This window comes from Pholcus phalangioides, unplaced genomic scaffold, assembly GCF_987345545.1.
Source record: "Pholcus phalangioides strain wild (caught in Gottingen) unplaced genomic scaffold, Ppha-v1.0 ptg000008l_1, whole genome shotgun sequence".
Lineage (NCBI taxonomy): Eukaryota > Metazoa > Arthropoda > Arachnida > Araneae > Pholcidae > Pholcus > Pholcus phalangioides.
Genome location: NW_028301601.1, coordinates 46,462,388 through 46,606,566, shown reverse-complemented (window position 1 = coordinate 46,606,566; position 144,179 = coordinate 46,462,388). Strand labels below are relative to the sequence as shown.

Genomic DNA, 144,179 nt, shown 5'->3' with positions numbered 1-144,179 from the left:
CTGAATGAAATTGTAGAGCAAAGTATTGGAACCTCTCGAGGAAAACGAAAAAGGTGTGGTATATGTAAATTGAAAATGATAAGAGGAAAGAAAATCTGTAATGATTTGCGTGTTTGAAAGAAATTGTAGACCACAATTTGTCGCAACGATCAGTGCTGGTTGACGAATGTCGATCCCGTGAACAAAATTAAAAAAAGTGGCAAAGAGAAAAATCGAAAGAATGAAAAAAACCAAGTTTCTAAAAAAAATAAATGTTGGTTTATATACAAATCACGTGAGCAAAATTGAAAATGTGTATAAAATAATTTCGGTGTGTGAGCAAAATGCTAGAACAAAGTTTGTAGCAGCAGTAAATATTAGATGAATATTGATAAACACCCTGCGTGAAATGAAAGACTGTTGTAAAGGAAAATTGAAAGTGGTTTAGTGAGCAAAACTGAAGGTGGTTTGGGTAACCGAATAAAATTCTATAGCAATACTAAAAATAGATCCATGTTCTTTTATGATTGCAAATCTCGTGAGCAAAATAAAAGTGTTATAGAAGTTGAAAGGTAGATAAATAAACAAACCCTAAAGCAGCATTTCTTAAAAATATATATATTGGCCTATGAATGTAAATTTTGTGATCTAAATGGAAAAAAGTGTAAATAAAACGAGTCAACAAAATTGCAGGACAAAAAGTTTCTTAGAATAGTAAATCAATGTTAGTTTCTGAATGTCAATCTCTTGAGAGAAATGGAAAATGTGCGGTAAATGGAAATTCGTTAGGGTATAGAGGAAATTCAGAAAGTGATTAATGAAAATTAAAAATGATTCTCAAGCAAAATGAAGAAAACAGGTGGTGAAAGGTATATGAGTGAACAAAAGAAAGTGGTTTCTTAAAAAATGAATGTTGGTTTATATGAACAAAAAAGGTTTTTGAGCATCATGAAAAAAAAGTGTGGTAAATGATTTCAGTGCCAGCCAAATACTACAGCAAAGTTTGTTGGAGAAATAACTATTGGTTTATGAATACAAACCCCTTCACACTAGAAAGAGTGTTCTAAACAAAAAATTGAAAATGGTTTGAGCGAACAAAATTAAAATTGGTGTTATTGGTTTGAATATGTGAATAAAACTACAGCAAAGTGTGTCAGCACAAACAACGTTGGTTCGTAGATGGAAATCTTAGTAGATGGAAATTGAAAATGATTCTCCAGTGTGTGTGGTCCAAATTCTAGAACAAAGTTTGTTGGCAAATTCAATATTTGTTTATGAAATCAAATCCTGTGAGCAAAATGAACATATATAAATTAAAATTGATTAAAATAAAGATAATTAAAGGAATGATTAGGTTAGAGAAAATTCAGAAAATGATCTAAGTAGAGATAATAAAAAATTAGAATAATGAACATTTAAAAATGATAAAGGTGTGGAGAAAAATTATTAAGCAAAGTTTGTCTCAACGGTTTATGAATGCAAACCTTCTGAGGAAAATGAAAGAGGTGTGGTGAACGTAGATTGAAATGATTTGGGTGTCCAAAAAAAACTACGATACTGGTACATGAATGTAGATCTCTAGAGTGAAATGAAAAAAGGTGGCAAATAAATGAACAAAACCAAAGAAAATAGTTTCTGGAAAAAAAAAAAAAAATGTTGGTATATATATATAAATACAAATCACGTGAGCAATATTAAAAATGTGTGGTAAATGAAAATGATTTCAGTGTGTGAGCCAAATTCTAGTGCATAGTTTGTAGCAGCAGTAAATATTAGATGATGAATATTGATAAACAACCCGAGTAAAATAAAAGACTGTTGTAAATGAAAATTTGTTTAGTGAACAAAAACTGAATGTTGTTTGAGTATCTGAACGAAATTCTAGAGCATTATCAGAAAAGACTGATGTTGGTTTATGAATGCAAATCTCCAGAGCAAAATGAAAAAAAAAACCAGCTGAATAAAATTTAAAAGGTGAATAAATAAACAATACCCTAAAACAAAGTTTGTCTAAAATAATATATGTATATTTTGGTTTAATTTTGTGATCCAAGAAAAAAGTATAGAAATCCATGGAAAAAGGTGTAAATGGATCAAGTAAACAAAATCCCAGGACGAAAAGTTTGTACTAACAAATCAATGTTGGTTTCTGAAAGCAAATCTCCTGAACAAAATGAAAAAGGTGTGTTAATTGGAAATAATTATAGCAAAGGGTGTTAAATGGTTTGTGTGAACGAAATTGAAGTTTGTTAGAGTAATGAATGCTGCTTTATGAATGCAAACCTTGTGAGCAAAATGAAAATTTAAAAGTGGTTGGAATATCTGAATGAAATTGTAGAGCAAAGTATTGGAACCTCTCGAGGAAAACGAAAAAGGTGTGGTATATGTAAATTGAAAATGATAAGAGGAAAGAAAATCTGTAATGATTTGCGTGTTTGAAAGAAATTGTAGACCACAATTTGTCGCAACGATCAGTGCTGGTTGACGAATGTCGATCCCGTGAACAAAATTAAAAAAAGTGGCAAAGAGAAAAATCGAAAGAATGAAAAAAACCAAGTTTCTAAAAAAAATAAATGTTGGTTTATATATGAATACAAATCACGTGAGCAAAATTGAAAATGTGAATAAAATAATTTCGGTGTGTGAGCAAAATGCTAGAACAAAGTTTGTAGCAGCAGTAAATATTAGATGAATATTGATAAACACCCTGCGTGAAATGAAACACTGTTGTAAAGGAAAATTGAAAGTGGTTTAGTGAGCAAAACTGAAGGTGGTTTGGGTAACCGAATAAAATTCTATAGCAATACTAAAAATAGATCCATGTTCTTTTATGAATGCAAATCTCGTGAGCAAAATAAAAGTGTTATAGAATTTGAAAGGTAGATAAATAAACAAACCCTAAAGCAGCATTTCTTAAAAATATATATATTGGCCTATGAATGTAAATTTTGTGATCTAAATGGAAAAAAGTGTAAATAAAACGAGTCAACAAAATTGCAGGACAAAAAGTTTCTTAGAATAGTAAATCAATGTTAGTTTCTGAATGTCAATCTCTTGAGAGAAATGAAAAATGTGCGGTAAATGGAAATTCGTTAGGGTATAGAGGAAATTCAGAAAGTGATTAATGAAAATTAAAAATGATTCTCAAGCAAAATGAAGAAAACAGGTGGTGAAAGGTATATGAGTGAACAAAAGAAAGTGGTTTCTTAAAAAATGAATGTTGGTTTATATGAACAAAAAAGGTTTTTGAGCATCATGAAAAAAAAGTGTGGTAAATGATTTCAGTGCCAGCCAAATACTACAGCAAAGTTTGTTGGAGAAATAAATATTGGTTTATGAATACAAACCTCTTCACACTAGAAAGAGTGTTCTAAACAAAAAATTGAAAATGGTTTGAGCGAACAAAATTAAAATTGGTGTTATTGGTTTGAATATGTGAATAAAACTACAGCAAAGTGTGTCAGCACAAACAACGTTGGTTCGTAGATGGAAATCTTAGTAGATGGAAATTGAAAATGATTCTCCAGTGTGTGTGGTCCAAATTCTAGAACAAAGTTTGTTGGCAAATTCAATATTTGTTTATGAAATCAAATCCTGTGAGCAAAATGAACATATATAAATTAAAATTGATTAAAATAAAGATAATTAAAGGAATGATTAGGTTAGAGAAAATTCAGAAAATGATCTAAGTAGAGATAATAAAAAATTAGAATAATGAACATTTAAAAATGATAAAGGTGTGGAGAAAAATTATTAAGCAAAGTTTGTCTCAACGGTTTATGAATGCAAACCTTCTGAGGAAAATGAAAGAGGTGTGGTGAACGTAGATTGAAATGATTTGGGTGTCCAAAAAAAACTACGATACTGGTACATGAATGTAGATCTCTAGAGTGAAATGAAAAAAGGTGGCAAATAAATGAACAAAACCAAAGAAAATAGTTTCTGGAAAAAAAAAAAAAAATGTTGGTGTATATATATATAAATACAAATCACGTGAGCAATATTAAAAATGTGTGGTAAATGAAAATGATTTCAGTGTGTGAGCCAAATTCTAGTGCATAGTTTGTAGCAGCAGTAAATATTAGATGATGAATATTGATAAACACCCCGAGTAAAATAAAAGACTGTTGTAAATGAAAATTTGTTTAGTGAACAAAAACTGAATGTTGTTTGAGTATCTGAACGAAATTCTAGAGCATTATCAGAAAAGACTGATGTTGGTTTATGAATGCAAATCTCCAGAGGAAAATGAAAAAAAAAACCAGCTGAATAAAATTTAAAAGGTGAATAAATAAACAATACCCTAAAACAAAGTTTGTCTAAAATAATATATGTATATTTTGGTTTAATTTTGTGATCCAAGAAAAAAGTATAGAAATCCATGGAAAAAGGTGTAAATGGATCAAGTAAACAAAATCCCAGGACGAAAAGTTTGTACTAACAAATCAATGTTGGTTTCTGAAAGCAAATCTCCTGAACAAAATGAAAAAGGTGTGTTAATTGGAAATAATTATAGCAAAGGGTGTTAAATGGTTTGTGTGAACGAAATTGAAGTTTGTTAGAGTAATGAATGCTGCTTTATGAATGCAAACCTTGTGAGCAAAATGAAAATTTAAAAGTGGTTGGAATATCTGAATGAAATTGTAGAGCAAAGTATTGGAACCTCTCGAGGAAAACGAAAAAGGTGTGGTATATGTAAATTGAAAATGATAAGAGGAAAGAAAATCTGTAATGATTTGCGTGTTTGAAAGAAATTGTAGACCACAATTTGTCGCAACGATCAGTGCTGGTTGACGAATGTCGATCCCGTGAACAAAATTAAAAAAAGTGGCAAAGAGAAAAATCGAAAGAATGAAAAAAACCAAGTTTCTAAAAAAAATAAATGTTGGTTTATATACAAATCACGTGAGCAAAATTGAAAATGTGTATAAAATAATTTCGGTGTGTGAGCAAAATGCTAGAACAAAGTTTGTAGCAGCAGTAAATATTAGATGAATATTGATAAACACCCTGCGTGAAATGAAAGACTGTTGTAAAGGAAAATTGAAAGTGGTTTAGTGAGCAAAACTGAAGGTGGTTTGGGTAACCGAATAAAATTCTATAGCAATACTAAAAATAGATCCATGTTCTTTTATGAATGCAAATCTCGTGAGCAAAATAAAAGTGTTATAGAAGTTGAAAGGTAGATAAATAAACAAACCCTAAAGCAGCATTTCTTAAAAATATATATATTGGCCTATGAATGTAAATTTTGTGATCTAAATGGAAAAAAGTGTAAATAAAACGAGTCAACAAAATTGCAGGACAAAAAGTTTCTTAGAATAGTAAATCAATGTTAGTTTCTGAATGTCAATCTCTTGAGAGAAATGGAAAATGTGCGGTAAATGGAAATTCGTTAGGGTATAGAGGAAATTCAGAAAGTGATTAATGAAAATTAAAAATGATTCTCAAGCAAAATGAAGAAAACAGGTGGTGAAAGGTATATGAGTGAACAAAAGAAAGTGGTTTCTTAAAAAATGAATGTTGGTTTATATGAACAAAAAAGGTTTTTGAGCATCATGAAAAAAAAGTGTGGTAAATGATTTCAGTGCCAGCCAAATACTACAGCAAAGTTTGTTGGAGAAATAACTATTGGTTTATGAATACAAACCCCTTCACACTAGAAAGAGTGTTCTAAACAAAAAATTGAAAATGGTTTGAGCGAACAAAATTAAAATTGGTGTTATTGGTTTGAATATGTGAATAAAACTACAGCAAAGTGTGTCAGCACAAACAACGTTGGTTCGTAGATGGAAATCTTAGTAGATGGAAATTGAAAATGATTCTCCAGTGTGTGTGGTCCAAATTCTAGAACAAAGTTTGTTGGCAAATTCAATATTTGTTTATGAAATCAAATCCTGTGAGCAAAATGAACATATATAAATTAAAATTGATTAAAATAAAGATAATTAAAGGAATGATTAGGTTAGAGAAAATTCAGAAAATGATCTAAGTAGAGATAATAAAAAATTAGAATAATGAACATTTAAAAATGATAAAGGTGTGGAGAAAAATTATTAAGCAAAGTTTGTCTCAACGGTTTATGAATGCAAACCTTCTGAGGAAAATGAAAGAGGTGTGGTGAACGTAGATTGAAATGATTTGGGTGTCCAAAAAAAAACTACGATACTGGTACATGAATGTAGATCTCTAGAGTGAAATGAAAAAAGGTGGCAAATAAATGAACAAAACCAAAGAAAATAGTTTCTGGAAAAAAAAAAAAAAATGTTGGTGTATATATATATAAATACAAATCACGTGAGCAATATTAAAAATGTGTGGTAAATGAAAATGATTTCAATGTGTGAGCCAAATTCTAGTGCATAGTTTGTAGCAGCAGTAAATATTAGATGATGAATATTGATAAACAACCCGAGTAAAATAAAAGACTGTTGTAAATGAAAATTTGTTTAGTGAACAAAAACTGAATGTTGTTTGAGTATCTGAACGAAATTCTAGAGCATTATCAGAAAAGACTGATGTTGGTTTATGAATGCAAATCTCCAGAGCAAAATGAAAAAAAAAACCAGCTGAATAAAATTTAAAAGGTGAATAAATAAACAATACCCTAAAACAAAGTTTGTCTAAAATAATATATGTATATTTTGGTTTAATTTTGTGATCCAAGAAAAAAGTATAGAAATCCATGGAAAAAGGTGTAAATGGATCAAGTAAACAAAATCCCAGGACGAAAAGTTTGTACTAACAAATCAATGTTGGTTTCTGAAAGCAAATCTCCTGAACAAAATGATAAAGGTGTGTTAATTGGAAATAATTATAGCAAAGGGTGTCAAATGGTTTGTGTGAACGAAATTGAAGTTTGTTAGAGTAATGAATGCTGCTTTATGAATGCAAACCTTGTGAGCAAAATGAAAATTTAAAAGTGGTTGGAATATCTGAATGAAATTGTAGAACAAAGTATTGGAACCTCTCGAGGAAAACGAAAAAGGTGTGGTATATGTAAATTGGAAATGATAAGAGGAAAGAAAATCTGTAATGATTTGCGTGTTTGAAAGAAATTGTAGACCACAATTTGTCGCAACGATCAGTGCTGGTTGACGAATGTCGATCCCGTGAACAAAATTAAAAAAAGTGGCAAAGAGAAAAATTGAAAGAGTGAACAAAACCAGTTTCTAAAAAAAATAAATGTTGGTTTATATATGAATACAAATCACGTGAGCAAAATTGAAAATGTGAATAAAATAATTTCGGTGTGTGAGCAAAATGCTAGAACAAAGTTTGTAGCAGCAGTAAATATTAGATGAATATTGATAAACACCCTGCGTGAAATGAAAGACTGTTGTAAAGGAAAATTGAAAGTGGTTTAGTGAGCAAAACTGAAGGTGGTTTGGGTAACCGAATAAAATTCTATAGCAATACTAAAAATAGATCCATGTTCTTTTATGAATGCAAATCTCGTGAGCAAAATAAAAGTGTTATAGAATTTGAAAGGTAGATAAATAAACAAACCCTAAAGCAGCATTTCTTAAAAATATATATATTGGCCTATGAATGTAAATTTTGTGATCTAAATGGAAAAAAGTGTAAATAAAACGAGTCAACAAAATTGCAGGACAAAAAGTTTCTTAGAATAGTAAATCAATGTTAGTTTCTGAATGTCAATCTCTTGAGAGAAATGGAAAATGTGCGGTAAATGGAAATTCGTTAGGGTATAGAGGAAATTCAGAAAGTGATTAATGAAAATTAAAAATGATTCTCAAGCAAAATGAAGAAAACAGGTGGTGAAAGGTATATGAGTGAACAAAAGAAAGTGGTTTCTTAAAAAATGAATGTTGGTTTATATGAACAAAAAAGGTTTTTGAGCATCATGAAAAAAAAGTGTGGTAAATGATTTCAGTGCCAGCCAAATACTACAGCAAAGTTTGTTGGAGAAATAAATATTGGTTTATGAATACAAACCTCTTCACACTAGAAAGAGTGTTCTAAACAAAAAATTGAAAATGGTTTGAGCGAACAAAATTAAAATTGGTGTTATTGGTTTGAATATGTGAATAAAACTACAGCAAAGTGTGTCAGCACAAACAACGTTGTTTCATAGATGGAAATCTTAGTAGATGGAAATTGAAAATGATTCTCCAGTGTGTGTGGTCCAAATTCTAGAACAAAGTTTGTTGGCAAATTCAATATTTGTTTATGAAATCAAATCCTGTGAGCAAAATGAACATATATAAATTAAAATTGATTAGGATAAAGATAATTAAAGGAATGATTAGGTTAGAGAAAATTCAGAAAATGATCTAAGTAGAGATAATAAAAAATTAGAATAATGAACATTTAAAAATGATAAAGGTGTGGAGAAAAATTATTAAGCAAAGTTTGTCTCAACGGTTTATGAATGCAAACCTTCTGAGGAAAATGAAAGAGGTGTGGTGAACGTAGATTGAAATGATTTGGGTGTCCAAAAAAAAAACTACGATACTGGTACATGAATGTAGATCTCTAGAGTGAAATGAAAAAAGGTGGCAAATAAATGAACAAAACCAAAGAAAATAGTTTCTGAAAAAAAAAAAAATGTTGGTATATATATATATAAATACAAATCACGTGAGCAATATTAAAAATGTGTGGTAAATGAAAATGATTTCAGTGTGTGAGCCAAATTCTAGTGCATAGTTTGTAGCAGCAGTAAATATTAGATGATGAATATTGATAAACACCCCGAGTAAAATAAAAGACTGTTGTAAATGAAAATTTGTTTAGTGAACAAAAACTGAATGTTGTTTGAGTATCTGAACGAAATTCTAGAGCATTATCAGAAAAGACTGATGTTGGTTTATGAATGAGCAAAATGGAAAAAAAAACCAGCTGAATAAAATTTAAAAGGTGAATAAATAAACAATACCCTAAAACAAAGTTTGACTAAAATAATATATGTATATTTTGGTTTAATTTTGTGATCCAAGAAAAAAGTATAGAAATCCATGGAAAAAGGTGTAAATGGATCAAGTAAACAAAATCCCAGGATGAAAAGTTTGTGCAAACAAATCAATGTTGGTTTCTGAAAGCAAATCTCCTGAACAAAATGATAAAGGTGTGTTAATTGGAAATAATTATAGCAAAGGGTGTCAAATGGTTTGTGTGAACGAAATTGAAGTTTGTTAGAGTAATGAATGCAAACCTTGTGAGCAAAATGAAAATTTAAAAGTGGTTGGAATATCTGAATGAAATTGTAGAACAAAGTATTGGAACCTCTCGAGGAAAACGAAAAAGGTGTGGTATATGTAAATTGGAAATGATAAAGAGGAAAGAAAATCTGTAATGATTTGCGTGTTTGAAAGAAATTGTAGACCACAATTTGTCGCAACGATCAGCGCTGGTTGACGAATGTCGATCCCGTGAACAAAATTAAAAAAAGTGGCAAAGAGAAAAATTGAAAGAGTGAACAAAACCAGTTTCTAAAAAAAATAAATGTTGGTTTATATATGAATACAAATCACGTGAGCAAAATTGAAAATGTGTATAAAATAATTTCGGTGTGTGAGCAAAATGCTAGAACAAAGTTTGTAGCAGCAGTAAATATTAGATGAATATTGATAAACACCCTGCGTGAAATGAAACACTGTTGTAAAGGAAAATTGAAAGTGGTTTAGTGAGCAAAACTGAAGGTGGTTTGGGTAACCGAATAAAATTCTATAGCAATACTAAAAATAGATCCATGTTCTTTTATGAATGCAAATCTCGTGAGCAAAATAAAAGTGTTATAGAAGTTGAAAGGTAGATAAATAAACAAACCCTAAAGCAGCATTTCTTAAAAATATATATATTGGCCTATGAATGTAAATTTTGTGATCTAAATGGAAAAAAGTGTAAATAAAACGAGTCAACAAAATTGCAGGACAAAAAGTTTCTTAGAATAGTAAATCAATGTTAGTTTCTGAATGTCAATCTCTTGAGAGAAATGGAAAATGTGCGGTAAATGGAAATTCGTTAGGGTATAGAGGAAATTCAGAAAGTGATTAATGAAAATTAAAAATGATTCTCAAGCAAAATGAAGAAAACAGGTGGTGAAAGGTATATGAGTGAACAAAAGAAAGTGGTTTCTTAAAAAATGAATGTTGGTTTATATGAACAAAAAAGGTTTTTGAGCATCATGAAAAAAAAGTGTGGTAAATGATTTCAGTGCCAGCCAAATACTACAGCAAAGTTTGTTGGAGAAATAAATATTGGTTTATGAATACAAACCTCTTCACACTAGAAAGAGTGTTCTAAACAAAAAATTGAAAATGGTTTGAGCGAACAAAATTAAAATTGGTGTTATTGGTTTGAATATGTGAATAAAACTACAGCAAAGTGTGTCAGCACAAACAACGTTGTTTCATAGATGGAAATCTTAGTAGATGGAAATTGAAAATGATTCTCCAGTGTGTGTGGTCCAAATTCTAGAACAAAGTTTGTTGGCAAATTCAATATTTGTTTATGAAATCAAATCCTGTGAGCAAAATGAACATATATAAATTAAAATTGATTAGGATAAAGATAATTAAAGGAATGATTAGGTTAGAGAAAATTCAGAAAATGATCTAAGTAGAGATAATAAAAAATTAGAATAATGAACATTTAAAAATGATAAAGGTGTGGAGAAAAATTATTAAGCAAAGTTTGTCTCAACGGTTTATGAATGCAAACCTTCTGAGGAAAATGAAAGAGGTGTGGTGAACGTAGATTGAAATGATTTGGGTGTCCAAAAAAAAACTACGATACTGGTACATGAATGTAGATATCTAGAGTGAAATGAAAAAAGGTGGCAAATAAATGAACAAAACCAAAGAAAATAGTTTCTGGAAAAAAAAAAAAAAATGTTGGTGTATATATATATAAATACAAATCACGTGAGCAATATTAAAAATGTGTGGTAAATGAAAATGATTTCAATGTGTGAGCCAAATTCTAGTGCATAGTTTGTAGCAGCAGTAAATATTAGATGATGAATATTGATAAACACCCCGAGTAAAATAAAAGACTGTTGTAAATGAAAATTTGTTTAGTGAACAAAAACTGAATGTTGTTTGAGTATCTGAACGAAATTCTAGAGCATTATCAGAAAAGACTGATGTTGGTTTATGAATGCAAATCTCCAGAGCAAAATGAAAAAAAAAACCAGCTGAATAAAATTTAAAAGGTGAATAAATAAACAATACCCTAAAACAAAGTTTGTCTAAAATAATATATGTATATTTTGGTTTAATTTTGTGATCCAAGAAAAAAGTATAGAAATCCATGGAAAAAGGTGTAAATGGATCAAGTAAACAAAATCCCAGGACGAAAAGTTTGTACTAACAAATCAATGTTGGTTTCTGAAAGCAAATCTCCTGAACAAAATGAAAAAGGTGTGTTAATTGGAAATAATTATAGCAAAGGGTGTCAAATGGTTTGTGTGAACGAAATTGAAGTTTGTTAGAGTAATGAATGCTGCTTTATGAATGCAAACCTTGTGAGCAAAATGAAAATTTAAAAGTGGTTGGAATATCTGAATGAAATTGGAGAGCAAAGTATTGGAACCTCTCGAGGAAAACGAAAAAGGTGTGATATATGTAAATTGAAAATGATAAGAGGAAAGAAAATCTGTAATGATTTGCGTGTTTGAAAGAAATTGTAGACCACAATTTGTCGCAACGATCAGTGCTGGTTGACGAATGTCGATCCCGTGAACAAAATTAAAAAAAGTGGCAAAGAGAAAAATTGAAAGAGTGAACAAAACCAGTTTCTAAAAAAAATAAATGTTGGTTTATATATGAATACAAATCACGTGAGCAAAATTGAAAATGTGAATAAAATAATTTCGGTGTGTGAGCAAAATGCTAGAACAAAGTTTGTAGCAGCAGTAAATATTAGATGAATATTGATAAACACCCTGCGTGAAATGAAAGACTGTTGTAAAGGAAAATTGAAAGTGGTTTAGTGAGCAAAACTGAAGGTGGTTTGGGTAACCGAATAAAATTCTATAGCAATACTAAAAATAGATCCATGTTCTTTTATGAATGCAAATCTCGTGAGCAAAATAAAAGTGTTATAGAAGTTGAAAGGTAGATAAATAAACAAACCCTAAAGCAGCATTTCTTAAAAATATATATATTGGCCTATGAATGTAAATTTTGTGATCTAAATGGAAAAAAGTGTAAATAAAACGACTCACCAAAATTGCAGGACAAAAAGTTTCTTAGAATAGTAAATCAATGTTAGTTTCTGAATGTCAATCTCTTGAGAGAAATGAAAAATGTGCGGTAAATGGAAATTCGTTAGGGTATAGAGGAAATTCAGAAAGTGATTAATGAAAATTAAAAGTGATTCTCAAGCAAAATGAAGAAAACAGGTGGTGAAAGGTATATGAGTGAACAAAAGAAAGTGGTTTCTTAAAAAATGAATGTTGGTTTATATGAACAAAAAAGGTTTTTGAGCATCATGAAAAAAAAGTGTGGTAAATGATTTCAGTGCCAGCCAAATACTACAGCAAAGTTTGTTGGAGAAATAAATATTGGTTTATGAATACAAACCTCTTCACTCTAGAAAGAGTGTTCTAAACAAAAAATTGAAAATGGTTTGAGCGAACAAAATTAAAATTGGTGTTATTGGTTTGAATATGTGAATAAAACTACAGCAAAGTGTGTCAGCACAAACAACGTTGGTTCGTAGATGGAAATCTTAGTAGATGGAAATTGAAAATGATTCTCCAGTGTGTGTGGTCCAAATTCTAGAACAAAGTTTGTTGGCAAATTCAATATTTGTTTATGAAATCAAATCCTGTGAGCAAAATGAACATATATAAATTAAAATTGATTAAAATAAAGATAATTAAAGGAATGATTAGGTTAGAGAAAATTCAGAAAATGATCTAAGTAGAGATAATAAAAAATTAGAATAATGAACATTTAAAAATGATAAAGGTGTGGAGAAAAATTATTAAGCAAAGTTTGTCTCAACGGTTTATGAATGCAAACCTTCTGAGGAAAATGAAAGAGGTGTGGTGAACGTAGATTGAAATGATTTGGGTGTCCAAAAAAAAACTACGATACTGGTACATGAATGTAGATATCTAGAGTGAAATGAAAAAAGGTGGCAAATAAATGAACAAAACCAAAGAAAATAGTTTCTGAAAAAAAAAAAAAAATGTTGGTATATATATATAAATACAAATCACGTGAGCAATATTAAAAATGTGTGGTAAATGAAAATGATTTCAGTGTGTGAGCCAAATTCTAGTGCATAGTTTGTAGCAGCAGTAAATATTAGATGATGAATATTGATAAACACCCCGAGTAAAATAAAAGACTGTTGTAAATGAAAATTTGTTTAGTGAACAAAAACTGAATGTTGTTTGAGTATCTGAACGAAATTCTAGAGCATTATCAGAAAAGACTGATGTTGGTTTATGAATGAGCAAAATGAAAAAAAAAACCAGCTGAATAAAATTTAAAAGGTGAATAAATAAACAATACCCTAAAACAAAGTTTGTCTAAAATAATATATGTATATTTTGGTTTAATTTTGTGATCCAAGAAAAAAGTATAGAAATCCATGGAAAAAGGTGTAAATGGATCAAGTAAACAAAATCCCAGGACGAAAAGTTTGTACTAACAAATCAATGTTGGTTTCTGAAAGCAAATCTCCTGAACAAAATGAAAAAGGTGTGTTAATTGGAAATAATTATAGCAAAGGGTGTCAAATGGTTTGTGTGAACGAAATTGAAGTTTGTTAGAGTAATGAATGCTGCTTTATGAATGCAAACCTTGTGAGCAAAATGAAAATTTAAAAGTGGTTGGAATATCTGAATGAAATTGGAGAGCAAAGTATTGGAACCTCTCGAGGAAAACGAAAAAGGTGTGATATATGTAAATTGAAAATGATAAGAGGAAAGAAAATCTGTAATGATTTGCGTGTTTGAAAGAAATTGTAGACCACAATTTGTCGCAACGATCAGTGCTGGTTGACGAATGTCGATCCCGTGAACAAAATTAAAAAAAGTGGCAAAGAGAAAAATTGAAAGAGTGAACAAAACCAGTTTCTAAAAAAAATAAATGTTGGTTTATATATGAATACAAATCACGTGAGCAAAATTGAAAATGTGAATAAAATAATTTCGGTGTGTGAGCAAAATGCTAGAACAAAGTTTGTAGCAGCAGTAAATATTAGATGAATATTGATAAACACCCTGCGTGAAATGAAAGACTGTTGTAAAGGAAAATTGAAAGTGGTTTAGTGAGCAAAACTGAAGGTGGTTTGGGTAACCGAATAAAATTCTATAGCAATACTAAAAATAGATCCATGTTCTTTTATGAATGCAAATCTCGTGAGCAAAATAAAAGTGTTATAGAAGTTGAAAGGTAGATAAATAAACAAACCCTAAAGCAGCATTTCTTAAAAATATATATATTGGCCTATGAATGTAAATTTTGTGATCTAAATGGAAAAAAGTGTAAATAAAACGACTCACCAAAATTGCAGGACAAAAAGTTTCTTAGAATAGTAAATCAATGTTAGTTTCTGAATGTCAATCTCTTGAGAGAAATGAAAAATGTGCGGTAAATGGAAATTCGTTAGGGTATAGAGGAAATTCAGAAAGTGATTAATGAAAATTAAAAGTGATTCTCAAGCAAAATGAAGAAAACAGGTGGTGAAAGGTATATGAGTGAACAAAAGAAAGTGGTTTCTTAAAAAATGAATGTTGGTTTATATGAACAAAAAAGGTTTTTGAGCATCATGAAAAAAAAGTGTGGTAAATGATTTCAGTGCCAGCCAAATACTACAGCAAAGTTTGTTGGAGAAATAAATATTGGTTTATGAATACAAACCTCTTCACTCTAGAAAGAGTGTTCTAAACAAAAAATTGAAAATGGTTTGAGCGAACAAAATTAAAATTGGTGTTATTGGTTTGAATATGTGAATAAAACTACAGCAAAGTGTGTCAGCACAAACAACGTTGGTTCGTAGATGGAAATCTTAGTAGATGGAAATTGAAAATGATTCTCCAGTGTGTGTGGTCCAAATTCTAGAACAAAGTTTGTTGGCAAATTCAATATTTGTTTATGAAATCAAATCCTGTGAGCAAAATGAACATATATAAATTAAAATTGATTAAAATAAAGATAATTAAAGGAATGATTAGGTTAGAGAAAATTCAGAAAATGATCTAAGTAGAGATAATAAAAAATTAGAATAATGAACATTTAAAAATGATAAAGGTGTGGAGAAAAATTATTAAGCAAAGTTTGTCTCAACGGTTTATGAATGCAAACCTTCTGAGGAAAATGAAAGAGGTGTGGTGAACGTAGATTGAAATGATTTGGGTGTCCAAAAAAAAACTACGATACTGGTACATGAATGTAGATCTCTAGAGTGAAATGAAAAAAGGTGGCAAATAAATGAACAAAACCAAAGAAAATAGTTTCTGAAAAAAAAAAAAAAATGTTGGTATATATATATAAATACAAATCACGTGAGCAATATTAAAAATGTGTGGTAAATGAAAATGATTTCAGTGTGTGAGCCAAATTCTAGTGCATAGTTTGTAGCAGCAGTAAATATTAGATGATGAATATTGATAAACACCCCGAGTAAAATGAAAGACTGTTGTAAATGAAAATTTGTTTAGTGAACAAAAACTGAATGTTGTTTGAGTATCTGAACGAAATTCTAGAGCATTATCAGAAAAGACTGATGTTGGTTTATGAATGCAAATCTCCAGAGCAAAATGAAAAAAAAAACCAGCTGAATAAAATTTAAAAGGTGAATAAATAAACAATACCCTAAAACAAAGTTTGTCTAAAATAATATATGTATATTTTGGTTTAATTTTGTGATCCAAGAAAAAAGTATAGAAATCCATGGAAAAAGGTGTAAATGGATCAAGTAAACAAAATCCCAGGACGAAAAGTTTGTACAAACAAATCAATGTTGGTTTCTGAAAGCAAATCTCCTGAACAAAATGATAAAGGTGTGTTAATTGGAAATAATTATAGCAAAGGGTGTCAAATGGTTTGTGTGAACAAAATTGAAGTTTGTTAGAGTAATGAATGCTGCTTTATGAATGCAAACCTTGTGAGCAAAATGAAAATTTAAAAGTGGTTGGAATATCTGAATGAAATTGTAGAACAAAGTATTGGAACCTCTCGAGGAAAACGAAAAAGGTGTGGTATATGTAAATTGGAAATGATAAAGAGGAAAGAAAATCTGTAATGATTTGCGTGTTTGAAAGAAATTGTAGACCACAATTTGTCACAACGATCAGCGCTGGTTGACAAATGTCGATCCCATGAACAAAATTAAAAAAAGTGGCAAAGAGAAAAATTGAAAGAGTGAACAAAACCAGTTTCTAAAAAAAATAAATGTTGGTTTATATATGAATACAAATCACGTGAGCAAAATTGAAAATGTGTATAAAATAATTTCGGTGTGTGAGCAAAATGCTAGAACAAAGTTTGTAGCAGCAGTAAATATTAGATGAATATTGATAAACACCCTGCGTGAAATGAAAGACTGTTGTAAAGGAAAATTGAAAGTGGTTTAGTGAGCAAAACTGAAAGTGGTTTGGGTAACCGAATAAAATTCTATAGCAATACTAAAAATAGATCCATGTTCTTTTATGAATGCAAATCTCGTGAGCAAAATAAAAGTGTTATAGAAGTTGAAAGGTAGATAAATAAACAAACCCTAAAGCAGCATTTCTTAAAAATATATATATTGGCCTATGAATGTAAATTTTGTGATCTAAATGGAAAAAAGTGTAAATAAAACGAGTCAACAAAATTGCAGGACAAAAAGTTTCTTAGAATAGTAAATCAATGTTAGTTTCTGAATGTCAATCTCTTGAGAGAAATGGAAAATGTGCGGTAAATGGAAATTCGTTAGGGTATAGAGGAAATTCAGAAAGTGATTAATGAAAATTAAAAATGATTCTCAAGCAAAATGAAGAAAACAGGTGGTGAAAGGTATATGAGTGAACAAAAGAAAGTGGTTTCTTAAAAAATGAATGTTGGTTTATATGAACAAAAAAGGTTTTTGAGCATCATGAAAAAAAAGTGTGGTAAATGATTTCAGTGCCAGCCAAATACTACAGCAAAGTTTGTTGGAGAAATAAATATTGGTTTATGAATACAAACCTCTTCACACTAGAAAGAGTGTTCTAAACAAAAAATTGAAAATGGTTTGAGCGAACAAAATTAAAATTGGTGTTATTGGTTTGAATATGTGAATAAAACTACAGCAAAGTGTGTCAGCACAAACAACGTTGTTTCATAGATGGAAATCTTAGTAGATGGAAATTGAAAATGATTCTCCAGTGTGTGTGGTCCAAATTCTAGAACAAAGTTTGTTGGCAAATTCAATATTTGTTTATGAAATCAAATCCTGTGAGCAAAATGAACATATATAAATTAAAATTGATTAAAATAAAGATAATTAAAGGAATGATTAGGTTAGAGAAAATTCAGAAAATGATCTAAGTAGAGATAATAAAAAATTAGAATAATGAACATTTAAAAATGATAAAGGTGTGGAGAAAAATTATTAAGCAAAGTTTGTCTCAACGGTTTATGAATGCAAACCTTCTGAGGAAAATGAAAGAGGTGTGGTGAACGTAGATTGAAATGATTTGGGTGTCCAAAAAAAAACTACGATACTGGTACATGAATGTAGATCTCTAGAGTGAAATGAAAAAAGGTGGCAAATAAATGAACAAAACCAAAGAAAATAGTTTCTGAAAAAAAAAAAAAATGTTGGTATATATATATATAAATACAAATCACGTGAGCAATATTAAAAATGTGTGGTAAATGAAAATGATTTCAGTGTGTGAGCCAAATTCTAGTGCATAGTTTGTAGCAGCAGTAAATATTAGATGATGAATATTGATAAACACCCCGAGTAAAATAAAAGACTGTTGTAAATGAAAATTTGTTTAGTGAACAAAAACTGAATGTTGTTTGAGTATCTGAACGAAATTCTAGAGCATTATCAGAAAAGACTGATGTTGGTTTATGAATGAGCAAAATGGAAAAAAAAACCAGCTGAATAAAATTTAAAAGGTGAATAAATAAACAATACCCTAAAACAAAGTTTGACTAAAATAATATATGTATATTTTGGTTTAATTTTGTGATCCAAGAAAAAAGTATAGAAATCCATGGAAAAAGGTGTAAATGGATCAAGTAAACAAAATCCCAGGATGAAAAGTTTGTGCAAACAAATCAATGTTGGTTTCTGAAAGCAAATCTCCTGAACAAAATGATAAAGGTGTGTTAATTGGAAATAATTATAGCAAAGGGTGTCAAATGGTTTGTGTGAACGAAATTGAAGTTTGTTAGAGTAATGAATGCAAACCTTGTGAGCAAAATGAAAATTTAAAAGTGGTTGGAATATCTGAATGAAATTGTAGAACAAAGTATTGGAACCTCTCGAGGAAAACGAAAAAGGTGTGGTATATGTAAATTGGAAATGATAAAGAGGAAAGAAAATCTGTAATGATTTGCGTGTTTGAAAGAAATTGTAGACCACAATTTGTCGCAACGATCAGCGCTGGTTGACGAATGTCGATCCCGTGAACAAAATTAAAAAAAGTGGCAAAGAGAAAAATTGAAAGAGTGAACAAAACCAGTTTCTAAAAAAAATAAATGTTGGTTTATATATGAATACAAATCACGTGAGCAAAATTGAAAATGTGTATAAAATAATTTCGGTGTGTGAGCAAAATGCTAGAACAAAGTTTGTAGCAGCAGTAAATATTAGATGAATATTGATAAACACCCTGCGTGAAATGAAACACTGTTGTAAAGGAAAATTGAAAGTGGTTTAGTGAGCAAAACTGAAGGTGGTTTGGGTAACCGAATAAAATTCTATAGCAATACTAAAAATAGATCCATGTTCTTTTATGAATGCAAATCTCGTGAGCAAAATAAAAGTGTTTATAGAAGTTGAAAGGTAGATAAATAAACAAACCCTAAAGCAGCATTTCTTAAAAATATATATATTGGCCTATGAATGTAAATTTTGTGATCTAAATGGAAAAAAGTGTAAATAAAACGAGTCAACAAAATTGCAGGACAAAAAGTTTCTTAGAATAGTAAATCAATGTTAGTTTCTGAATGTCAATCTCTTGAGAGAAATGGAAAATGTGCGGTAAATGGAAATTCGTTAGGGTATAGAGGAAATTCAGAAAGTGATTAATGAAAATTAAAAATGATTCTCAAGCAAAATGAAGAAAACAGGTGGTGAAAGGTATATGAGTGAACAAAAGAAAGTGGTTTCTTAAAAAATGAATGTTGGTTTATATGAACAAAAAAGGTTTTTGAGCATCATGAAAAAAAAGTGTGGTAAATGATTTCAGTGCCAGCCAAATACTACAGCAAAGTTTGTTGGAGAAATAAATATTGGTTTATGAATACAAACCTCTTCACACTAGAAAGAGTGTTCTAAACAAAAAATTGAAAATGGTTTGAGCGAACAAAATTAAAATTGGTGTTATTGGTTTGAATATGTGAATAAAACTACAGCAAAGTGTGTCAGCACAAACAACGTTGTTTCATAGATGGAAATCTTAGTAGATGGAAATTGAAAATGATTCTCCAGTGTGTGTGGTCCAAATTCTAGAACAAAGTTTGTTGGCAAATTCAATATTTGTTTATGAAATCAAATCCTGTGAGCAAAATGAACATATATAAATTAAAATTGATTAGGATAAAGATAATTAAAGGAATGATTAGGTTAGAGAAAATTCAGAAAATGATCTAAGTAGAGATAATAAAAAATTAGAATAATGAACATTTAAAAATGATAAAGGTGTGGAGAAAAATTATTAAGCAAAGTTTGTCTCAACGGTTTATGAATGCAAACCTTCTGAGGAAAATGAAAGAGGTGTGGTGAACGTAGATTGAAATGATTTGGGTGTCCAAAAAAAAACTACGATACTGGTACATGAATGTAGATATCTAGAGTGAAATGAAAAAAGGTGGCAAATAAATGAACAAAACCAAAGAAAATAGTTTCTGAAAAAAAAAAAAAAATGTTGGTATATATATATAAATACAAATCACGTGAGCAATATTAAAAATGTGTGGTAAATGAAAATGATTTCAGTGTGTGAGCCAAATTCTAGTGCATAGTTTGTAGCAGCAGTAAATATTAGATGATGAATATTGATAAACACCCCGAGTAAAATAAAAGACTGTTGTAAATGAAAATTTGTTTAGTGAACAAAAACTGAATGTTGTTTGAGTATCTGAACGAAATTCTAGAGCATTATCAGAAAAGACTGATGTTGGTTTATGAATGAGCAAAATGAAAAAAAAAACCAGCTGAATAAAATTTAAAAGGTGAATAAATAAACAATACCCTAAAACAAAGTTTGTCTAAAATAATATATGTATATTTTGGTTTAATTTTGTGATCCAAGAAAAAAGTATAGAAATCCATGGAAAAAGGTGTAAATGGATCAAGTAAACAAAATCCCAGGACGAAAAGTTTGTACAAACAAATCAATGTTGGTTTCTGAAAGCAAATCTCCTGAACAAAATGATAAAGGTGTGTTAATTGGAAATAATTATAGCAAAGGGTGTCAAATGGTTTGTGTGAACGAAATTGAAGTTTGTTAGAGTAATGAATGCAAACCTTGTGAGCAAAATGAAAATTTAAAAGTGGTTGGAATATCTGAATGAAATTGTAGAACAAAGTATTGGAACCTCTCGAGGAAAACGAAAAAGGTGTGGTATATGTAAATTGGAAATGATAAAGAGGAAAGAAAATCTGTAATGATTTGCGTGTTTGAAAGAAATTGTAGACCACAATTTGTCGCAACGATCAGCGCTGGTTGACGAATGTCGATCCCGTGAACAAAATTAAAAAAAGTGGCAAAGAGAAAAATTGAAAGAGTGAACAAAACCAGTTTCTAAAAAAAATAAATGTTGGTTTATATATGAATACAAATCACGTGAGCAAAATTGAAAATGTGTATAAAATAATTTCGGTGTGTGAGCAAAATGCTAGAACAAAGTTTGTAGCAGCAGTAAATATTAGATGAATATTGATAAACACCCTGCGTGAAATGAAACACTGTTGTAAAGGAAAATTGAAAGTGGTTTAGTGAGCAAAACTGAAGGTGGTTTGGGTAACCGAATAAAATTCTATAGCAATACTAAAAATAGATCCATGTTCTTTTATGAATGCAAATCTCGTGAGCAAAATAAAAGTGTTATAGAAGTTGAAAGGTAGATAAATAAACAAACCCTAAAGCAGCATTTCTTAAAAATATATATATTGGCCTATGAATGTAAATTTTGTGATCTAAATGGAAAAAAGTGTAAATAAAACGAGTCAACAAAATTGCAGGACAAAAAGTTTCTTAGAATAGTAAATCAATGTTAGTTTCTGAATGCCAATCTCTTGAGAGAAATGGAAAGGTGCGGTAACCTTGTAATCACAGAATGGCAAAGGGTGTGGTAAATGTGGAAAATTATTAAAGTGAATAAAATGCAAGTGGGAAGTTAAAAATAATCAATGTTAATTTATGAATTCAAACCCAATGAGCAAATTGAAAAAGGTGTGGTAAATGTAAATTGTGTGAAAATGGCTAGGGTAAGGAAAATTCAGGAAATGATTTTGGTAAAAATAATTTAGAATCATTAAATGTGAAATTAGTTAGGCTGGCTAAAAAAATTTTAGTCGCAAAGTTTGTGACAATGATCATGTGGGTTTATGAATGAAGATCTCTTCATCAAAATGAAAAAAAAAATGTGTAATCTAAGGAAACTGCAAATGATTGTAATAAAAGTCTGTAGGAAAGTTTGAACATTGTGATCAGAAAAAATGGTAAAAGGTGTGATGAATTGTAAAGAGTAAATTAAATCCAAGAAAAAAAAGATGAGATATAAATTTTTCTTTCTAAATGCATACATCAACAAAGTTTAGAAAATGATATGTAAAGATAATCTAAAATGATGAGAATAATGTTATAATTGAAAATGATTAGGGTGTCTAAAAAAAGTTTTTGTGAAAGTTTGTCGTAACAGTCAATGTTGGTTTACAAATCTAAATCTTGTGAGCAAAATCAAAATAAAAAGTGGTGTTGAAAGGTATATGAGTAAGTAAAACCAAAGAAAGTAGTTTCTCAAAAAAGTAAATGTTGGTTTATATGAATACAAATTTCCTGAGCAAAGTTAAAGTGGGATGAATGAGAATTGAAAATGGTTTGAATGTGAGTCAAATTTTTAAGCAATGTTTGTTGGAGCAGTTACTATTCTTTTATGAATGCAAATCTTCTGAGCAGAATGAAAAGTGTTCTAAATAATGTGGTAGTTCAATGTGGTTTAATGAGCAAAACAAAGTTCTGCAGTGAACAGAATGATTTGTAATTGCAAATCTTGTCAGCAGAAGTGTGAATAAAATTCAAGATTGAAGTATTTTAGAGTAATTAATGTTTGGTTATTAATACAAACCTTTTGATCACCGACTTGTAAAATGTGTGACAAATAGGGAATGAAAAAAAAGAAAATAATATATCCAAGAAAAAGAAGTTATAAATGATCAAAACAAGTTCATTTATGAATGCATAACTTAATGAGCAAAAGGAAAGATGTCAATTGAAAATGATTAGGGTAAAGAGAATTGAAAATAATTGTGGTGAAGAAAATTCATAAAATGGTTAGGTTAGAGAAAATTCTGGAAATGAAAATGATTTGGGTAAAGGTAATTTGGAATGATTAAATTTGAAAATAGTTAGAGGGGTCTTAAACAAGTTCTAGAGGAAAGTTTGTTAAAACAATTAACTTAGTTTAAGTATGTAGATCTCCTGAGCAAAATGAAAAAAAGTCATGATGAAAGATAGATGAGTGAGCAAAAGAATGTAGTTACTAAAAAAATGAATGTTAGTTTATATGAATACAGATCTCCTGAGGAAAATGAAGAAAGTGTGGTAAATATAAATTAAAGATAATTACAGTGTGTGACAAATTCTAGAGGAAAATTTGTTGTAGTAATAAACATTGGTTTGTGAATATAAATTTACTGAGCTCAAATTTACATTTACTTTTAAATGAATGGGTGTTGTAAATGAAAATTGAAAGTGGTTTAGTGAACAAAATTGGAAGTGGTTTGAGTATGTGAATGAAATCTCTAGAGCAAAATTTGTCAGAACGATCAATATTGGTTTATAAATGTAAATCTTGTGAGCATAATGAGAAAGTTGTGGTCAATGAAAATTGAAAAAGGAATGAGTGAATAAGGACAAAACAATGAATATTGGTTTAGATTCAAACTTCCTGAGCAAATTAAGAGTATGTTCTAAATGCAAATTGAAAGTAAACTGAAAGTGGTTGGCAAAATGGTTTAGTAATGCAGATCTTGTGAACGAAATGAGAGAAAAAATAAGTGTGGTAAATAAAAGTACAAAAGATTGTTCATGGAATTTACTCACTCATTAATGTCTCAAAAAAATGTGTCTATCTGTAAAGATATATATTGGATTATGAATGCAAACCTTGCAATCAAAATGGTAAAAGGTGTGGAAAATGGATAGAGTAAACAAAATCCAAGTAAAAGAAGTTTGCTAGAACAAATCAATGATGGTTTCTGAATGTTATGAATCTCATAAGCAAAATGAAAAAGGTGTGGTAATTGTAAATAGTTAGGGTAAATTAATCTAAGTGTGAAAATGAAAGTGTATAAATAAACAATAAGTGTGAACAAAATTCATGTTTAAAGTTTTTAAAGTAATGTGTAATATATATATATAAATATATATATATAATTACTTTAAAAACTTATATATAAAAGGAGGGAAAATTGTTGGAAATGATCCGTTTGTTTATGAATGAAAACCTAATGAGGAAAAGGGTGTAGTAAATATAAATTAAAAATGATCAGGGTAAAAAGAATTGCAAAATGATTGGATTAGATAGGTAATTTTGAATGATTAAATTTGAAAATATATGATTAGGGGTCTAAAAAAGTTCTAGAGCAAAGTTTTTCACAACAATCAGTTTGGCTTAAGAATGTAGATCCCCTGAGCAAAATGAAAAGAAAAGATGAAGGAAAGTATATGTGTGAACAAAAACCCCAAAGAATGTAGTTTCTTCAAGAAATTGTGATACTGGTTAATATGAATACTAATTTCATGAGCAAAATTAAGGAAGTGTAGAAAATGATTCAATTAAGGCAAATTCTAGAGCAAAGTTTGTTGGAGCAATGAATCTTGGATTAGGAATACAAATTTACTAAGCAAAATGAATGGGTGTTGTAAATGAAAATTAAATTATGGTTTGACAACTAAATTAGAAGTGGTTTGAGTATCTGAATAAAATCTCTAGAGCAAACTTTATGAGACCAATGAATGTTATTTATAAATGAAAATCTTGTGAGCAAAAGGAAAAAGTTGTGGTCAATGAAAATTGATAAAGGAATGAGTGATTAAGAGCTAAACAATAAATATTGGTATAGGAATTGTTGTGTTTTCTTTAACACTTTGTTAGCTGAGTGGATAACACGTGGGTATTTATTTTGATGAGTATTTATTATTACGTTAGACTTAGATAGATTACATACATATAGATAGGAAGAATTTATAAAGCGGAAAGAACAGAACATTTAGACATCTTGTCTACTTGATGTCCAAGGTGGAACTCACTAGTTCCCCTTACACAACACTAGGTGGCGTTGTATGTTCTTATCAGTTTAGTTCTTTTAGTCATTTCTTATAAGGACACCACATTCCTCCCCGCTAATTTAAAGATCCAACCGGACAGGAGCTTTCCTGGTTCGTTGGGAACGTCGCAAAGGAACGGGAGTACTGGACATCGCTGGTGGCTTGCTGGACGTCGCTGGTGCCTTAGCTGGTGTTGGTAGATCGCTACTGATCTCTGCCGGAGTTGTCTGTTCTTCTGGAGCAATCTGTACTTCGGAGTCAGCAGCGACAGGAGTTGATGAAAGTTTGCCTGGAACTCGGGGTATCACCAAGCTTGGCTGGACTTTATTGCCAGCTGCTCTCATCTGGTCGATGTGACGTCGGAAGAGAGTTCCATTTACATCTACAGTGTAGTGTAGAACTCTGTCTTTGTTGAGAACAGTTCCGAACTTCCACTTGTTATTGGCGGATCTGTAATCTCGCACAGCCACACAATCTCCTGGCTCGAAAGTTCGGTCATAGAAGTCTGTGACCTCATTTCTGATTCTTTCTTGAACCCTGTTCTTGATATTTGGCAAGACTAGGTCTATCCTAGTTCGGATTTCTCTTTTTAGGAATAACATTCCTGGGCTTTGCATGGTAGTCGCATTTGGCGCTTTTCTGTAATTCAACAGAAACGTGCTCACTTTTTGGTAGATGTTTCCGGGAAATCTTTGCATCGCCCGAAGGGATTGTTTTAAGGTGTGAACGTATCTCTCTGCCTGCCCGTTGCTTGATGGTTTGAAGGGAGCACACGTTTTGTGCTTTATTCCATTATTCCTCATGAATATTTCAAACTCGTGTGATGTGAACTGAGGACCATTGTCACTCACTAACACTAAAGGCAGTCCAAATCGAGAGAAACAGTCCCGTAGGCATTCAATTGTCTTGAACGTGTTTGTTGATTTCATCGGGTTTACTTCCATCCATTTAGAATGAGCATCGACTACGATCATAAACATATGCTCGAATATCGGACCTGCGAAATCTACGTGAATTCTCTCCCACGGAGCACTCGGGTATTCCCAATGGTGTACCCTTGCTTTCACCGGATCGGACTTGAATCTGGAGCAATCTGGACAATTTTTAGCAGCTTTTTCTATGTCGCTATCAATGTCCCTCCAGTAGACGTAGGATCGAGCAATTGCTTTCATTTTAACAATGCCCAGATGGCCTTGATGGAGTTCATCAAGAATTTGATTTCTAAATTTCTTCGGAATAAAAACTCTTTGGCCATGCATTATACATCCGTCCTGCAAGGTATACTCGGCTTCCTTCCCTCCTAAAGGTTCACCGAATTTCAATTTCCTCAGCAATGGACCCAACTCTTCATCATTTTGTGTCTCTTTTGCTAAATGTTGAGCTTTCACTGGTAGTGTTTCGATTTGATTCAACTGGAAGAGTTCTATGTCATCCTTGACAACTAAGTCTTCCGACCTTAAAGGTAATCGGGAAAGACAATCTACATTACCATGGTTCTGTGTGTTACGATAGATGATATCGAACTGATATGCTTGTAAGATCAAGGCATAATGCAGAAGTCGAGTAGCCGTCAACACTGGTAGACCTTTCTTCGAGCTGAATATCGCTGCCAAAGGATTGTGATCTGTTATGAGAGTAAATCTTCTGCCTTTCAAGTAAAGCATAAATTTCTTTACTGCCCAGATAATTGCCAAAGCTTCTTTGTCAATCTGGGAGTATCTCTGTTCCGTTTTCGTCAGCGTACGAGAAGCGAAGGCAATTGGTCTTTCTGTTCCATCTGGTAAGACATGTGATAGAACTGTTCCTATTCCCACTGGAGAAGCATCCGAAGCAAGAGTAAGAGGTAGTGTAGGATCATAGTGCATCAAGATTCGCTTTGAGCAAATTTCCTTTTTGATCTTCTTGAATGCAGTCTCACACTTTATAGACCAACGCCACGGAACGTCCTTTTTTGTCAGCTCATTGAGAGGATAGGCAATGGTTGCCAGATTAGGACAAAATTTCCCGTAGAAATTTACCATGCCCAGAAAACTTTTTATTTCCTGAATGTTTTTCGGTGCGGGAACTTTCAAAATTGCTTCTGTTTTCTCATTTCTTTCACTTAGGCCATTTTCATCAATTTTGTGACCTAAGAAATTTATTTCTTTTTGAAAAAATGTGCTCTTTTTCAAATTTAACTTCAGCCCATGCTCCTGACATTTTTTGAAAAATTTTTCCAAAGCCCTGAGATGTGACTCGTCATTTGTTCTGGTCACTCTGGCATCATCCATAAAAACTTTTACACCATCTATTCCTTGGAATAGCCCATCAATGTACCTCTGCCATATTGCTGGAGCTGCATTTAGGCCGTACATCAATCTTTTACAGGCGTATAACCCCTTATGAGTGTTTATGGTTAGGAGTCGTTGACTGTCAGGGTGCACTTTCATTTGCAAATATGCATGACTGAAATCCAATTTTGAAAATCGTTTACCCCCATTTAAACATGAGAATATTTCCTCAAACGTTGGTAAGGGATGCTGAGGCACCTCTAGCTTAGGATTTAATGTGACAGAATAATCTGCACATAACCTTATGGATCCGTCTGGTTTCACCACGGGAACAACTGGTGTAGCCCAATCTGAAGTTTCAACTCGCTCGATAATGCCTTCTCTTTCAAGCCGGTCTATTTCTTTTTCAACCCGGTCTTTTAATGCGAAGGGCACAGTTCTCGCTCTACGAAACTCTGGGGTAACATTTGGTTTTAGCTTTAGTTATCTTAGCTTTAGTTATATATTATTATTTATCTCACCCAATTTGTTGTCGAAAATTTCTTTATAATCATCCAACAATTTTTTGAGATCCATGTCATTAGCGGTCCTCACAGCCTTAAGAGAGTTCCAGTCTAGATTGATTTTGTATAGCCATTCACGGCCAAAAATCGTGTCTAAATTTTCCCTCACCAAATATAAGTTCAAGTGCAACTTTTGTTTTCCGTACTCCACTTTCACAGTGACATATCCCGCTGGGACAATTTTTTCTCCATTGTATGTCCGGAATACTAAATTCCTAGGTTGAACTTTTTTCTTCGAGATTTTTCTGAATCTCTGTAAGCTCATTACTGGTACTGTTCCACCCATATCAACTTCCATACTCACTGGTTTATTGTCTATGTTGACAGTAACCATCATCGGAGGCTTTTTCGGCTCTTCACTCAATACCCACTCTAACCCAAACATGGAAACGTCATTTTTGTTTTCCTCAACTGAAATCTGTTTCTGTTTGTTAGGTGCCGATTGAGTCTTCTTTGCCGCGTAGCAGGCTTTTTCTATATGCCCGATTTTTTTACAGAAGCGACATTTGCTAGCAATAAATCTGCAGGAGTCTTTATCGTAATTTGTCCCTGTGCATCGTATACACGGCGGATATTTGACAGCGGCGGCAGAGTAGTTTCTGTTTTGCGTGGGCAGTTTCGTTTTCCTCTTCCCCGCTTTCACTACCTTCAATTCTGCCGGCTTCCCGATAATCTCATTCGCCCCCTGAACAGCTTTCTCCATCGCCAGCGCGATCTTTATTGTTTTGTCTAGCTCGATGTCGTCTTCCTCAAATAAACGATCGAGGATCGCTCTATTGTCGCAATTCGGCTATATAGGAACTGATGCTTTCGCCTTCGTTCTGCTTTCTGTTTATAAACATGTGCCTACTCGGTATAATCAATGCTTTAGGATTCAAATGGTTCTTCAAAACATTCTTTAAAATGGCGAATTCTTTCTCCGCTGGATTGTCTGGAGACAATAAATTTTTTAACAAGTTGTAGAGCTTTGCAGAAATGTCTTCTGGGACATTTTGAATGTCTAAAAACGCCTCGAAACGTTCTATAAACGCATCGAAAGTCTCTGAAGCTTCATCATATTTATCAAACGAAACCGTCACTTTTTGGTTTGTTGACGTTGAGCCTCGTTGCTCTTTGAGAGCTTCCATTAGAGCTTGATTCTGTCTTATCAACTCTTCAACTAAATTTTCCATCGTCAGAGATGTATGAAAAACTTTTTCTCCTACCTTTTGCAGTCTTCGAGTAAATACTCTATCCAACTTTTAAGATGGGCCTCATCGCCACTTGTTGTGTTTTCTTTAACACTTTGTTAGCCGAGTGGATAACATGTGGGTATTTATTTTGATGAGTATTTATTATTACGTTAGACTTAGATAGATTACATACATATAGATAGGAAGAATTTATAAAGCGGAAAGAACAGAACATTTAGACATCTTGTCTACTTGATGTCCAAGGTGGAACTCACTAGTTCCCCTTACACAACACTAGGTGGCGTTGTATGTTCTTATCAGTTTAGTTCTTTTAGTCATTTCTTATAAGGACACCACAGGAATCAACTTCCTGAGCAAAATGAAAGGAGTGTGCTCTAGATGGAAACAAAGTGGTTTAATGAGTAAAATGATAAAGAAATTCCTTGTAAGCAAAATGACAGTCTAGTAAATGAAAGTTGAAAGACAAAATAAGTGTGCAGAAACCTAGAACAATGTTTCTCAAGAGAATATATATATATTGGTTAGTGAATGTAAACCTTGTGATCAAAATGTTAAACAGTGTGGTAAAAGGTTAATGAAAAGAGTAAATAAACTCCAAGGAAAAAAAAGTTGTTAGAAATAATCAGTTTTGATTCATGAGCAAACGAAAAAGTTGTGGTAAATGTAAAATAAAATTGCATATGATGTGGGTGTCTGAAAAAAAAAAATTCTTGAGCAAAGTTTGTCAGAACAATGTTAGCTGGTTTATGAATGCAAATTTTATGAGCAGTATGAAAAAAGTGTAGTAAATGAAAATTACTTCAGTGTTTGAGCCAAATTCCAGAGCAAAGTTTGTTAGAGCTATTAATATTTTTTTTATGAATTCAAACCTACTGAGCAAAATGAAAAGATTGCTCTAAATGAAAATTGAAAGTGGTTTAGTGAAGAAAACTTTGCACACAAAATTGCATTTATATAAAGAGAAAAGTGTAAATGAAGGAAAAAAGGTAAATGAGTGAGGCAAACCTAAGAACAGTGTTTCTCAAAAAATATATGTATTGGTTTATGAATGCAAACCTTGTGATCATAATCGTAAAAAGGGTTTCAAAAAAGGATGCGAAAACCAAGAAAAACTTGTTTAATTTTGAATGTTGGTTTTGAATGCAAACTTCATGAGCAAAACCAAAAAAGTGTGATAAACATAAATTTAAATAATTAGGGTGTAGAAAATTTAGGAAATGATTAGGTTAGAGAAAATTAAGAAAAGGATTTGTGTTTTTGGAATTGGTCTCGATGAAAGGTAGACAAGTAACAAAACAAAAGAAAGTGTCTCAAAAAAGAATGTTGGTTTATATAAATACAATTTTTCATGAGCAAAATGAAAAAAGATAAATTATGATTTTAGTGTGTGAGCCAAATTCGATAGAGCAAAGTTTGTTGGAGCAATAAATATTGGTTTATGAATACAAACCTCTGAGCAAAATGAAATGGTGTTGTGAATGAAAATTGAAATCGGTTTGACTATCTGAATAAAATCTCCTAAAGAAAATTTTGTCAGAATGATCAATGTTGGTTTTATAAATAAAAATTCTGTGAGCATAATGAAAAGGTTGTGGTCAATGAAAATTAAGTGAGTGAAAAAGATTCAAGGGCATAAAGTTTAATAGAAAAATAAATGTTGGTTTATGAACGTGAATCTCCGAGAGAAAAGACGAAAATTGAAATGAGTGTGTGAGCAAAGTTCATAGGAGCAATAAAAAATTTGTTTATGAATGCAAACCTCCTACAAAATGAAAAAAAAAGTTAATATAAATTCAAAATGATGGCAAAGGAAATTGAAAATAAATTAACTAAAAATGAACTAAAATACTCAATAAATAAACAAACCAAGAAAAATTTAATGATACATAAAAAAGATTGTCTTATCTAAGTATGGATAGCTTATTTATCCCACTATGTCCATTATCGTTTTTAAACGTATGAATTGTTGGAATTCAGGATTCCTGGAGGTAAGCTTTTTATTTAAGTTAAGTATTTATTGACAACCCTATTAGAGAAACTCCCTACAACACCACAACCTGGAATTTCCCTTACTAAACGATACTGGTGTCCCCTTGTTGAAGTAGTTAATTGACAGTGTATTAATAACTTGTGGCCCATCCTATCCGTTGAACACTTTGATCATATCTTCCCCTGACACCTGCACTAATTTCTCCAATGCAAACAGTCTAAAAATCTAGTCTTTCTTCATAGCTGAAGCCTTGTGTCCCAACAAGAGTGCACACATTTCTTCTGTACACCCCCTCAATCAAGTCTATGTCCCTCTGTAGGTATGGTCTGCCCAGGGACCTTTTGCCTGTTAGGCCGGTATTACACTGTAAAAGTTTGATAAAATCCCTTTTATAAAACTTAAAAAATCTAACCAATAAGGTTATTGGTTACATTCTAGAAAATGCAATCGGTGACTTTATTGGCTGCATTTTTCAAGTTTTATAAAAGGACTTTTACCAAACTTTTATAGTGTAATACCAGCCTTAGAAACATCTTAACATTTGTAATTCTCTTCTCAGGAAGACAACAGCACTTGAAACCCAGAAAATTCGTACACATCCAGTTTCCTAACCATGAAATCCCAATAATTACATCACTATCGCCCTCTACTTCATTCTCAACCACCCCTCCCCCCCCCCTCTAAACCACTGCTGTTCATGTAGATTGCTCCTTCGACAACAGGTGGCTTCATTACACCTGGGTCCTCCAAAGCCTCCTCTCTCCTTTTAATGCTTCAACTTCGAGCTCCAAACCTTGCCCTCTCTAAACAACCCTTACACTTGTAACTATCAATCACTACCCCCTCCCCCATATACATCAAGGAAACCTCCTGTTGCAGGCACACTGGGGAAGGAGCAAAACTCCCACCACCTTTGGGTGGCCAACCTCCCTTTCTCTTCACATTATATTGTTTATTTTGTCCCATTTCAGAGTACTATGAACAGTGTCATGTGAAAGCACCAACTTCCTGATGAATATTACAATATGAAAGCAACAAAAAACAAATGTGGTTTATCAAGTATTTCCCGAAATGACTCAACTTCCTCATGGGGGTCCTCAATGTGTAGCCCCATTGCACCCCTCCCCCCATTGAGGGCCACAAAAAATTCATTTGTATTCATTTAACCAACAAATAGAGTTCAGGGGCTGTAACCAGGGACCCAATTCGTAGATGTTTTAGTGAGGGGGGCCTCCAGGCTGGATTTATTATGGGTTTCTGCTGTTGCAAATTTTGGTACTAAACAAAGATTCATCCAGGGCCCTTCAAAATGAAACCTGTCAACTTCTCCATGGGGACCCTCTGACCTGGAGGCTTGTCGGACGTATCTCCCCTTCGTGCTTTTGAAGGCCAGAAAAAATTTTCACTTTATCTTATTATTTGTATTCATTTTATCAACAAATAAAACCGGGGCCTCCAGCCAAGGACTCAAGACCCAATTCACAGATTTTTGGTGAGGGTCCCGGACTGGATTTATATGGGGCTTTCGCTGTTGCAAATTTTTGTGTTGAACAACAGAACAAAAGGATTCATCAGGGCTTGTGAAATGAAACTTATCAACTTCCACATGGGGCCCTCTGGACATACTGTGAGGGCGATGAAAAATCTTCATTTGTATACATTTTACTGGCAAATAAAATCAAGGGCCCCTAACTGAAGACCCAATTTGCAGATCTTTCTTTGGGGGCTCTGACTGGATTTATCTCAGGGATCTGCTATTGCAAATTTTTCAATGTTAAAGCAACAAGAAAACCTTGAGATTCATCAGGGGCCTCTTGATATGAGCCCTGTCAACTTCCCCATGAAGGTACTTGTGTTTGAAGCACTTGATATACGCACGCATACCTCTCAATACTCACCTCACACATAACTCTGTCCTGATGGGCCAAATGGTTTTTGATATATTCGAGTTAAATGAAAACTTCACCCACAAAAGTAAGTTTTCCGTTGCATGGAATCAGGCACTTTTTGAGTTTGTGATTTTATATTATGGAGTAGATGAAGAATATAACACACCCCTGAAAAGTATTAGTAATTATATTACTATTAAATATAAATACAAGGTCACAACAGGCAAAATTCCCAACGAGGTGGCTGAGAAAAAGATGCCCTTAACAAGTATGGATGTCATATTACTAAAATACAGCAACCCAATTAAAAATGTAATCGCAAAAATTATAAACAATATATACATAAAATATTACACAATGCCCATAAAACGTATTTATGGTTGTCTTATTCTAAGTATGGATAGCTTCTCGATTTACTGCAACATGTTTATTGTATTTCTTTTTAAATGTGTCAACTGTGTTAGCTTATCCCAGAGGTAGTAAATTTCTATTCCATTTATTAACAACCTTATTAGAGAAAAATTCTCTGCGACACCATAACCTAGAATAGTCCCTTATCAAATGATACTGGTGTCCCCTTGTAAAAGCAGTCGATTGGTGGTGTACTAAAAGTTCATGGTCCCTCCTATCCATACCGTTGAAAATTTTGAACTTTGATCATATCTCCCCGAGATCTGTATCCATCCAATGTAAACATATTCAAAAAATGAAGTGTCTCTTCATAACTCAAGCCGCATGTGCCAACACGGACATGTGTAGCTCTTCTCTGCACCCCTTCAACAAAGTTTCTCAGTAGGTATGGTATTATAATTACAATTTATACTTATTAGTATTAGCTAACTATCTATTCAATAACACTAAAACACTTGGGCCCAAATCAAAATAACAAAAATCACTGATAATACCTATACTGTTTGCCAACACTTAACACCCAAAAATCCCACTGGAAGTATATCAAAGAAGCAAGAGAGAAAAACACTAAAATGTGAGAAATGTCCATCCTGTACATGCACGTGCGTAAAATCAATTATTAACAAAGAAATAAAAAAAACCTGGCAAAGCTACAATGAAAATGAAATAAAAAGTAAAATTTTAAATCGACCAAAAATAGAAATTAAAAAAAACTAGAGTAATAAAAAAAACACTTATCTCACAAATTCAAAGATGTTAAAATTTCGCCATCACTTTAAGAGAATGAAGAAATTCCCAAAATGGACAGACCCCACAGCCCATACCACCCTCTGTGACTAAGTTTGTTAAAACAGTCAATGTTGGTTAATGAGTAACATAAACATTGGTTTGTGAGCAAAATGAAACTGGTGTAGTAAATGAAATGAGAGAGAGAGAGCAAAATTGAAGAGCAAAGTTTGTTAGAACAATCAGTGTGTTGGTTTTTAAATACAAACCTTGTGAGCTCAATGAGAAAGGTGTAAATGAAAATTTGTGAAGTTGGTAATAATAATCCTAAAACTTGGATAGGCCTATAACTGAAATAAGTGTTAAAGGTTGACAAGACAAAAAATGTTTTGAAAAGGAAAAGAAGTTGGAAATACAAAAAGCAATAGTTATCATGGTATATAATGAACATAATTTTGAAAAATTGATGTAGGTTCTTTCATGTGAAATATTTGCCAATTATGAATAAGAGTGAAATAATGTGTTGAAACTGAAGAGGACTTACACCCGAAATGAGGATATATTATACAATAATCTCATCTGGAGGAAGGAATGAAAAATATAAAAAATCTTGTTTTGAACTGTAAACTGAAAAATAAAAATGGGCCAGTGTCATTCACACACTGACTTGATGACCTAAATAAGTCACCATTCCCCTGTTGATGAAAGGTTTGGTTCGTTTACTACAAAAAAACAGTGAAAATTCTCCAAAATTTGACTAACAAGAAATAATTAGGAATTTTTCATCAGGAAATATTTTGTTTTGCATTATGAGTGCCACTCATCAGTAGGGCGGATTGGCATGGCTGAAAAGGGGAGGTTTTGGAGGCCATGTATAAAAAATATATATAACATCCTGAAAAATTTGTATTTCAGATGAGGTTAATATATATGTATAAATTTTTGAATTAAATATTCTATTAAATAGCACATTTGAGTATCCAGGCAGTCTTCTTGTGTTAGGAAAAAATTAGCCATTATTAATTAGTCGTATGAATTCAATATTGCTAATACAGCTCTGGAGTATTTGTAATTGTTGGAAACATGTTTCAGGTATAATTTTAATTCCCGGAAAAATATTTGGAAGTTCCAGGGAACCAAAATATAAATTATTTATAAAGTAAAGAATCTATTTAATTACAGGTTGGTAGTATACAAGTAAAAGTTAGGATCATGAAAAATTTCTTATGAATTAAGAGATCAATTAGGTTATAATATTTTTGTTGAAGAGACTTCTTGTAGAAAATGCTTTAAAATTCTTGATCAGTATTGCATAAAATCAAATGGATGATAATTTGAAACCGTTAGTGGTAAGGTATCTATAGTTTTCATAAATCGTGTGTGTGAAACTGTTATATTTGATCATTAGTAAAGAGTTGGGAAAGAAAAACATTTCCTTTGCATTCTTGTTTATTTTATTTTTTATGCGGAAATAGATCTAAAAATGATGGTCATTTACTGGGACTTGACTGAAGTTTGGAAACGTATTGTTGAAAGGTAAAAGATGAGAATGTGGAACCTGAATTCCTGATGAAATGCCAAATTAGTGTGGGGAGGAGATGAATGGTGATAGAGGATAACATACTCCAAAAAATTAAACTATGTTCTAAACATTTTACATCTACTCATTTGCTCTTTAAGAGTTCCTGCTAGAAGGGTGGATTGGCATGGCTTTAAGGGGAGGAATGGAGGCCATGAATATGTTTCATTCCTGATTTAGAAAGTTACATATGTTGAATACTGAACTTCTCCCAAATGTTTAGTTCAAATCTTATATAGTTAATTTTCCAAACGATAGGAATTTATATCGCCCCCCCCCATCACCAATATTTGGTAACCAGTACACTGAATCATGTAGGTTTTATATATAGGCTAGTAGATTCTACATTTCACTGACATTTGAACAGTATTTTTGCCTTTATATCATTCTAATTGTTAATCAATTCCTTCAGTGACAATGCATTTTTATGTTGTCTGCAGTAAGTTGTGGCAAGACTAAAGGGAAACCAACTCTCGCATTGGAATCTTGAAGTTGGAAAAGCAGGACAGTCACTAGACATAATGTGTTGATAATTGCTAATTCTTAATAGCTTAACTTTTATTTGAGCCTAGTGCAGATAATGTATATTATCTCTATTTCTTGCTGGACTACTTAATTTTAATAATCTATGCTATCTGGGTGTAGAAAGATACTGAAATATTATCAACCAGTGTACGTCCATCAAATAAAATTGAGAACTCCTCATTTTTATCAACTACAAGTGCGGATCACCAAATATAAATTATCATGGTTCATTTTTTTAACAGTTGAGCAAATATAAATTATTGTGCAAAGTTGATTTTATAAATGGTTTAATGTTCAAATTAAATGAAGAAAAAAATTATAGTAGCCTAAATAAGGAACAAACCAAATTGATTTGGAAAGTAGTTTTCATTAATGATAACTCCCCTAAGAAAACGTGTCAGCAGGTTGTAATTTTAATTAATAAAAATTTATGAATTTCAGATAAGATGTAAATAATAATGGTTACCAGTATTTGTCACTTGTAGGGTGGATTGGCATGGCTATTAAGGGGAGATGTGGAGGCCATGTAATTAAAACTCTCATTTGTGTCCATTAAGGCAATGGGAGTCTAAAATCAAAATACAAAGATCCTGTTTTTTTCCTATTTCATACACATTTAAGGGTTCCAGTGATCTGGAAAATTAGGTTAATGTGAAGCAGACATCAGGAAAATATGCAAATATTTAAGTAAAATCAGGGAAAAAGTTGTTGTTTGAGAAAAGTAAACCTGATTTTTTTGAAAAATGTTTAGAAGGTTAGGATTTTAGATTGAATTTTTCTCTTACATAGTCAAGGAAATTATTTGCTGGGACTCTGATTTAGTATGTATAGTTTTTCCCCCCAGATCAAACAAGGCTGTCTATTGCTGGATGTGAGAGACTTCTAAAATAGCGAAATTGCAATGAATGAAGTTGCCCTTTATGTAACACAAATTAATGGATGTAATTAGCAAATAAACAAAATCATGAGTATCTTTTTGTGTTGTGTGATTTTATTTAGTAAGAAATGTGAAACTCTATATTTTGAAGTCTATAACATGGGTACTCTTCCATTATAACCATATCATTTCCTTCAAATTTATACCTCCTGTGTGTTTGGTCAATACCTTCTAAAGCAGAGCTTGCTCTAGAAGGTGTTGGTTTGGTGCAGGAAGGAGCCAAAATGCGCTGGCGTCAAAAATGTGTTGTATGGTTATAATGGCAGTGCATCAAAACGTTATATTGAGGAAAAATGCCAAAAAATTATTGTATGTTCAATGTGTTTAAATACAGTAAAACCATCCTATGGCAGAAAATTTAACACTATTCCAAATTGCAGTGGAATAAATCTTTCCTTTTTTTCAATGTGATTACTAACAATCTGAAATGTTTACCAACAACTTTGATAAAAGTTAATGCGAACCTATATAAATATTTGGAATCTTGAATCTCCCTTATTTTCTTAAATGAAATAGCAGATGATGGCAATAGGATTTTGTAAACTACAGTAAATGAACATAAAAAATTTTGTCAAGAGAAACCAAAATTTTTATATATACGTACAAGCTCAAGAGAGAATTCGTATTTCATTCTCTTAATAAGTTATCTAGCTGACCTTATTTATTACTAAAGTTACCTAAAATATATTAAGTCGATGGTGGGGCTACTATGGTGGTCATAGTGATGGACTCGCATCGTGAAGACCCAGGTTTTTTTCACAACCGCACCTTTGTCATAGTGGTGGTTGGCTGAAGTTGTTTTTCTGTGGTTCCGATGCGAGCCAATCTCCCTGTTAAAAAGTCTCGTCACAGAGAGCAACAGGCCTACAATTATTCAATCATTACACTTACCCATAGTTAGAAAAAATAATTGATGTGGCAGCACATTACGCAGAAACAAACTTCACGTCAGGTTTACACAATGGTGGGAAATGGAACTTCTCTACAAATCAGTGGGTTTAAATGTATATTTTATAAGAACAACTTGGCTGACCATATTTCCTTGAGGAAAAATACTGTTTCACGATTATGGCAGTTTCGGCTTTTCCATAACAATGGCCTGTTATTTTTTCAATCAATTTTTTTTTTTAAATTATTTTCCCAACCTATAAATTCTACACCTAAAAATATAAGGATTTAACTAAATATTTGTCATGATAAACAGTTCTATTATAACTAGCTGTAATACCTGGTGCTGCCTCGATTTTCAATTACTGGGAGCATCGGAAAAGTGACAAAGCATTATAAAGGCATATATGCGTATCTGAAACAACGGTAACCATTCTGAAAGTGATCGTTGGGGTTCGGAAACCATTGTTGAATGACAATTTTTTGGGCATTTGCTTAGCTCTAACTTTTTAAAGTAGCCCATTGTTCAAGTCTGGTCCCGTTTGGTATATATATAATTTGGCGATGATTGGTCTAAAATTGTAGATTTGTATAAAGAGCACACAGACAGAAAAACAAATACATATATACTGCATTTTAATTCATTGCGATTTACAGTAGCATTTCATTTCCTGCCATTTCGAAACTAGTAATTTGCGTCAAAATTTGTAGTTTTGTTCACTTTTGGCAACAATAGGTAATTTACCGTATTTGGGATAAAAATTTCTTAATTTTTCCCTCTAGGAAATATGGTCGGGCTAGTTATATGAAGGATAAGTGAAACAATTGTCAGTATTGGATTGAAATTTTTCACTCTGTTACGGAATAATATAAAGCAGTGTTTCTTGACTTATGGTCTGCAGGAAGATTTGAAAAATCCAATTTTAACTAAATAAAAAATAATTCTAACAAACTTACTCGACTGTATGCAGCTAATATTAACCAAAACAACTTGTATGATGAGATGTTCATATTCTTTTGTGTTAGATATCTCTTTCTAAGATAAGCAATTTCGCACATAACGTGATTTCCATCTCAATGGAATTAAAGGCCCATCCTGTTATGAAAGGATGAGATACGTCCTTGTGTTCAGAAATGTTGGGGAACACTGATATAAAGCATTGTTGCATTCCTGACAAGAGCATAGGGGAAAATAAACTATGTTGCCAGCTATTGCATTTATAGTACCAGACACTCTAACATTTACACACATTTTATAATTCATATATATATTCAGGGTCATAAAATAACTGATTTTTGTGGCCACTGGGGGGGTTCATATATCAGCAATAAATCCAAATGAAATTTCAGGTACTTGCAGTTACAGTTTCAGCAACAAAAAATTGTATGGAAACACCCACTTTTATACATTGCCTTAATGCTTGATATAGTGATAAACCATGAAGGGCATTAGAACAGGTCCTGATGCACCATGAACTCTGGTTCAAGATGCAGACAAAAGATATTGATATCATTGAGAGGTTGTACACTAACCTCTTGGTGAGGGACTTCCTGCTGCAATAATGTGAGCTGTACTGGCCACATGCTTCTTTGTCTGCGTCTGGAGCCAGCTTTTATCATGCTATATGTATTGTTCCACTGCTGTTCATGATTTTTCACTGTGCTGAACTTCCGATTATTTTTGTGGCTGCTAGGGGCTCGTATATGGGCAAATCTGTTATAACCACTCTGTACAAATAAATCTCCATGCATACAGTGCCGCCTTAATACATGGGCCCACCTGGGAGGGGACCTCGAGTGCAGAGGGCCCCCCATAAAAATGAGATCTGCATATAATTTTTGATGGCAAGTATGTAAATTGGTAGGCAAGTATTTCTAGGGCAAGGGCGCTTCTAAAAAATCATTCAGCCCTACACGCATACAGCAATGGCTAGTCTCAAATGTATTTGCGCACACACACACAACACTTTACAAATAACTACAATAAATACTCCAGGTGCTAAGACACATGAAACAATTTCTATTAAAAAAATAAAGCTAGCAGCTCTAAATGAATGTGAAGCTTTCCATATGAACGAGACTTTACATGAGAGATTCAAAAGCTTCTAAATTGTGAAGATCTAACTTTCAATAGGGAAACAAAATGAATGTCTATGTAACAGTGAATAAAAATGGTTTTGTTACAGCATATTAGATTTTGTGCTGTAGTAGTAGAATTGGTAGACACATTAATAGACTTCCTCAACAAGCAGAACTGTTGGCCAAACATGGAAGGTAGATTTCAGTTGCTATGACATTCTGATAATATAAGATGCATTTAGTCGTAAAAGGAAATAATTTTTGCACAGATACACAAAATTACAAAAGAAATATTCTACAAAGTTTACATACGAAATTACATCTTTTGGGAAAAAAATGATCAATCAATATTTGGTTTATAATTTGTGTTAATTGCATTTTTAATTGGGTTGCTGTTTTTTTTTTTTGAAATATATGACAACCAAATTTTTATGGGCATCTTTTTATCAGCCACCTCGTTGGGCATTTTGCCTGTTGTGGCGTTGTATTTGTATTTGAATTTTGCAAAGTGTTCCAACTCCTTCGAACATTGGTTGCATGTGGGCCACCTCTGGTATATATCATTGGCTATATATATATCTCTACCATTTTTTTTTTGTAATTTTTTACTCTTTCCACATTTTATCATTGACATCAACAGATTCATGCCACAATTTCTTGAATACACACAAAAATGATCCAACCAACCATTTGAAGTAGGTAAGCCTGAGTCCTGCACCTCTTCGAGTTTTTTCTTGTATGATCAGGTTGGAAATAGGCAAATTCCAACCCGATTCTTGCTGAAACAAACCAATCGTACACAACTTATTCTATGGCAAGTCTTCGGATATTTATTTTTTCCTACATTGATTTCTGTTTCTTGGCTATTTTTCTTGCCAATGTTCCTTTTGCTTCAAAATGGAATATATCTGCACTCTCTGGGCATTGAATTAATTCGCAAGAGCACAAACTCCCATTTTACCAGGGTATGCTGATTTAAATCACTTGATTAAAAAAGAAATCATTGATTTAAATCAAAAAAATTAAATTGTTTTTTCTTTACATAACTTCAATGATATTGAACTAAAATAACCTGGTATGGTATGCATGTTGCTGATGTGTAGTAAATTTGTGATTAAAAGTATAGATCTTTGGGCAGGAGCAGCCAGGTGGTAGGTTGTGTGACAGATCACATAACAAAATTTCAGATCACCAAGAATCTCATTCATAAATCATTGGAAAGATTAGGCAGCATTACACAAACCAAAATTCAGGTAAGGAAATTCAAATAAGCCGAAAGGTGTGCAAACAGTTGTTTTTGGAATGTGGTCGGAATGAACAGGAATGCGAAAGTACGCCCGCACAATGTAAAGTTTTGAAAAATAACTTTTACCGTGTAATGCATTTGAAAAGTCCTGAATGTGAGGAATGGGGTACCTATCTGGGACCGTGCAGGCATTGAGTTTGCGGTAGTCACCCACTGGACGAATACTGTCTGAACTTTTTGACACAACATGTAATGGTGATGACCAGGGCGATTTAGAAGGCCTGCATATTCCTTGATTCATCATAAATTGGAATTCCTCCTTAACAGCTTCATAGCGTTTGGGATTTAATCGCCTGGGTTTGCTATGTATAGGCGGGCCGGTGGTTTTGATGTAATGTACAGTGTTATGCTGAACAGGCTTCACTTTGTGCGACACTTTTGTCAGTTCAGGAAATTCTGCCAAGATTTTGTGGTATTCCGAAGTTTCGGAAATTACCTTAATGGAATAGTTTTCAGAGTTATATTAAATTTTTCCAATTTGCGAAAGTTTTGTGACACTGTCCATTAATCTGCTGTGTTTGAGGTCAATTAAAAGTCCAAAGTTGAGAAGAAAATCCGCGCCTTTGATCGGTATTGGTACGCTTGTAATGAGAAACTTCCACTCAAAACGTCTTAATCCAAAGTCAACATTGAGAACTTTGGTGCTGTAAGTGTGTATCTTAGAGTTATTGGCAGCAAACAATTCAAAAGAATCTGGAACTATTTTTTTGTAATGTTTTGTGAGTGGAATGCAAGAAACGTCAGATCCTGAATCAATTAAAAATCTCAAATGAGATCTTTTATCAAACACATAAAGGCGACAAGTTTTCGCAGCCATCGGTGTTGACGTCGCCAATATATTATAGTCGACGGCCGTGTCTAGTTTCCCTGTTCGCTGGTTAGAAAAGCACGGGTGTTGACATCTGAAGGCGTTGTTGCCAAATCTAGCATGGTAATAGCAAAAGCCGGTTGTTTGTGATGAGGAAGTGAAACGACGATAAGGAGATCTGAACCTCTGTCTAATATAGTTTGTTTCTCTCTCTCTCTCTAGACAAGCGGTCGAGTTTTTTGCTAAGAGAAGCTATCTCCGCTCTCATGGCACTCATTTCTGTCAGAGGGGAGAGATTATCGGGTTCAACGTTGTTGACATGTAGCTGCGGAGTCCTCGTGCGGTCCGCTCTCCCCATGGCATAGATGCTGTTGCTGTATGTGTCTTTACTAACTTCTATTATTTTGTCTGCCATTTTCGCTAATGTATCTAAGTTCTCTGAGCTGACTGATAGGATGGCCTGCGTTTCTGATGGCATACGTTGGAACCATAGTTTTTTCAGAAAATTGTCACTTACAGATTTGTTGGCCAAATCTCTCATTTAACTTAATAGGTGTGAAGGTCTTTTGTCCCCCAACTGTAGTTCGGACAACAACTTGCGTACTTGACAAGTATTAGAATCAGAGAATTCTTAGATTATCCGTTGTTTAAGGATCTCATACTTGTTTGTTTTGGGTGGGTTCAATAAAGTATCTGAAACGAAAGCTAGCATTTTTGGATCTATAACCGCAATCACGTTAATGTATTTGGTAGAATCGTTAGTTATGGCGGATATTGAAAAACATCTTTCCACTTGAATGAACCATAACTTTATATTTTGTCGCCATATGGGCGGAAGTTTCAAGGCAACTCGACAAATTTGTAAGTTTTCTGGTGACGGGTCAGGTGGCGAAGGGTTAGGAGCGCCATCGTTAGGTATTTTTGGATACAGACTATTATGTGAATCTAGTTATATGATTGCGAAAATAAAAATATGTTATTCTGACCAAACAAAATAGAGCGATCACAAAAAGGTCCTACCCTCATCCTATGGCATCGGCGGTGCTGCACGCATTGGGCTTCGGCTGAGTAGATTCTTCATCTTTATGTCATCTCAGAAGGTTGCGTCAGTCTTGGTCACCACTGTGACAATCAGCTTTTATTGTATCATAGACAACACAACTTATCGAATCAGCATTATGCTCCAGACTGTCGAGTCACAAAATATCCTCTCGCGCGTCCATGCACTTGTCGACTGTCTTTGGTGAGCCACCGCAGTTGTAAGGGGCGGCAGCGTAAACTTTACTTAAGACCCCAAAATTTAACACAGTAAAAATTCACATGACATCACGCTTTTGTGAGTCATACTGTACCTCAACAATGGAAACTTTGAGAAAATAGACAAGGCCTCTGACTGTAATACCAGAAACAAGAATGCAGGCTATCTGGGCGACTGAAGACAAAATCTGTACCCATGTGTAGGACTTATTTTTTGCACCTCCTAACTATTGCTCCCTCCATAGCCCCTACCTTCTGCATCAGGGAATCTTTCGTGAGGCTCCTTCTACAGTTCGTTTATAGTGAAAAAAGAAAAGTTATAAGGATTTAGTCCCAGGCCTCAAGCTGGAGCCCTACCCTTGGAAGGTCATGCCCCTCCTTCACAATTAATCCAAACAATTCCTAACAAAAATTTTTTTCACCCTTTCATTTCGGATTTTTTTTCGGCCAATGGAACTTTTTTTTCACCCATTCACCCTGGATTTAGCGTCATCTTGAGCGGTGCCCTGTGTAGCTGCAATGGGTTGCATGGCCAAGCACCACCCCTGAACTCTATTACAAGGGGCATGTGTGCATTTTGGTTCCCTCACCCATGGCCCCCACAACAGCCCGGGGAAAATTCGCATAATTTTTTGGCCTTTTTACACTATAAATAAAGTATAGAAGGGGCCGTGAGGGACTGGGAGGAAGCCAAAAGATCCTAGCCTAGCGGCCCTGCTCTAGGATGGGGGCCCATACCCTCACTCAGAATTTGTTCCACAATTGTCAAATGAAGGCAAAGGAAAAATTTGGCTTTTCACTTGTTTGACCCCTGGAATACCAGAAACACCTTTGAAAAAATTTTCTTATTAAAAATTACCCTGTTAAATATAATCTTTACAGGATAAGTGATGATGGCTCACAAAAATAAGTGCTCTTTCAAGGATCAAGTTATCTGGCATTATTAAGAATGGTAAAATAATTCTAGAACAAAAAAAAAAAATTCTACTTCAAAAGCGGGAAGTATGATCACACACATTTTGCACAGTAAACAATGATGTGCTGCTTTCTTGTGAAAAAAAAAAAAGGTTTATCTCCAGGTGCCCTTCACTGAAGCCCTATCAGCCTCCTGGCAGGACCGCCATTGGGGGTGGTGCATGAGGCTTCGCACCCGGGTGGCAGGTAAGCTTGAGCCATCTGTTTTTGAAGGTAAATATAGACTTGAACTTAATCCCTAGATACAATACAGAAAGAAAACTGCTCTATTTCTAGATTTTGTGAGTGGAAAAAATCGCAGAAAATATAGTGAGTTACACTAAGCACTAAATTTAACCAGCGTGAACTCATTGAAAATATACAAGGATAACCAGAGTTGTCAAACATCAATAAAAGCTCCCATCTGAAATTTCTTTGAAAAGTATCCAAAAAGTGAATCAAATATTATGATGTGCTGCCATCTAGTGAGCATAATTTCATTCAAAATCGCAACTACCGATGTTCATACAGTGGCTTTACTCTGATGGAATGAATGGTGAAAATGGTGGCTGTCAAGAGGGTGTTTGAAATAGTCGATTTCTGTTTTAACGAACTTTTTCAATGAAAACTTTTCTAATTCCCCGGATAAGTTTACATAGGAACAATGTGGGAAAAAGTCTGGAATTCCTTTAAACAGAATTTCATTATAATGAAGTGATTTCTCCTGTCTCTTGGAGTTTATTATATCCGAATTCCACTGAAAATTTTTTAAATAAGCTTTTTGCATTTGCCGGGATATTTTTATTTGGCTTTAACACCGGGTTGACCGCATCTGTGGAGTGACTGTTAAGAGGGGTTCTTCTGTAATACAGGTGAGATGAATAAGCATTGAAGCCGAGAATTCTAGACATATGCGGCAAAGAGCATAGAAGAATCAATGGCAAATAATACAAATAAAAAGACCATTATAAATTTATATATTTTTTTATTCATTTATACACAACACAACAGGAAAAAGAAATTGCATTCTTTTATGGCTGAATGGAAGCTCAATATTCTACCCACCATCTTGTGCTTAAGCCTCTACACAAATAACATTTTATTATTTATTATATGTATATATATTACGAGAGGAGAATTCATTCATTCACAATATATCCCCCCCCCCCCCACCATCTGATATTAGGGGTGGCAAAATTGAAAGGATAAAGTATAAAAATCGGTTGGAAGAAATAGCTTTTCACCGAGAGGGCTGCAAGAGAGCAATCAATCTGATGGAAGTTTCCTTCACATCTGTTTTCAGAGGCCAATCTACTACATTGTTTGCTTCCAAATTCAGAAGAAAGATGGCAGCACATTGTAAAATAAACAGCTTTATACTTGCACATTGATTTTTGAGAGATGGGGGAGAGTCACAGATCTAGACTGTAGGGTGGGGTGTTCCAGTACCCAGAAAAATTTGGAACAAGATTTGTAGCTTGATGGGGCACATGTGGACATAATGAGGCCTGGATTTGATCTTGCTGGCAACACAGCTGTGGTCAGCTGATGTTGATTCTCTGAGGCACGAATGCAAGTAGATCTACATTTCAAAATAATCTTACCCCAGAGGAGTCAAACCTTTTAGTATTTAAGTTGCAAGAATAATCATCCACTAGCGTCTTGACATGAAAACTAACAATGCAACGCTACATTGATTTGAACATCCCACTGCGAGGACACCCTTACATGGATTAGCTATCAATATACAGCAGATTGCTCTATAACTATGGAATGGGATAATGCAAAAAATTATTTGCTAACTGATGATTAAATTCTTTTCATTATAATTCTAGTTTTAAATGATGGAAGGGGCTTGCAGGAACACTGAATGTGCATGTAAGTACACATTCATTATCTGCTACTGCTAGTTAGAGCCAGCATTTTTTCTGGCGACTTAACAGGCACCATATTTTTGCTTGTGATCAGCAGATGTTTAAGAATTGATATCTAGGGTGCATGGGTAACAGGGCATGCAGCATTTTATTGGTGAAACGTTGCTCCGAGAGGTATACTTCCAATTACAAAAGGTATCCACATAATATGTAGTACTTAGATATATCATTCATGTTGCAAGGGGTTGTACAGTTATTAAAAAATTAACTTTTTATACAGTACCTGTGTGCCCAAAAACCCAATGAGAAAGTTGTTGCCCTAACTCTCCTGACAACAACAAAAACAATTCCACATTTCTAAGTGCAATATTCACTGAGATATTTAAATCCAAAAAAATGGAGGAAAGTTGTGGAAAAACATGATAAAGACCCCATTTTCCCCGCATTAAATGCTGTTCTTCCACAATTTTTCAGTTCAAATATCTCAGTGAATATTGCACTAAGAAACATGGAATTTATTTCGTTGCCATCAGGAGAGACATAGCAACAAATTGCCGATTCGTTTTCAGGCACAAGGGGACTGCATCAAAAATTATTTTATTTTAATAACTATACAATCCCTTGCAACATGAATGACGTATCTGAGTATTATATCTTATTTGGATATTTTTTCTAATTGGACGTATGCCTCTAGGATCAACAGTTCGCCAGTAAAATTTCATGCGCCCTGTTACCTATGCACCCTGTGCATTTGACAATTACAACTGAAACCGGTATCCGCTGTTGGTGCAGTAGATTAAGCATAGAACTCTCACTTTGGAAATCACTGGTTTGAATCCTGCTCAGGACGCTAAGAAACTTTCCTTCCTTTCCCAGAAGGGTGTGGAGTCACAATGTACTTACGGCGCTGGGTGGCGGATCAGCACATAAGTAGTGAGCGATCATGGCAAAATCTTAAAATCAATATCAGGGTTGATCAATCATTAATCAACTGCGGTGCTTGACTATAAGCCGTCATTTCATCTAAAAAGAAATTTGCTTAACCAAAATCATGTATGTGCATTCTGACATCGTCTATGTTCCCGCAAGCCTCTTGTTAAATAACTACAAATATAAAGCATAAAGTGATGTTAGAAATATTTTTTGTACACATAATTATTTACATTATGCATGAGAGATTTCACAAGATTGAGCTGTTGTCCACTGGAATCTGAACTTCCAGGCTATTCATCCATTTTGGGGAAGGGGAATACCTTCAGTTGTGATTGGATTGCTGCAATCATTGAAATCAAAACGATGGATACAAAAATTCGGGCGTCTTCCACTCTCACTTGCAATGAGGAAGGTAGGTGGCAGCACTTATTAAACACGAAGTTCCCGCTCCAACAGGGGCGCCAAATCAGAGATGAAAGGACAAAAAAAATTTTGACTAAAAAAAAAAAGTTATTGAGGAAAATTATTTTTGTCCATTTTCTAGGTCCGGATACACTGATCCTTTGGGAATCCTGAGATGTGAGGGGGATCTCGTACTTCAATGTTCAATGTCCATACTAAGAGGGGCACCAAATTTGAGGTGAAAGGGCAAAAATTTTTTTTTAGGAATTGTTTAAATGAGGATAAACTGGAGGATGGGTGCCAAAAGTTGGTCTTGTACAGGTCGAGATTGTCTCAAGCTGCCCCTGTTGGTGAACACAAAACATGCACAATTCTGAAAGCATAAATACTTCAAGCATATACATGGCCTAACAACAGGGCCCTAGGCTAAGCTCTTTGGTGATCAGATTTTTCACAGACCCCCCAAAATAGTGAATTTTCATGCAAGAAACAAAAAATTGATAAGCATAATTTCGGGCCCTGTCAGCCAAACACTTGGGGGGGGGGGGGTATACACACACAAGTACTTTTCGGCATGCACCAACTTATTAGAAATTCCCAAGAAGAATGTTCACGAGGTGCATATGCATTGCGGTGGTAGTCTTTGGGATCTCCTTAACTAGGGATACCAGATGTTCCCCCCTTACGAGGCGGGAACCCTTCTTTTTGATGTCATTTCAAGTGTTCTCCTACGTTTCAGAAAATTCTACCTTTTGTCGTGTTTTCCAAGTTTTGAGAATCAGTTTTCTTTTTTTTTCTGGGGACATTTTTCCCCGCATTGAAACATGTATCTATTCATTGACATGAGTGTTTTTGAGGTTTTTCAACACACATTTCCCAATAGCAGTCAAAATTCCTGCTTTCTGTGTTTTTGCTTTTTTTGAACAGTTAGCTAGGAGAAATTATTCTTGTGACCAGTTTTATTGGTCAGAATAGTGCCGCCATCTGTTGAAAAATGGAAAAAAGTGACATTTGTGAAAAATGGAAAAAGTTCACATGCACAGGCATCTTCCTTTCTCAGTTTTCCAATCTGGTAACCCTATTCTCATCACTGGTACAAATCCAGAACTGGTGGAAGGCGGGAATTTCCCCCCCCCTCTTGGATCCATGCCTGCCTCAGCAGTTCAGAGGCAACCTAGTTATCTAACAGGTACATAGTAACTGCAGTTCTCTTTGCCCACACAGAGTCAACTGATTCAGTCTTCTAATGGGAGCAGAACCACTGGGTAAACTTCTTGGCTGTTAGGTGGGCATTGTGATCATTTTTGTTGCACCACAGTAATTTTCTGCACACGAGGGTTAATTAGACTCTGGGACCTACAATTTATTGCCAATTCTGAATGCCACCCTTTTTTTATACTCACTGAGAGGTTGGTGCGCTAACCTCTCAGTGCGGGACTCTCTGTGGTTACAATCTTTTTCTGTGGTCATGACGCAGTATCTATTATACCCGTGTCAGGAAAGTTTCTGATAAGGATGAACAGGGTATCAAACACGCGACACCTCTAAAAATCCTTTGGTACTTTAGGCGAGTATCTTATTAACCACGCCCATGGACATTGCTGGAACCCAGGGTCTGATCCCTATGGGTGTGTGTGGCTTGCCTACTTCTACACCGTGTATACATCTTGTAAACATTTCTCTGGGGAACGTCTAACAGATTAAAACATCAAGGAAAGCGTTACTTGTGGGTACATGCATGACCCTAACATATTTAGATTGTCAAAATTGTACTTGTTTCACCGTGTTTGTTCTTGTTGGTGCTGCCATCTGCCTTACATATTTTTAAATAGAAATGGCAAATGTCTGAATTTTCATGTTATTGTCCTCCACACTGGAAGTGACAGATGCCTAAAAGCGACGGCGGTTAAGGAAGTATAAAATTAAATTGAGATAAAAGTATGTTTTCTTTGTTTCTTTGACCTTTTTAATTGCAAGATGCAAACATTAGGGCTAATCTCCCATCCAAAAAATTCTTTCCCATGTAACTGCTTCAGAGTTTTGAAGGCAGATGGCAACTCTTAAACACACAACAAACATTTTTCAGAAAGAAACTTGCGACATTGTGCTGGACTCTCAATCCAGATTCGAACCCCACTGATGCCATAGTAGTACTCGGAAGTTTGTTTTCTGCAGTTTTCCAACTTCAAGGCGTGAATGTGACAGAGCCGATTTCCCATTAAGTCTCTCGACAGAGAGCAGGCAAACCTACATGATAATTCAGGCATTTACCATCTTTAATTCAAAGTATGAAAAACAGATGGCAGAAGAACAAGAAACAAGCACAATTCTTTCAATATAAATATGTTAGGGCCGTATATATATTCTCACACAACATGTTCCGGCATGTACCGATTTGTTGGAAATTCCACAGAGGAATGTGTACAAGGTGTATGTACAATTGAGTAGTAGCAGAAAGAAACAACATTAACATAACCCAATTCATTAAAAGTTCCCCAGAGGAATATTCACAAAATGCAAATGCAGTGTAATAGTGTCTGGGAAGTGAAGAAAATCATGGCGATTCTGCTGCCATCAGCACTAAAGATATGGAGGCATTAAAATCCTACTGGACGGCAACTTCTCAGCCAAGACACATGTTTCATCACGATACCAGCCACAAAAGCCTCCATACTTCTATCAAAGATGTTACAGCTGTACGATTCAGACATTTCCTCCATTCCGTAAGAAAGGTAAACATATCGTTAGCAGCATTTCAAATACATGATCTACAGATAACAAAAGTTACTGACTAAATGCAGGTTCTAAACTTGAATCACGGATTTCTGCAATAGCGGAACTAAAATCTGATGCTAGTTTAAGTACAATTTCATGAAAATATCTATGAACATTGATAGTATTTTAAGAGCATCGTTATAATGGAAACAACCATCAAAACAACTTGAGCTTCGAAGAAAAAGCACATATGATATCAGTTCATTTGAAATGAATCTTCTTTTTACAAAAAACGCATAGTTATGAAACATATATTATAAAGACATCGTTACAAAGTCATTAATTCATGACAACAGCTGAATGTCCTCGTGCGGTTAAAAACAATAAAGTTTGAACTAATTTTTTATGTTTAAAACAAAGCAAGAGTTTTTCCTCGCAATCGTTCTTTTGCCAAGGAATTATCAAGCTTATGTACATTTACTCCCACACATACTTGTCAGTCTCCTGCAGTTTATGTTTAAAAAAAAAGTTTCATACACATAATACAACATAATCACAGTGGTTTCGATGAGAGATAAGTGCTCAGGTTGTTGATACACTGGCACTGAACGTTGCTGATATCCTCCATTGTCTGACTGTCCGGAGTGCTCACAATCATCTGCAACAAAATATTTAAAACAAAAATGCTGCAATGTGTTGAAATGCATAGCATGTTTTCTTTGCGATTAAACTATTTTGTTTCTCATCAAGGAACTGACTTTCTAAATATTAATTCCAAGACAAACCCCCCCCCCCCCAGCCCTCTCACGATCCCGTAAGTGTACCAACCCAGTACTCTTCAACTTTTTTTCAACTGCGGAACAAAGGAAGTAAGAGAAATAACTTGAGAACTGGTAAACAATAAATAAATGAGAAATAATTTGCAGCCTAGCTAAACAATAAATGCAAAAAAAATTCGCTACCAGGCAAAAAATAAATGGGAAGAATAATTTACTGACAGGCAGAATAATAAATACACAGGAGAACTAATTTACTGACTGGCAAACAATAAATAAATAGGAGAAATGTATGGACCAGCCAGTGGCGGATTAAAGTCAGTTAAGGCCCTGGGCACAAAAGAAAATATTGGGTCTTTTAAATTAGAAAAAAGTGTAAAGTTTGGGGTTTTTGGGGTCCTTCAGAAGTCTGGGCCCCCCAGGCATGTCTGCCATTAAATCCACCTCTGGAACCAGCAAAAAAAAAATATGAAAAAAATAAGAGAAATAATTTACTTTTTGACTGGCAGAATACAAAGGCCACAACAGACAAAATGCCCAATAAGGTGGCTGAAAAAAGATGCCCATAAAAAATATGTGCTACCAATTTTCCTTTTAGGAGTTGGTTTTGCCGTCAATATCCAGAACCCCCTTTTCCCTTGGTGTGTTGTGGGCCAAGAAAAAAAGGCAACAACAATTATTCTTGCTATCTATTACAAAAATCCCATAGCTACTAAGTCTCCTGGATTTTCCAGAAGTCCTCAGAATTCCTACTCCATCTCCTAGACTCAAGAAAAGTTGTTATATTACCCATATATATTGCCTGGAAAAAATCCATACATGTTGGAGGAAAGAAAGTTATTCCCAAAGATTTACTTGGGAAAAGTCTCTTGCCTTGCCCCCCCCCCCCCATCCTCCCAAATCGATTGCTATTGCATCAAATCACCAAGAAATAGATAATTATGTCAAGAAAGACGAAGAAGTTGACCTCAATTTAGGTAATTGTAAATAAAAGAGCTAAAACTTGATAGACTTACTTGCATGAGGTATGAGATCATAGTCGCATGTGGCATTTCAGGTACCTTCTCGACAATCCACCCGCTTGTCAGAACCTAAAATGTGTTTCGATCATTGATATTTTTACCAATACTTTTCTTATTTTAAATAAATCTGTAACATTAACCTTTAATTTTTATTTTTTTTAAAAATTGGACTTGAATCCATGATTCAAAGTCAATTTATGCCTCTGAACAATCAGGAGAGAGATAAAAATGTATCCAGAATCACTGAATCACTTACAGTGCCTCTAGAGACATCCTTCATGGGCGGACATAAGGAATCGTCAACTGAATGAAATGCCAAAACCATCCTGTTGTCTCTTTCTTTCAATGTCTGGAGAATGCAGAAATCCTGTATTTCTTTCCGCAATAGACTCACTGATTCATGGTACAAGTGAACTAATAAATGCAGAGAGAGAGAAAAAATTTGTAATTACCAACACATTTGAACGAATAAATAAAAAAATAAACACTAATTTAAACTCAAGTAGATTTAATGATCTTGTAAACCAGGGGTCCACAACCTATTCAGCCCATGGGCCAGATATGCTGTAATTCTACAAACCATAAACTTGTATATATATAGTAATGACCCATATTTTACAGGACATTCCCGTATATAATTTTGGCCATTCCAACTTTATCACCAAAAAATGTCATGTTTTTTTCCGTTACTTTCAATGAAGCTTACTAATTAGGTTATTATTAGGTTATTTTCATGGCATAAATTAATGCCTTTGAAAATTTTTTGGATGTAATTGGCAACTCTACTTGCCTTCGAAATTTTTCGGCTGGCAGCTTTACTAGCCTTCGATAATTTTTGGACTGTAATTGACAACTTTACATGCTTTTAACCATTTTTCTTGGTTGTAATTGGCAACTCTATTCATGTACAACAATTTTTTGTATTGTACTTGACAACTTTACATACCTATGAAAATGTTTTGGCTATGATTGGGAACTCTACTTGATTTTGACAATTTTTCGACTGTATTTGGAGACTGTCTTTCAAAAGTGTTTTGGCCGTAACTAGCAACTCTAATTCGAAAATATTTTTGGAAATAATTGGCAATAACCCGTATGGACAGAGACAGTAATATTACCACATTTTTATAATGGAAATATGGTTAGCCTATACATTTACTGTGATGCCTTGGTTAATTAAGACAATTCATTCTGGAATCTCATGTTAGCCAAAACATGATTTCCCATAGAGAAAAGATAAGCTCCTAGAATGTCCATATTGTTCAGTTTAATGATCAGAGTCTTGCACTGAAAGAACGCATGCTCTGTCAACACATAAGCCCCTATTTTTAAAGGAGTTTTCTATTAGCTGGATCTTTCATTTTTACATGAAATGATTCAAATTTTTTTTGAAAGAAAAGTGTAGGTGCATCTAGAAAAAGATTCTGAGGTGGATATGAATTAACTGGACTGAAGTGACAATAATTCTGATGATGATTTGAGCCAAAATTCAGCTCATGATGCAGCTGATTTATGTCTGCAGGTGCATCCATATCAACGAAAATGTTCATTAGTCAAATCTGCATTTGTTAGATGAGGCAGAAAAATAACAAAAAAATCTTTGTTAGCAAAAAAATTTATAAGCTGAGGTATCACTGTTATTGTGCAATTATATACTTGTGTATATTAATACTCTCCTCCAGAGCACCTTTTGCAGGCTGAATGAAATGGTGGTCAATGTCCTCACCAGGAAAGTGAATGTAATGAGCAAAGCATAATGTTTCACTGCAATTTTGTCATTGTTATTAATTTGTCTGTTCTTTGTAACATAAATACTTGAGTTGTTTTTTTTGTTCAAATAGGTAGGGGGAGGGGATTTGTCATATACACTAGTATACATGCTTTACCTTTATTATGCTGTACAGTGTCTAGAACAGAGGTTAACAAGCTTTTTGTTCCACATCGCCCCTTCAAAAAAATTTTTCCCCTTCATCCCCACCAAGAAGAAACATAGAGACAAAGCTCTAAAGAAAGAGTAGCTCTAAACCTTCTGCAAATACAGTTCACAGACAAGAACAGAAGAAACTGAACAGTGTGAAACTTCAAGAAGTTAGAGAAGGGGAAAGAAGGGGTAGGAATTTAAGTGGCCAACTAGGTCAACCACAAGAAATAAAAACCCATTATCAGAATTAAGAAAACAACTAAATGTCGGACAATTAGAAATAAAAAATAAAAGACCACTGGGCTACTAAAACCGATATGGTTATTATAGAGACAGCTGAAAAAGAAGTGGAGATATTGGTGAAAGAGGGGAGTTTGAAATTTAAATACAAAGCTGAAAAACTATTGAGAAGACATCTTAAAGTGAACTTGTACCAAGTAGATAAAGAAAAAGGAGTAGAAATCTTGCCAAAAAATAAGGAACTTTAGTCAAGAGGTTGATCAGAAGAAACAAATAGTTGTCAAATATGAGACCAACAAAGGTGTGCCAATTGGATTATCCTAGTGGATTCCGGATTATTCACAGAGAAAAAAGTGGTTTATATGGGATGGCAGAAATACTCCAAAATAAAGAATATGTGAAACCTCTACAATGCTTTAGGTGTTTGAGGTTTGGTCATCAAGCAAAAGTGTTCAGGAGGGAACGTTGCTGCAAACAATGTGGTGAGGGACATTATAGGATGATATAGTGTAGATAATGAGATGGTGCGTCAAAATTGTGCAGAACAGAACAGTGTAAAAAAGTCAAGCTGGACTACAAAACCATTTGTGCAAAAGCACAAATTGTGAAGTACTCTAAAGAGAAATGACTAAAGTTAGAATTAGTACTAATTATGAAATAGTTAGATGAATTATTATAGAGATGCAAAATAAATTGCAAGCTGTAAATTGCAGGGATAATACTAACCCCCAGTATGTACATAGTGCTAATAGCATGATATTGGGCATATAAAAATTATAAGCTCAAAACAGACATGCAATAAAACAAATGACATTACACTTTCCAAGTCGGGGTGGGAGGAGGAACCTACTTAAATTGATGGTGCTGCTTGTGCCTAAGTTGGGTTTCGTGTTGAAACCCATCTTTTGAATGAATTCAAACAAGTTCACTCTGTTTTCTTTTTCTCTCCTGATTATCCTGAAGCTTTGTTGCCACCGTACAATTTTCTTTTCTTTTTGTTTCTTGTATACCCTGATAGTGACTTTTTTCCTCACATATGATGTACCTTTCTTATAAGAGTGAAAGAACAGGTAGAGTGAAGGTGAAAAGAAATCTAACTTTGTACACACATTCTTATCACCTTGTTTATTATATTGTCTTACTCTTTCATTTGTTTTTTCCCCCTTTTTCAAACATGCGATTAGGTTAGGACAAGTTTACTATATTTATTGCAGATTCGTCAAATAGAGAGCATCCAAATTTCTTGACAATTCATGAAGGGGCTAAAAATGCAAGCAGCATCTTCACCCAACCTCTTATACTAGGCCGGATTGTTGCAATCGTGGGACTTTCTGACTAAATTTCATGCCCTGGGGGGGGGGGGGGGTCAGGTAGCTATACATTACACTAGATGCTTTTATCACTCCCCCACCCAGACCATTTCATAACCCTCCCACTCAGTGGGTGATATTGCCCCCTTTGGGGAACACTGGTCTAGAAGTTCATTTATTGTAGGCATTTCAACATTTATTGTAGTTTAAAGCCAAATAAGTTTTAGGAATTTGTTTTTTGGAATTTTTTTGAAAATTCACAAGTGTTTTTGTTTTTTGGGACACTGTGCAATGTTCTAAATAAGCTTATCATAGGGTTCTCATGAAAGATTTAAATAAACAAATGAAAGAGATGTACACAGAAAACAGACACATCAGTGAGTGTTCAATATTATTCAAAATACATACATGATTCTTTTATATAATTACATTACTTACTCAATTTCTGTCCAGATGGCAATTCAGCCAACACAGAAATTTTCTGCAAAAATATCAAAACAATTAATATATAAGAGAGTAACATCAGAAAGCTTCTTGAGAAAAAGTGGGATTAAAACTAAGAGTTTTGGAAGGGGAAAACAGCATTTCAATCAAAAACTAATTCCAATAATTAAAAGATTTTAAAACAACTTCAGTCCTTGCATCATCTGTGGGAGACACTAAAACAGCTCTTAAAAAAGTTCACCTAGCTAAATGAAATGCTGACAAAAATGTCAAAATTATATAAAGTCAAAATTATATAGTTCTAGATGTTGTAAATATATTAGTAAAAACTTATTCATACTAATCTATCTGCAAAAATTAATTTTAGGCAGTTTCATAGTTGAAAATAAACAAGTTGACCTTGAGATTAAAATAATTCAAGATGACCTTGAGATTAAATACACTGGCAACCAAGATTTCTGCTTTGTCCCACACTTTACCAGGGTAGCAGGCCGTAAATTGGCTTGAGATGATGTGCATGGGTTTCAATCTGTCATTGTTGATTGGCTGGCACTTCTTGAATGATCAGTGCTATGGCACAACCCTTGGGAATCACTGATCCAGAACACAACATACAACATCAAAGATTAACATAAGGCAAGGATGCTCAACCTTTATGAGAGTACAGGCCCCCATTCATTGGTTTAAAAATGTGTTGCGGGCCATCCTAGTGATTCAAAAAAGTGCAACAGTTGTGCCACAGGCCACTAACATGTTCTGGAACTGTATTTCAGTTACTCAAGTGATCTGCAAATATGAAACGCATCACTTAAGTGATCTGGAGATGCGCCCCAGGCCACTCAAGTGATGTGGAACTGCACCCTAAGTCAGTGGTTCTCAACCTTTGAAAGCCAATGGCCCAGTTGATTTCTTTTTTATGAGTGGAAGGCTCAGTCACACTCAAGACTAATGGGAAATAAATTGGTAAAAATGAAATGATGAACCCCTCACGGCTCGGTTTCACTAATGTCAGGGACAAGTACCAGCGGTTGAGGAACACTGGCTTAAGTGATGTGGAACTGCACCCTCAGTCACTTATGTGCTCAAGAAATGTGCCATGAGTCACTTGACACTAAAAGGGCCACATTGGTCATTTTGACTGTTTTTGACCTTCTTTCTGGATTTTCATAATGAACCAAATCATTTAGAATGTTGAAACTTAAAGGTTTCTCCTAAAATTGCATAAATATTATGTTGTTCCACTACCATAAATTTGAAAAAAAAATCGACCAAGATATTTTTAGTTATACCTAGAAATACCACCACCACTGGTCAATTTGACCAGTAACATTATAGGCACTTTTATAGCTACAGGTAACAAACATTTTGCTGAATTGTGGCATGAAATTTGTAGTAATATAGATATGCTGCTCACTGGCTAACTGAAAGAATCCTTAATGATCAACTAAATTACAGAATAAAAATACTAATATGACCAAATATGTAACAAAATCAGAATTTTGCTCATAACAAGCGCTCTGTTGTACCAGGGGAAAAGATAGCTATGTCGGGTCCGGCCATGCGATAAAAAAAACAAGTGATAAATTTTCAATGTGGAAAAAGGTGTTTCAAATGTTACGAAGGAAAGTGTGATGTGTGAATAAAATTGCATTTATAATCTTTAGAATGTAAATATTTTTTTTCATCAGTTATGCAATCAGGAATTTTTCAGAGGATATTATTCTTTTCAAACCGGAGCCAAAACTTAACCATCAAAAATTTATTTCCCAATGGATTTGTGTTTGTTGTATGTCAAAATGGCCATTAACAAGAAAAACAAAATGCAATTAATTAATTATTTTTAATTAGGTAGGTAGTCTCAAGCATACCTCAAATCTTATCTTGAAAGAAGAATCATTAAAAAACATTTAAAAAACCATCAAAAAATAGGTACACACTTGTGCCTCTGGAGCGAAAAAGGTTAAAAATAAAATTTAATAATACAATTTGTTTGGAAAATTTACAAGTTTTATATTCTATTACTTAACTACACTCATATCTACATTTAAACATAAAAAAACTCATGAAAATCAATATTTTATAATGACAATCTCAACCTCTGGTCACTTTGACCAGTATCTGTACTTCTAGGTAGAACGAAGTGTCAGTGCTAAGTGATCTGTAAATATGTCATGGGTCCCTTAAGTTATCTGGAAATGTGCTGCAAGTCACTCAAGTGATCTGGAAATGTGGCCCTCAGTTAATTTTTACAAAATTAGGTTTGAGATCACAGGTCACATTAGATAAATTTGAGGGCCGCATTTGGCCTGCAGGCCATGGGTTGAGCATGTATGACATGCGGTTGACGATAAAGTCACACTCATTGCATTTTTGTGCTATTCTAAGCTTGTTTGCATCTAATAACATCCATCAACAAAGGAACACAATTCTTTATTTTTATCATATTTTACACTGCTAATAAATACAGTCAAACCCAGTTGTAACACCAAAATTTTTCAGTGAACAAATCTTCCATACATAGGGATTACACATGTTAATTTGTGATTCGATATAATGACAAATTTGGTGTAGTGCCAGAAATCTGCGAGACAAATGGTGGTGTTACATCAGGGTTCGATTGTAATTTTAATAGGAGAGCAATGCAGAAAAAAAAATCTGATGTAGATTTTACTGCTCCAACCTACACAGTGTAAAGATGCATCAAATGAAATTAATATGTTGTACAAGGTCAATTTAGTAGAAGTAAATTAAATTACCTTAACAGTATCATCATACATAAACCTTGTCATAGGGTTGCATAGAGTTTTCCAAACCGTTTTGTTCGATGATGGTATGAGACCTTTACATAGGTAGCTGCAAGAGAAAAATTCAATATAAAAATAAGGAGATAGATACAATAATACTTCATCTGTCTTCATGTGCAGAAGAAAATTATTAATTACAAACTCGCATCTTCTCCATATTTAAGTTTTAATGGAAGTTCTAGATGCTTTGTAAAAAAAGAAAGAAAAATAAACTATACAAAACCAGCAAATACTTTGCCACAACATGAATAAAACCTGATGAGAACTTTTTGAAAAATTAAAATCCAAATGATAAGATAAAACTTGATCCTTAAGATCGCTTCAGAACACAATTGATTCCGTTCTCAAAGGATAAAAAATAAAATAGTCTTGGATGGAAAGGATAAAAAATCTGGCTATCACAATGGATGCCAACTAAAGATTGAAGAAACACAAAGAACACTTGGCTGACAATGATGTTCCTTTCATATGTGTAACTTTCTGATTGGTTTATGAATTACAAATACAAATACAACGCCACAACAGGCAAAATGCCCAACGAGGTGGCTGAGTTATTGTAACATATTTTGGTACAAGAAATCGATTCCATGGACATATCTATATAGTCCTTTAAAGCAGCGATTTCCAACCTTTTTCCCCCCATCCTGCACCCCTAGAGCAGTTTAATTTACCTTCCCACACCCCCTTGAATAATGTGTTGTGTATTTGTTAAAAATGTATTTTTTATAATTAATTACATTAATTATCCACTAATTAATGGTTAAAAGTTTTTTGATCTTAAACGATAATTGCAAAAATAATAAAATTTTTCTGATTCGCATTATAACTGCCACATTGAAAATCACTAAACCTTCTAGAAATTGCCACCTATTTTAAACAATGATTTTTTTCAGGTTACATGAGCAGATAAATGCCCCGCAACAGAAAATAATAATAACAAATAGGAAAAACTATAGTTTTTCTGTTATTTATGCTGAAAGCATAAAAATATATTACTTTGAAGGGAAAGGGGAAAAACATCCTTTTTCCCTTCCCCCTTCTGTTATCTAACTTTGAACAAAAGCTGACTCCACCCCCCCCCCCTTGGCAGTTGATTGATTGGAGAGGGGATGGAAAACATGTTTGACTATTAAAACAACTTCAATGCAATAGTTGGGCTTGCCAAAATGAGTTTTAAGAACCTGATATATTTCGGGATTGCTGAAATAAAGTAGATCAAGTTAGATGAGATATCTCAAGAATGCCCCTGTAGGAGTTAAGAATGGATAGCTTCTCAATTTTTCAGACCAGATTCATGACTATTGCCAATATAAAGGATTATTCATCCATTTATAACTAAACTTATTATTATTATACATTCACACACAATCAGACAAAAATACAAAGACGCAAGAAGACGACAAAATACAAAAAACGCTACAAGTAAGAACATAATAAAAATAAATAAACAAACAAACTCTCCAACTTGTAGGGACTATTACAATCAAAGATGAGATTCGTAATTTGAAGTTTTTTACAATAACACAGTATATGACATTTGTAGTTAGTTATTATAATATTATGTTCCTTAAAACATTAAGGCAGAATAGTGAGAGATCAAAGAATAAGTTTCTGTTTTATGTTGTAAATTTAGAATTTGTTTAAACAATGAATTTATTTTAATGTATTCTAGCTTCATACACTGAACAGCCAAAAAAAACTGGTCACCTGCCTAATATCGTGTAAGGCCCCCGCGAGCCCGCAGAAGTGCCGCAACACGACGTGGCATGGACTCGACTTATGTCTGAAGTAGTGCTGGAGGTAATTGACACCATGAATTCTGCAGGGCTGTCCATAAATCCGAGGAGTAAGAGGGGGGTGGAGATCTCTTCTGAACAGCACGTTGCAAGGCATCCCAGATACGTTCAATAATGTTCATGTCTGGGGATTTTGGTGGCCAGCGGAAGTGTCTAAAGTCAGAAGAGTGTTCCTGGAGCCACTTTGTAGCTATTCTGGATGTGTGGGGTGTCGCATTATCCTGCTGAAATTGTCCAAGTCCGTCGGAATGCACAATGGACATGAATGGGCGCAGGTGACCAGACAGGATGTTTACATGCCTGTCAGAGTCGTATCTAGACGTATCAGGGGTCCCATATCACGCCAACTGCACACGCCCCATACCATCACAGAGCCTCCATCAGCTTGAACAGTCCCCTGTTGACATGTAGGGTCAATGGATTCATGAGGTTATCTCCATACCCGTACACGTCCATCAGCTCGAAGCAATTGGAACCAAGACTCGTCAGACCAGGCAACGTGTTTCCAGTCCTCAACAGTCCAATGTCGGTGTTATCAGGCTTAGGCGAGGCGTAAAGCTTTGTGTCGTGCAGTCATCAAGGGTACACAAGTGGGCCTTCGGCTCCAAAAGCCCATATCGATGTTTTTTCGTTGAATGGTTTGCACGCTGACACTTGTTGATGGCCCAGCATTGAAATCTGCAGCAATTTGCGGAAGGGTTGCACGTCTGTCACGTTTCACAATTCTCGCCAGTCGTCGTTCTTGCATGATCTTTTTCCGGCCACAGCGATGTCATAGATTTAATTTTTTACCGGATTCCCGATAGTCACGGTACACTCGTGAAATGGTCGTACGTGAAAATCCAAATTTCATCGCATGTCCCATCTCTCGTGCACAGACTATAACACCACGTTCAAACTCACTTAAATCTCGATAACCTGCCATTGTAGCAGTAGTAACCGATCTAACAACTATGCCAGACACTTGTTGTGTTATATAAGCGTTGCCGACCGCAGTGCCGTACTCTGATTGGTTCCATATCTCTTTATTTGCATACGCATGCCTGTACCAGTTTTTTTGGCTCTTCAGTTTAATTTAAATTTTTTATCACTGAGAGAATATCTTTTATAGAAGTTGCTACATTATTCCTATCATTAATGCTATGTGATAATACAGTAAAACCTCATTAAGTCGTCACTCTGGTTAAGTCATCATTTTTCTTCAGGCCCTTCCACCTCTCATAGACAAAAATGTTATTAACCCCTTATTTACTTGTCGCTAATTTCGGTTAACTCGTCACTATGAAAAAATTTGAGAAAGTAGAACAGACAATTTTTATGGCTCCCATTAAACAAAAGAGCTTGTTAACAGCATTGCAGTATGCTTAAAAGTCACCATAAAATCGTATATACCCAAACGGAACAGTTTAAGTAACGAAAGTTACGCTGGGGAAGTTCATTTGCTGACTAAAGTTTTTGGAACGATGGGGACTGGCGAGGTGCATGTGTGGTGTAGCAGTAGTAGGTAGGGCCTCCAAAAAATGGCTCGGGGATCCATGATGTTCTTAAGTCAGTCACCTCGTTGGGCAATTTGCCTGTTGTGGCGTTGTATTTGTATTAGAGAGTTCTATTATGAAGAAAAGCTACTTAAAGCTACTTATAGCTTTAGACTAATAGTTGCTCTGTTAGTCTAAATTAAAAATTACTAGTATAAATCAAAGTGTACAGTATATACATTTTACAATAACTTAAGTAATTAGAGATAAAAAGGTAAAAAAATGCTGTTATTTACTCTTTTGGGATCTATAAATTTTATTATTATTATTATTTTGATTCATACTTTAATAAATTTCATATTACTTTAAATTTATACAATTTTCACAACATTGCACGTTGAAACTGTGGTGTCCTTATAAGAAATGACTAAAAGAACTAAACTGATAAGAACATACAACGCCACCTAGTGTTGTGTAAGGGGAACTGGGGAGTTCCACCTCGGACATCAAGTAGACAAGATGTCTAAATGTTCTGCTCTTTCCGCTTTATAAAATCTATTTATCTTTATGTATGTAATCTAAGTAAAAATAAATACCCATGTGTTATCCACTCGGCTAACAAAGTGTTAAAGAAAACACAACAGAAACTGACGGCACTCTGCTTAAGCCATCATAATTTTTCAATAACTTGAGGTGATGACTTATCGAGGTTTACTGTATTTCAAAATTTTTGGGGCTGTGTAGGAGTAACTTTTCTTAAAAAGTCTAATTTGTTTTTTGGTGTGATGTATTTTTATGTGTCTAGCTGAATTTCTATTTGGTTTTTCATCAACCATTTGTAATTTGATAATGTAAATTTTACAATCCTGTACATATATAATTTTGTCTAAGTATCAATGTATAATATTCTAACACTATTTTATTTGGGTAAGTATTTGTAAATTCAGATATAAGCGCCCAATTTTTCATGAAAAACCAAGCTCAATACCAAAAACAAACTCTTGCAGAATCAGAGAGACAGGAAAAAAGTATGGAAGATTAATTTTGCACAACAGAAGTATGAATGAAAAATACCTTATCACACTGAATCCTTTGATAGTACTTCCCTTTCGATAAACCGTCACATCTTTGTTCATTTCTTTAAACCTGAAAAATTAATCTGGATGTTATAAAAGCCCATAAAATGAAGAATTAATTCATACCATAAAACACTAGCAAAAAACTTTTAACAAAAACTTCACTATTTCAATCTATACTTACATTTATTGCTCTATAACTTACATTAGTAATAATTTCGTAAAAACATTTTCTTTTTATTCCTTGAAAACTTCACCGACATTTTATCCGGAAATCAGTAAAAAGAGTAGTCATAATTACCATGCACAAAAAAAATTGATTGGATCAAATGTGGGTCATATCACTGCGATAAGTGTAATAGCATCACAGGCTCTTATTTCACCTTCTGCCATACAATGTTATACAGTCGCGCTGCTTATAAAAATCCCAGATAATGCTATCATTTTGGTATTATTAACAAAGAATGGAATGAACCAATATCATAACATAGGGAAAAATATTTTTCATAGTTATTGAGACTTTCGGTAATGTTATCAATTTTTTTCCCACCGAAAGTTTTTTTTTGCGCATTCTGAAGCTAAGGTTTAACCAAATTTATTTTTTCCCCCATAAGTTATCATTACCACACTGCAAGACTATGTAGGAGGCTAACTAGGTGTTTTCCTTAACCCCCTTTGTTGACAAACATTTCTGTATTTAATGTCATAATTGGTCCGCAGTATTCTTTGTAGTCCATGTATGTGTGAAGCTGCTTTTGCAATGGCCTTCTTACAGTGAAGGCCAATGTATGACAAAAAAGTCTTTTCCATTTTGTTCTTGATCAGTTTCTTTTAGTTGACTCAATTCAAATTTTTTTCCAAGAGCAAAAAGTCTGCACGTTCCCTTGAGAAAGGGAACATACCCCGTACATTACAAAAGTATAGCGGTTTGTAATATACATTCAACAGTTCCATTCTAACAGCTTACAATGGCTGAATAAAAATAGCTTAAAAGCAAAAAAAGAAGTCCTGTTTTAGAATAAAATAAAAAAACGTAACCATAGAACATTTTGCAACCTATTATGGAGAAAGACAAACGGCTGTCCTGCAACTTACTATACATCACATTCCACCCAATAAGATGTATGGTCGCAGTATTGTAAACAGGACTTTTTCAATACAGTTATCATTTAGTTATTATTAGAAACTCAGAGTCCTGATGCGATCGTATTAAGTGTCATGGACTGTAATTCGAATCATAGATGAATTTTTTTTCCTTTGAAAACCAATTGACATGCATGATATTACAAAAAAAACCCTGATATTTTTTGTTTGTTTCATAAAATTATGATATAAACATAGACAAGACCTCAAAATAAAGACTACTTGATACAAATACCCTAGAAATTATGACTATCAGATGAGAACGTGTTTAATATGTAAATACAGAGAATCTCTTCACCCTATCATTATATTTAATGATTTCAAATGCCTCTCCATGAAAATTCTTTCTTTCCGTTTAGCAAATTCAATCATTGATTGGAATTCATGTCCCTTCACAATACAGTCAACTTTTACAAACCTTAAGGGGACTTGAGTGATTATGAAAAAAAAGAAAAGACATTTTTAGAGATGGTATATTGTTCAGAATCAGAAGACTGGTTTGTAATAATGTGGGGTTCATGAATTGCAGGTCAGAAAATTAAGTGTCAACTGTATTACACAAAGCTATCCAAGACAGGGATGCTGAATTTCATTGCGGTTCATCTCACGAATAATAAGTTCTTAATTTCATCTCACTTACATCCAGCCATTACTCACTCTCTTTTGTTCTTCTTCTGGTGTGTTCATATCAACAAGAGAAACTTTTGCGCTCTGTAAATAATATGATGCATTCTACATTAGAAGATACGCCTGAGAAGCATAAATAATTAAAGAAAACTAATGTTTAATACAGTAACCACTTGTCACGTCATTTGTGTCGAGGTAGACAAAGAAAATGGGCAATACAAAGAACTTATTGTTCAAATTTAGAGGGGAGGTAGGGAATATCAGAACATGATTTCACATATAGGAAAATATGGTCACAAATGTATGCATGATGTAGTAGATGTGCATGACAAGCCTCATTAGTGACCTTATTAAAGTCATACCCTGACCTACGCTACCCTGATTTATGTGATTTCAGAGTTACAAGTTTTTCTGTGAAAAATGCTTGGTTCTTGAATTCAGAATATTTCATTAGCGTTATTGATTACAACTGTGAGATGGAAACAATATTTTAATGATGTTATAATTATGTAAACATATATTGTGCATTCAATCCGAAAACCCATACGTAGCTAAGCAGAACTGATTTTTAAAGTGCTTAAAAGTAGAATCTAGGAAAGATTTTTAAAATCAAAAATGTGAACCTTCAAACCCTTTGGAAACCATTTTTTGAATGTCGACCAACCCTATTTGGAATGTCGATTTCAAAATGATGCCATTTTGAATTTGTTGACTATGCACCTGGTCACTCACTTGCCACCTTAATCAATTTCAATACTTTACTTGACTTTATACAAAGAAACAACTATTAACAAAATTACCCTACTTTAAGACGAAGATTATTTCTTTCGATGGACCAAAGTGTTACCAAATGTTGCACCTTACGTGATTTTCATTTGTACACAATTTGGAGAAATTTAATAAATATTAATGAGTATTTTTCAATTGCATTTTCAAAAACATGAATTCGATTCAAGCTTTTTTTTCAAAAAGACTGGTGTTTAGAGAAATATTGGTTCCAATTAACCCCTATTTAATGTATTTGTAAGTAAAATTGCATCCCTACTTACGAATTTGACTTACAGTGAAACTTTGGCTAAGGAGCAAACATTTTGAACAAATTTTGATTCGGTTAGTGAGCGATGATTTGCATTACATGTAAAAACTTTGCAATTCGTTCATTTATTTTCATTTTATCCCAACTGAGCTGATGGTTTTCACTTTCATCCACACACATGCAGTGGAATTATGGGTAATATATTTTACCTACAGTCTCTGGTCAGCGAGCTTCATTTAAAAAAATGGACACACATGCTAGCATAACTGTTTATGATACGAAACTAGATGCAGCATTGTAGCCCCACCTATGTGAGCAAGAAATTTTTTTTTAAATTCTGCTTGGACAAAACTGTAGGCTGACTTCATTAAATTATTGAATGTAACTCTGAGGGGCTAGCTCATCAACAGTCTTGTCGACAAATGCTGGCTCCTATGTAACTGGGGAAGACCATAGAACTGGAGGTGCATGGCCAGGAAAAGAACTAGTCAAGAACTAGAACATGGCCAGGATTCGTAGATTAACTGATGGATCTCCTTTGTACACAACATCAAGAGTTTGTGTGCGGTATCTTGCTTGAGGAAGAAAGAAGTGAGAAGAAGTCCCTCACTTCAAATGGGGTTTTAGAGATGTGTAGAATGAGGGAATCTATGCAAAATTTTGTAGAAAAGAACCAATCAAATAAAGCTATAGCAAAGAGAGTAATGAATCTATCCAACGGCACAAAAAATGCAATTTCTCATTTCCAAAAAATGCTAAAAAAAAGAGGAAAAGCAAGTGTCATTGAATAGGTTCTTTTCATTTTTTTCAAAGTAACACAAAAAGAATATTTACAAACAACAGAGTCTGTAAATAATCCTAATCATGATAGTTTTCTCTTCTCTCGACATTAGGAGTACAGTTCCCCCCCCCCATATTCGCGGTTTTTGTTCCCTTTATTGGAAATTTTTTTTTGCAACACTTAGAAATCGCCATTCATGTGTGTTTTGTTTATAAAATTTGAGTTGTGCATGTTTATGATGGCTCGCTAATGACAATACTGTCATCACTAGAGCCGTGGAAGCTACTAAGAGAGACGGTCACCTCGGGTTATTAACTTTTGGCCACAATGTGCACTCCAGGATGCAATAATTTCTACAGAGCCAACTGAAGAGATTATAAAATTATTGTCACATTAGCAAAACAGTTGGGTGGAGAAGGGTTCAATGATATGGATATAGAAGTCGAACAGCTAATTAATAGCAATTCAGAAGCATTGACTGAGGAGGAATTAATGCAGTTGACTGCTCCTGAAACAGTACCAGATGAAGATCAAGATAAAGAAGTGGAACGAAAGTTCACCATGAGTAACATAACAGAAGGGCTTCACAAGTTCAAATCAGCAATAGATTGTTTTCATGACATAGATCCCTCTATGGTACGTTCTTCATGTATAGAAAAATTGGTAGAGGAAGCCTTGTCAACATACTTCAACATACTTGATGACATGAAGAAGAAACAGCAAAAACAGATATCACAATGTTCTTTCAGAAAACATTGCCAACAATCACTGCACCCTCTTTTACATTAGATCTACCTTTGCATCACCCTGCTCTTTCATGCTGTTCAATAAATGAGAAACACATAAAAAAACCACCTATGGTTTCGGTTATTCACGGATTTCCCATATTCGTGGTAACCCCCGCGAATACTGGGGGCAGACTGTAAATTGATTTGACTATCATACTGTATGTTTATTTATGGCGTATTATTTTTATTACATAAATTTTATTGTATTATTTATTATATTATTATTGTGTAGCATTATTGATTAAATGAGGTTTTATTAGTCATTTTTATATGAATGAATAATTGTGGAACAAATTATCAGAGTCTCCACTATTTTCTACGGGAAAGTTTGATTTGATATATGTGTAATTTGGATAACGAGCATGTTGGCCAAAATAATTAAGCTTGTTAGTTAAGTTCCACTAAGAAGTTCCACTACACCTCCTTATTGTGGTATCACCTGTTGTGTAACTCTGAGGTATTACTGTATACACTATCTACCAATAAGTATTTGGACACCTGTGATAGAAAAGAAAAACTAACTTTATTCAAAATCAATAGTTGGTAGAGCCTCCACGAGAGGCAATTACAGCGTGAACCCTCCGGGGCATACTTTCCACAAGTCCTTGTGTGACGGCTAGTGGTATTTTCTTCCACTCGGCTTGGAGAAGACATGTCAGTTCCTTCACCGATTTTGGACGGGTAGGGCACCCCTTAATTCGGCGATCCAACTCGTCCCAGAGGTTCTCGATAGGGTTCAGGTCTGGGCTCTGGGCAGGCCAGTCCATTCGATGAACCCCATTGGCACCATACCAAGCCTTGGTTAACCTCGCAGTATGACAGCTGGCATTGTCGTCCTGGAAGTAACAGGGGTCCAACCCGTAAAACTGCTACAACGTAGGAAGCACATTGTCATCCCAAATAGTGCAGTAGGCATCGGCGTTGAGCTTACCATGAAAGGGGACCAAGGGTCCCAGTCCATACCAGGAGAAACACCCCCAGACCATAATTCCACCTCCGCCGAACTTGACTGCCAAAGAACCAGTTTCCACTGATCTACGGTCCAATTTCGATGTGCTTTGCACCACATTAACCGAGCAACACGGTTGGACTTTGTGATCAAAGGTTTATGGGCAGCAGCACGACCATGAAAACCAATCAGATGTGCTTCCTTACGGATGGTATTCATTGAAACAATACTCCCGGATGCCTGTTGAAACTCCTCGCAGATGAGGGCCATCGGTTGGGTGCGGTTCTTCCGAATTTCTCTGGACAGCACCTGTCGGTCTCTATCTCCCACTTTCGTTGGTCTGCCGACTCGGGGCAAATTCTGACAATCACAGCTCACCTTCCACTTCTTAATCACATAGGCCACTGTCGATTTTGGGTACTTCAGCTCACTACATATGTCCCTTAAGGATCGGTCATTTTTGTGATACCCGATAATTATACCTTTCTCGAAATCAGAGAGCTCCGAACTGCGCGGCATCTTCATGCGACTAATGCCGATGTTGTTTCCCACACGATATATACTGGCGGAGGGCGTGGCGTATCTCAGGACCGCAGATATCGTCATTTGCATAGGTGTCCAAATACTTATTGGTAGATAGTGTATTATCTGACTTGCAAACGGTTTCCGGGTTATTAGGCCATGGTCTAGGAGATTTTCTTCCTGACGTTTCGCCCACATCTGTGGCAGGCATCATCTGAGGTTATTTGGACGTAAGTCTCCGCGGCAAGCGAGAAAGGCTTTGTACATCTACTGTCATTGACTTGTTCTCTATATGCATTTCTGAGACTTGATCGGCCGCAAAAGAACCACATTGGTTGGCTTGTGTGGATGTGTTGTGCGCCGATTGGCTGCAAGTGGTGTCTGGCGACGATTGGCTGTCGAGGTCAATTTCTCTCTGGCATTCATCGGGGGCACATTCACCGCAGAGACTTACGTCCAAATAACCTCAGATGATGCCTGCCACAGATGTGGGCAAAACGTCAGGAAGAAAATCTCCTAGACCATGGCCTAATAACCCGGAAACCGTTTGCAAGTCATTTAACGCCGGCCATGAAAGCCTCAGACAATATTGTATATTATCTGTTAGCTTGCTTTCTACGTCACATCAAGGAAGCCCACTAAAGACCCCAGCCTAGAATACTCATTTCCGGATGACAGCACGACCATTCTTCCTAAACCCATTCCCGAGGTAAGGTTATAAAGGATGAATAAAAATTAAAGGACTTTTTTTGATTGAAATTTTTCTTCCAGTTTCGGGATACAAAAATAATAATACCTCACATTGGTAGACTGTTGGTTGTGTACAGAACATTATGGTCACCAATGATATTAATCAAGTTCTGTTTAATAATGGTTCTAATAAAGATTTGAGATGTCTGAAAGCGTATAACTTGGTGTGGTGTAATAAGAGGGATAATGTATTTATAATTTACAAGGTGTGATAAAAATATGCAGAGTTAGAAACAACAGTAAAATAAAATATGGATATACATAGATGCCAATTCGCATACTTGAAAAATCTGTAGTTTATCATGTGATGACGCATCAAAGGAAACATGTCACACAAATAAAAGGAAAACTCAGGGATTTTTTTTTGACAGAGAGCAGGGAATTGCAACTGGTGACCATATATAAATCCCATTATCACGGGATGCATTTTTTGCAGTCCTGATTTTTTTAGCAATATCTGGCTACTTAGCTTGCTTTTGGCATCATATTTGGCAACAATTACTAATTTTTTGTGCTTGAAATCCTGAGATTTCCCATATTGTTCCTGAGAAAACGTGGTCAGCCTAGAATTTTAAGGACTGAAAGGCTATTTTCTTTAGGGATTTTCCATTCAAACGAAACACAATTAGGACTTTTAGGGATCTTTCCATGAAGTTATAAAAAATCGGAAGATTTTGATTTTTTGGATCGGATTTCCGACCAGAATATTTTAATAAGGATAAAAAATCGGAAGGCTTCCAGATAAATGAAAAGCATTGGCATCTATGGATATAGTATGGAACATGTATAGCCTATACATGTTGAAATAAAGAGCCACGCAATATGGGTACTTGAGAACTCTTACCTCTTTAAGAAGAGATGAGACACACAGATCACCTAAAACTTTGTAATCACAGTTATCGCCTGCAACATCAAAGACATAGATATTAAAATAATGGCATAAACATGTATCAAAAACATAGTATGAAATAAATTAGAATTCAATTTTAAAGTTTTCGGGTATTTTGGCCAACGTGATGTATAGTTTTTGTCTTTCGACCTTTAATTTGCATGAGTGGCAAACATTTCAAGAATTACATAATGGCGGGTAAAAGGCTACTACTTATGCCTTCTCCCTGTTTGAGTCACACTGCCTTGTCGGGATTGGTCTGTTGAGCCAGATTTTCCCCATTGGTCGATGTTCCTAAAGGCTCTGGATAATGCTTGGGTTTCAATCTCATCATTTTTATTTTTAAAATGGGAAACCAAGCACTGTTGTGATTTTCATCCTCTCTTCCTTTCTGTTGAAGCAGATCTTGTGCTTTTGAATCTTGATTGTTTCTCTTAAGGTGGAAAATATCTCATGTTGTTGGACAGCACTAGGGTGTTCGCGAAGGGAATTTTATGATCCTTGGTCAGGGCATGCTCTGCTATGCTGACTTGTCAACCTGACCCAGTTTAAAATTTTGTTTGTGCTCAACTAATCTGGTCGATATTGATCTTTTTGTAGTGCTTATGTACACTTCTATACAACTGCACAGGATATAGTAAACCCCAGCTGTTTTTAGTCCATCTCGTTGATCTTTGGCCAACCTGAGACATTCACTTAGCTTTTTAATTGGCTTGAAGATAATCTTGATGCCAAATTTTCTCAGGTGTCATCCAATTCTGTCTAACCTGAGATATGTCAGGGAAAAATGCTTTTGCGCTGTCACTGGTTCTTCTACTTTCCGTGAGTCGTTTTTTGGATGTATGGCCCCTCATTACATCCACCGTAGAGTATCTATTAGCCTGGAACGTCTTAATCAGGTGTAATTTTTCTTCATCAAAATGTTCTGGCTCAGATTCTTCTTGCCCTTTCCACCAGAGCTTTGATCATACCTTGCTCATGAGCAGGATGGTGATTAGACTCCCAGTGCAGGTAACTGTTTGTGTGCATCTTTTTATGGTATACCGTATGGCCCATAGTCTATTACATTTCCTCGTGACCAGAACATCTAGAAATGTGTTGGAAGGGTCCCCTCTTCTTCTTCCTCCATTGTGAATTTGATGTTATGATGTATACTTCTCAAATGAACTAGGAACTCTTCAAGTTTCTTCTATCCATGGCGCAATAGGACAAATGTGTCGTCCACATATCGAAACCAGGTTGATGGCTAGTATTGTGCTGTCACCAAAGCTTGGGCCTCAAATCTTTCAGTATAAAAGTTAGCCACTACCTGGCTGCCCATTGCCACCCCTTCAGTTTGATAATATATTCACCATTCCAACTCAAATATGTAGTTGTGAGACAGGCATGGAAAAGATCCACAATATCTTTCATGAATTGACTGATCTGATTCATGACATCTCTTAGCGGTACATTTGTGAACAGTGACCACTATGTACCAATGGATACTCTACGGGGGATTTAATGAGGGCCATACATCCAAAAAAAGCCTCACAGAAAGAAGAACCAGTGACCGGAAAAGTGTTTCTTCCTTACATTCTTTGAGTTACGGACCGAATTGGACGACACCTGAGAAAATTTGGCATCAAGACCATCTTCAAGTCAACCAAAAAAGCTAAGTGAACGTCTCAGGTCGGCCAAAGATCAATGGGATGGACTAAAAACAGTTGGGGTTTACCGTATCCTGTGCAGTTGTGGAAAAGTGTACATAGGCACTACAAAAAGATCGATATCGACCAGATCAGTCGAGCACAAATAAAATTGTAGACTGGGTCGGGTTGACAAGTCAGTCATAGCAGAGCATGTTCTGACCAAGGATCACGAAATACTCCTTGCGAACACCCAAGTGCTATCCAACTACATGAGATATTTTCCACGTTAAGAGAAGCAATCAAGATTCAAAAGCACAACTGCTTCAACAGAAAGGAAAAAAGATGAAAATCTTTATGTGAAAATCTTGAAAAATGATGTGTTTGATTTCCCATAATAAAAATGATGAGATTGAAACCCAAGCATTATCCAGAGCCCTTAGGAACAACTTGGACCAATGGGGAAAATCTGGCTTAACAGACCAATCCTGATGAGGCAGTGCGACTTAAGCAGGGAGAAGGCGTAAGTAGTAGTCTTTTGCCCACTGTTACGTAATTCTTGAAAATGTTCACTACTCGTGCGAACGAAATGCCAAAATGCAAAATTATATATCACGTTGGCCAAAAAACCCAAAAACTTTAAAATTTAATTCTAATTTACACAATGGCCACGAAAGCTTTTTTTGTTTCCTAGTATGAAATATTTCATGAATGAAATTTTTTGCATTATGTTCCGTAAAAAGCTGATCTTTCAGCATGAATAGATCTCTTCCAGCCCAGTTTCGTGGTAGAGTCTATCTTTTAGCATGATCAAGTTCTCATAAGGATTAACTTATCTTGTTTTGCATCTATGCAGGACGCATATGAAATTCTCTTCAACCTGATGACTTTTAAACAAAGGGCAACTTAGGCACTAGGGGTCATTCAAGTATTATGCCAGCATCGAGAGGGGTTTCGGATTTGCTGACTTTTGATGACAAGGGGGGGGGGGGTTTAAGGTTGCTTATGTCATCAACCACCCCTTTTTGAAGATATGAAATATTCCAAGCTGCTGACAGTGGGGAGAGGGTCAGTGTTTTGATGACTTTTGCTGACAAGATGAGGAGGGGGTCAGAAATGGCTGAAAATCTGCTTATGTAATACTTGAATGGCCCCCCTACTACTAATAAACCACAGCGTACTTTGCACACATCCCTCTGGGGGATTGCTATCAAATTAGCAGTATGCAGGAAAGTTGTGTGTGTGTGTGTGTGCATATGCATGACCCTAACATAGCTTTGTTGTCAGAGTTATGCTTGTTTGTGCTATATTGGTGCAACACAATTTTGATTGATGATTCACTCTTATTGAGAAAGATGTTTTATAACAAATTTTGAAATGTCGCATTTAAAAAATATACATTTTGCTCAGAAGTATAATAAGTTTTATTATACTAGTTAAGTATAATTTGCTAAGTTTCCATAGCAAAAAGAAATGCTAAAAAAATCGGAGACTGTCTCACTCATGCAATTTTAACGTAAAAAAGTCCACAATATCTGGCAGTGAAAAACAACTTCAGACAGAAATTGATTAAGACTTACTTGCCCAGTGTTCAGTTTTGGAAGATTCCGGTGTGTGGGGGGGGGGGATAAAATATTTTTCTGGGGAAATAACATTGTCAAAGCCAGGGGTCCTGTACCACCTGCCCAACCAATGCACCTACAGGTAAAATTTAATATGTTCCCACCACCACCAGAGATAATATGAAGATAACATACAGTTATAAGTACTTATGAATAAGGTGAAGAGATTTTAAAAAAATTCCACTTTTCCTGATTTATTTTATGTGTGAATTCCTAAAGAAAGAAGAAAAGAAAACATGCTTTTCGAGAGTTTAAGTTGTTTTTTTCGTAAATGAATTTTGATTTTTGTTCACAAATAACTCACCATAAGCGAATATTTTTGTATCTTTAACATTTGCTGTTGACTATCACTTGTGAATTACTCTGAATAGCAACATTCTTGTTATAAGTCATGCTCATTATAACAGACTTTAACTGTATTATGAATTTTTCCCATAAATTATTTTAAACTGGACCTATATATAATGATAAATTCTCCATCAGAAAACTTTATCTCTACACTAAAAGTCTATGAATTGAGATAAAAGTCATTACTTTTCTTCTCTAAGAACATATCACCATCAGAGACATCACTACCTAGATTGCCATTTTTGTCCCGCGGCTCCTTGTGTTGCGTGAAAGGCAATGCAGATGAGATGAAAGCTTCGTTAGAGACATCCTCTTGACTAGACGCTGATGACAAAAAACTCCTCTTCTTAAACTTGTGTTCTGTGGGTGGGGGCGTTGAACAACGGCTTCTGGTGGGACTCTTGCCCCGCCTGTCTGAGCCATCTGAAGAGCGACGGCTCGCGAAGATCATATCAAGGAAAGAGTGGCTGGCAGCTCTGGCAGGTGGTCTCAGCGAATCCTCAGCTTCAGTGACCATGAGTTCTGGAAGTTTTTCTCTCGCCACTGGAGCTGATAGAGACGAAGATCTTCTTTGTTCAATGAGAAGCCGCTATGGATAGAAGTAAATGATAAATTGCAGGCAGATATAATTTAATTTTAGTTACATGAACACAGGAATGAAACAACATATCTCAGCCTACAATAAAACCGCATGGCTGGATGTCATTACATTAACCCTTTTCTTCTCCCTGGAATTAATCTTGAACCCTTGTTCACAACATGATAATTTGTGAAATAGAACTATACAAAGGTGGTTGCGGTACAAACTTAATTACTTAATCATAATCTATTTGTAAGAAAAAATTAATTATTACCTTATTAACAGGGCCATGTGCGGTCACTGAATCACTCCTGTTTTTGTGTCTACGCCTAGAACGACGTTTTTCCTCCGGAACCAAAACTACCTCACCCATCATGCTACCGTTATAAGTCTCTTTCAGTAACCGAGAAACTAGCTGGAACTCTATTATTTTCCCAGATTTCTCAGAAGCAACTGGTAAAACAGCTAGAGCACAGTTTTGCAATATGTTCAGTTGTCGCACTTTTTCTAGTTTCAACAGCACACAGGGTTTCTGCGGCAAGTCACTTAGTGCAGAATGTATAGCTGGAAAATGTGGATTATTCAAGTTGGAAGAATTCAATTTCATTAAAGGCTGCATTGGACGGACTTTAATGTGACTAGTAGCAATTGCCTCTGCCAAGTTCTGGACCTTGTCGCAAAGCTTTCCGGCAAGGTTTTTGTCTGCAGAATCTGATCCGGTTATGGCGGTCAGCACACACTGGTCCAAACAGAGATCACTATGATCTGTAAGAAGAATATAGAACATGAAAATACAGTAAAAAATCAATTTTCTGATGTAGCTAGGACAGCATATATTGGGAAATCAAGATTTCTGCACAAGATACATGGAACATCTCTATAACAGACACCCATGAGACAGAAAATTTTGTCTGCTAACAAAGAATGTCTGTTGATGGATAGTAAAATACATTGATGCCCATCGACATAATTAACCCTTACAAGCATGGTCTTTTTTTCTCTCCTGGCTTAAAAGGTATCTCGTCTGACAAAAAATGGCCAAGTTTGTGCATCTAAAGGTTAAAAAAAAAAGTGTCCAATAATAGAAGGTGTTCACTAATATAGAGTTCTGTTATGGGAGATTCATAGGTGTGGGAACTGATGGAAAGATGAAGTTAGCTATAGAGCTATACCTTTGCCACCTGAATGAATGAACACCAGAACTTAGCCACTGGACTTATCCTGTTGCCAAGATCTCTTCCAGCCGAGCTTTGTGGCAGAATCTGGAACAACCTTTGTCACCTGTATTGTTCTTGACATGTTTTTGTGTATGTTCACAATAAAATAGATTTTTAATATCCCTACCATCAGCAGAAAAAATTACTAACAAGATAGACACAGGTTGACAGAACAATTTCTGGATAAACAAGGGTTAGGTATTCAAGGTTCCATTGCATTAATTACATCAGCCATTCTAAAATAATTATAATGATGGTAACAACATGACAACCAATTATAAACTCAATGTAGACTTACTTGAGCAACCATTGATCGGCTGAGCAAGGTAAAATGTCCACTCCAAGCGCTTAGCACTCCAAAGCAATATCCATCCAACGCCATTCTGTTCAAGATTACCAAACCTGGACAATTTTTAAAAATTAGCCTTTTCTTTAAAAAAAATATATTAAATATTAAATATTTATGGAAATATATAAATTTTCATTTTTTTAACACAATTGAATATACTGAACTCCCATACAGTGGATACCGCTGATGGCATTTTTCTCTCTTTGTATGACTTATTTTTATGGCCCCCACACAACTCTTAATACTCATTGTGATTTCCTGTTTGAAGCATTGCAACATATTTATTGGGCCCCCAGCCATGTTTCGGTAATCTCAGCCGATTCATGCTGTATGCAGATTTCTGAGATAAGATTATTCAATTGAGTGTGTATGTGTTATACAAATTAAGTGTTACCTCTTAAAGTTGATTGGATCTGGTGGCCCAGTGTGGTCGGTAAATTTCCCTCAAGAATCTGTTGTGTATGTTGCCTGAGTGGCACAGTGGTAAGATGCTTGTCTTCCACTATGAAGGTTAGCATCAAGGTCTACGGATTCGAATCCGGGCATAAAATGTCAGAAGCAAGTTCTTTACCTACCGAACCTGGGGCAACCATCAATGGATGGAGCCTTCATTTTGCACCCAACTCCACTGGTTGGAAATTGCAGTATGGCGATATATGACCGGAGTAGTAGGTGCCTGAGTGGCACAGTGGTAGGATGCTCGTCTTCCACTATGTAGGCTACCATCAAAGTCTATGGATTATGGTGTATGTTAGTGGCGCAATGGTAAGATGCTCGTCTTCCACTATGAAGGTTACCGTCAAGGTCTATGGGTTCGAATTTTGGCAAAGAACATCAGAAGCAAGTTCTTTACCTACTAGATCTGGAGCGATTACCGATAGATGGCACCTTCATTTCGCACCCAATTCTACTGATTAGAAATTACTCTACAGCGATATATGACTGGAGTTGGTGTGCGGTAAAGCAGTTGTGTATGTTGTAATTGCTTGTTTTCACTTTGTTTTTTGCAGCATGAACTAAATAAGGGCAAAGGCGCTTTGTGCACCTCTGCACTCATAGTGGTGATGACTAATCCAGAAGGTCAAACTGATGCTGTAACCACTCTCAGATCATAATCTCATAATTCTGTAGAGATGATCGTGTTGGTACCGTATTCGATCACCATTTTGCAGATTCATTTGAGATTGAAGATTGTTGTGTCTGTGACAACATGTGATGGCCTCTTGAATTCGTTTTTGCAATAATAAGGTTCCTGCAATATGGACTTATGAAAATCATGGTATCTCCAAAAAAGTGCCAAAAGCGGTGATGACTTCGAATGCTCTTTCTATGTGGATGAAGTGGACAGTCATGTAGAATGGTATGGATATTTTTCTGATCATCACATTAGTGAGATCAATTTCAATAACAACTGTGATACTTTAAGTTTTATTAATGTAAATCTTCAAATTCTTGCATTATGATTATTGAAATAGAGTTCCTTAAATTGTCTATTGATTGTTACTGTAACCAAAATAAATTTACTGTAATAAACATCCAAGTAGAAAAATAAGTGTCATTTCTTATTGTCATGTGCTATTTCATTTTGGTAAAACAGAAATATACTGGGAATGCAATTAACATTGACGCATTTCCCTGCTCACAGCTCTTCTCATGATAGGTTCTTTGAAAATTTTATAAGCAGGATTCACTGCACATTAGTACAGCTCAAAGACCTGGCATGATACCTTTTCTTTTTTCCTTCATACACCAACTCCAATCATATTGCCATAGAGCAATTTACTACTGATTGAATTGATTTCAACAAATTTTGGGACTGCACATAACTGATGGCTCAACTCAAATGATAAAAAGTAGTCCTTAATAAATTTTATATCGACACCAAGAAGCTGTCTTACATCCAGTCCAACTGGTTTGGGTTTCAATTGCAATTTGGGAAAGTATATACAGTTACTTGAAATTAATACTTAAAACCGTAAATTTAGATAAGCTTATAATAAAAATAAAATGAAGAGTATAGTTATATAGAACTGTTACAAAGTTTCCGCAAAAAATAGGTCTTTATTTATCATTTAATTATGTCATTTTTATAAATGTAAACAGAGCAACTCTTATGGGAACAAATTCAATAATTTTGGCAACAACCCAGATGTCTTGATGGCATCATGATGCGAGGAAGGTTGTGGAAAGTATATGGAGAAATGGGTCCCCTCTCCCACAATGAGATTGTTTGAAATGTTCCTCTGTGTGACTTTTATTGTACTCCTACTTTTTTATTTAACACTCAGAAGGCACTACACAAATGGCATTTTAAATGGTGCATGTGGAGAAATTTTTTTTTTTTAATTTCAAGAAAGAAAATGAAAAAAAGCTAATGCCCACCTGTACATCAACACATCCGGTTTGGTCTGCATGAAAGTATTCGTAATAACAAGCTGATCACACTGCATATATTTGTCTCCATGCAATGAGGGATCTTCAGCCACCTCAAGGTGCACAGTCTGACCTTCCGCCCAAACATCCCACTCGGGCCACGAAGAGATGTCAGCTATCACATTCAATACAAGCTGTAGAACAAGATACAAATCAGTTTCTGGATATGGATATCAATGACACACACACAAAACTTATACACAATGTTCTCGTAGGACAGCAATATCCTACATTTTCTGCATTACTATGGTATAGAAACACTTCTAAGTTATTTTAAGATTACAAATAATGTAAAAAACAAATGAACTGAATTTAAAAGAAAATTAAATGTATCAACCACAAATAACTACAGTGGAACTTTGGTTAACGAGCTTAATTTGTTCTGCTAATGTGCTCGTTATCCGAATAGCTTGTTATTTGAATCAAACTTCCCCATAGTAAATATTGGAAACTTAGATAATTCGTTCCACAATTATTCATTCACATAAAAATCTATATATATAAAATTGATTTTCTTAATTAGATTTTTTCAATCTAAAATCTACAATTTTAGATTGATCGTTACCAAATTTTACATATATACCAAATAGGACCGACTTGAATGATAGGCTACTTTAAAAGTTCATCAGAGCAGGGCAAATGCCTGAAATTGGCAAAAACTGTCGGGCAACAATGGTTTTGGGGTCTCAACAATAATTTTCGGAATGTTTACTTTGGTTACCGTGGTTCCCTAGCAATGCGTTTCATATGTGTATATGCCTTTATAATGGTTTGTCACTTCTTTAACGCTGCTGGGGTATGTATAATAATTTATGCCTTTATAATGGTTTGCCACTTTTTTCAATCCTCCCAGTAATGGGACCTTTTTGAATAGATGCCATCATCAGCATCTCTTTGAGAGTAAGGCAAAGGATGATCCTCATAGAAATCAGTGTTAAAATTGCAGATTTAACTGTGTAAATGTGGAAATTTAGTAGGCTTTCTGCCACATCAATAATTTAAAAAAATTTATTTAATTCTCAATTTTTGAAATATTGAGTTCGCTTAGAGAGATATGCGAAGCTCAGAAAATTAAATATGAAATAATTAGTCAGAGACCTACTTTTGAGTTGGATATCCATAGAATAGCATTGATTCAACTTTTTATTTATACAGCATGAAAATTAATGTCTCCATATTGTCTTTTAATATTCAACTGCATAAATTCATATAGTTTAGGATGTTTTAAAATTAATTATGGGCCCGTAAAGTACATCCAAGAAATTCCACAGCTTTAATTAAGCATTTTTTGAAGCAGAAACAAGCAGATGGATAACTTGAAGTTCGGGGGGGGGGGGGAGAATCAAAATACCTAGTGCCGCTTAAAAAAAAAGAGGAAAAAATATTCATTTCTACATTTCTTTAAATCTAGATTTGCTTATTTCATGAGTCGCGCAGGAAGTCGCCATATTGGTTAACTTGAATACGGTTTGTATGTCCCTCAAAGAAAGAGGTGGATATAATGTGATCCAAAAATCCTCATCCCCGGGCAGCACCGGGTATTATAGCTAGTGACTAATAAAAAGGGCATTCAATCAATAATACAACACAATAATATGATAAATAATACCATAAAATATGTATAATATAATGAGAGCCTTAAATAAACATGCAATTCAATAAGATTTGCAAATTAACCTACTCTAAACAAAGGGAGGGAGGAAGACTTACTTTAGGGACTCACTTTTTCTGTAAACCTATTCTTTTTATGTGACTTTTTAAAAGGAACCTATCTAATGACTTGCCTCCATTTTAGGATTTCTTGGAAATGGAGAAATTGTTTTTTCTTTGGACAGATTTACTGCTCACACACTGCTAGAGCTTTATTTAATTGGTTCTGTTCTACAGAATTTTACACAACTTCTCACATTTTATTCATCTCTCTAATCTCATTTGAAGTGAAGGACTTCTCATTTCTCTATCCTCACCTGAGATGTTATGCATAACCTCTTGCATGCACTGGGGGTCCATCAGTTCATCTATGGTCATCATCATCATCCTGACCAAGCAGAATTTATAAAAAAAAAACTTACAATGGGACATATAGTTTATATAGTAAACCGCCATGCTTGTACGAGTGTTCATTTTTCGAGTAAGGCACGCTGACCAGAGCCTGTAAGGGAGAATACTATCCACAATTCCACAGTATGTGTGTGGGTGAAAGCAAAAAACCATCAGCTCAATTGTGATAAAGCAAAGATAAATAAAAGTGCAAAATGTTTGCTCGTAATACAAATCCTCGATCGCTAATCAAATCTAAAGTTTTTCAAAATTTTTGCTTATTATGTGAATTGCTCATTAATTCCACTGTAAGTTCCACTGTGCTCTAAATATGGCTGGGGGACTCACCACTGCACTGCAGTTCATCTGTTTCACACATCCATAGACAGTTATTGGAGCTCCCATTATCTTCAGAGTGAGTTCCTTCTGCCAACACCTCAATCCATACATCGATGAAACCAGACTCCATCCCTGGCCAGAACATACTGGCAGTATCTGATAATAATACAAATGAAACATAATCAAATGTGAACTAATCGATATCATAGAAATTGTTTATGGGTCGATTGAAAAACAAACCCCATCAATTTGATTGGATATTCGCCAACACACAAAATTATAAATCAAACATCTGATTGAAAAGATATGAAAAAAAAAATTACTTTTCTGTGAGTCTCTACTACTTTCACTATTTCAATGCCATGGTCCTGGAAAAAGAAAAAAAAGAATAAAATCAAACATCACAACATGAATAAACGACAGGAAATAAATCTGATACATATGCTTGATGCTGAAGTTCATAGCTGCAGAGATACTTGATGTGAAAACAATTTGAGACAACCTGTATACATACAGCAGACTCTTGAAAGTTCGAGGTTCTGCATAATCTCGGGGTGGGGGAGCCAGAATTTTTCAGAATTCTTTCTCAAATTCTTCTTTTTTTTCACCAAGGCCACACTTTATTTCATTTTGTTCAATTCTTCTACAGAATGTGAGCAATTTTAGTTTTAAAGGGCTTTGATCCATAGGTTGGAGTCTTCACTGTATCCCCATGTCTGAATTTTTCACACGCTTCTCTATAAAAAATTTGTAGTGAGAAAAATAATAAAACACTCATATCGAGTCCCAGAAATATGAGAACTTATTTTAGGCCTGCCTTGTGAAGAGCTATCGTTTTTGATAACCCTAATTGTAATGAACTAAGCAGTTGAATTTAAAATAAAATAGGTAAGAAGTGCAACTAATGTGTAAGTCCCCTCCCAGAACATAAATTTCTATTGTTTTTCGGTTAATCTCACTTTTCAGTAATTTGAGGTAGCCTTGATCCTGCTCACCTCGGATTAGTAAGACTACTGTATATACAGTGAAATACTTATATAAAAAAAACTGAATGTATCAAATAAATATATCATTGGAAAGCAATGTTTTGACAGATAATCCACTTTACAGCATACCAACTCTGGTAATATGTAATATTGCCATACGCTATTTCCTATGATTGGAGTTGGGTGGGAAATCAAGGTGTCATCTATCGGTGGCTACCCCAGGCTCGGTAGGTAAAGAACTTATTTTCCCTGGGGATCGAACCCATGAACCCTAACAGAAACCTTCACAGTGGAAGATGAGCATCTTACCACTGCACCAGTCAGGCGCTTTAGACCAGGATTGTAAAAAACCCAGGTTTTTCTCACACATCCGTGTTTTTTGGGTAGAAAACCCGGGTTTTTTTGGGCAAAATTGAATTTTCTTTTTCCACAACCACAAAATATCTAATTTAAACATGTGTACATCTTACATTATGCCTAAATATATATTTTTAGTGCATGTTAAACTATGTATTTGATTAATAAAATTGGGAATAATAAAATAAGAGAATAATTGTTCACTTACAGCCCAGGCGGGATTTTTGGGCAAAATGGGAGGAAAATTGAATTTTCTTTTTCCACAACTTCAAAATATGTAACTTAAACATGTATGTACAACAGGGTGGGTTGAAAAAAAATGAAGTTTCATTTTCAAATTGCTATAGTGCGGAAAAGTTGCCTCTTTTAATAAGAAGAAAAACAACATAAAAAATTTTAAGATCAGTTGATATCTTTTGGTCGCGTGTAGTACTTGAAGATTATGAAAATTGACAAAATTGAACATTTTTCTTAATTTTTTAATATTACTTAAAATTTTACGATCGACATGCAAAAGTTCGTCATGCTTATTTTATGGTTCAATAAAGTAAAATAAATTAAAACATCATTGATATTTCAATGTTTATCGGTCGCGCAATGTGTTCGAAAAACTGGAATTGACTAAATTTTTGCAAGTTTCATTGTGCAAAAATTAGACTTTAAACGTGAACACTTGGAAAAGAAACAATAGAAGAAACTGTAAACCAGTAAATCCTAGTCAATTTTGGTAACTATAATGTAAAGTACATACACTCTCCTACTTTGGATGGTTGATTGGATAGAGTGTAGGTGAAACTCAATGTGCAGCCTTCATGGTAAATTCTGGGTCATTTTGTTCTGACAAAGCATGCAAAGAGCTGTACAATGAAACTTGCAAAAATTTGGTCAATTCCAGTTTTTTGAACACATTGTGCGACCGATAAACATTGCAATATCAATGATGTTTTAATTTATTGAACCATAAAGTAAGCATAAGAAACTTTTGCACATCGATCATCAAATTTTAAGTAATATTAAAAAAAATTTAAGAAAAATGTTCAATTTTGTCAATTTTCATAAACTTCAAGTACGATGCATGACCGGAAGTTGTCAATCGATTTTAAATGTTTTTACATAATTTTTCTTTTTATTAAAGGAGGCTACTTTTCCGCACTATAGCGATTTGCAAATAAAATATTTTTTTCCGACCCACCCTAATGCACATCCTTTACGTGTACATCTTATATTATGTCTAAGTATACATTTTTGGTGAATGTTAAACTATGTATTTGATCAATAAAATTGACCATGATTATAAGTAAGGGAATAATTGTTCACACACAAACACACCCACTTCTGTGTAATTATATCTGAACCTTGAGTTGTATGCAGAACTGCAGCAAGAAAATTGTTTGTGGTAAAATAAATGAATTTGGAGATAATGAAAATTCTGAGAAATCAGAATGGTGCCTGAATTTTTTTTTTCTCCAAATTTTTCTGACCCTGCAGAAAATGTAACCAAAAGTGTCCTGATAAGTCAAAAATAAAACCTTTCAGCTATGTAACCCGAACCACAGTTTTTTTTTATAATCGAACCCGAACTTTCAGGAGCTAAAAAATCTCATGCTTCTCTTTTTCTTAAATTCCTCACTGTTAAAGAATATCCCTACTTCATTAAATTAAATTCTGAAATATTTTTAAAGGAGCAGTGATAATTAAAAAATGATCTGGCTAAGAGGAGGAGATAAGTCATTCTGAGGATTCATTACTCTGGAGGTGTTTTCCACTTGGCCAAATTAGCCATTTTTGGGAACTTAAAACCACAGAATAACTTGAATTATCATTAAACATAAATGTTAATAAGATTATTATATATTAATTTCACTTTATACAAGAAACCTGTCATGTATAGAAACAGACCTACAGAATGCCTTCATCTGGCTGACGATTTTAACAGGCAAATTTTCTGGGTCGGGCTTATATTACCAGCATCTTAAAAAATCAAGCTAAGGCTTATTTTCTGCTTAGGTGTTATTTTCACATAAGAAAAACTATACTTTTTGTTCTGCTTCAATTGAAGATGTTTGTTGCCAATGTTCAATTCAAGAATCCCACAGTTATTTTCTTTTCATTATAAGATAATGTTATTTTTGTCTCTTGATATTTCAGTTATGAAAGTCTGATGTACCTGTATAAAACTTATAAAAAAGTATTGAAAAAACATGTAAATATTTTTTGAATGAAAATTCAGTTTACATACATACATTGGTTCGCTTCTCCACAGATGCTTCAATTTATTTATACAAAGATTTGTGTGTGTGAAAAATTATTGTGTATTATAAATAAATTTCTGTAGGTATGCTTATCACATATATCAGGTATGTTTTTTAAACAAGGGTCCATGGTTACAATTTTCTGATTGTGATTTCTTATAAAATATTTTAATATGTGGAACTCATACCTAAATGCTCACATAAAAAAGGTAGAAGAATTATAAAAAGGGTGTTTGTGATTCCAAGAAATTATTTATTATCACATTTTTGTTCCTAAAAAATCATTAAAAAATATTTCAAAATATACATATTCTAAACACTGCACTATGCAGCAATTTTTGGAATACATAAACTAAGCTCAAACTAAAATTTTAACCTGAAAGTAACACATTTTCTTCGAAAACAAACAATATTCCCCAAAAAAACCCGGGGTTTTCAGGCTAAAAAACCCAGCCCGGGGGGGGGGGGGGGAATGGGTATCTACCCGGGGAGCAAATTTGACAACCCTGCTTTAGACAGATAATCTGACACCAGAAGGGACCTGTGAGCCAGAGTGCATTGTTGGATAGAGCACCCATGAATTGGCCTTCTAAAGATCTGGTTGTTTGCATCTCACAGAATGATGCAGACGTTTAAGGAATTGCAGAACCCTTCTGGTGTCATATTACCTATCAAAACACCACATTCCAATACTTCCACAACCAGCTAATTCCCCCCGATCTCGCCCAATGTGATTTTTCCCTCATATTAAAGAATTTACTTAAGGGACAGATTCTCAGGTTTCGAAGAGGTGCAGCGAGCAGCAATGAAAGCACTGGAGGATGCGACAAAAAAAGGCTTGCAATGTGCATTTACATCTTTGTATGAATGATAGCAAAAAGGCGTAATCGCACGGGGTAGTTACTTTGAAGGAAACACCAAATAAACAGGTTCCATTTGTATTCCTTCTTCCATAATAAAATGTCTCAGAACTATTTGAACCTAGAAGTATATTAACACTATGAAGAATGCATCAGGACCAAAGAGTAATACCATTATATATATATACATAGGCGATTATGGTATTATATAGGATTTTCCCTTCATATAAAACAATAATTGTGCCACATGAACTTACTTGCAAGTCATTTACCCTCAATCCTACAGATTCCAGCACCAATTTTTTTTTTTAAATATGATTGCTATTTCATAGACAAATCACTATTGAAAAATAAACACTTTAAATTTATTTTATATGTAGATTATAATTTCTATTTGTGTATTTATATTAGCATTTAAATGTGTAAATTTAAATACTCACATTGTCAACATAAACACAGTTTTTCTTTGAGCTGGACACCAAGATCAAGATCATGAAAAACAAGAGGCTCAGCCCTATTATAGCAAAAAGTACTAGGAGTAAAGAAAACATTGAATACTATAAGGGACATATAGGAAGGAAGGAAAATTGTAATTATATAATTAACTGAAATTATTGGAAGATAATTTCGTTGTAACTACAGTGACGAATATTTCTTCTTTTCTGACCACAATAACAGTTCTAGTACTATAGGGAGTGGACGAGGAGGCCACTGAATCTACTAGATTAGTCATGTTGTATTTTGATATAATTTTTTTAATATTTTTTATTTTCTAATGCATATTCATCAACTTAATTAGGAAGCATTAGTTGATAATCGATAATAGTAATAATTAATGTTAAACGTCCAAATTGTTTTTTTTCTGGGGGGGTAAAGCCCTCGTGCTTCATGAGCCTCCTCGTGATCACCAGGTTTTGCTGCGATTCGTCCGCACCAAGTCGAGTCAAGTCAAGTTGTTTACATCGTTATCAATTTTTTAGCCATTAATTAGTAAACATTACTGCAAGCATCTTTATTTCATTGAAATTGCTTAGTTCATTGAAAATAGTGTAAGACTTCGTTACATTAATTTAATTTTTTAACATTAATTTAGTATGTTGTGGAGACATGCTTTTATATATAACTTATGTGCATTTTATTGTTGTTTAAATGTGGTATGTGATGTCATTACCATATCCACAGAGGCATATTTACTGGGAAGGGGGACGGGGGTCAAGTGGGATTTTTTCCAGTTAAGAAAATTTGAAAAATGAGTGGTCAAGTAAAATATATTAGAAGGAGAGAAGGGCGGCAAATCCGCCTCTGCCTAGAGAGCAAGTAACCATGTTAGCGACCAAAAAAAGGGGGATAGAAACAAAAAAGGCGACCACAAGGGACCTAGACAGTGTGCAAGTACGACTGGAGGGAGCGGAGGTAGGCATCTTCAGCTACGACGAGCGCAAAAAAAGGGATCAGGTTAGTCAGCGACCACAAGTGGCCTAGACAGTGCAAGTATGTGAAGGATCGAAAGGGTGACCCAGGCGCAGATCCAGAATGATTGACAGGAGGCGTGAGTTGCGTAAGTTTGATCATCCTACATTTTACGGGACAGAAAAATTTCCCCATATTATTTGGCTCTTGGAGGGATGGCTCCTTCCACTGGGTTCACACCTTAAAGGCAGGCATCTTCAGCTATAACTGGAACAGAGGTAGGCATCTTCAGCTGCGAATGGAGCGGAGTCAGGTATCTCCAGCTGTGAAAGAAGCCAGGCAGATATCTTCAGCTGCAAATGGAGCAGAGGCAGGCGGAATGAGGGTCATGTATCAGAGAAGCAACTTATTGTGTATGGATCATTCCCATATTTTATGGGACAGACAAATTTTCCCCATATAATTTGGCTCTTGGGAGGGGCGGTGGCCTTCCCTCTGGGTCTCCCTTTGCAGTGAGGTGACAAATCCACTGAGGCCATTCTGGTCTTAAAGGAGACACAGGACTTTTGAACGATCAAAAAATCGAAGGGACATTGAGCCACATGGCTTCATGTTTACCTCATATGTTTTGTGTTTACATACTTTTGTTATAGGTTATTTTTTTTCTGCCCCATCTACATTGTTCCAGGCTCTGCCACGAGGCTGGGCTGCAAGAGATCTCGGCAACAAGATAAGTCCAGTGGCAAAGTTCTGGCGTTCATTCATTCATGTCCAATCTACATTCGAATTCACACTTTTTTCCTTTTTCTTCATTGAGTGGAAGGAAAAACTGTTGCTCACACTTTTTTTGTTTGTTTACAACATATGCATTTCGTGCACATGTCTCCACGAGTCTATCGTGTTCTTTGAGTTACATTACAATTTAGTTTATAATTATTTCACAATTATTTTTTCGTGATTGGTTATTAGTGTAGTTATTGTTCAGTGAAATCACCCTTTAATTAATCATTAGAAACATATATAAGTTACATGAACCTAGATTGTGTGGTGGTAAAGGAAATATATTAAAGAGGTGAATGTGTTTTGAACATACTGAAAGATTTCAAGTTATGTGCATGCAACAGTTCATATCTTCAGAGAATATTATCAGTGTGATTACAGTCTTGTCATTGAATATAAAACCATTTTCATGAAATGGGGAATTCTATTGAAATATCACCAAAAACAATAGAGGCAATGCAAAATTCATATTTACGTGTAGTTCTGTTGTGTGGGATTTATTGTGAATTCCTGTGTTGTGTATCAAAAATACGTTAACACCTAGTGAATGGAAAAAAAAACCTGATTTTCAAAAGATTTTTCTTCCAATCATAATATTTTATGCAACCAGATTTGTTGTTGGTTGTCGAGAACTTCCTTGTCTACTTAAACTTTTGCAGACTTTGGACACATTAGTGCTTATTTTCTAAAACAAATTGTAATCATGTTTTTGTATCACACTCGCCACAAAATATATTCGTGCTAAACAAAAACATTTTGCAAATTTGATGCATGCACATCAAATTACACATATTTTAAATTTGACCCTCAAAAATTTGAAGAAATTGGATAAATCAGGAATTTTTAATGAATTTTTAAATATATGCTACATTTTTCTGCATTTCTTGACTTTCACGGGTTATTCCAGACTTGGCCCGATCATGTAACAGAATAGTTTTATTCTATATCTTGAGAGTTTCGCAACACAAATGGAAGCCAATGGTGTCGTCAAATGGCCATGTTTGAGACAAATCCAATGATGCCTCTCAGGTTTTAATACCTCTTCTGGTCTGGGCACCAGGCTTATGGCTTACTTTCATAATAAAAAATTTTTATGCTATATCTTAAAAGGTTCACTGTGCCAATAAAAGATGAATCCAACGATACAACTACATCAGGGCTAGACAAATTTAAGCGCCAGACAAATTTCTTTAGAGCCAAGCATAGTTTTTCCCCCAAGAAAAGCAGTCCGAAAAATATTATTTTTCACTGATGTTTATAATACATATTTTTAATTTTGTTTCATTAATTATAATTTTTCTATCCATTTGTCAAGAACTCTAACTTATTGTAGTAATTTTAACATACACAAACATTTTGATTGTAACAACCAATATGGGACTAATGTCTCCTTGGTTGTTTTGTACTTGTATATGAATGATATTTTATTATTTTTTAATTATTTGAAATTAAAAAATGTATTTTCGACTTTTCCATGACTTAGTGACCTCCCTTTTTCATGTTAGGAGACACTTTGATTCTGAAATCAGAAAGTTTTGTCATTCTTAGACTCTGATTTAGCAATTACATGTAGAAAATTTTAGGCACCATTCGGATCTGGTGCCTGGGATTTGTCCAGTCCTACCCTATAGCTATATCAAATTTATTGTTTTATGTGGTGTCTTGAGAAGTTCGCAATGCATTTGGGTAGCATTGAAGCCGTCTGTGTTAGCTATTTCAAGGACAAATCTGATGATACCAATTTTGTTATATTAGTACTTACCACGCAAAGGTAGTACCCCAAAGAACGCAGGCCTATTCACATTAAAACTTGCAGTAATGTGTATGACACAGTCTACCCCATTTTTTTTAAGTGGCTGTTGAACCACAATGGAGAACTCAGTTCGCCATGTTCCCAAAACCCTAGGTGTATGTGTTTGTAAACTCAGAAGAAATTTGAGAGAGATTTTCTGTGATTTGCATCTGTTTTATCTATTTGTTTCCTTCTTTTAAATTGTGTTTCTTTGATTTAATGTTATTGCTAACGAGTCTTTTCCTATAAACCATAAATTTTTCTTTCTCTTCCAGGTTCAAACTTTAATGAGGCAAAGTCATTGCATGTTCGAAACATCCTAAATGATGGCTGGCATAAAAACAAAATTACGATTACCGATCTTATGTAGTAGTAAGAAAAATCGCCCGTCAGCACAGGCGCTTCTAGAGGAAGAAAGACTGTTGAGAAATTCCAAGAACTTTAATCTAATACAAGGAAAATTAAAACCTCACCTTTGTGATATATGCAAAAAGGCATTTTCAAGACGAGAAGACTTGGACGGTCATTATTTACTTCATTCCGGTAAGGTACCTTACACCTGCGATACTTGTAACAAAGGATTCACTAGAAAAGGGAATCTGAAGGTTCACATGCTATCACATTCAGGCGTAAAGCCATTCTCATGTGAGGTTTGCAAAAAAGCATTCACCAGGAAAGAAGACTTTGAGAGTCATATCTTGAATCATGAAATGCAGAGCGAGGACTTTTGCCACATATGCAACAAAACCTTTGATAACGAGCTACAGCTCTTAGAACATCAGGCTGTGCATACTGGAAAAGAATTGAACGTTTGTGAACTATGCGGCAAAATATTTTCCAGGAAAGGTAATCTAAAATCACATTTCCTTAATCATCACTTCGGTGACAGGCGTCATGAGTGTGACATATGTAAAAAAGGTTTCTGTAGGAAAGAAGATCTCGATGGTCACCGTTTAACTCACCAGGGAAATGTTATGTATGCTTGTGCAAAATGCGGCAAGGGATTCTCTCGTTCCAGTAATTTAAAAATACATATGAGAACTCATAGCAAGACTTTCAACTGTGAAATATGCAACGAGCCGTTTTGCAGCAAAAAGGACTTGAAAGACCACACTCTTATTCACCACAGAGATTCAAACAAGCCATTTTGTGATATTTGTAAGAAAGAATTCAGTAAAGCTGTTAGCCTGCAGAACCATATAGCTGCTCATCATGGTGATATAAGAGTAGAAGGGTGTAAGATTTGTAAACGTACTGATGCAGCGGGTTCTCAGCAGGCTGTACACTATAAACCTATGTTAGTGAAATTATGATGTTAGTAACGGGAAAATCTGTCCTTACTGTGTAGCCTATATGACGCCATATAGAAGAATTGGAGGAAGTATTATTGAGAGACTAAAAATGTTGCTCATTTGTTCCAGAGCCATCTTTCCTAGTGAACAGATGAGAAACAAAGGCTTCAAGGGGTTCCCATCCCATGGCAGACATGAATGGGGAAAGACTATTTTCTCTCTCTGCCGCAATACTGTTTCTTATTTCTAAATGAATTTTTTCTTTGAATATTTGATTCAGACCTAAAAAGCTATTTGTCGCATCCAGCTAAAAGAGAAAGGAGTATCAGACTCAAAGGTACAGTTCCATACTCCAGGGTTTCATGGAGTACGTAACTGTACACCTGGGTTTTCATTGGCATTACTCTGATAAAATGTTTCTTTTGACAAGAAAATAAAAGCACATAATTTTTGTGTAAAAAGGGTGCCCACATTCACATATTTTTTCTAAACCAATAATGCTCAATCTCTAGGACAGTATGGGTCAACTCATTGGTTTGAGCTCCTGAATTAAGTGATCTGTAAATATGCCGTGGTTCACTTGAATTGAAGGTGGTTTTTTGCTGTTTTCTAACTTGGAGGCACGAATGCGAGCCGGTCTCTATAAATAAAAGTGTCTGCAGAGAGCAGGCAGACTCGTAGCACAATACTGATATGAAAATTCAATCATTCACCATCAAAATATGGAAGACAGATGGTAACACCAGCAAGAACATGAAAAAAAAAACACAATTCTGACAATATAAATATGTTAGGGTCACACATGTACTCAGAACATACATTCCAGCATATATCAATTCGTTAGAAATTCTGTAGAGGAATTTGTATGGGGGGGGGGGGACATGTATGTTAAGCAGTGAGCAGCAGGTCCACTTGAACGGTTTAGAACTGAGCTGTGGGTCACTTTGGTGATCTGTAAATATTCCATGGGTCATACAATTGATCTGTAAATGTGATACAGTTTGCTTGAGTGGTCTGTAAATTGTTGCAATTCCACTTGAATGGTCTGGAACTGCCATGGGTCACTTAGTTGATCTGGAAATGTGATACATTCATGCTCCGCCTGTGGCTTTCAGTCATCTGATATTGCTATGATAAATATCCGAATCATCCAGGTGGTCTATAAAAGTTTATGAAATCACTTAAGTAGACCGTGGCACATATCCAGATTACTTCAGTGGTTCACAATACATTCTAGGTCATGTAAGTGGCCAATAATTAAATAAAAATAGAAGGAAGTAGAGATTTGCATTTTTAGTTGCAGCCCTGTTCTATTGGCACTCGACACACATTCAGATCATTTGAGTGGCTCCCAGCACACGTACAGATCACTTAAGTGGCCTGCAGCATCTTATAGATAACTTTGGTCAGAGAGAGAGAAGGGTGGCTCTTGGACTGGGTGATTGAGTTGTAAAGGCAAAAAAAAGCTTTGTTGACCAAAAAAACATGGGCAGGGGGCATGAAAAATAGATCCAGCATAAGTGAAGATTTTTTCTCGAGTCATTCCTGACTGTAGTGGCTCTTGGCATATTTCCAGATCATTTATGTAACTTGAAGTACATTTCCAGATCACTAAAGTGGTCTGCGAGACACTTTCATATCACCCGAGTAACTCATGGCAGATTTCCAGATAACTCAAGTGTCCTGCTCCACCTTTTTAAACCAATAAAGTGTCTCCAAAAGGTTTGAGCTCCCCCTGATCTTATAAGTAGGATAAAATTCCCAAATAAGGTAGATTGACCCATACGCTGTAGTTGGTGCACTCATGCTGCAATTTATAAACATGGACAATATTCATATATGCTTATACAGTACACTTTTGCTAATCTGGTAGGTATCAGACCAAAGTGTGCCAGATTGCCGAAATAGTCAGATTACTGGAAGTAAAAAAAACTATTTACATGATAAACTTCTGCACAGTGACATGTTTTCGTCTTCTATACTCAAAGAAAACCTGACAATTAATGGATGGGCCAGATCATCAAGAATCTACTGTATTTCGTTTCTCGCTGATTTTTGTAAAATGTCCGTTGACCAAAAGTTCTAGTCTCAGCTTTGTCCTTTTTTCGCTAAAAGGTTCAAGGTTGCTAGTTCTAATGTTATTTTTAAATACAAATTCCAATGTGTTATTGGTGAATACAAATTCCAATGTGTTATTGGTAAATACAAATTCCAATGTGTTATTGGTAAATACAAATTCCAATGTGTTATTGGTAAAATACAGTACCGAAACTGGATAATTGTGTTTCCATAAATGTCAGTTTTCTATGTTTATATATTTGCCCTATTCTTCGCAAAAAAAAAAAAGAAAGTTCTCACTCCTTCCTCTTCCTTAAGCCTGGACAAATCTAAAATAATTTACATGCCCAAAAAACATTGCATAGTTTTCCCTTCTGAGCAAATTTTTCCCACACATTCAAAACGAATGTGCTGCTATCTGTTGATGAAAATATGCAGATAATATAGGAAATTAAGAGCTTTGCACTACATTAAAAAAATTCAAATTATTTCTTTGTTTGATGAAATCTCAATTTTCTACAACACTAGGAAATTTCCCACACGGACCGATTTTGGATAATGTTTCCCGTAAGTTTTGATCAGTGATGGCCACCTAGTCTAAGGCTGGTATTGCACTAACCTTGACAAATGCAATCAACGAGCAGCATATCGGTTACACTTGAGTGAATACAACTGATAAGCTCATTGATTGCATTTGTCAAGTTTTGTTAAAGAACTTTCATAAAACTTTTATAGTGTGGCCTAACAAAATTTACTTTTTCATAATATTTTCCCCACACATTCAAAACGAACGTGTTGCCATCTATTGATAAAAATACTTACTGAAGAATTTAAATTGATGAGAAATATATATACTGGGAGGGGCTCTGCCCCCCTCCGCCTGTGGCGTCCACCCCCCCCCCCTCTTCATAATATATCTTGTTTATTTCATCCCACTTCATCAGAGTGCTATGAAAAGTGACATGTCAAAGCACCAGCTTACTGCCGAATTTTACAATAATAAAGGGAAAAAAAGCAAATGTGATTCATCAAGTACCCCCAGAAAATTTCCCCATGGCGGTCCACAGATGGGAGCTCTTTTGGACCACGAAAAATTTTCGCTTTCATTCATTTTCAAACAAATAACTTCCAGGGTCCCCAATCCATAGAATTTTAGCGGAGCCCAGAGTGGATTTATCTCAAGCTTCCACTGTTGCAAATTTTTACTGTGTAAAACAACAAAAAGCAATGCAATTCATCCAGGGCCCCAAAAATGAAACCCGTCAACTTCCACATGGGCCGCCCCCCCCCCGACCTGGAAGCTTGTTGGACATCCCCTCTGTTTGGGCCTCGAAAAATTTTCATTTGTATTCAGTTTAACAACGAATAAAATCCAGGGCCCAACCAATTTCTCGGGCCCAAATTCACATAATTTTAGTGGGGCCCCATGCTGTCTTTATTTCGGGCTACCGATGTTGCAATTACAGTGTTAAACAACCAAAAACAATGAGAATCATCCAGGGCCCCTAAATGAAACTTCCCAAGTTCTCCATGAATCCTCAACCTGGAGGCTTGGCAGCATGGGTGGCAATACAGGGGGAAGGGGGCAAGGTGTAGGCGACTAATCTAATGTATATGTGTATATAAGAATTGACATCATCGTGCCCCGCCAGAAATAATGGCCATGCTCCCCAAGTCTATCTCCGCCTATGCTTGTCAAACACCCCACCCCCGTGAGGGCCACGGAAAAAATTTCACTTGTATTCAGTTTATCAACAAATAAATTCCAGGCCCTCCAATCAAAGACCCGGTACCTAATTCGCAAAATTTTAGAATTCAGTTCATCCAGGGCTCCGACCTGGAGGCTTGTTGGGCATCCCCCCTGTGAGGGCCACTAAAATATTTTCACTTGTATTCAATTCACCAGAAAATAAATTCCAGGGCCCCCAATAAATGACTCGGGACCCAATTCGCAGAATTTTAAAATGCAATTCATCCAGGGCCCCAAAATGAAATATGTCTACTTTTCCATGGGGGCCCCAGACCTATAGACTTGTCGGACATCCCCCTGTGAGGGACACGAAATTTTTTTATTTGTATTCATTTTAACAATGAATAAAATCCAGCGCCGACCAATCAAGGAGCCGGGACCCAATTCGCAGATTTTTATGGGGCCCCCCAGACCTTGGATATACCTTGGGCTTCCGCTATTGCAAATGTTAAAGCAGCAGAAAAACAGTGCAATCCGGGTTTTGCCCTTGGAAATGAAACCTTTTAACTTCCCCATGATGTGCAGTGCCACGCCCTGGGTACCCCGACCCTCTGTATTGCGAGCACTGGTGATATATGCATATTATACATATATATATATACCTCTCTGCATGGCCCCCACAAGGGCAGGGGTCGAAACGATTCTTACCGCTTTTTGATTTTTCACACTATAAATTAACCACAGAGGAGCCCTGCTGCAGAATGTGGTGGCCACGCTTTCCGGTACACACACATAATTTGGTCCCGATGGGTCAAACGGTTCCCGATATATTCAAGAGTTAAATGAAACTTCACCCAAAATCGTTACCGATTTCCGTAACACACCAAAAGTAACAAATTACCGTTGCATAGAAACGGGCCGCCTTCGAGTTTGTGATTTCATATTATAGAATAAATAAATATATATTTCTCACTTTTTTGGAACTCTCAAAATTTATCATGAACCCTGAAAAACTTTCCCAATATTTTTGGATAATTTTTGTGCCGGTATTGGGTATGTGGTTCAAAATAGAGAAATTTTTACATGCCCCGAGCGTGTTGGAAATAGATTTGTCCAGTCCTGTAGCATATAGATAGGATTTCATATTTTATATCTTGTGGTGTATCTAAAATGGTCCATTCCCGAGGGGGGGGGGGGGCGAATGTAAAAGCGCTAAAATTACCTGGCAAAAAAACATGATTTTATACATTAATTAGGTGTTTTAAATGTTTATGAAGTGGATTTTTCTTTCTTTTGAAATTATCATGGCAAAAACAAATCGAGATTTTAAAAGTGTGAAAGGAAAATTGCAAGTTCGTAGTCCGTTTATTTTAGTTGGTATAAATGTAATATTTTTTATTGTTATTGTAGCTCACGTGTTATCTGACCAAAGAAAAATATTGAAGTCTAATACAATGACTATTATTTTATTCATTGAAATGTTGAACGATGAGATGACCAGTTTTTGAGTTCATATTTTGTTGATTACACTAGTGCATAGTATATAAAAATATACTATATGTACCTCAAGCCTTGACAAATCCGAGGCGCCATGTCGCACACGACGTCTTAAAAAAATCGGCATTGGTGGTTGAAATTTTCTTGTGTGCGTTGACTAAAGCCAGAATTATACGTGGTAATAAAGTGGAAAAATATATGTTAAAAAAAATGCATTAAAAACGCTAAAATAAACACTGAAATGTTCCGAAATGTGCACTAAAAAGAAGTACAGATAAATCTTTATTCAAATAATCCACGAAATCAAAAATATATACAAAAAATGAAAGCAGATTCTTCTAATGCCGGTCTTCCACTAAAAGGGAAAAATATATGCAAAAATTGAAAAAAAAAGAATGTAGGCCTGCCTACACACATTTGAAAGCACCCAAAAATACCCCTGTGAAAATATGATTTAAAAATGCCAAAATATGCATGAAATAGATGTTAAAAAATTCTTCAATACGCCCTACGTTATAGGTAGGGTTACCAGATTCGTAAACTGAGAAAGAAAGGCGCCCACGCACACAACCTCAATAACGTCACTTCTCCCAATTTTCACATGAGATGGTGCCACTATTCCGACCGATAAAACCAACCACAACAATAGTTTTTCCCACTCTGAACAGAACCGCTAAAACAAAGCAAAAAACAGAAAAATTCTGGGAACTGATGGCTATTGAATAATGTGCGTGGGAAAAAAAACACTCATTCATAGCGATTAAGAGGTGTTCAAAGTGGGAAAGGGGCGAGAATGTTTCAAAGTGGGTAAAAAAAAAAGAAATTCAGGAAACCTGAAAAGGACAAAAGTGCGGATTTTCCGAAACAAGGAGGACGCTTGAAATGACACCTTGAATGACACGCTTAAAGTGCAAAAATATGTAATTGCATCTGCATGTAATCCGGGCTCTAGTGATGACTAAATTGAAGTCTGAGGACAACACTAAACTTTTTGAAATTTGTGGAACAGTTTCCCACCAAAATTGGATAATGGTTGTTAAGTCCTGCCCGGAAAAGCTTAAAAAAATTATTTTGGCCATTTTTCTTAAGGAAAAAAATTTTTTTTTTGTTCTTATAGAGAATTTGGCTGATGTCCAACGTATTTTTCGAAGTGTTAAGCCCTGATGTACGTATTCGTACCATAATATACACTACTATTCTATTTTGTACAAGAGTACATTGGCGTACGTAAAGGGGAGGTTTTGGAGTTCTAACCCCTCGCCTTGAGCCAAGATTATAGTGTTGTTTTGCAGGAAACAAAGTAACCCCCCCCCCCCTCCAAAAGGAAAACAAATCTGAAACCTCCCCTCTCAAGAAAATTCTGCGTACGCTTGTGCAAGAGTAATACATTGAGTATTGCTACTCGTGGAAAAATGGATTACAAATACACTCACAAAGATACATTTTATTCCATTTTTTAACACTATTGTAGGTGCAATTTCTGTGTGTACATTCCACCAGTCATTTTTGGGAATGGCCTTCACTGGGTCTCAGCGTGACAAATTCATAATCAGGGCCGTCTTAAGAGCATCATGGGTGCCAGATCATGAGCAGCAACGGGCCAAGTGGTTTTTTTGAGGCCCTACCAGGTAAATTCTAAAAAATTTTAACCACTTCTCATTTTTGTGAGGCTCCTCTGCTCTTGAGGCCCCTTGGCCCATGCGTTAAGACGGCACTGCTCATAACCTAGGTTATGAAATTCTTTCCTAGCATGGAACCAAAGACACTGGTCTGACACTTTCGGCAAGTCATGTCCCAAGTTTATCCGGAAGTTTGTAATCCAATGCATTTTGTTCGGGCAGGGGTCTCAACTTTTTGCACCACCATGGCTCCTTTGCCCTAGTGAATGTCTAACCATAATGCCCCAGGACAGCCTAATAAAGATCTGCTTCAAAGTGCCGAAAAGCAGGGCTCAAAAAAATTGAAACAAAAATCAGGTGTCAACCAAATTATTTGAGCCAAGCATAATTTTTTTATGTCAAACGCAGGTCCGTTATTTGGGGGGGGGGGCGGCTTTTGAGAATACACTAAAAATGGTATATATACATAAATTGAGTACATGTCCTTTGCGCTCCCCACCCCTCTTGGAAAAAGTTAAATGACGGTTGGTCAAACTGTAGCACAAATTCCCTCCCCTTAAAATGTTCGAGAACTTGGAGACACTTTGCTATGTTGGTTGACAAGCGTAATGTAAATTATCACCATTGCGTCAAATAACAAAGTTTTTCATTTTCGGGGGGGAGACATGTCATTGACCATATGTCCCTTTGAGTCTGCATGTCTCGTTTGGAGCGGATGACAATTTTTTTGTTGGCGTAATTTGATTGGAAAGTAGTAAAGACAGGTAAATTAACTTGCTGGTTAGCGATGATCGGCGCCTTGGTACTCTTAAACTACGTTTTTGCACAAGGGGAAAATCCCTTTTATATTAACTCTTATACAGACTCTAGATATGCGTAAAAACCTCCCTAATTCTAACTCACCGAAGTTGGCAGCTATGCCATGGTGATGCCTTTTAGTATCTGGAAGTTCATCACCACCCAGGGGTGGCTTGAGCTTACCTGCCGCCCGAGTGCGAATAAGTATATACCGCCCCCAATGGCGACCCTGGCAGGAGGTTGACAGGGCTTCAGTGAAGAGGATCGCGAGATAAAATTTATTCTTTCAGAAGAAAGCCGCACGTCATTGTTTACCGTGCAAAATATGCGTGGCCATACGTCTTGCTTTTGCAATAGAATTTTTGTGTCAAAGGTGTTTCTGGTGTTCCAGGGACCAGACAATTGAGAAGCCGAATTTTTCCTTTGCTTTCATTTGACTATTGTGGAACAATTTCTAAGAGGGCATGCCCAATCCCCCATCCTAGAGCAGGACCCCTAGGCTGGGATCTTTTGTGGGCCCCCTCCAGTCAGACTTCTCACGAGCCCTTCTATACAGGGTGATAGTACACACCGATACCAACGATTGTCATCAAAGAATGCATGGTCTAACATGAAACGCAAACGTGCAGCGCATTTCGAAACGGCCGCTCCGCAAACGTTAAAACGGCATTTCTGTTGAAATTCATCGGGAGATAAAAAACACCATGTAACCTGGGGAAATACGCTAAGTATTTCATACTGAAATTCATGTCAGCTTTTTCAGTATTACTTCAGTGCGCCATTATCCCGTACGTTACAACGGTCGCACGTTGGAATAACTTCACAGGGCTAGCGCCCACGCCTTTTATTCACTGTGAGGCAGAATTGAATACCGTTTCTCTCTTCTTCCCTAGTTTTTGTTGTTTCTCTGTAATGCTTGTTATGTGTAGTGCTGCCATCTGCCACTAGTTTTCCTAACTATGAGTGAAGTGTTATGATTGAATGATTTATCGTTGTAGGACTGTTGCTCTCTGTGGCGAGACTTTTTAACGGGGAGATCGGCTCGCATTTGCGCCTTGAAGTTGGGAACCAACTTAGCCAACAGAACCAAGCCCACAGAAAACCAACTTCAGCCGACCACCACTGTTGGGTTCGAACCCGGATCCTCGCATCGCGAGTCCGTCACTATAACCACTCGACCACCACAGCGGCATAGTTTCGTATAATTTTTGTTTTTTTTCATACCATAAATTCATTATCGAGGAACCAGTGAAAAATCTGGTCTCTAAGGCCCCCAACAAAGACCCCAGCCTAGCGAAACCTGCTGCAGGACTTGGGTGCGATAAATGCATCCAGTCTTCCCAACTACTACGGGTCGTAGTCGTAGTCTTCCCGACTAGGCCAGTCCGTCCTATAGATATTGTATCTAGGAAGTAATGAGTCCCGCATATACCGGGTGACTCGAAGCGTTACGCCAGCCAGCAATAGCAGTTTTTTTTTTTGCCTTGTAGCATTTGCAGCGAATTCACGATGGCACTAACAATTTTAAGGAATTAAAATTAATTTAATACTCTAGAATGCTTTAAGACATTCATTTTTAAAAATATTGTTTGTGCTGCTATCTACTTTCGAAATCAGAAATGCCTTATGTGGTGATGACGCCACTGAGCTATAAGGAATGTTTACGTATAGCTCAGTGGATGACGCTCAGGTATAAAAAACTAAATTTTTCATTTAGTTTTGCTCCTCATAAACAAAGCTTATAAATTGACCTGAAAGATCAAACTTCCAGTTCAGTATCTCTCTTTTTCGAGACCCCCGGACACATCCAAAACAAAGGACCAAAGGCAACATCCACACAAGCAGACGACAGGTAAGATCGTGAAAAGTGAATTTTTCCACATTCCACTTTATAGTAATGTGCTGCCATCTAATCTCAAATTTAAAAGTGACTCATGTGGTGATGAAGAAGTTTAAAGGAAAAAAACTATATTCTTTATTCCACTCAGTTCCTTGTGAACAAAGCTCATAAACTGAACTGAAAATTTAAACTAAAAGTTCGGTCATTTTATTTGAGAATAAGGAGTCGTCCAAAACAAAGAACCTCTTTTAATGAGCAGACGACAGATAAGAAGTTGATTTTGTCTGGTTCCCTACAAGCTAAGCTCACAAACAGAACTGACAGTTTGAACTTCCAGTTCAGTATTTTTTTCAGGACACAAGGAGACGTCCAAAACAAGTAACCTGCAGCAGACGACAGAGATTCTGAGGCTTGCATCGAGCTTATATTACTGGAGGGAGCATCCGGCTGCCGCGACGTCGTCTACATCTAACAAGGATACCAAACACGATCCCCCATAGAGATTAATGTTAAAATTGCCGATTTTAGCATAGAAATGCGGAAATTTAGTAAGGTTTTCCGCCTCATCAATAATTTTAAAAATTGAATTGAATTTTTGATTTTCGAAATATTGAGTTCGCTTAGAGATACAAAACCTAGAAAATTAAATATAAAATAATCAGCCAGACCCACTTTTGAGGTGGATATCCATGCAATAACATTAATTTCAGCTTTTTATTTATATCTTCTCAAGCACGAAAATGGAAATTAATGTCCCCGTATTGTCTTATATTATCCAATTGCATCAATCCATATAGTTAAGGATGTTTTGAAATTAATTCTGGAATTATTTCTTTCATTAATGCTGATGTTATTTCTTTTACTGATGCTGGAATTATATCTCATTAATTTTGGAACTATCTTTACTTTAATTCTGGAATTACCGCTTTCGTTAATTTTGGAATTATCACTTCATTAACGCTGAAATTACTTCTTTCATCGATTTTGGAATTATCACTTCCATTAATTCTATAATTTTTTCTCCCATTAATTCTATAATTTTTTCTCCCATTAATTCTATAATTTTTTCTCCCATTAATTCTATAATTTTTTCTCCCATTAATTCTATAATTTTTTCTCCCATTAATTCTATAATTTTTTCTCCCATTAATTCTATAATTTTTTCTCCCATTAATTCTATAATTTTTTCTCCCATTAATTCTATAATTTTTTCTCCCATTAATTCTATAATTTTTTCTTTCATTAATTTTGGAATTATCCCTTTTTCTTAATTCTGGAATTATTTCTTTCATTATTAATGCTGAAATTATCGCTTTCATTTATTTTGGAACTGAAATTATGTTTCATTAAAACTAGAATTTTTCTTTTATTTATTCTGGAATCATCTTTCATTAATGCTGGAATTATCACTTTCATTTATTTGGAGCTGAAATTATCTCTTTCATTAATTTTGGAATTATCTTCCATTAATTTTGGAATTATCTTCCATTAATTTTGGAATTATCTTCCATTAATTTTGGAATTATCTTCCATTAATTTTGGAATTATCTTCCATTAATTTTGGAATTATCTTCCATTAATTTTGGAATTTTATTACTTTCATTAATTTTGGAATTTTATCACTTTCATTAATTTCGGAATTTTATCACTTTCATTAATTTTGGAATTTTATCACTTTCATTAATTCTGAAATTATCACTTTCATTTATTTTGGAACTGAAATTATCTCTTTCATTAATTTTGGAACTGAAATTATCTCTTTCATTAACAAAAGAATAGAGAACTCGTAAAGATGAAAAATATTAAATTATTTATTTTTCACTAATACTGGAATCATTTCTTTCATTAATGCTGGAATAATATTTTTCGTTAATGTTGAAAAATTTCCTTCATCAATTCTGGATTTTCCTTCACTAATTCAGGAATTATTTCCTTTATTAATTACTAGCTACAATACCCGGCGCTGCCCGGGTTTTCTTCAATGAGGCTTTTTGGATCATGCGATATCTCCCTCTTTCTTTGAGGGACATGCAAACCGTGTCTAAGTTAACCAATATGGCGACGTCCTGCGCGACTCATGAAAGAAATAAATATAAATTTAAAGAAACGTAGAAATGAATAGTCCCCCCCCCCCCTTTTTTTATGGGTGTAAGGTATTTCGATTCCCTCCCCCTGAACTTCAAGTTATCTATTTCTACCTGTTTGAGCTTCCAAAAATGCTTAATTAAAGCTGTGGAATTTTTTCGATGCACTTTACGGGTCCCAAAACTAATTTTAAAAACATCCTAAACTATATGAATTTATGCAAATAAATATCAAAAGACAATACGGAGAACTTAATTTTCATGCTTGAGAAGATATAAATAAAAAGTTGAAATCAATGTTATTACATGGATATCAAACTCAAAAGTAGATCCGGCAAATTATTCATATTTTTAATTTTCTGGGCTTCGTATCTCCAAGTGAATTCAATTGAATTCAATTCAATTTGAATATTTCAAAAATCGAGAATTCAATTTAATTTTTAAAATTATTGATGTGGCAGGAAACCCTCCCACTAAATTTCCGTATTTATGCAGTTAAAGCGGCAATTTTAATAGTGATTTCTATGAGGATCACCCTTTTCCTGACCCTCAAAGCGATGATGGTGATGATTATGACGTCTATTCAAAAAGTCTCATTACTGAGAGTATTGAAAATGTAGCAAACCATTATAAAGGCATAAACTATTATACATAACTCGCAGCATTAAAGAAGTGACAAACCATTGTAAAGACATAAACACGTCTGAAACTCATCGCTAGGGAACCACGGTAACCAAAGTAAACGTTCGGAAAGTGATTGTTGAGGCCCAAAAACCATTGTTGCCGGACAGTTTTTTGCCCATTTGGGGCATTTGCCCTGGTCTGACGAAATTTTAAAGTAGCCTATCGTTCAAGTCGGGTCCCATTTGGTATATATGCAAAATTTGGCGACGATCGATCTAAAATTGTAGATTTGTATAGAGAACATACACACACACAGACACACAGACACACAGAAAATCAATTATATATATATATAAATAATAATATAAGATATAAGATAAGATAAGAAGATTATTTCTTTCATTACTTCTGGAATAATTGCTTTTATCAATTCTGGATTTGTTTCCTTCATTAATGCTGAAATTATCTCTTACATTAATTCTAGAATATTTTCTTTCATTAATTCTGGAATTATCTCATCGATGCTGAAATTATTTCTTTCATTTATTGTTTTAAATTCCTGTGGGTGCCATAAGAAAACAACGGGGATTGATTGATTCACCGAGTCACGTGATGTTCCGACAAAAGATGTTGGGGGACACAGATCTCAGCGCTGCCAAGGCGGAGACCGCAACGTCATATTTTCTCTCCAGTAATATAAGCTCTATGGAGGCTTGATTTATATACTGTTGGTGGTGCCATCTAATCTCGAAATTTCAGGCAACTCATGCGATAATGGAAAAAAAAAAGAGAGTTCTTTGTTATTTTTTAGCATAAAATTTTTTTATGAGATGAAAATTTCGGTAACAAAATTCGTACATTTGCAATAATCGATTTTTTTTAGAGGGGGCCGCAAAATTTTTTTTTGCATTGGGCGGTGAAATTCCTTCAAGCCCGGACCTGTCTCCGATTTTGGAATTTAAGTATCTCAGAGAATAATGAAATATTAAAAATATGTGATTTGTTTGTTGGGCTCAGAAGAGAAAGAGAAAAAACTGTCTAATTGGAAGTTAGAGGACTGGGGATCGAAATTTAAATTTTTTTATTTTGTGTACACTGTATTTTCATCCTCAAAACTCGTACTAGGTGATTTCTGGTCACATTTTGGTAATTTTTAAAATTAGAACCATACCACTACGACGAACGGTTGATGAGATAAAGGCTGTAACAATACTCCAAGGAGAAACCATTGAATCTTAGAATGACCATAATATTACCAGTAGGCAGGGTCGCAACTAGTGAAAGGGGGGGGGGGAACAGGTGGGTCTGGTATCCCGGGCGCATTACAAAAGGGAGCGCAAATTTAACCATTTAACCTATCCTTCATCGTTACGAGGGGGTGCCTAAATGAGTGGTTGCCCCGGCTAACCAAGTTTCCAGTTGCGGCCTTGTCAGTAGATATCTTATTTCTGACGAATCACAGTTAAATTGGGTATTTTTTCTTTTAGATACATTCTCAAGTTTGTAATTTACAGCTGGTACCATTTGTTATACTTCTATAGATCAAACTACAGAAACTCTCTCAGAAAAATCGCTTTGTATGTGGGCGTATGATAATGTTAAGACAGCCCTGGGCGTACTTTATGAAAATTGTTAAAAGCTAATCGAAAAACTCAGCAATAATGTGAAGTCTAGTTTGCAATATTATTAGTTTCTCATCTTTTGTGCCATCCTTTGTGATAACAATCTTCAACTATACAATCAAGTGTTCTTGAAATTTTAGGATCTTCTATCGGATGATTAATGTTGAAAAAAAATTTTACATTAAAAAAAAAATATCATTTGATATCTTTTTGTGGTGCCCTTTTTTGTACTGATGTCCTAAGCTCGTGCTTATTTTGCTTAATGGTTAATCCGGCCCTGGCCGCGACGAATGGTTTGATGTCCAGTATTTCGGTTCTTTTCTTGCAGACAACTTTCAAAGAGCTAGATTCGATTCATTATCTGCTTTGCTTTTAGATCTGGAAAACAAAACAAAAAAATCCTTTGGCTCAAAAATTGAATCATTTAAAAAAAATCTTGAAAATTTACGTTTTTTTATTCTTTCAAATGTTCAGAAAACCAATATAAAAATACTCAAGATTTAAACAACGGTGGTGTAATGCGAATTACAGTTATATAAGTAATTTATAATATGATTTTGAAAAATTTAATACGTTGGGGGTAGTTATTCTCAAAAATAATTATTATATTATATAACAAATAAAATGCAATTAAAACCATTGAATTTTTGTGATATTTTCTTTGAGGTCTATGCGGCGGGGGAGGGGTTATTTTCATCGAAGTTCCAGTTGTACGATTTTCACCCCATACGCGACGTTTTGACGTGGCCTCTTGAACGTCGTGTAAACGAGGTTCCAGTTGTGGGGAAAAATGACCTCAGGCAAGTGAAGCTTTTAAGATTTGCTAGTAAGAAAATCGATTAGAATTCAACATCATGAAGCTCAATTGGCCATCCGCGGGCACAGAATGCAAAGAAACAATTCAAAAGTTCCGCATCTTTGGAGGAAGACACTCATAAAATCCGCGTGTAGGGGTCTTGAGTTTCCGGAATACCAATTCCAAGGAAGTCTTTTTATAAAAAATTGCTTCAGGTGAAACAATAAAAAGAAATATTTCAGAAAAAATCAGGGTTCCAGGATTTTTTGGAGTTCCGTCACTTTTGATTCCGCGAAACCCTAAAAAAAGCTCTCACGGAACACAGTTGGAAAACCCAGTCCTAGATACTACGTCTATAAGCTAATCTAGGAGGTATTGGCTATTGTCAGTGCCGTCTTAACGCATGGGCCCACCCGGGCACGGCCCGGGGATTTCAGAAAAATGAGAATTAGTTGAATTTTCCGATGATTTAACAGGTAGAGCCTCAGTGAAATGATTGGTCACTTGGTCCGAGGGCCCATGATGCTCTTAAGACGGCCTTGCCTTTAGATGCCAATAAAGTGCACGATCCCCCCCCCCCACCACATCCTGGAACAGGGGCCCGTAGGCTGCGCTCTTCAGCGGACTCCCTCTACAGTGAATTAATAGCATGAAAAAAAAAAAGAAGAAAGAGAGGAATGTCCCATGCCCCAGGCCTAAAGCTCCGCCAGCCATGCTTTAGCCGGTGTTGGCCAGTCCCACTCTCGTGAGCGAACCATGATACAGCGACAGCTTTGCTACAAGCTTTTGTACACAATACAGTGGATCCCGCTTATAACGACTTAGTGCGACTTATTTTCCAGGTGCCACAAATCTTATTAATTACCTAAAAATGTGTATTTTTTATAAATTTTTATTATGAGCATCTCGAGTTAATTATAATAAATCTATGTCCGAAGAGTTATGACCCTGCCTCGAGTCCAGTTGCGATGTTTGTTGAATTGTGTTTCATGAAGTTTAAAACGTTTATTTTTAATAGGGCATATCTACAAAATACAGTGGAACCTCGATTATACGTCACTCAGTTATACGACTTTTACGTTTATACGATGTTTGGCTTCGGTCGCAATTGGTTCCTACACATTTTAATGCCAAAATAATTCATTCATTTATTCAACTCAAAAAGCCTCAATTATTCGACATTTTCACTTTAACTCGAACTCGGAATCTTTTGGGAAAAAAAAGTCATTTATATCCATCAAATGAGATCAAAATTTTTGTATGCCGTGAAAACGCCTTGCTGCAACAGTTCTTCTTGCATATTGTCACCACAAAAGCTATACATTTTAGGGTGATTGCTGACGTATACAAAAATTGCTAGTGAGATGGAGTGGACACTTAAGTGATTTGTTTATTGCTTCTTTCTAAGAATACGCAGATGCGTCGAGAAATGGGTTTCAATTGTTTTGACGGTCATATGCCCTCTCAGAATTTTTTTCTCCCAATGTTTTTAGCGTTATCCCGAGAGAGTAAGAAAGTCTATTGTAAGCATTTGGAGGGTACATGTCTGCCGAAAAGAGACAGATACGTTACACTTGCACAGTAAGTTCTTTCGATCAGTTCCTGTAGAATTTTCTTTCGATGTGGTGCTTTGCTTGCTGACAGGGCTGTCTTAAGAGCGTCATGCGCCCCCCCCCACGGGTTAATTGATTTTTCTGAGGCCCTACCTGGAAAATTCTCAAAAATTTTAATTAGTTCCCATTTTTGTGAGGCCCTTTTCTCTTGAGATCCCCGAGCCGTGTCCGGGTGGGCCCATGCGTTAAGACGACACTGCTTTCTGACTGTCAAATCCGCCGTTTGTAATGGCGAAAAAACAAAAAACCCTCTCTCTAAAAAACTGGAAATTTTGGAAGAATTCAACAAGAATTTTAAATTAATAACGAAAAGTTAACATAAAATAAATAATATAGTTTAACATTAAACTAGCTAATTCCAAACAAGATTTGAAAAAAATAAAAGTAGCGTATGCAGGATTTTTTCTCATCGGGGGGGGGGGGGGGGACATTCAACATTTTTTTCTTTTTTTTACTGAAAAAATACACCATAATCTTCTCTCAGGAGGGAGGGGGCGGCACTAGAATGTGGGGCCACGGACTCCCCAGGGACAGTTTATATAACGTCGTAGGTAAAACTGTTGCATTGAAGCCACGGGTGTTCGAGCACCCCAGTATTTTTTCGCATACGTCCGAGCGAACAGGAATTTATTAAAAAATCAGAATTTTTTTACACGAAGCTCAAGCCGAGCACTAGCGCCAACAGCTCTAAAACAGTTCCGATACACCCCTGAATTTAATTCCCTTCTCTTAGACTGAGCTTTTAGATTCCAGTACCATGAATAAATCTGTAACGTTGAATGAAACATGTCAAATAAAAAAATTAGAAATTAATTCCCAATCGTATCTTGCCGAGAAAAACCGTAAAAACTACTGAGTATGATATAATGGACAAATAACTATATAATGCCGAATAAACAGCTAGAGAACTATATAATGACGAATTCTCATAGTATAAACTTATATCCGGTCCTTGGAGCCCGAGCCCACTTAACATTTGCCATCTCGATAATACATATAGAAATCCAGTATTGGGTTTGAGCCCTCTAAATATTTTTAGTACTTCACGCCTTTTGCATATTGCACTTGATAGCACTTGATAGCATTTAATTTGATAACGCATCAGTCAGTTTCAAATTCTCTCTCGCTGTGAAGTTATTCTATTATACAACCCCCTTAGAGGAGGTGCAATATATCTCCTCTAAGGTACAACCCCATAACCTAAGAAAAGAAGGGGAACAATTTTTCGAGCGAAAAACATGTTTTTATCTACTCGCAAAAAAATTCTCAGGGTTACTTTCTTTTCTCAAAGCAGCACACACATGGCAAGCTGTGGGGTTAGCTTGAATACGCTGCTACGGATGAAAGGACGGGCGGCTCTACGATCGTGTGTGACTACTCAGGGCACCGAATCAAGAGCAAGAAAAAAGAATAGACGCGGAAAAATTTAGAAAAAACCCCGTTTTATATATTATCTGTAAAATTTGAAGCTATGAATGTATTTGATGGAATTATTCTCGCAGAAAAAACTTATTCATTTTTCGACTGGCTGGAAACGAAGCTGTGAGTTTCGGGATCGTTTCTACTGATGCGGCTTATACGGCGGAGGAGTACCGAAACCATGTCTCGTACGCATAATTTTCTCGAGGGGGAGGTTTCGGTTTCAATGTTTTTTCTTCTGGAGTGGGGTATTTTTTTTTTTTAACGTTTCTTCCTGCACAAAATAACACTGTTATCTCGGCTCGGGTTCTAACCCCCTCCCCCTTTGCGAACGCCAAAATGCTCGCACGACGGGTGACAATATTTTGCTCAAGCCTTCCATGGTTGTCAGTGAATGAAATTCGTATGTGGATCAGGGCCATGGTAAAAAATTTACTTCGGATAGGGCTGACGGGGTTCTAGCCATTGGTTCCGGGATAGGATTCATATTTTTTATTCATTTTAGAATAACTGTTAATTCTGTTAATTCACTGTTAATTCATTTTAGAGATATATGATAGGGCTATGATATAGGATATATAGCCCGTGTTAAGTCTGGCCTGCTGCAGGATGTGGGGCCATGGGTTGGGGTGACCTATATATATGTATTTTACACGCTACTCATGGCCCCTCTCCCACACATAGAAGTTCCGCAGAGGAATATGGACGAGGTGCACGTATGGTTCAGTAGTGCCGCCCCCCCCCCTTTTTCAAGTGTAAGCGAATAATATATTAGTGATAAAAAATCGCTTTCCCCCCCCCCCCATCTGTCCCCTTCAGTTAGCGCCTTCTGCGGCAGCGTTGCCCGCAAGATTCCAGGGCGGCCCTACCTGTAACTGGGAACTTTACTTGCCTAAAGCCGGGATTACACTATAAAAGTTTTGTGAAAGTGCTTTTATAAAACTTGAAAAATACAACCAATAAACGGATTTGGTTGCATTTCCACAAATGTGATCGTTCAGCTTAGGGGCCATTCAAGTATTACTAAGCAGATTTTTAGTCATTTTTGACCCCCCCCTCATTGTCAGCAAAAGTCAGCAAAACACTGACCCCCCTCCCCTTGTCAGCAAAATTTCGTCAGCAGCTTAGAATATTTCATACCTTCAAAAGGGGTGTTTGATGACTTAAGCAACCTTCAAACCCCCCTCCCCTCCTTGTCATCAAAGGTCAGCAAATCCGAACCCCCCCCCCCCGATGCTGACGTAATACTTGAATGTCCCCTTATTCGTTGTATTTTTCAAGTTTTATAACAACACTTTTACAAAACTTGAAAAAACCAACCAATAAAGTTCATAGGTTACATTCGAGCAAATGCAACCCATAATTTTATTGGTTGCATTTTTCAAGTTTTATAAAAGAACTTTAAATTTTTTTTTAGTGTAATACCGGCTTGAGGCTGGGATTACACAATAAAAGTTTGATAGAAATTCTTTTATAAAACTGGAAAAATGTAATCAATAAGTACACCTATTACATTCGAGCGAACTTAACTGATCTGCCTATTGGTTTCATTTTTCAAGTATTATAAACGAACTTTTATCAAACTTTTATAGTGTAACGCCAGCCTAAGGCCGGTATTACACTACGCCATAGTCTCCCAAACTTTTTATTCCATCGCCCCCTTCATCAGAAATTTTTTCCTCTCATCGTCCCCCAACTCAAGTAAACCCATAGGATCCTATGTTAAATCAGTAGGTTCTATCGCCCCCTTGGACAATTCCATCGCCCACAAGGGGGCGATATTGCCCACTTTGGGAAACACTGCACTACACTATAAAATTATGATAAAAGTTATTTTACAAAACTTGAAAAATGCAACCAATACTCACATTGGTTGCAACCGAGTGAATGTAACTGATACGTTTATTAGTTTCCTTTTACAAGTTTTATAAATGAACTATAAAAGTTTGATAAAAGCTCTTTTATAAAACTTAAAAAATGCAGCCAATAAAACTATCGGTTGCATTTATGCGAATGTAACGGGTACGGTTACTGGTTACATTTTTCAAGTTCTATAAAAAACTTTTATAGTGTAATCCCGGCCTTGAACAATTTTTGCCTGTAATTAGGGCTTGTTCTGGACATTTTTCAAGTGTGAGCAAATAATATCTTGGTGATAAAAAATCACCCACCATTGGCGCCTTCTGCCATGGCCCCAACATACTTCATACCTGGGACGATTCTTATTATTTTTTGCTTTTTCGCGCTATAAATTCATCATAAAAAGCGGCCCGTGAAGCACTGATCTGGGAGCCCGCAAACGATCCCAGCCTAGGGGGCCCTGCTTCAGGATGTGGGGGCAATGCCTTCTGCGGCCGCGTAGTTTGTAGGATTCCAGGTCCGGCCCTGCCTCCTACATCGTGGAGCAATGCCCCTTGACTGGAATCTTTGTCAGGTCCCCAGAACCAGACTCTTCACTGGACTTCTACATTGAATGTACAGCATGGGCCCCACATCCTGGAGCTGGGTTCTCTAGGCTGGGATCTTTGGTTGGGCCCCAAGGCATATTTGTCACGGGCCCTTCCATAGCAAATTTGTAGCATGAAATAAAAAAACGATAGTAATTGTCCCGGAGCCTTGACAGTCCTACCCTTAGGGAGGGGGGTTGGCATGACGCTGCTGTGGATGAAAGGATGACATTTCTTTTCCTCCACGTAGCGAAATGAAAATTAGAGTAATTGTCTTCGGCCGAAGCGTTTACGATGTATAGCTAGAAATTTTCGTTGCGTTTCGTGTGCCCTTGGGAGCGCGGCGCTCGCTCGGGAAGAGCGAGAGATCCGCATGCGCGACCTTCACCCATCGGGAAAGGATACGTATTCCTCCGTTTGAAGGATACACGGCAGCAACATCCCACCACTGGCTGTTGGACGGACGAAAACAATCCCGCTAGCGACGCTATCATCATCAACAAACTCGTGGCCGCAATGTCAGCTGTACCGAAAAGTGACCAGGAGAAGCGCAAGCAGATCAGTGTTCGAGGTATTGCGGGCGTCGAAAATATAGCCGAGGTTAAAAAGACTTTCAACCGGCATTTACATTACACGTTAGTCAAAGATCGTAACGTTGCGACTCAGAGAGACTATTATTTTGCTCTCGCTCATACAGTCAAAGACCATCTAGTGAGCCGATGGATAAGGACGCAACAATACTATTACGAGAAGGACCCGAAGGTAAAAAATTATTTGTGATAATTTTATAAAAGTCGCAATATAGGCTATATATTTGTGCGAAGAATTCACCCTTTTCCTTAAAACTAATTTATCAAATAATTTCTGAAGTTAATACGAATTGCTATGAAATTGTTCTGGTTTCTTTAAGAATTGTGTAGAAATAAATGGGTTAATATTCTCGAAAATTGAGAGAAAGACATTAAAGCAAAAAATAAAAAAATTAGTGATTTTTCATTTAAGAGTCGCATGATAAATTCAATTCATCCTAACAGTTTTTTTCCCCATAAATCTGTCAAATGACAGCTGCCATTGATCGTGGGGGTATTTTAGTTATTTTATATATTCCTCGAACAGAATTTAATCTTTTTTTCAAAAATGTGTGATATTTGCATGATACGATGCATGATATTGATAATGCTAACTTGTTTTCATCCTCATTTGCGTAATTACAATAATTGGCGTTTGGTGCGAGTTGCAATAATGAGTCACTTGAAACCCAGCAGAGATTTCAAGGTCATTTAATAGTTGGGCAATTTTTCTGTTGCTGGGGGGATGTTCAGAACTCTGAAATGAGGACGCGAGCTCATGGCCTGGTTTGGTTTCGTCATTTACGTGTGTTTACAACAGATGGCGCCACTATAACGACAGAAAACTACGGAAGATTTTCCAATCCAAACAAAAACTGGTGTACTGAATATTTTTCCTTCATGAGACTATCAGACATGCTATGCACACATACCTTCAATTGCGTATTTAACTTATTAATCTCACACAGCAATTATAAACAAACCTTTATTAATGAAGGTTTTTTTAAACCTCATTGATCAAGTAAATGCTGGGATATGCAAATTCATATACGTATATGAATATGTTCAATTCAAATACATATACATATTTATGTTCTAATGTTGCAGGGGTAATAGGTTCTCAAAGATTATTGAGTGAAAGCTATTGGAGCAAAAAAAAAAAAAAAAAATTGAATTTATTTTGCATTTGAGCAGCATGTGAAATTCAATTTATTCGAACAATTTTTTGTATAAATCTGTCAAGATAAATGACATCTGATTTTGATGGTGGATCTTCGTTATTTTATAGTTATTGAAGAGAATTTAGCCTAATCTTTTTTATGGTCATGATATGATGCATGATATTGAGAATGCTAACCTGTTTTCATTCTCATTTGCATAATCAGAATGTTTGGCTTTTTGTGAGAGTTGCGATAACCCCTGTTTTTTTATGGGGGAAAAAACTCAAGATTTCAAGGTCTAATGCAGGTATAGGAGACAAAAGTTGAACAGTAAGGAAATTTTTTCTGTTGCCTGGGGTTCAAAACTCCGAAATGAAAACGTGACGTCGTTGACATCATTTACATATGTTTACAACAGATGGCCCCACTATGCTGAAAAACCATAATTTTCCAATCCAAGCAAACTACTGTTACACTGCAAATTTTTTCTTCATGAGACTATAACATACTAATGTTATCTGAAAATATACTTTGGAAGAGTGATTTTGCTCCTCTCCAAAGTTTCAAGGGATATTTTTGTAAAAACGGATACAATAAAACCTTGTTTATCCAAACATCAATTTTCTGAACAACTCGGTCAACCAAACACCTTTTCAGCCCAACTCATTTTCAGTTTTCTATAGGCAATGATGTTCAACAGTTGGTATTTTCTTGGAACTTGAATCCTCTTATCTCCCAACTCCATAGCTCCGTTCTATTGTAAAATAATCCACTACCAAACAGTTGTACATACCGTACCTGTGAGCTATAGATGTGATATAGGTTCAAATCCAGGTACATTTTATGCAGTTATTATACTATTGACACAAGCAAAAGAATACATGAATAGGAGCAGATTCAGCTGCCATCTTTTTATTTTTTACCCGTTAATTTAACTTAATCCTATAAGTGTGCCTTAATGAGAGGGAGGAGTGCGTCGTCTTGACAACAAAACACTTCTTATTACGGTTTTGCCAGGGAGGGGGGTATCATTTGTTGCTAAATTTCAATTTATTCCTTTGCATCATCGAATTTGTGTCAAAATTGATTTTCCGAAATTTCCACTTTTCCAAACACCCTTCGGTCCAATGTGTTTGGATAATCGAGGTTCTACTGTTTTTATTAGTGAAAAATGACTATTAAAAATACCTAAAATTTGAAGGAGTATTTTCACTTCTCAACAAAACCTGGAAGAGTAAAATCGAATTTCGATGCTTGAATCACTCATCTAAATGCGTATTGTCAAACACTTGGACATATTATGCTCACATTCCCCTAATTATTTTTTTACATATTAATCTCATACTCATGAACCAACCTTCATTATTCCAACCCAATTAAATAGACATGCTCTGTATATCCCAACATTTATGTATTCTATAGTATAATGTAAATTGTCATTAAAATTATGACTGGGATAAAAATATTGAAATTTCATGAATTGGTGTGTAAAAAAAAAAAATAACTTAACGTTAATTCTTTTACCCACTTTTTCTTTTTTTTTTCTTTATTTTATTTTAAAATATAATTTTAATAAATCCTAAACTCTGATTAGATTGACATCTTGATCCACAATTAAATTAATTTTGTACAGTGTTTTATACAACCTTTCTTTCCTCTTGGCTGTAAAAAATGTCTCTTTCCGTGGTTAGAGATGATTGAAGATGTGGGTGCAAGAACCAGACAGTTCCACTTTTTTTCTGATTTTCATTTTTCCCCCATAAGGCAAAAGATCCTCTATCAATCCATGCAAGAACCATACAGCTCCAAACAATGGCAAAGAGATATGAAGGAAAATGAGCTGTACTGGTATCTTGCAGAGGCACAGAGATGATGAAAATATTGAAGGGGGAGGCTGTGTGAAAGTTGCAGGTTTCTCTTGAGTGCATTCGCATGAGAAGGAAGGTGCAATTGCATTGTTTTTCAGAAATTATTGGAAGGGGCTCAAATGGCCTCGGCTCAGCCCCTACGTTCCGGTGCTTATGGTATCTTGCGAGAAATATGACAGCTCCAGGAGCTGCCTTGTTTTTGCACTGAATTGGTTTAACTTGTGGTCACTTGGTGACAGTGATTTCCATGTTGCATCAGCCAGTCGCAATCCAGTGATGGTGATGCTAATGTTGCTGATTCCTGAAGAAATACTAACTGTTGTTTTTAAGTGATTTTGGTCAAGTTCTTTTTAAAAAGTTGACAAAATTTCATGATTATAGAAAAAAAATCTAATAAAATCTTAAAATAAACTTTTTACAAGTTACTTCTTGTAACCATTCAGTTTTAATGTGTTTGTAAAGATTTTTTGATTATCTACCAGGATTTCAATAAACCTGGCCACAGAATTCTAGTGTTGGGTGGAAAAAAACCAGACAGCTCCATTTTTTTTTTAAGTAAAAAAAAAACTTGGCAAAAAGTTGAAAAAGTAAAATCGTTCTGATATAGGAAAGAATTATTAATGTTTTACTCAAATTTGATATGTTTTAAAAAATGTTAAGTATTTTTGAAGTGTCTCTTGTCCGTTCTGAAAAATTTAGAAAACTGGAGCTATCTGGATCTTGGACCCACATCTTCAATTGTTATCTAAACCAAAGAGAAAAACCTTTTTTAAAGGCCCTTAGACTTTAATAGCAGTTTGAAAAAATGAACGCATGCATCCCAAAAAGTTTGTAAAGAAATTTAAGCTGAACAAAGAATAGACTTTCAATCAAAAAAAAAACTCCCAATACTTAATGTTTGCTTTTAATGCAAACCAGAGGCATTTTAACAGTTTTGAGGCCCAGAATTCTCAGGGACCTCCTTGAACCACGATTTTATGTACATGGCGGGATAATCTTCATTGATAAAGGCATAACATTATTACCAAATGGACAGGAATGGGAATTCGAAATTTATGAAAGAAATAATCACAAAATTAATGCAATAAATAACACGAGTACAGAGGCCATAACAGACAATGCCTGATGAGATGGCTGAGAAAAGATGCCCATAAAAAATATGGATGTCAGATATCCCTAAATTACAGCAACCAAAAATAAGCGCAAGGAAAAAAACTAATATTTATGATAAAATATTAATCACTGCTCCATAAAAATTATGACTGGCTTATCTAAGTATGAATAGCTCCTGCATTCATCCCATTATAAACTTGTCCATTGTGGTAGAATTTATGCATTATCAATCACAGAATTAATGTAATAAATTAGAACAGAATTGCCACAGAATTTATGGAAGAAGTTATTGCAGAATTAATGCAAATCCAGAATTAATGAGCAAACAATTACTCTAAAATTAATAAAAACTCAGAATATTGATGAAAGAAATAATTCCAAACTTGAATAAAGTTCAGAATTAATGAAAGAAAAATTTAAGGGAAATTGACAAACAATTCTAGATTTAGTGAAAGAAATAACTGCTGATTAATGAGATCTCTTTCCAGAATTTATGAAAAACAATATTCACAGAATAAAGAACAGATGTCAGACCCACTGGTTCATGGGCATTTGTCACCATACCTTATACATTGTAAAAACTATTCTGTGATAGAATTGAGTTATAACCAGTTCTAGAAGTTTGTGTTTATGTATACGTTTCGATTTCATATTTATAATTTTAAGTTCTTTTTTCCTTCTATAGAGAGTGTACTATTTGTCACTAGAATATTACATTGGTCGCTCTTTATGCAATACTATGATAAACTTGGGAATTCAAACGGCGTGTGATGAAGCATTGTATCAGGTACATATGTTTTATTTTGTTTCTTCTAAAGCATCAAAAGGAAAATTGAATTTACAGTAAAATAGATTTTTTTTTTCATTCTTAGAATATTTTTTATATTTATAAGTTAATCTACAACTTGCTTATATAACTAATGAAATCATGCTGTTCCCAAGAAATGCTGAGTGAATTATAGATGAATAAAATCTGATGGTAATGGCTGTAAATGAATCAAGTACCAGATGCCTGTCTCAATGCTTGGTTTTAGCAATTGCATAGAAAATTTTAGACAAGTGCAGATTTTCTAGTTGCCTTTTCATGATCTGGCATCTCTTATTTGCTGTGATGTAGATAGATTTAGGCATTGCTTTGTATTCTTTGAGAACAAAGCATAACCCCTTCCCCCAACTTATTAAAATTTATACTCGTCATTAACATTTGAAATTTATGGCATAGCATTTATAACGAACAATGTTTTCTATGCAAAAAGCAGTATTTTTATATGTTTGAAAATTATGGGAAGTCTGAAAAATACTGATGCGAGTCACAGTTGTGAGTTACCTAAAGTTTTCAAAAATCTCAGACAAAATTATTCAAGACAACCTTGTTTTCCTTTGTTTCTCAACCTTTTTTGATGTCACGGACCTCTCTGCAGTGAAAGTCAATGCACCGCAGACCCTCTGTGGTGCTGGCCTGCAATAGTTTGTAGACCCCCCTGTAACATCAGAAGGTCAAGTTTGATGCCCTCCCCATAAAATACAAAATTTGTTTTTTATAATATTTGCATATCAGAAAAAAATGAATAAATTACAATTTAACAGCAGAAAATGTGACATTCATGTAATGGTGGTAATTGAAAATGATCCTACTGCCCCTGTACAAAGTACACACTGACCCAAAGTTGAAAAATACTGATTAAAGTCATATCTGTTCATTTTCATGACTAAATGTACAGTTGAACCCCTGATATAACGAATCGGAAGAAACCACCAATTTTATTCATTAAATCGAAGTCAAGTTAATCAGGAACATAAACACACTCTAAACAATAAATTTTAAAAGCTACTTACTTTGGGGCTGCTGTTACAAAACATGTCTGACAACAATTGATAAAAAATATCTAAACTTAAGAATGAAATCAGGATACATGAAAAAATTACTTGATAAAAGTTTGTTTAATACGTTTAACATTATCAAATTCTGTCAAAATTGTCATTTTTTGGTAACTGAAAAATGTTTCCTCTTCGGATGGCCCGCCATTCTTTGCTTGTCAAGACAAAGAACAAGCTTGAAACATTTCTTTACTGAAATCATATGGCAGCATAATGTACATTATGAACAGCATAATGCTTGTTGGTACAGTATTGGTGTACAGTGTATGCAATCTGCCACTGAAACCTTTCCATGTACACTCTAAAGCCCTGTTTACATGTGCAACATTAGGGTATTGGGAGTTCTAGCTAGACTTTTTTCTTTCATAAGGAAAGAAATGGGGAGCAGTCATTGGTGAAAATTCTTGATGTAGGTTTTAAACTCGTTTTTTCTATTTCCCGTATAAATAGGGCTTAAATGGCTTTATTGCTGCTTTTATTCAAAAAATGAACAGATTTCTGCCCTTTTTTAATCTCTGAAGAGCTGAAAGTCAAATCCTGAGAAATCTTCAGAATGTGGCTTTTCAGGACGAGAAATAAGAAAAAACATTAAGGATAATTCGAAAAAAGTTTGTTATATCGAAAATTTTTATTCGTTAAATGGAGGTTTGATCTTAATTTTTATCTGAATTTCAGAAAAATGTTAAATTTGAGAAATTTATTGAATCGCAGCTTGTTATATCTGGGTTCGACTGTATATGAAATGATCAAAAGTATATTCATGCCAAAATGATGGCTTTATATTAGATTTTTTATTTCCTTAGCTGGGATTGGACATAGAAGACTTGGAAGAGGTGGAGGAAGATGCTGGTTTGGGAAATGGTGGCCTCGGTAGACTGGCGGCATGTTTTTTGGATTCAATGGCTACATTAGGACTTGCTGCCTATGGATATGGGATCAGATATGAATATGGAATCTTTTCACAAAAGATCCGCAATGGTGAACAGGTAAATAATACATTTTAGTCTTTTGAATGATCATAAAACATTGCATGCAGGTCTTTTTCATGTTGCAGGAGAGTGTAAAAATTAGTCGTCATTATTTATTTGTAGTAATATATACAGAGTGATTACTTAATTCCCCTTGCCACATTTTACTGGCGAACCGTTGATCCTAGAGATATACTTCCAACTGAAAAACTTATTTAAATAACGTGTGGAATTAAGATATGTCATGCATGTAGATATACATCGAGATCTAGTACAACAAATACATCAAGATCTAGAAAAAGATGTATATTAGGATATTCCTGGATATTAGTGACAAGATAAACTTTGGAAAGAAAAGTTGTTTGCATGTCTCCATCAGGAATCAAGCCTATGTCCTCTTGCAATTAAGGAAAGTGTGCTATTGAGATATCTTCATTTCAGCATAATACAGAAAAAACTTTTAATTGATGACCAATTTGGTGATGAGAAATCAATAGACTGAAAGTTCGTTGCATGACCAAATTGGGTTTTTGACGAGGATGCGCCTTATAATATTAGGATGCTAGTTTAAGAAGTTGATTCTGGCGAAACTAGGTAGGATTTAAATTCATAATAGCATTTAGACAACATGACCAACAAAAGCAGGCACTTCTCATTTCAAAGACTGCAATTCAATGTATTAAGATTTATGTTACCATATATGGCTAATGGTGTGTAAAAATTTTGTGCAATGGGAAGTGTGTATTCATACATGTTTGCAGCTTAGAGGTAACATTGCCAAATTTATTATTTGAAATGTTTTGAAGGTAAACTGTTATGCATCTGGCCACACATTCTACAACTGGTAGGTATTCATCGAAATAAATATCTGGAAGTTTTTTCATGCTCCAATAGTAATTTTTTAACTAGTGAGACATATGTCATACTAGTGTGCGACTACTAGTAGGACATGCATTCCATTAATTGTCAAAGGGATATATTATGTTACAAATACTCAATTTTATATTTTATTTTATAGACTGAAGAGCCAGATGACTGGCTTCGTTTTGGAAATCCATGGGAAAAAGCAAGACCGGAATATACACTTCCAGTCAACTTGTATGGAAGAGTAGAAACTACTGACAAAGGATGTAAATGGGTTGACACACAAGTAATTTTTCAAATCAATATTTTTATAACATTCTTTCAACAATATATAGTATCTGAATATATTCTATTAATTTCTTGTAGACTCTGTCCCAAAAATTAATAAAAATTGTATTCCACCATTTTAAAAACAGGTGCAAGTACAACACTTATCATGCCATTGGGACATGATCATGTAAAAATTAAAATGAAACCACATACATTTAATGTGTGGGACATTTGTTGGGATACACATTAGGCTTATATTTGTAATTAATCGTAGAATACTAACTGTATGTCTTGGAAATGTAGATGTATACGTTTATTAGTTACGTACAGTTTTTATTAGTTTTTTGTTTAGTATTCCAGAATAGATCAATCTGTTTCTAGCGTTCGAAAGGAATGCAAAATTAAAGATTGGCCGTGTTCAAATTTAACCCTTTAAGTGGCAATTAGAAATCGCTAAACCTCCCTTCAAAATGTCATATTTTTTAACCCTTCCAGCAGTTTTTAAAATTTTCTTGATCTGCATTATAACTGCCACATTGGAAATAAGTGTTCTAAGAACCTGAGATATTTTGGGATGACCGAAATAAAGCAGATCAAGTTTGGTGAGATATCGCGGGACTGCCACTGGTAAGGGTTAATGAAATAAGCTTTCTTCTGATTTTTAGCAGGTATGAACTAAAGGGTTCTTTCTGAAATTTTTGAACCATTTCATGCAAAATGAAAGATTCAGTTAATAGAAAGTACATTTAAAAGAAAAGGAATGGAACTATTCAATAAGAACTATTCAATACTAAGAATGGAACTATGGAAAGGAAAGGAACTATGTTTTCAGAGCAAGCATTCTTTCAGTGCAAGAATTTGAATACTGCAGTCGGGACATTCTAGGGGCTTATCTTTTCTATCTGCGTGTATCAGACACAGAAATGAGATGACCAAATGGATGGGGACTCCTATGACTTCGACTGGGTTGTGTCAACGCCTGCTTTAATATACTAAAGCTGGTGTTTTAGTTGAGTGTGCTTACAATAGTGTAAAATAAAAAGATCTTTTCAATATCTTTCATCTTCCTTTAGATTCTTATGTATCCGGTTTCGAAGCTGTTCATTTTAGCTTTCAGTCAGTTTTTGTCTTTTCATAGTGTTACAAAAGACTTATCTTTTGATTTGTTCCAGGTTCTGCCCAAAATTTAATGATTTCCCACTCAAACTGTTTACAAAAAATAACCTGTCCATAACTATTTTTTCTAGGTCCCTACAGTATCGCTATAGACAGATTTTACTGTATTATATGTCCATCTTAGGTATTATTTACAATGAACTCCATCTGGCTAGAAAAGCCAGATCTCTCACTAGCTGTCACTGCCTGTAACTGATCTATTTTTTAAAGATCAAGTTTATATGAGTGGCAGTGATAATAATTGTGAGTTTATATTGGCAAATGGTTTTTACACATGCAGAAATATTTTTCTATTTCTTTAGATAGTTTTTGCTATGCCTTATGATAATCCAGTACCTGGATTTCGAAACAACGTAGTAAACACCATGCGGCTTTGGTCTGCGAAATCTCCACATAGTTTTAATTTGAGTTTCTGTGAGTATATTATTGAGATTTTATTTCATTCTAAAAAAATCAATGTATTTGAAATTAAGCAATAGTTTCATTTATGCGGAATGGATAAAAAAGTGTTCATGTAAGGCAGGGGATGCACAATCTCCAGCCTGCCATCGGGTAGAAAATACACACAACATGATAAAAGCCTATACTGACCATATTTCCTTCATAAAAAATATGGGAAATCGGGATGCATACTGGATATCGCCAATTGTTGCACAACGTTGTCAAATGCAAGTAAAGTTACCAATTACAGTCATTAAAATTGCCAAATACAAGTGAAGTAGACAGTTATTGAAAAAAATTATCAAAGGCCAATTTGCCAATTACTGTCAAAAACCTGTCCAAGCCATTAACTTATGAGTCATGAAAGTAATTTCAATTCTCTTTCAAAAATTCAAGTAAGCCTCATTGAAAATCGGGGGAAAATGGGACATTTTATTAAAAAGTTGGGACAACCAAAATTACAGAAATGTCTCTTAATACAATAATGTAAAATGCAATTCATATGGTCATCTTATATATACAATTGTCTAGCTTGCAAGTGTCAGAATCATTGCATATCTGGCCCGCAGACTGAAAAGGTTGTGCATCTCTTTTATTTGACCACAAAGGCATCCCCTTTGTGGCTTTAAATACAGAATATTCTGCAAATGAATAAATATGAACTTTTCACTTAAAATCAATTCATCATAATTTTAAATGTTTTCAGTTTTAAATAAAAAGAAATGAAATCAAGGATAATTTTCAGTGATTAAAATTTATTTTTGATATGTGCTTTTTGCTACTCTATTTCATATTTTTTCCATCAATAAAATTAAAAAAAAAGGTAATCATATTAATAGTAAATTTACCAAATGGTATTTTGCACAAAAATACAGTAAAAGTCTGATATAATAATTTCAGTTCATAATGAGGATCTTGTTAATGTCAGTTAGCAAAACTTTTCTATCCACATAAATTCTATTTTACATGGTATTTGAATTAAGTTAGTACTTTTTTCAAATTCTTATCGTTCAATGCCAAAATGAGATTTTAAGTGAGCAAAAGAGCCTCGACAGTGAGCAAAATGTTTGAAATTATATATGTTACTGACAAAGCCCGAAATTGGCCAATTTGCGATGGGGCCCAGTCACTTTGCGAATAGGCCAGCTTCATTAGACATTGACCCTGTTTCGAAGCATTTTTTCAAATGCCCAAAATTCAGACATTGGCCGGTCAGTTCGCGAATTGGCCAGTGGTGATCTCAGGCCAAAGTCCAATAACAAGACATGATTCAGGATCATCGTCAAGTTGGCATATTTTTTCATGATAATTATGTGTATGTTGGTTATGGCAACCCATCAAACCACATTAAAAATATGGTAATTTTTTTCCTTCAAAATTTGGCAGCAAAAACTATGTATATAATTATAGTTTTTCTTTCAAATTTCACTTTTTTTTCCTCTCGTCACATGGAACTAATCCAATACAGTTGCTAGACATTTATAACAAATTGGTGATTAAAAAAACATTATTTGGTTCCTACCGGGCTGTTTCACATCAGCACATCAAGCTTTGACCAGCGATCTCCGGTCACTCCGTGAAATGGCCGGCCAAAGTTTGAATCATTTCTGAAATTCGGACCAAAACTCTTGGCCAATTCATGAAGTGGCCAGCCCTGCCATGAATTGGCTGCACTTTGGGCTTTGACAGTAACGAATACAATGAATAGTCAGCCTGAATACTTTGATCACATACATAGGTGGAGATAGACTTGGAAGTCCTGGGGGAGCAAGGTAATTTTATTGCTGGGGGGCATGATGATGATGTCAATTCATGTATATTAGATCTGCCCACTCCACTTTTGAGACGCTGGGTGACAATGCCCCCCCCCCCCGTATATTATGTGTATATATTATGTGATCATGGGCGGAGGCCCATGATCACATAATGTCTGGAGAATTTTTGTGTAGTTTCACCAAATTCCTTCTTTCAAACAGTCAATCAAGCAGAGTCTTTGAGGACTGTAGTTTGAAAATTCTGAGATCCTAAAAAAAGGCTTTTCAAGAAGACTTTTTCAACAATATGGACATTTCGGGTTGAACAATCTTGGATTTATATAATTACTGATTCCAATGATAGTGAAACTACCTATCCAAATACCTACAGTTTTATAGCTGTCACTATATCACAATTTTTTCTCATCTGACTTATACAAAAAGTCATCAAGTATTTTTTCTCTAAGTCTTGTATTTATGTGTTTTAAATTTTACTTTTCTCTCAGTCAACGATGGTGATTACATTCAAGCAGTTTTAGACAGAAATTATGCTGAAAATATATCAAGAGTGTTGTATCCAAATGACAATGTAAGATATTTTCAACTTCTAGATTTCCTTGTTTATGATTGTATTTGAAACATTTACATTTTTTACACGAGTTTTATTTCTTATTGTTTTTTGTTATGCTTTCTTTTATCTGTTTTTTTTTATCATCCAAATTTTAGTTTTTTGAAGGCAAAGAACTTAGGCTCAAACAAGAATATTTCATGGTCGCTGCTACTCTTCAAGATATAATCCGTCGTTTCAAGTCCTCCAAGTTTGGTTGCCGTGATCCTGTGAGAACCTCTTTTGAAACATTTCCTGAAAAAGTAAGTTCATCCCTGAATATTTTTGTTATTATGTTTAACCAGAGACCTAATGGTTCAAGTATGTGAGCTGGAAATAATCACTCTTGATTGCACTTAATTTCTTTAAAACAGATTTTGCCAATAATATGTCGAAATATTCCTTCCATCAAAGGCATGGTAAAATATTGAATTGAACTATATTGGAGATCCATGCTCTATCATTGTCAGGGCTGCAACTAGATGCTTGGTTAGCCAGGGCAAGCACACATTTTGGCGGCTCTTGTAATGTTGAAGAGTTGCTAAATTTGTGACCTCTCTAGTCCAGCACTAAACCCACTTGCTTCCCCCAGTTGTGACGCTGATCATTGTTATGTTAATTGAAGCATATATATATATTTTTTTTCTCAGCCACCTCATTGGGCATTTTGCTTGTTGTGGCATTGTATTTGTATGAAAGAATTACAAGAAATATTTTGCTCTGAAAAAGTTATTATGTAAAATCATATCTATAAATATAAAATAAGTTTTCTGTCTGTGTATGTTCTTTATAGAAATCTAAAATTTAAGACAGATCTTTGCCAAATTTTGCATGTATGCCCAGCAGGTCTCGACGTGAATGATAGCCTACTTTAAAAGTTCATCAGAGCTGGGAAAATACCAGAAATAGGCAAAAATCAATCGGGTAACAATGGTTCATAGGTCTCAAGAATGACTTTTGGAATGCTTAAAGGTTACTGTAGTTGCCAAATGCATTTCAGACATGCTTACTCCTTTACGATACTTTGTCACCTCTTTAATGCTCCCAGTATATAGGGAAAACCTGTCAGTGTTGGTCGTTATAGCTAGTGTGATTATATGTTTGAAATTAACAGATACACAGGCTCATCACTAGTCTATATGAGGCTTTGTGCATTCACATTATCTGTCCAGTATCACGTGATCGCAACTAAAAAGCTGATGCTTGCATCTTAAGTTATGAAGGATTACGAGAATTCACAGAACAAATTCTGCTGATGAACCAAGTTCCACTGTAAATAGTATACTAATATTCAGGATAATTTACGTATTCAGATTCATAAAATAACTTCCCTGTTTGTACCGGCGTGTATAGGTTGCAATGATTAAGGTATGCACCCAGTTGGAGCCTTTCTTATTGGCTCTTGAATTATCTTTGCATGTATGTTTTGTTTTTTAAATAAAAAATATATCATTGCATTTTACATGAAATAAAACCAGGAGATTTTTTTTCCCATTCATAGGTTGCCATCCAGTTGAATGATACTCATCCAGCTTTGGCTATCCCTGAACTCATTAGAATTTTGGTTGATGTTGAAGGTGTTCCTATGGAAAAAGTGAGTTTTGTTGATTTATTTGTAATTTCAAATCATATTTTGTTTTAGTCTCAAGGCCCGTTCTGGACATTTTTCAAGAGTAAGCAAATGATATGTTGGTGGTAAAGAAAAAATTGCTCCTCTTCAGTTGACACCCTAAAAAGTCTGCCTCTTTCAGTTGGCGTCTTCTACAGCCACTTAGTTTGAAGGATTCAAGATCCGGCCCTGTTTGGTCTACGGGGAAAAAAAATGTTTTAAAACAAATTTTGTTCTGTTTTCTAGGCTTGGGATATCACTATCAAAACATGCGCCTATACTAATCATACAGTGTTGCCAGAAGCATTGGAAAGATGGCCTGTTACTATGTTAGAACATATTCTGCCTCGACATCTACAAATTATATATGATATCAACATGAGATTTTTACAAGTAAGTTCAAAGTACAAGTGTTTCAAAGTTTTTAAATGTGTCTATTGATTTAGAATTTTTTTTAAATTCATTCATTCATTGCAGAGATATGGAGAAGCTTTTGGGAGTGGAGATCACAAGGAATCTATTCCAGTGAAAGTTTGAGTCACTAACTTTCTGAATCAATTTAAAATTGATAAAGGATTTTTTTTTTTCAAGATTTTAATTTTTTTTACAAAAATAATTTAAATTATTGATCGGCTTGTGAGGCATGTGTCCTCTATGCCTCCTCATGTGATTTCATTGTAATTTACATTTATTTCCTATGTATATTTTATTTTTCACACTCTAATCAAAGGCTTTCCCATAGAGAGAGGACAGAGGTATTATGACGAACAACTTGAAAACTTTAAAAAAACCAGTAAAATATTAAATATATAAATATTTGCTTGGACTATATTAATATTTTAATATGGACTATAATATTTAATGGACTATGATATTTTAATGTTTGATTTAACATTCTTGCATATCAAATTTGGGAAGGATGAGTAAATTTATATTATATCTGTCCCATTTCTATACACGCCTCTACATGAGTGTTTAAATCATATGAATATATTTACCCAGTTTTGGATCTAATATTTCATATGATAAAACTTAATTAAATATTTTTTACTTATATTTTTAGACGGTCTCGGCTAAGTATCCTGGGGATGTCGACAGGCTTAGACGAATGTCACTTGTTGAAGAAAGTGGTGAAAAACGAATTAACATGGCACATCTGGCAATTGTTGGATCTCATGCAGTTAATGGTGTTGCAGCAATCCATTCAGAAATTATTAAGCATGATATGTAAGTATAGGAAAATAATTAACAACCAATAATTGAATAAACCTTTGATGGCCCTCCTTTGATGATAGGGTGCCTTATAGTCAAATCCAACTGGTGATCTTTTTCATTTGACGTATTGTGTTTGCCCATTTTTTTTCCTTAAACCAACCTTACAACATTCTGGAATATTCAATATTTTTCTTTACATAAAAACATTGCGCCATTAATTATTTTACCTGCATTTTTATTATATTGTGTTCCTAAGCAAATTAATTAATTCTCAATTTTTTTTATAGCTTCAAAGACTTTTATGAAATGAATCCAGAGAAATTTCAGAACAAAACTAATGGAATAACTCCTAGGAGATGGCTTCTATTGTGTAATCCTGGCCTAGCCGAAGTCATTGTTGAAGTAATATTTATACTCATTTTGATTAATGTATTAAACAACACTGCAGAATATTAACAGTACAAAACATGAACACTTTTTAAACTAAAGGGATACCCTTACATGAGTCACAATAAATTTACATAAATTTCCTGGCAATATAAACAACATTGAAAATGCCAAGCCATCATTTTGACTGTTTTGATCTTCTCGTTACAGCTTATAACAATCTCCTTATAGCTCGTTATGTATTATAATATATCAAATATATTTTTCAGAGAAAGCATCTGAAGATTTTATTTCAATCATTGTTAAATATAAATTTTATCATTTAATGTTATTGATAAAACATTTTTCAATAACCCATTTTTTCAGCTATAATTTGAATGCAGTGAACAACATTTATTGACAAAATTGATTACTACAATGATGCATGCGATTGTACAATTTCAGAAAATTGGTGAAAGATGGATCACGCATCTTGAAGATCTGAGACAGCTAACCAAGTGGGCAAATGATCCATCCTTTATTAGAAGTATCAGCAAGATAAAGCAAGTGAGTCAAACTGATCCAAATTTCTTTGTATATGGTACTACATACATTTCTCCAGTTCATCTATAAGTTCAATTTCATAAAGATTTACTTGTTTAGATGTACAGCGATAGCCTGACTTACATGTTTGTGCATGTTGCAATATCACTGTTCTGAATGTTACAGAATAGTGAAACTACAGATGACTTACATCAGTAGTTCATTTTAAGACTAAGGATGTAAGTAAAAAATGTAAGTCAAGGAAAAATGTTCCCACTAATATATTGTTAAAATACTAAGGTAGTTAAGCTTCTTGTAAAGTCTAATGACCATATGTATTTAGCAATGGCATCACCAATTCTCCCCAAGAGAGGAAAGCCAAATCCATAAAAATTAAGGATTAAGGGTGAAATTTACTAGAAATTGTATTCTGGGCATGAATTCATGTAGCCCTTTACATTGCAAAATGTATTTTATGGGGGAAAAAAAGTTTAACACGTGAAAAATATGTAACATGAATATCAGTATTTAGTCTATATAACTAGCCGCTGTGGTGGTCGAGTGGTCATAGTGACGGACTCGCATCACAGGGATCCGGTTCGAACCCCACCGGCACCACAGTGGTGGTCGGCTGAAGTTGGTTTTCTGTGGTTCCCAGCTTCAAGGTGCAAATGTGACCCGATCTCCCCGTTAAAAAGTCTTGCCACAGAGAGCAACAAGCCTACAACGTTACAAATATTCAATCATTACATTTCACTCACAATTTGAAGTATAGATGGCAGCACTGAAATATCAAGCACAAAACTAGCTACACACTCAGACTGTTAGGTGCACTCACTTTGTTCCAGACTCTGCCACGAAGCTGGGCTGGAAGAGATCTCGGCAATGGGATAAGTCCAGTGGCAGAGACCCTGGCATTCATTCAGTCTATATAACTATCAGCTGCTGTATGGTTGTGTAAATATCCTGCTGGACTCTCAACGTGAGAATACAAGTTCTAACCCCATTGACATATAGTGGTGGTTATGGTGGTTCATCTTTACTTCAAAATATGGGAGACAGATGGCAGTGCCAGCAAGAATTTGACTAGCTCAACAGAAACACGTTAGGGCCATGCATACACATGCATTCACAGGCACACAATACTATGTTCTGGCATGTGCTGATTTGTTAGAAATTCTGCATGGGAATACAAGTGGCAACACCAGCAAGAACACAAAGAATGTTTTGTGGTTTTCCAACTTCAAGGCATGAATGCAAGCCGGTCTCCCATTTAAAACAAGTCTCTGCAGAGAGTAGGTAGACCTAAAACACAATATTTACATAACATGAAAATGCAAGCATTTACCATCTTTACTTCAAAATATGGGAGACAGATGGCAGTGCCAGCAAGAATTTGACTAGCACAGCTCTGACAACAGAAACACGTTAGGGCCATGCATTCACAGGCACACAATACTATGTTCTGGCATGTGCTGATTTGTTAGAAATTCTGCATGGGAATACAAGTGGCAACACCAGCAAGAACACAAAGAAATCACAATTCTGACAACATAAACACATTAGGACCACATACAGAGTGATTCAGAAAAGATGGGGAAAAACTTTGAGGGTGATAGCCCTGTGGAGGTTATGCACTTTATTAATACTGAGGCCACGCCTTTTATTCACTGACGCAGATTTGCACATACATTTTTTTCTTCCTCTTCCACAGGTTACATTTGCATGCATGGTGTTCTTTTTCCTCCTGATGAATTTCAAGAGGAATGTCATTTTAACGTTTGCAGAGAGGCCGTTTTGAAATGCGCTAGCACGTTTATGTTTCATGTTAGACCATGCATTCTTTGATAACAATTGTTTGTATTACTGTGTACTGTCACCTCTCAAAGTTTCCCCCACTTTTTCTGGATCACTCTGTACAGTCAGAACATACATTCTGGCATGTACCAATTAGTTAGAAATTCTGTAGAGGAATGTGTACGAGGTGCATGTACAGTTTAGTAGAAGTAGTCATGGTTATCATAATGGTATTTGAATTAATATTACAAATTCAATTAAGCTTCACTGAAAATTCCGGCTAAACAGGAATGTCCTGTAAAATAAGGTCATTCTATTATTCTTCTTTACCTATTTGTCTTTGATGTCACTCTTGCGGAGAAACATTTATCTTCTAAAAACATGATGTTAAAAGCCTTTTGAATTTTGCTCAAAGTGCATTGAATTGAATAAAAGAAAATTTCGGATGAGATGACTTATGCAGAGTGAGTTAAATCGGAGTATTACTGTATCTGGATTATGCATGAAATGATCAAGTGTCAATCATGTATGTATGACCATTCATGAATCCTGGAAAAAGCATACCAAAAAACTATCCATTATACACAATCTTTATTTTTGTAACGATTGTTTTTAACTAACATGAACTACTTTCTTTTACATAGGAAAACAAACTGAAGGTAGCCGCATACTTGACAAAAGAGTATGGTGTGAATGTTAACGCAGCATCTATGTTTGACATCCAAGTTAAGAGAATTCATGAATATAAAAGGCAGTTATTAAATTGCTTACATATTATCACCCTGTATAACAGGATCAAAAGGAACCCAAATGCTCCATTTGTTCCACGAACCATCATGATTGGAGGAAAGGTAATATATCTTATAAAACATTCGTTTTTTTGGATTCTTGTTGCAAACAGTACGAAAAATCTAGACCAGGGCTTGACAAATACCAGATGACTATAAAGTCTGTATTGGTGCCTTGAATTTTCATGCAATTGCTGAATTAGAGTCTAAAAATGATATGAAATTTTCTGATTTTGTGATACAGTTGATACCACTTATTAAAATCACAGATAATGTTGTCATTCCAGTATTGTTATCACTTTTGCAAAGAACGGTACAAACCAATACCATAACATGGGGAAAAATTTATTTATTGTTATCGGAAATTCAATTTATGATGTTTTTCTAGTTGAAAAAATCCCTTTTCCCATAGTTATCATTATCAGTCTGCAAGACTGTAGGATGCTAGGTTTTCTCTCCCCCTTACTCCTATGTTAACAACAACTATGTTTGTCAACACCTCCCTGTTGACAAACATTTCCATAATCGGTTGTTTGTAGTATTCACAGTGATCCATGTACGTGTAGAGCTGCTTTCACAATGGCCTTCCTAAAGTAAAGGCAAATGTACAATGAAAAAAAAATGCTTTCTTTCAGTTCTTGATTAGTTTCTTTGACCAGATTCAAGTTCCTTTTTCCGGAAGGGTTAAGGGATCCATGAAAATCATTGTGCATTAAAAAAAGTATAATTTGTGATTACACCAATGGTTTTCAACCATCTTTTTTGACTTTTTAGTGTATAATTTTTATGGCAGAGCCCTGTAGGCTCCTTTCTGTTACTTATTCATCTAATAATTTATTGATGTATTTTATTGTCCTAGAGTGACTACGGAGTACGGAGCTCTTGGAAAGTGCACATGGAGCACGGGTTGAGAACCCCTGCATTTGACAGCTCCATTCTAATGCCTCATAATGGCTGAGTGAAAAAAATGCAGGATTTTAGCTTAAAGGAAAAAGTTCTGTTTTTTAAAATAAAATAAAAAAAAGGAATGATTGAGTGTTTTGCAACCAGTTATGACAGTTGTCCCATTTTGCCAATACCTGTTTACCATACACATCACACTTGCAAACGGGGCTTTTTGGGTATAGTTATCAATTGATTATTATCATCAAAAACCTTGAGTCATGTGATCACATTAAGTAGTGTCTCGGCTACCTCATTGGGCATTTTGCCTGTTGTGGCCTTGTATTTGTATTAGTATGTGTTTTTTATATGGAAAGGGGTAGTCAAGTTTTTTGAAAGTAAAACATTTTAAGATTATTTCTCTTGATAAAAAGCATGCTTGGCTTCTGAGATATTTGGTTACTACTTCATCAAACACCAACTCTGGCCATGTTGCTATATTGCAATTTACTGCCATTAATGAGATGGGTTGGAAATTAAGACGTTATCTATCGGTAGCAGCCTCAAGTTTGTTAGGGAAAATATCTTTTCTATATCCTCCCTCAGGTTTGAACCTGGAACCGTGATGGCAACCATCATGGTAGTAGATGAGCATCTTACTATCATGCCGCTCGGGCTAAGATATTTGGCTGGCATCTTATTTTTTATTTGTCAAGCCCTGGTGTGTGTCTGGATCACACTCCTAGTCTTCTGACGTTTTGGTCAGGGAAATGATCAAGCAGATTTTGCTACGAACCCTGTAATATCAGTGCAGAGATCTCTCTTATATATTTCTTGTAGTTATAAGATGATTTTCTGCACTCCTCCTGGTCAAAGAAAAGACTCTCAGTAAATAATGCTATTTAATAATACTCCTCTCACTTATGCATCATCTTTCTTTGTTCATTTGCACTAGTGCATACGTGAGAGATCACTGTATACAGGCAATTATCGTTATATAGGGTTTTTGCTATATATAGACGCTATCATTCATCATTGTTAATTATTATTGAAAATATGCTGCATTGCATATTTTATTTGACTATTTTCACAATTTGATATTTCCCATAGGCTGCTCCTGGATATCACACTGCAAAACAGATCATCAAACTTGTTTGTGCCGTCGGAAATGTTGTGAACAATGATCCTGCAGTTGGTGATAAACTAAAAGTAATTTTCCTCTCGAACTATCGAGTTACACTGGCAGAAAAGATTATACCAGCTGCTGATTTGAGTGAACAAATCTCCACTGCGGGGACAGAAGCATCCGGCACTGGAAACATGAAATTTATGGTATATTTTACTTTCAGCTCTAGAAAAACTTAATCGGCACATAAAATTAATAATGTGAGAGTCTGGGCTAACTAAGTAAGGGGTGGAGGTTCAGGAGCACCAACTTGGATAACAAGATTCCCAATTTATGATCCTTGAAAATGTGAAAGTCTGTCAATCCCAGTTAAATCTATTTACAAACAAATAAAACTAATGCATAATAGTAATTATAAAAGTATACAAAAATATTTTCACACAAATCTCTAGTTTAACTGATTTCCTTATCTGTCGTAAGTTGCTCTGTACCAGCATAATGATCGATTTCTCTTGGTTTGGCTGGCCACATGCCTGTTGAGGTTCTACTGTATAACATGAGAGTATTCTTATTGCCAATCCAATCAGTATACAAGGATGTCTTACCTAATGAGTGACTCTGTAACATTAGTTTTGATGTGTCACAATCTTTCCAAACATTTCCTGAATGCAGGCGTGCATCATCAACCTATGAGATCACAGGGGGGGGGGGAGTGTGTAAGGTAAATTGAAATCTTATATAACGCCCCACAGCTCGCCAAGGTATACGAAACATGTTTCAAATGGTTTGACAGCTTACAAGTAGTCTGTGGACTAACACATGAAAATTCAAATATTTATCATGCTCAATTTAAAATGTGCAACACAAATGGCAACAGCATGAAACAAGAACAACTATGACAGCATATACAGGGTGTAACTGAACTGCTGGTTAGAGCTGAGAGATGATAGAACTCGCTAAAAGAAACAACTTTCACCATACAATATGGGGATGGAAAGCCACACATACATAAACAACACATTCCTGCATGTACTGATTTGTTGTAGGAAATTCTGCAGAGGAGAATGTGTATGAAATGCATATATGGTCAAGCAGAGCATGTGGGCCTTATGTTGAAGAACCCTGACGTAATGTATCATTGTTGCTTATTTGCACTTACAAAGCCTTTAAGCCCTAATTTAAATTACAAGATAATCTCAGACTTTAGCTATAATTTTCTGACCACTGTAGAAAATAATTATCACCGATGTTGGTTAATAAAGCTCTAGATAATGAATGCTAATGAATTATTTTGATCAATTATATTTTTACCAAAATTATTGAATTTTTGTTCCAGCTAAACGGAGCTCTCACTATTGGTACCCTTGATGGAGCTAACATAGAGATGAAAGAAGAAATGGGTGCTGAAAATATTTTCATTTTCGGTATGACGGTAGATGAAGTCGAGGAGTTGAAACGCAGAGGGTATATTTTTCTGTCTTTCAGCTATGCATGTATTTGCAGTGTTTTTTTAATACGTTATTATTACGAAATTTGAAGTTACTATACTTCAAATTAGCCACTGTAATGTTTGAGCTTATACAGGTTGATTACTTGATTCCCCTTGCCACAGTTTACTGGCAAACTGTTGATTCTAGAGGCATACTTCCAATTAGGAAAATTATCGAAATAACGTGTAGAACTCTGATACGCCATTCATGTTGCAATGGGTTGTATAGATATTAAACTTTAAAAAAATGTTTTTTATATGGACATCCTGTGCTTAAAACCCAATTAGAAAGTTCAACAACTTTCTAATTGGGATTTTGAGCATAGTGTCTGTATAGAAAAAAGTTAACATTTTTATTATAATAACTATGCAACAGGAATGATGTGTCTGAGTTATACATGCTATTTGGATACTTTTTCTAATTGGAAGTATGCCTCTAGGATAATGGCTCGCCAGTAAAATGCGGCAAGGGGAATTAACCTGTATAAGTTGTACCTACAAAAAATAGGGCAGAGAAAAAATTATAGTAAAAACACTGCAGCTTTGCATTCCCTACATATAGTTTTTTAAGACTAAAAGCACATTTCAATTGAATCATATAATGCCAGTGCACCATTTTCTCTAACAGCTCTGCTCTACCCTTTTGTTCTTGCTTGTAAACCTTTTCTATGTAACTCTCAATAGTGAAACTGTAAAGATGTTGAAATTTGTATGCTAAATAAACTTGGTGAATTTACCTCTTTTCTTCAGCCTGCCATTTTCTATGATAATATATGAAATGACGTATTTTATTAGTTTTGTATGTTTTGTTTTTTTTAAATTTCATGAGGGGATTTTAAAACAAAAGTTATAAATGTTACATTCACTGTTTCTTTATTTTTCTAGGTATAATGCCTGGGATTATTACAATCGCAACAGTGAATTGAAGCAAGCAATTGACCAAATTAGTGGCGGTTTTTTCACTCCAAACCATCCAGACACTTTCAAAGACTTAACGAACATTCTTTTAAATCATGACAGGTATTTATAGCCACCATATTACATATATTTTTGTTGCATAGTCATTACATTCATTTTTTGAAGGAAAATCTCAGATCAGAACTAGAAACACATTTAATGGGACAAATAGAGGAAGTGAGCCATACACATAAAAATATATGGGAAAACAAGTTAGATAACATTATTTCTGGCCTGCTGTGGCTTTACCTGCCCATCTTGGTAACATCTTAGCCAGTGTCTAGGTAGCACTTCTAGTTAGTAAAGAGATCGGAGAGAGACAGAATTATAATGAGTAGCCTATTGATAATTATGTACAAAATATTTTGGGGGGGGGGCACGAAGTTAAAATTTTTGTATAGATTTTGCCCTCTGAGCAAGCATGGATCTAGGGGGAGGGAAATGAAGACAATCGCCCCTATCAAGAGCCAAATAATATGGGAGTTTTTCTGTCCCGTAAAATATGGGATGATCCAAAATACCTACACAATAAGTCGCTTCCCTGACACATCGCTCTGAATCTGCCTGCCTCAGCTCCATTCACAGTTGAAGATGTCTGCCTTTGCTTCATCTGCAACTGAAGATGTCTGCCTTTGCTTCATCTGCAACTGAAGATGTCTGCCTTTGCTTCATCTGCAACTGAAGATGTCTGCCTTTGCTTCATCTGCAACTGAAGATGTCTGCCTTTGCTTCATCTGCAACTGAAGATGTCTGCCTTTGCTTCTGCAACTGAAGATGTCTGCCTTTGCTTCATCTGCAACTGAAGATGTCTGCCTTTGTTTCATCTGCAACTGAAGATGTCTGCCTTTGCTTCATCTGCAACTGAAGATGTCTGCCTTTGCTTCATCTGCAACTGAAGATGTCTGCCTTTGCTTCATCTGCAACTGAAGATGTCTGCCTTTGCTTCATCTGCAACTGAAGATGTCTGCCTTTGCTTCATCTGCAACTGAAGATGTCTGCCTTTGCTTCATCTGCAACTGAAGATGTCTGCCTTAGCTTCATCTGCAGCTGAAGATGCCTGCCTTAGCTTCATCTGCAGCTGAAGATGCCTGCCTCCACTCTATTCACAGCCGAATATGTCTGCTTCCACTTCATTTACAGCTGAAGATGCCTGTCCAGCTTCTTTCGCAGTTGAAATCTGCCATGGCTCATCACAGCTGAAGATGCCTGCCTCTGGTCCATTCATAGCAGATCATGTTTGCCTTTGCTAGGCACAGATCCATAGGTGGTGGGGGAGGGGGGTGAAATAGGAATGATTGTCCCTTCCAAGACGGGATAATATGGAAAAATTTGCCTGTACCATAAAATATAGGATAATCAAACGAACTTACAAAATTTGCCTCTGGGTTACATAGGATAGATGAAGAGATTTATAAGAATGAGACAGTGTTCCCGCAAAATCTGTTTGATCATTTCTTCAAAATTCCCCCACCAAAGCTCTTGTAGAAAAAAATATAATTGAACATATTTACCTGCCAAGTTTTTTAGTTTTTTTTCCCTTCACTATATTTTCCCACATATTTATCAAATATTTGCATGTTTCCCTGGCTTTCCAGGTTGCTGGTTACCCTGCAAGATTATATGAACACATTTGATGTGTTAAAAGTAAAGAATGTGGTAAATCAATCTCTTGGCTATAAGCATTAACTTGTTGAAAGCAATCTTGGTTGAAGCGCTTTCAATGTAAAAATTTCAGCTACTTAAAACCTGCAACAATTCCAGATGCTAAGAACAATCCAAGTAGATAAAAGCCCTATATATACCTCTCCACAAGCCTGAAAATATGTACTTAACAAAAAAAACAGCACACCAGTTCTTGAGTCACTTTTTAATAGGCGCTAAAGGGTGGAGAGACATGCTCAAATGTTCGCCAAATGCTTTATCAATATTCTTATTGATTCATCAGATATTTTTTGATTTGCTCAATTATCTATTTTCTATAAACGATACTCAAAATTCTTCTTGCATTTATCTGTCATGAGCTGGCAGCTTTTTTATAGTTCTATATTTTGACTCAATTATTTTCTCTTCTCAGGTTTTTCGTATTTGCTGATTATGATGGATATATAAAGTGTCAAGAACGAGTTAGTGACTTGTTTTCAGTAAGTATAGAAAACATAAATTATTCCTGAAGAATTTACCTGGAAAAAGATTTACTTTTGTTTCCCCACCTCCAAAATCACCTCACAAGGTTATTTGAGTTGTTGCCATTGCATCAGTCTGGCAAAATATTTTTGTGAGGAAAAGAATTTCTACAACTTGGATAATAACATTAATAACTATAAATATCTTCATAGTTGATATCTGTTATGACCATACAGCAGAGATCTTCAACCTTTTTCCAGTCACAAGCACTGCCTGTACCCATCATCAAAAGAAGAGAACCCTTATGGCAAGTTTAACATACGAATGCATGAAATCAGGATGATTTCAAACCTTGAGTGCAATTTTTACAAGTTATTTTAATTGCAACATTGACCAAGTGCTTGTGTCACAAAATCTGACACAAGCATCACACACTCTAGGTACTTCAGGAAGTACCATTGTGCTTTTGAGCAACGGGCTGAAGATGCCAGCCGTACAGAGTGCACAGAGAAGTCTATTTATCCTGCAATTACTCACTGTTGGTCCTAGGAGCATACTGCTAATTGGAAAAAGTATACAAATAACGTGTTGACGGAAGATGTCATTCATATTGCAAGGTTGTATACGTATGAAAGTTTTTTTTTAAAATTTTAATGAGTTATTCCAGTGTAAAGAGACTTTCCTATGCAACCTGTCCATGCAACCATTATGTCGTATCTTTTTTTTTGGCCAATGGTAAATTTTTTTTTTGTGTGATCTGATTTGAATAATGACAAGTAGTTTAGAATTGATTGGCAATGGCTAGCACCACACATTATTATGATTTTACTTTCTTTTATCCCTACTTTGCTTTTCAAAAATCCCTGTACAGAATTTGGATTGGTGCAAAAATCTGTATAATTCTCATTCTCCAAACTTGTAAGCTATGTTATAGTTATGCATGCATTTGGTTTTATACCTTTATGTACAAAGGTGTAATATACATTCATAGCTTTTTATTTATTTAAGTTTTTAGAGGTTTTTGTTGGACACCTCACTAGGCTCTGACCTGTTATGGTTAATCTCAGTTCATATTTATATTCATTGATCCATTCTTTCTCTCTCTAGAACATTGAAGAATGGACAAAAATGGCCATCATGAACATCGCATCATCTGGTAAATTTTCAAGCGACAGGACGATTGCTGAATATGCCAGAGAAATATGGGGCGTAGAACCAAGCTGGGAAAAATTACCTGCTCCTCATGAAGCAAGGGAATGATGATCTTGGAAGGCAAGAAACCTCTCATGATACTATTTGGACATTGATATATCACAAAAAACTAATTTGGAATCATAAAAAAATATATGAATTTGAATCCCATTCAATATATACTAATTGCAATATCTTGTTAAGTTAGTTTTTTTTTTCTCGAGGCACGTATAAAAAGTAGCTTGCTTTAACATTGAGAGAAAGTCTTGTGCAGCACCCACCACAGGTAAATCAAAATACAGTAGAACGCCATCGTAACACACTAATAGGGGCTAAATGTCGGTTTTAACTAAAGTCTGGTTTATAACAAATAGTTCTTATGGGGGGGGGGGTATAATTCAATAAATTCTTTATCAATGAAAATACAGTAGTTAGCTATAAAAGTATTTATTATATATCATATATAAAACAGCCTTCAACATCGAGGCTGAATCAAAAAAGATGTGTACACATTGATCTTTATTTTTTCTCGCTGGCGAATGGTAGGAGTCATGCAGCAGCGCATCCATGTTTGTGCAAAAAGCACAATCATCAATGTTTAATCACTTGCTTGGAAATGCAGAACTCATCAGATAAAAATAAGCACCCTTTATATATTATTACAAATTTTTTTAACTGTCTGTTATAAACGACAGCTGTTATGATGAGGTTCTGTTGAATAGATGCTGCTATTACTACTTACATACACTGTTTTAAACATTCCTCAGACAAATAACTAATTGGTGCATGCTAAAATGTGTTGGGCATGTATTTGTGTGGCCCTCAATGCATTTTTGTGGATAGAATTATACATGTTTTACATTTTAGAGGTGCTGCCATTAATATTTAGTGTTAGAAGTGAAAGTAGCAGATGCCTGAATTTTTGTTTTGATGTCTGCCTGCTCTCTGCAGAATATTCTCTTTCATGCTCAGAAGCTGGAAAATAGCACGAAACCAACTTCAGCCAACCACTATTGTGCGAACAAAGGGGTTTGAATATAGATCTTCATGATAAGAGTCTGTAACGATGCCCAATTGATTACACAGTTGAAAAATATAGATGTTAAGAGCACCTACTTATTGTCCATAATAGCTAAAACATTCTAGAAAAGATAAAGTGAATACCTCTATGGGGATGTGCAGGTTTTCTGGGTGATACACATGAAAATTCTGATGCAAACTTGACTGAATTAACTTTTTTAGAAACAAAGAGTTTTGGATGAAAAAAAAGCGATTGAAAGTAGGATTTGGTATTTAGTCCCAAGTATACATGCATTTAAAATGCTTTTTTAGCTTATTTTTGACAAAGAAAAGTTGTAATTTAATTGAAGTTGTTCTTTCTTTTTTTTAGCTGGTGGTGAATCATAAAGCCAAAGATATTTTTCCATGTGTGCTTAATAAGGTAAAGACTTGAGTCAGTTGAATGAAAGTTTTATGGTGATATTTCATTTTAAAATATTCATACATACATAAAAACTAAAAGACTAGGAATAAAAGTTAGTGAAATCTCTCTACAACGATACTCCATATTAGGGGGGGTGCACCACCTCTGACTCATCAAAAGGTTCAATCCGGCCAACAAGTTGCAGTAGAAAATTATCAGCACATCCAACATGATAATTATCTAGATTGACCATATTTCTTTCTGGAAAATATGGGATATCTCAGAAAAAATTGTCAAATGCAAGTAAAGTTGCTAGAGACAACCAAAAAAAAATTGTTGAAGTGAAGTTTCCATTTGTAGTAAAAAAAATTGTCAAATGCAAGTAAAGTAGCCAATTACAAACAAAAAATATGTCAAAGGCATGTGAAGTTGTCAGTTACAGCCAAAAAATTGTCAAAGCAAGTAAAATTGCCACCTATTGATAAAATTACTGAAATATCTCCAACTAAAATTCACCAAAAAATATATTTGATAAATATTTGAGTTAGATATGCTCTTATTTGATTATAATTATATGGAGTTAATATTATTATTATTATTATTATTATTAAATTAATATATATAATTAATATATTATTATATCATAATATAATTTTTGCCATAAAAATAATTTTCTTGATTTCAAAAATTCAACTAAGCCTTGTTAATAATGGGGGAAAAAAAACGGAACATTTTATTGAAAAAAGTTGATGGCCAAAATCTGCGGGACGGCCTGTAAGAAAAGGGTAATGATTACTCTTTATATACAAGTTTCTGGCCCACGAGTGGTAGAAATACCACATATCTGGCCTGTGGACTCAAATAGCTGTGCACCCCCCTGCTCTATATAATGATAAATCCGTCTAGAATGATATATTTTCTTAAATCTTGTTTGGAATTGTCTTTAGTTCAGTATTAAGCTCCTCTCAATACACCAACATAATTTATTATTATAAATTGTTCTATAATGATGGTTTTGAAAATATTTTGAAACTCCCTGCAACAATATTTTTTCATATTTTGTTTAAAATTGCCTGGAATACAACTTTAACTTTGTCGCTTGTTTTTATTCTTCTAAGGGCATCTAATCATGGTCCCACATGTGTAGAAATGACAGGGCTCCTGCCTGGAGGTCCATGGCAGTTCCTTTTTTTTTGTTATTTCACATAAATTCATTGTAAAGGGGCTCGTGAAAAATCTGACCGGGAGTGGGCATGTATCTAATAACATTGGTGTTACACACCACATGATCACTGACAATGTTGAAGTTATAGCTACTTTCTTTGCAATACACAAAAGTGTAATGTAGTAAATCATTTTTATACCGAAACAATGCGTCTGACTGAATTTTATCAATCGTAATTTTTTTTGCGATGTATCAATATTTAAAAGCGCATTTTCTGGTGGTATTAATGCCGATTTAGAAATGAGTCAACAAAAAGCGTGAATTTGGTGGCACATATGGTGATAATGTTGCCTGTAGGATATAACTATTATTCTTCTACAACAGTCATTTTTTGGTTTTCAGGTTATCGTTATATCAAGGTCTCATTGTATTAGGCTAACCTAAGGGTTCTTAACCCCTTTCAGCCACGACCCAAAATCAGCAACGTGATCAGCTTTGCGACCCATGGGACTGTTTTTTTGAAATTAGGGAAACCAGTGACACAATAACTACATTTATAACAGGACTGTAAGTGGATTTGTACAACCCATCTCGGAAGCCCTGTGAATCAAGTTTGGGTTGTAACCAATAGTTCAAGAATCCCTAGCTGTTAATGTATTTCAATGACCTATCTTGAAAGTTCCTGTGACGCAATTTAGATTGCGACCCATAGATTAAGGACCCTGGGTTTGGCCAGAAGGAAGCGCTACTAGTAACTGTGCTTGTGAATAGTAAACATTCCTCTGGAAAATTTCTATTGAATTGGTGCATTGCAGAAAAATTATGAGTGGTATAAAAACAAATCAAATGTAAAATAACATATTTCTTAAAACTATTTTTTAATGTGTTTTTGTTTTTTGTGTTCCAGTTGTTAAAAAAATTTTATGCTTTGTATCGACTCTGCAAACTGTGCACCAAGAGGTCTGTTAGAATGAATCCATTTCCTTTATGAAGTTTCTCGGAGAGAGACTGAAAGAAAGATCACGTCAATTCCTTATGTGGAGGAAGTGTAAAAATGTGTGTTAAATTATTATCCAAATATCTTGCATAGCATTTTCACTGTTGTATTTTACCGTGAGCTTCATAGAAGTACGATTGTTGAAGCGTTAGAAATTTGTTGTTCAAAAATGCTTGCCGATATTTAAAAAAAGTCATTATTTTACTGTATTTGTGTAATTATTTGATAAATTTCAATTCATATGAATTTTTTTAGAAATATTCATATAATTAATCTTCTACCTTCTGTTTTTTTTTATCAGTAAGAAATTTTCTTATACAGGTTGTTTAATTTTGAAATTTTATGAATTTAGCAAATCATTTCTAAACTACACAGTATGTAACAGCTATAGATCTCTATATTTAGCTCGTCTAATAAAATATCTAACATCATATTGTTGCTTCAGTTATGCCACAGAAAGTGATATGTCTACCCAATCCCCAATCATGGAACTGTGCGTATTATTTATTTTCGAAAAATATTTCCCTTCCCACAAAAGATCATTTTCACAAAAAACACGACTATATGACAAAAAATAAGAAAAAAAAAGTGGGCAATACCCTCTTGATCTTGCTTTTTATAGGATTTCTATCTCTTGGATACAAAATGCAAATATATTTTATGCTAAATGCAGGGTATCCATAACCAAAGAACCCTATTTCAAAGTTACACCTACAGCCGAAACCAGTAATCAGAAAATTGTGAACTAATTGCAACTTTGTGAACGACTTAAAGGGTGAAAATTTTTTTTTAGTAAAAAAAGAAAAATCAGTCCCAAATATCGCCACCGGAGGGCGTATTACTTTGAAACCTGTTGTATATACATGTAAATATTTTTTTAACCTCGCATCAGCTGTTATGAAACATAGAAACATTTGCAGAGACTTTGTTTTCAATGTACTTGCAATGGGGCCCATACTACTTCGAAGAGTTAAGTCAGACAAGTCTAATGACATGCTGCTTGATCACCGGGCAACAATGTGCATTACTGTTAGAGAATAAAATTGTTGCGGCTCTGCAAAAGCACGTTTTCCCAGTGCCTTGCACACAGAATCTTTATGCAAGATTGATCTTCACCCATTTCAGGGTGTGTTAGAATGTTAACATGTTCTGCAAATTTTTTTTTTTATCGGTCAGCAATTATCATACCTCAATCCATACGATTTTTGGCTTTGGGGGCATTTGAAACATCTGGTAAGTTGTGGCAACCTAAGAACTTTACCTGACCTTAAAGATAGCGTTTCATGACACGAGCATGCTCAACTTTTCCAATCTTGTACTTTACTCAACTGTGGAGCATGCCATCTTGCGATTTCAAATGGTAGCTAAAAATGATGGCCATCATGGTAGAACATGTTTTGCTGTAATAAAAATTGTGGCTAAATGTGTAATTTATTAATAAAACTCCCTCTGGTGGTGATATTTGGAACTTTTTTTCCTGCTGAAGGGAATTCCCGTTTGTTTGTGAAATTCTGGGGATGACTATAGTTTTCTGATGATTGGTTTCGGTTGTAGGTGGCTTTGAAATAGGGCTATTTAACTATGGACACCTTGTATATCTTCACACAAATTGTGAAGATCTATTTAGTATACAGCAGGTATAAAATATCTGGTATTGCAGGCCAAATTTAAGACTTCCATGTAGAATGTGAGCCAACATACTGTATTTACAATTGCAATATGGAATTTATATTCATAATAAGACTTTGTGTATTATTTCATGTTCAGGGCCGCGAGTCAAACACGAGCCCTTAAATTAATGAAAATTTCATGTTTCAAAATTACCAATTTTTCATGAAATATAAATTTTTAATTGTGAAATCATGTAAATTTTTATTGAATATTAATTTTCATCAATTCTGAAATTATTTCTTAAAATTCTTGAAATATTTTTTTCAAGATTCTGGATTTGAGATTACATTTATTCTCAAATTATTTCAATTCTGAAATTATTTCTCCCAATATTTATGAATTTTTATGAATTACGAAATTATTTCGTTCTCTTTCAGTAATTTTGAAGGTAATAATTCTCCTGAAATTCATAAATATATCTTTTTCATTGGTTATATGAATTTTCATAAATTATGAAACAATTTCACTTTTTCTTGAGAAATTATTTCCCTCTTTTTTTTTAAATAAATTCTGAAACCATTTCTTGCATTAAGGCATTTTTCATCATATTCGTAATTATGTATTCCTTTCAAAAAGTTCCGAGGGTCACATATGGTGCCTAAAAGCACGGAATTTTCACGATCCCACGATATCGTACTCACAAGCAAAGGGTCCCAAGGTGACGAAAAGTTTTGACAAAAAGTAACCACCAATTCTACTCATTTAAATGTGCACAGAAATATAAAAAAATTCAGCGGAATATTAGTACGAGTCATCACTCAAAATAAAAATCTAAATATTAATATTCTGAACACCAATGTGGAGGCCAAAAATGAATTTGAAAATCCCACAACCCTAGAGTGACGTCATTCAAACAACAGATTAGGTACAGCTATAGCCACTATAATAATCCTTATCTACTCGCCTTAGGTACAGCTAAGACACCTTCATATACGCAGTGCCGTCTTAAGGCATGGGCCCACCCGGGCACGGCCCGGGGGCCTCAAGAGAAGAGGGGCCTCACAAAAATGAGATCTTTTTGAAATGTTCGAGAATTTGCCTAGTAGGGCCTCAGAAAAATCACTTGGCCCGGGGGCCCATGATGCTCTTAAGACGGCCCTGCATATACGTATAAAGGGGTTCTACGTACAGCAAAGAAAAAGAGCTAGTGTGTTAAGAGTGTTCATAAAAATACTATCCGTATATATAGGGGCGGCTCTAGAGTGTAAAAACAGTGAAAAAGAAATTTTTTATAAATATATATGTATCGCCAAGAAGTGTGCGAGAGGCGATGAGTAGCCAAGTGTTGTCATTTTAATTTTTTGTGACTTTAATAATTGCACTCCGCTGCTAATTTCTAGGTGAGATGCGTGTATTTAAATTTTTTTCATTTTTTGAGGATGACATCTTGGGACCCTTTCCTTGTCAGTTGCATCCTCTTTTTCGTTAGGGGTCATTCAAATATTACGTCAGCATCGAGGGGGGGGG

General features: G+C 35.0%; 3 protein-coding genes across 3 annotated transcripts; 2 read left to right on the top strand and 1 right to left on the bottom strand.

Moving 5' to 3' along the window:
• Positions 1-49,426: 49,426 nt before the first annotated feature.
• On the bottom strand, positions 49,427-86,010 carry LOC149084411 (uncharacterized). Its single transcript, XM_089234807.1, has 15 exons — positions 85,761-86,010; positions 81,189-81,233; positions 80,875-81,021; positions 78,436-78,620; positions 76,003-76,106; positions 74,762-75,252; positions 74,094-74,496; positions 70,265-70,323; positions 64,608-64,678; positions 62,823-62,894; positions 58,430-58,526; positions 55,668-55,710; positions 52,015-52,172; positions 51,753-51,827; positions 49,427-50,618 (listed from the first exon to the last, which is right to left on the bottom strand). The coding sequence occupies exons 1-15, from the start codon at positions 85,869-85,871 to the stop codon at positions 50,514-50,516; spliced, it is 2,166 nt and encodes a 721-aa protein (XP_089090933.1). The 5' UTR covers positions 85,872-86,010; the 3' UTR covers positions 49,427-50,513.
• A 236-nt stretch (positions 86,011-86,246) lies between these two features.
• LOC149084410 (uncharacterized) lies at positions 86,247-92,907 on the top strand. Its single transcript, XM_089234806.1, has 2 exons — positions 86,247-86,369; positions 89,578-92,907. The coding sequence occupies exon 2, from the start codon at positions 89,626-89,628 to the stop codon at positions 90,613-90,615; it is 990 nt and encodes a 329-aa protein (XP_089090932.1). The 5' UTR covers positions 86,247-86,369; positions 89,578-89,625; the 3' UTR covers positions 90,616-92,907.
• Positions 92,908-111,021: 18,114 nt separating this feature from the next.
• LOC149084409 (glycogen phosphorylase-like) lies at positions 111,022-141,246 on the top strand. Its single transcript, XM_089234805.1, has 20 exons — positions 111,022-111,463; positions 116,097-116,198; positions 118,093-118,275; positions 119,276-119,407; positions 120,870-120,981; positions 123,269-123,351; positions 123,489-123,632; positions 124,871-124,963; positions 125,225-125,371; positions 126,042-126,205; positions 126,481-126,595; positions 127,025-127,126; positions 129,544-129,750; positions 131,680-131,901; positions 133,032-133,159; positions 134,070-134,204; positions 136,216-136,282; positions 137,373-137,537; positions 138,847-138,897; positions 140,952-141,246. The coding sequence occupies exons 1-18, from the start codon at positions 111,218-111,220 to the stop codon at positions 137,523-137,525; spliced, it is 2,535 nt and encodes an 844-aa protein (XP_089090931.1). The 5' UTR covers positions 111,022-111,217; the 3' UTR covers positions 137,526-137,537; positions 138,847-138,897; positions 140,952-141,246.
• Positions 141,247-144,179: the final 2,933 nt, after the last annotated feature.

Coding starts and splice junctions, on each gene's coding strand:
- LOC149084411 (XM_089234807.1), bottom strand. CDS start 85,871: ATGTTTTCTTTACTCCTAGTACTTTTTGCTATAATAGGGCTGAGCCTC. Junction 78,621..80,874: donor AGATGAACTGCAGTGCAGTG/GTGAGTCCCCCA, acceptor CTTGTTCTACAG/CTTGTATTGAATGTGATAGC. Junction 74,497..74,761: donor CACATGGCCCTGTTAATAAG/GTAATAATTAAT, acceptor TTCTATCCATAG/CGGCTTCTCATTGAACAAAG.
- LOC149084410 (XM_089234806.1), top strand. CDS start 89,626: ATGATGGCTGGCATAAAAACAAAATTACGATTACCGATCTTATGTAGT.
- LOC149084409 (XM_089234805.1), top strand. CDS start 111,218: ATGTCAGCTGTACCGAAAAGTGACCAGGAGAAGCGCAAGCAGATCAGT. Junction 120,982..123,268: donor TAGTTTTAATTTGAGTTTCT/GTGAGTATATTA, acceptor CTTTTCTCTCAG/TCAACGATGGTGATTACATT. Junction 123,352..123,488: donor TGTTGTATCCAAATGACAAT/GTAAGATATTTT, acceptor TCCAAATTTTAG/TTTTTTGAAGGCAAAGAACT.